Source organism: Trichogramma pretiosum, unplaced genomic scaffold (genome assembly GCF_000599845.2).
Source record: "Trichogramma pretiosum strain Unisexual culture from Peru unplaced genomic scaffold, Tpre_2.0 scaffold8, whole genome shotgun sequence".
NCBI lineage: Eukaryota > Metazoa > Arthropoda > Insecta > Hymenoptera > Trichogrammatidae > Trichogramma > Trichogramma pretiosum.
In genome coordinates, this window is record NW_019641699.1 from 936,954 (window position 1) to 1,056,548 (window position 119,595).

At 35.2% G+C, this 119,595-nt stretch overlaps 16 protein-coding genes across 32 annotated transcripts; 9 read left to right on the plus strand and 7 right to left on the minus strand.

Annotated features, from left to right (window-relative positions):
- The first annotated feature begins 18,941 nt into the window (after positions 1-18,941).
- On the plus strand, positions 18,942-19,650 carry LOC106651204. The gene is made up of 2 exons (XM_014369624.2): positions 18,942-19,036; positions 19,252-19,650. Exon 2 carries the CDS (start codon positions 19,252-19,254, stop codon positions 19,519-19,521), a length of 270 nt encoding a protein of 89 aa, XP_014225110.1. The 5' UTR covers positions 18,942-19,036; the 3' UTR covers positions 19,522-19,650.
- Positions 19,651-21,201: 1,551 nt separating this feature from the next.
- Positions 21,202-23,028, plus strand: LOC106651194 (ER membrane protein complex subunit 2-like). Its single transcript, XM_014369607.2, has 7 exons — positions 21,202-21,491; positions 21,627-21,740; positions 21,815-21,965; positions 22,047-22,190; positions 22,277-22,433; positions 22,504-22,599; positions 22,686-23,028. Exons 1-7 carry the CDS (start codon positions 21,458-21,460, stop codon positions 22,863-22,865), a joined length of 876 nt encoding a protein of 291 aa, XP_014225093.1. The 5' UTR covers positions 21,202-21,457; the 3' UTR covers positions 22,866-23,028.
- A 79-nt stretch (positions 23,029-23,107) lies between these two features.
- LOC106651221 (protein FAM45A-like) lies at positions 23,108-24,959 on the plus strand. Its single transcript, XM_014369660.2, has 5 exons — positions 23,108-23,588; positions 23,663-23,859; positions 23,915-24,346; positions 24,426-24,543; positions 24,616-24,959. Exons 1-5 carry the CDS (start codon positions 23,537-23,539, stop codon positions 24,885-24,887), a joined length of 1,071 nt encoding a protein of 356 aa, XP_014225146.1. The 5' UTR covers positions 23,108-23,536; the 3' UTR covers positions 24,888-24,959.
- A 69-nt stretch (positions 24,960-25,028) lies between these two features.
- Positions 25,029-27,282, plus strand: LOC106651222 (caspase-1-like). The gene is made up of 3 exons (XM_014369661.2): positions 25,029-25,561; positions 25,844-26,100; positions 26,183-27,282. The coding sequence occupies exons 1-3, from the start codon at positions 25,521-25,523 to the stop codon at positions 26,734-26,736; spliced, it is 852 nt and encodes a 283-aa protein (XP_014225147.1). The 5' UTR covers positions 25,029-25,520; the 3' UTR covers positions 26,737-27,282.
- Positions 27,283-37,745: 10,463 nt separating this feature from the next.
- On the plus strand, positions 37,746-46,345 carry LOC106651217. Of its 2 annotated transcripts, none has more exons than XM_014369654.2 (5): positions 37,746-37,889; positions 38,837-39,293; positions 39,363-39,915; positions 40,179-41,886; positions 42,004-46,345. In XM_014369654.2, the coding sequence occupies exons 2-5, from the start codon at positions 38,876-38,878 to the stop codon at positions 43,678-43,680; spliced, it is 4,356 nt and encodes a 1,451-aa protein (XP_014225140.1). In that variant the 5' UTR covers positions 37,746-37,889; positions 38,837-38,875; the 3' UTR covers positions 43,681-46,345. The 2 variants fall into 2 exon arrangements, with proteins under 2 accessions (XP_014225140.1, XP_023318274.1); XM_023462506.1 differs by having other exon boundaries at positions 39,375-39,915.
- A 189-nt stretch (positions 46,346-46,534) lies between these two features.
- On the plus strand, positions 46,535-48,199 carry LOC106651205 (probable DNA-directed RNA polymerases I and III subunit RPAC2). Of its 2 annotated transcripts, none has more exons than XM_014369625.2 (3): positions 46,535-46,858; positions 47,648-47,748; positions 47,826-48,199. In XM_014369625.2, the coding sequence occupies exons 1-3, from the start codon at positions 46,736-46,738 to the stop codon at positions 48,019-48,021; spliced, it is 420 nt and encodes a 139-aa protein (XP_014225111.1). In that variant the 5' UTR covers positions 46,535-46,735; the 3' UTR covers positions 48,022-48,199. The 2 variants fall into 2 exon arrangements, with proteins under 2 accessions (XP_014225111.1, XP_014225112.1); XM_014369626.2 differs by lacking the exon at positions 46,535-46,858 and adding an exon at positions 46,943-47,552.
- Positions 48,200-50,505: 2,306 nt separating this feature from the next.
- Positions 50,506-72,775, minus strand: LOC106651216. Of its 10 annotated transcripts, none has more exons than XM_023462495.1 (25): positions 71,708-72,775; positions 71,386-71,599; positions 70,930-71,106; positions 69,032-69,153; positions 68,879-68,918; positions 68,593-68,778; positions 68,348-68,513; positions 68,062-68,256; positions 67,861-67,950; positions 67,685-67,798; positions 67,506-67,600; positions 67,301-67,394; positions 66,684-66,814; positions 61,839-62,123; positions 60,543-61,651; positions 59,545-59,978; positions 55,534-55,688; positions 54,485-54,512; positions 53,561-53,701; positions 53,204-53,433; positions 52,994-53,102; positions 52,320-52,427; positions 51,891-52,000; positions 51,582-51,806; positions 50,506-51,513 (listed from the first exon to the last, which is right to left on the minus strand). In XM_023462495.1, the coding sequence occupies exons 1-25, from the start codon at positions 71,763-71,765 to the stop codon at positions 51,315-51,317; spliced, it is 4,815 nt and encodes a 1,604-aa protein (XP_023318263.1). In that variant the 5' UTR covers positions 71,766-72,775; the 3' UTR covers positions 50,506-51,314. The 10 variants fall into 10 exon arrangements, with proteins under 10 accessions (XP_023318263.1, XP_014225134.1, XP_023318262.1 ...); XM_014369648.2 differs by having other exon boundaries at positions 51,582-51,809; positions 70,930-71,085; positions 71,708-72,774; XM_023462494.1 differs by having other exon boundaries at positions 51,582-51,809; positions 53,561-53,698; positions 71,708-72,774.
- Positions 72,776-74,344: 1,569 nt separating this feature from the next.
- LOC106651198 (7-methylguanosine phosphate-specific 5'-nucleotidase-like) lies at positions 74,345-76,801 on the minus strand. The gene is made up of 5 exons (XM_014369616.2): positions 76,219-76,801; positions 75,832-75,930; positions 75,679-75,748; positions 74,915-75,501; positions 74,345-74,837 (listed from the first exon to the last, which is right to left on the minus strand). The coding sequence occupies exons 1-5, from the start codon at positions 76,243-76,245 to the stop codon at positions 74,736-74,738; spliced, it is 885 nt and encodes a 294-aa protein (XP_014225102.1). The 5' UTR covers positions 76,246-76,801; the 3' UTR covers positions 74,345-74,735.
- Positions 76,802-76,877: 76 nt separating this feature from the next.
- LOC106651186 (protein saal1) lies at positions 76,878-78,937 on the minus strand. Its single transcript, XM_014369592.2, has 5 exons — positions 78,846-78,937; positions 78,153-78,466; positions 77,820-78,081; positions 77,284-77,748; positions 76,878-77,208 (listed from the first exon to the last, which is right to left on the minus strand). Exons 2-5 carry the CDS (start codon positions 78,453-78,455, stop codon positions 76,994-76,996), a joined length of 1,245 nt encoding a protein of 414 aa, XP_014225078.1. The 5' UTR covers positions 78,456-78,466; positions 78,846-78,937; the 3' UTR covers positions 76,878-76,993.
- A 238-nt stretch (positions 78,938-79,175) lies between these two features.
- LOC106651184 lies at positions 79,176-82,720 on the plus strand. The gene is made up of 4 exons (XM_014369591.2): positions 79,176-79,297; positions 79,388-79,633; positions 79,706-81,218; positions 82,133-82,720. The coding sequence occupies exons 1-4, from the start codon at positions 79,202-79,204 to the stop codon at positions 82,552-82,554; spliced, it is 2,277 nt and encodes a 758-aa protein (XP_014225077.1). The 5' UTR covers positions 79,176-79,201; the 3' UTR covers positions 82,555-82,720.
- Positions 82,721-83,779: 1,059 nt separating this feature from the next.
- Positions 83,780-86,999, plus strand: LOC106651212 (ileal sodium/bile acid cotransporter-like). 4 transcript variants are annotated; one of them, XM_014369638.2, is made up of 7 exons: positions 83,780-84,235; positions 84,957-85,271; positions 85,490-85,696; positions 85,760-85,934; positions 86,009-86,271; positions 86,349-86,535; positions 86,595-86,998. In XM_014369638.2, exons 2-7 carry the CDS (start codon positions 84,960-84,962, stop codon positions 86,738-86,740), a joined length of 1,290 nt encoding a protein of 429 aa, XP_014225124.1. In that variant the 5' UTR covers positions 83,780-84,235; positions 84,957-84,959; the 3' UTR covers positions 86,741-86,998. The 4 variants fall into 4 exon arrangements, with proteins under 4 accessions (XP_014225124.1, XP_023318271.1, XP_023318272.1 ...); XM_023462503.1 differs by lacking the exon at positions 83,780-84,235 and adding an exon at positions 84,367-84,828 and having other exon boundaries at positions 86,595-86,999; XM_023462504.1 differs by lacking the exon at positions 83,780-84,235 and adding an exon at positions 84,367-84,804 and having other exon boundaries at positions 86,595-86,999.
- A 686-nt stretch (positions 87,000-87,685) lies between these two features.
- LOC106651210 (transcription termination factor 2) lies at positions 87,686-92,655 on the plus strand. Of its 2 annotated transcripts, none has more exons than XM_014369634.2 (15): positions 87,686-88,018; positions 88,082-88,170; positions 88,250-88,319; positions 88,395-88,489; positions 88,549-88,621; positions 88,703-88,803; positions 88,872-89,138; positions 89,217-89,356; positions 89,419-90,058; positions 90,346-90,504; positions 90,572-90,789; positions 90,850-91,336; positions 91,412-91,917; positions 92,007-92,206; positions 92,287-92,655. In XM_014369634.2, the coding sequence occupies exons 1-15, from the start codon at positions 87,870-87,872 to the stop codon at positions 92,426-92,428; spliced, it is 3,336 nt and encodes a 1,111-aa protein (XP_014225120.1). In that variant the 5' UTR covers positions 87,686-87,869; the 3' UTR covers positions 92,429-92,655. The 2 variants fall into 2 exon arrangements, with proteins under 2 accessions (XP_014225120.1, XP_014225121.1); XM_014369635.2 differs by having other exon boundaries at positions 88,703-88,785.
- On the minus strand, positions 92,599-97,683 carry LOC106651211 (cationic amino acid transporter 3). Of its 2 annotated transcripts, none has more exons than XM_014369637.2 (9): positions 97,517-97,683; positions 95,168-95,417; positions 94,380-94,664; positions 93,817-94,300; positions 93,588-93,727; positions 93,261-93,512; positions 93,007-93,173; positions 92,815-92,923; positions 92,599-92,733 (listed from the first exon to the last, which is right to left on the minus strand). In XM_014369637.2, the coding sequence occupies exons 2-9, from the start codon at positions 95,397-95,399 to the stop codon at positions 92,609-92,611; spliced, it is 1,794 nt and encodes a 597-aa protein (XP_014225123.1). In that variant the 5' UTR covers positions 95,400-95,417; positions 97,517-97,683; the 3' UTR covers positions 92,599-92,608. The 2 variants fall into 2 exon arrangements, with proteins under 2 accessions (XP_014225123.1, XP_014225122.1); XM_014369636.2 differs by lacking the exon at positions 97,517-97,683 and adding an exon at positions 95,756-96,071.
- A 616-nt stretch (positions 97,684-98,299) lies between these two features.
- On the minus strand, positions 98,300-100,090 carry LOC106651203 (phospholipase A2 inhibitor and Ly6/PLAUR domain-containing protein). The gene is made up of 4 exons (XM_014369623.2): positions 99,957-100,090; positions 99,727-99,846; positions 99,353-99,531; positions 98,300-99,281 (listed from the first exon to the last, which is right to left on the minus strand). Exons 1-4 carry the CDS (start codon positions 100,003-100,005, stop codon positions 99,207-99,209), a joined length of 423 nt encoding a protein of 140 aa, XP_014225109.1. The 5' UTR covers positions 100,006-100,090; the 3' UTR covers positions 98,300-99,206.
- Positions 100,091-104,336: 4,246 nt separating this feature from the next.
- Positions 104,337-105,173, minus strand: LOC106651148 (60S ribosomal protein L9-like). Its single transcript, XM_014369538.1, has 3 exons — positions 105,036-105,173; positions 104,536-104,863; positions 104,337-104,446 (listed from the first exon to the last, which is right to left on the minus strand). Exons 1-3 carry the CDS (start codon positions 105,171-105,173, stop codon positions 104,337-104,339), a joined length of 576 nt encoding a protein of 191 aa, XP_014225024.1.
- Positions 105,174-110,390: 5,217 nt separating this feature from the next.
- Positions 110,391-114,063, minus strand: LOC106651147 (lipase 3-like). The gene is made up of 6 exons (XM_023462567.1): positions 113,917-114,063; positions 112,280-112,475; positions 111,864-112,225; positions 111,618-111,785; positions 110,579-110,666; positions 110,391-110,515 (listed from the first exon to the last, which is right to left on the minus strand). The coding sequence occupies exons 1-6, from the start codon at positions 114,061-114,063 to the stop codon at positions 110,391-110,393; spliced, it is 1,086 nt and encodes a 361-aa protein (XP_023318335.1).
- Positions 114,064-119,595: the final 5,532 nt, after the last annotated feature.

A 119,595-nucleotide genomic window follows, 5' to 3' on the forward strand; every position in this document is an offset into this window, starting at 1 on the left:
TAAATGAGCGCGTATACTCGCTCGCAAGCTCCAAGTACAGTTTGGGACACCTACTGTACATCTCTCTACCTTTCTCCTCGTACGTATTTCGTGCCAGCAAGTGAACGACACTCCTAGAAAAGTTATGTAATAGGGAACAATAACATTCTGAGAGCATTTCGACCAACGACTCCCGTGCATCTGTCGGTTCACAGGGACTTACGCGTCCTCGTAATATCCTTTCGCATCGTAACTTTCAAAATTGTCGAACTACGTATTAAGAATTGTGTAGAAAGCTCTGCGAGCTTGCTTGAGCTCAAGAACCGCGTGAGAAATTTTACACCAAAGCTTGCAATATTAATCATTTAACGCTCGAACTATGTCGTGTTAAGTCGACTTTTAATGACATTTTAAAACGAACTAAGCATTGATAAGCAGTTGTTAAAAGCTGAAGCAAAAAATTAATATTTCGAATATGCCGAACATGTTTTTGCCTCCAAAAGCTTCCTCCGTAGAATAAAAATGACACTATTTTATCAAGTGGGTTGTCCTTTATATTTTCTATATTTGTTATTATAATGAAAAAAACATTCATTGCCACTGACTCATTGGAAAAAAATAAGGAAAACATAAAATTATGTCTGACGCAATATTAACATATTCTACTTCATTCTCGTAGCGCTATCGTTGGACCTGCTTATAGCTGCCGGAAATCTTTAATCGATATAATAAAGTAAAGGTAAAAATCCTGAAAATTTAATAGTATTCCAAGCAAGCAGAATTTATAATCAGTGACAAAAGGAGCACAGGCGATGAGGGTAGCAAACAAGAAAATTTCTCCCAACGCGGCACGCAAGAGCGGTAAAAAACATCTCGAGGGTACAAGTACGTGCAAAGAGAACATCAAGCCCTTCAGCACCATTAATTTCCAGCTTTCTCCCTCCCAGCCTGCTGTTACTGGCTGTGCAAGCTCACACATATCCACTCACACAACTACCAAATTCACAGTCGAGTCTGGAGTACAGTATCCAATTTAGAAAGAGGCTGTAGTGTGCGGAGTCTGGCTGGCTGTGTGAGCGCACACAAGTGTATGTGTGTCTATGTGCAAGCAGCTTTAATAATTTCGGCCTTTTTTCGCGAGTGCGAGCGCGAAGAGCCCATTAAACGCAAAAACATAGCGGTGCCAGTCAGTTGCGCACTCTTAAAGAGCTTGTACATCTGTCTATGCTACACTACGTACAGACTTTTAGTACGCGCCTTAACTGACTGCAGAAGTAGCAGCTTGCTACTATTCGTAGCAGTACATGAGGTGTACCTTAAGGGCAACGAAAAAAAAGGTAGAAAAGTAGTGTAGGAACCGAGTGGACATGGCCACTTTGTAAAATTACGAGTTCCGAGCGCGTGAACCTGCAACCGTTGCGAGTGTTCACGCGGAAAGCCTCGCCAGCTTTTTAGGCGCATTACAAATAGGAAATCATTTTTTTAAGCTCCAAAAAATGCATAGGTAAATAGAGATGGTACGGTTTAGCTAGTGCTGTACAACGAGCACGAGGTGTATTCTCTCGAGTGCAGCTGTATCAAGCAAGATTTTGAGAGCAAGATATATTTCTTCTCGAGAGCAGAGCTTGAAAGTGAAAATTTTTACCCATTGAGCTCTTTTTGTTTGCAACGCTGGGCCTCATAGCTAGTATTACACAGCTAACCGTAATACAGAGCATGGAATTGTCGAAACGAAGTTATATCCGAAGCCGTGATAAATAAAAACGCCATTTTTCTCTCTGCGCAAGTATTTACAGTGAGCGTACGCAAAAAAATGTTAATTATTAACTACAAACACCGTGAGTCAACTCACTATTCTATCTTGCGAGTAAAGCTGCAATTTTTATCCCATCTCTCGCGATGTTCAGACCTAATGGATGGTAAAATATTATTTTGATTCGTAAGCTTACGAAATACTTGTTAGGTCACATTGTACTCTCGTGAAATAAATATTTTCTAGTTAAAAGTATAATTTGAATGAGAAAATGAGGGATGCATTGAAACTTTTCAAAATACATTAAAATTCAGCTTTGTTCAGACGGATATACGACAGAACGATCACTTGATAAAACGTATTTTTACCTCTCGTTATCAACATAGAAATTATAAAAATAAAAAGGCGTGTAAAGTGCATGGCAAGGCTTACTACTCTAGTGTTGAAATAAAGTAAATTAAAATCTGGTAAGCCTTAGGCGGGCACGGTTAATGTCTTCTCAAAATAAGTAACTTTTTAGAGGAGTGGGTGTGGATGGCGCCCAAGAGTATAGACCAGTACGCAATTTATATACACCCAAAAAAGGAAGAAAAATAAAGGCTTAAAAAGAGGTGAAATGCTGGCAATCTCAAACCAAAAAGCGAGATGAGAAGTAAGGGTGGGGCTAGAGAGGTTAAAAGAGGAAGGAGAAGAGGCAAGTGAGAGAGGCAAAAGCAGAGAGAGAGAGAGAAAGCTCCTCGAAGCCACTAATCCAACCAATACATTTCCAAAGCTCTTCCTCATTCCGCAGGCGTAGTGCGCTATAGGTATATAGACTCGGCTGCGTGCTATACGGCGTAGGTATTGCCGAGCGGGCATCAAGCGTGCACGGCATTTTCGGTAGTTCCAAACTCGCGCGATGGTGCTCGGGCACGATGCATAGAATACGTGTATATATATACGTATATATAAGTGCAGTGCCCGAAAAGGTCGAAGATCGCTTGGTCGGTGTGAACGAACTTTACGATAGCGCCAAGCCAAGCTACCCCCGAAAGTTAGGCCGTCGCCGGCGTCGCTGCCACCGCTGCTAGCGGCTCCCCATGTAGCCTAGTAGTAGTAGTAGTAGTAGTAGAGACGCACATTCGTGCGTGAGAGAAAACCGAGGTGAGCTGGAGTAGGAAGAGGAAGTGGAGGAGCAGGAGGTGGCGGCGGAGGCGGCAGCGAGGAGGAAGAAGAGGAGACCAAAAGCAGTAACGGCAGCGAAGGCGGAGAGGGCAGTAGTAGCAGAGACTGGCATATTACGACCAACAGCTACGGCACGTACTCGTGCGTATAGCTATATAAGTGAGAGAAAGAGGGAGAAAGAGAGAGAGAGAGCGAGCTCAGTAGCAAGAGCAGCGCAGCAGTCAGAAGGTCTGGCATGGTGGGAGCCGTGTATATGAAAGAGAGAGGGTAGCGGAGTGAGCGAGAGATTCTTCTGCGAAGGGGTGGGTTTGCGTCTGCTGGCGCGACTTGACCTCGGTTGACCCAAGCATCTCTCTCTCTCTCTCTCTCATTCTCTCTTTCTCTGCCAACCACCCGCTCGCTCACCCGCACCTACGCTCCGTGCACACGCACGCAAACATTTATAAACATGTATCGACTCAGCCATTCCTTCCCAGCCGCGTGCAGCTTTTATTTCTTTTTCACGCAAGCCCCCTGCATAGACCCTAGGCACGCACGAGTTCGCAACTCGCATCGGCGAGCTTTCACCGGCTACCTTATATAAATTCACAAATTTTCGACGATTCGCTGCAATTTTCGAGTCGCATCCACTCGAATAAAAGCCAAGAATAATCTCAAGCTTCCTACGCATGCGCTCAAATTGCAGGCCTAAAGCTTCAACTTGGTCTCATTTACGCCGATCTATAAATCGAGATTTTGCAAGGGTACCTCGCCTCCTCCCGTCGCGTCCTTTATTCCATCGCAGCTGACGCCGATTGGAAGAGGATAGCCGGGCGCAGGGCAGCTGCTGGGAGTTTAGGAAACGTATAGACATGCTACGAATGCGAGCGAGTCCGAGCGAGCCGATCCGTCGAGAAGCACGATGAAAAGTGCACGAAGAAGGGTGACAAAGGGCGAGACGAGCAAAGAGTGGATGCGCAGCGCACAAAGTCCACTGGGATGGGACGCGGGCATGGCCGTTGATTATGCGATGACCCGTGATTGGAAATATTGCGTTTGCGAGCATCGTGCTACAAGCCGTCGTAGTCGTCGTTGCTGCCTAGCTGCACGGCCGAGCTTTTTTCTCATATTTTCAGACTCTCTGTCATACTTTTTTCGCAATAATACGCTGGGCTGCGCTAGGCGCGCGCGCGTTTCCTTGTTTGCCAAAGATTCTACTTTTTTTCTTACTCTTGTCCGTTCTTTTATTCTCTTTTACTCTCTTCCTCTCTTGCCGTGTCTCTTGATTTTTTTTTCTTTCATTCGGCGACTATATAGCGCCATACGGAATGAACTTGGTTGTTGCTTCTGCTACTGGAGCTGCTATTGCTTCGGTCAGGATGGCTATTTGATGGCTGATCAAGGTTTTTGTTCTTTGATTTTCCGTCGCAGCTGCGACGCCGACGGACGACGACGATTTGACGGAAGAATAATATATATACGAGAGAGCTTGCTTCGTGATAAAAGCACCTCGACAGTACTGCAGACTGGAGGTTGACGCTCGTGCTCACACCGTCGGCACTCGGTGTATTAATTAGAAGCTGTGAAATAAGGCTCGATTAGCGACGCTGCAAGCGTCCATTGATTAACTTTAATCCATTTCTCGTGTATCTCAATTTTTTTCGCATCAGCTGCTGGACGCTCGAGCGAGCCCTTCACCGAGTATCGTTCAGTTGGCAGTTGTCATTTTTTCTTTTTTTGCGAATCTCACCGCAAACGTGCATATAACTGCTTGTTGAAAATACTCAGAGACTCGAAGCAACGTAAGCCAGGAATCGTCGTTGGCAACGTTAGCTAGCTCGACGCTAGCAAAAGAGACGGGGGCTTGATCCGTCCCTCCGTCGCAAGCTCGAGAGCTACAAAGTGATTTCGAGCTTGCAGCGTGTCGCGCAGAAGCGCCGATTCTCATCGTCTAGTGCTTTAATGTGTACGCTGCTCAACAACTGTCTCTCGCAAGTTGTGCGAGGTCCAGCAACAAATAAAGGCTCGGCTGCAGGCTAGCTTTGCCGCTACTGCGGCTACGAGACAGTGCCGACGCTCCGTCTATATATTGCTATGCGAGGCTAAGGAAGCAAAGCGTAGCCCAGTAAGTAGTTATCGATCAGTAACGGCTCTCCCGCAGAATTGTGAGTCTCGTTAAGGCAACTTTGCCGAAGCTTCTCTGCTCCTACGCTGTGTCGCACACGTACAACAGCCGAAGCAGCAGCAAGTGACAAGTAGCGAAGCTACTTTAAACTCCATCGCTGCTGTTGCCGCTGCTGCTGCTGCTGCTGCTGCTGCTGCTGCCTGTTATGGCTGTACGAGCCAAGAGAGATGCTTGGACTTGTTATACGTGTGCCATCCACGGCCAGAAGTTGTGCGTCGCCGATGCTGCTCTTGCTACGCCTTGCCCTTTGGGCTCTCTAAAGACTTGCTCTTACCTAACGACTCTCTGAACTCTCTACCAATGCAGCTGCCCCTTCCTGCCCTACAATACGTATCCTTCTCTTCAAAATGGAACCAACGGCAAAATTAATCTGCCTAACGAACGCCGAGAACCTGGCCATCCTACATATATTGACTCTTGAATAAATTCACATCAACTACTCAATGGGTAGATCTAATATTAATACTTTGATACTTGCCTCTTTTTTTGTGAAAGTTTATGATCCGTTTTTTCCCCTTTCGTTTCAACCTTTTTTTTTATAATAAACTCATATCCTCTATTGCATTAGCTATACTTGTTGAATATATGGCCAATTTTATCCAATATCAACCTTGTTATTTTTTAAATAGTATATTTATTCAAAGTTTATTAGGAAATGTTTGAAATAGCTTATCACCCCCCCTTTGCAAACGATCGAAGTAACATTTATTTCAAATATTGAAATAATTCCTAGCTCAATTCTGAGTGACAAATGTAACTGTCTTTAGTGAGAAATCATTATGCATTTAGCAAGAAACATAAAAGTCAAAATCTCATTAATAAATCTTGATCCAGACTTTCAAAAAATGCTGAAAAATTTCAAAATAGCCGCAAGGATAAAAAAAAACACATTTCTCGATAGTTTTTGAAGCATCTCTTTATTGTCAAAATTTTTTTGACATATATTTTTTAATAACACTTTAAGCTGAGCTAAGATAGTTTAAATCAGCTGCGGTCATGAATTATGAAAAAACACCAGCTTTGAGTTTCTGAAAAAGAGCGATAGAAAAATTTGTGGGCGTGTATAATATTATAAACAACAAATTTTTACGCGAGCAGAAAAAAGATGTTGGACCATTTTATTTCACAGAGAATCGGCCATATGTATATATTCTAGGCTAAAAGAATCTTACATAAAAGTTTGGGATTCTGAAGCGAGAAACTTACAAAGTTCATTTCAAACACTTTTCTCACCTTGACCTTATTCGATTCTCAACTGTTTTGTCATGAGCAGAGTTTGAGTTTGAGTTTGAGTTTTATTTTGAAACGGACCGTGGGGTAGAACCCCATGTGGCCCATAAGAACAAATATACAAAAGTATAATACAGTCAATTGCAGAGCAATGGTGGTAATATTTACAAATCGATCAGTAACAATATTTACAAGCAAAATTAACAATAGAAAGCTTGAGATCGAATGATAGCAAATTTCAAGTATTGAGAAATATTACATATTAGAGAATAATTGAAGGCAGAAAAATACATGAAAAAGACAGCTCAGCTCAGCTGGGTACGTGAATAAAATCATGATTTCAAAGCCACTGCATTTAGATCTTCTTTAGTGAGTATTGGTATGAGCTCCGACTGAGGTGATATACGCATGAAGACAGTCAAATTTCGGACGATTGGGCTGGGATACTGGTGATGACGAGATAGCGATTTGGCTTCACGAAGCAGATGATATACATTTTTGGGCCATAAAGGACTCAGAGAAAGATGGGATTCACCGCCAGTATCAAACAGATCCTTATTTCCTATTCTTGCCAGCCTATGTGATTGAGCAACAAGGCCATCGCGCACAATCGATGAAGAGCACTGGAAAACGATGGCACGAGTGCGTTCCTTGACAGAGCGTGGGTTCCTTGGTTTCCAGCTTCGAGTCCCAGTAATGAATCGCTCGTGATGTTTTAAACCCATAGTTGAAAAAGTCTTTTCAAGGACCTTGTCGTCGGAGAGCTCTAGGCCAGATGGCACGCCAGACAATAGCATTTCGCACTGGTCAGTCTGCAGTGAGCAAGGTGCAATAAATCCAGGAATTTTGCCTATAAATTCAGAGCACTCTGCCGTGGCGACTTTCAAATTTTCAAGATCCTTTTTTATTGGCGATTCAGAAAGAGTAGATGACTTGACTTCCTGTTCCGAAACACGACGGTCGAGATCTTTAACCGACGCACACAAGCTTTCAACCTTATCCATAAGGCGATCCATAATTCCATACATTTTATCGACCAATTTTTGGTTTGCCATATCGACATATTTGATAATGTGCTCGGTTTCGCCTTGAAAAGTTGCAGGGCACGACGTGTCCGACTGAGACATGATGAAAGAGTGATAGGCTTAGATTCCAAACACCAGCAGAAGACGACACGAAACGTAAACACGACACTTAAGAGGCACTGGACACTTGTAGAAATCTTGCGACTGCGCGTTTAAGACTTCCTCAGATTTTCAGTGATTCAGAAAACTAACCTTCAAAGTCGAACTCGATGGAGAAATGATAATAATTCTAGTTGCAGGGTCAAAGATGCAACAAAACACTTGATGCATCCGGAACCTTGCAATATTGAGCGTGCAAGACCTGCAAAACAAAAGCGCCACAAGGGCAGAAAGCAGCAGAAAAATAGCCTTAAAGAGGAGCAAGCGTGAGATGTGTGTGGCTACGTACCCAGAGAGAGAGAGAGAGAGAGAGAGAGAAAACTAGTATAGCTGTTATACACCTTGTCTATGTAAATCGTTCGCCTGGTTTTCTTCCATTATAATCATTTGAGCTTTCTCTGTAAGCTCTCGTAGCTTTTTAATTGATTGATGAAGAATGTGCTTTTTTGAGTCGAATGTACTCGTCTGAACAAGTCGTCAGATACTTTAAGTAAATCGTCATGCGAGGCAGGCCTAAGACAACAGAGTGAAAAGCGCCGAGCGAGAGAACACAAAGTTTCCCTTTTTGCAAATAAAAGCATCTCTCTTTCTCGGAGGTGCTGCGTGAGTGTGCGAAAGCCAAGGGGTAGGATATGTGCCACGGAGACGGCAGCGGCTGCTGCTGCTGCTGCTCCCCTTGGTTGGCGCTCACGAACGCCGTAGTCTGCATCCCTTTCCCATTATGCTTAATAGCGACGCCGAGACAGCGAAAGAGAGTGAGTTGCCGAGCACACGCGTATCCAGGCAGTACAGTAGCTGTAGGGTTCACGCACACGGAGTGTGAGCTAGTTGTGTAGCTGTAGTTGTAAAAGCAGTATGCCAGTAGGTCGCGGAGCTTGCAATCCCGTAACAGCTTTACGGTCTCGAATAGCGCGAAACTTTATTCAGCTGCCTGGAGCTTGGAAGTTAGCCGAGCCCTCGCAGATTTTACTGGCCTCGAGCGCTTGCTTCTTTTAACTAGACTCTTGACAGGATCGAGGCTTTCGAATGTACGGGCTCGCTCATCGATTGCGGACCCTTGAGAAAAAGACGATCGAGCTCGTCGTTGCAGCGAAATAAAAGTAAGCGCGTTCGGAGCAGTTAAATGCGCTCGATAAGCTTGCTCGAGTTTTTCTGCTAAATAACAAAAGTAGCTAAAAAAATGAAATCAGCTTCGTGCAGATCGCAGTGAAAAAAGCCGATGCCAAGTATTTGCCATTGGTGTTTCGCACGCAAAAACAAAAATCGTCCTGGGCAACGAGCTTGAAATTCTATATCGCACTGCTATACACACACACACACACACACACAGACAGACTATAGCCAGAGTTTCGTTCGGTTACGACTTACGTCTATAAAAGCTTACGATGTATGCGAGTCTGAGCGTGTGTATGGGTACTGGCTGCGCGTGATGTGCGAGTACGGAGGTGGGCTAAAGAGTATATAGCGGCCGAGATAAGACCAAAGTGGAAGAAGCGAATAAAAAAAAAGCCGACACCGCACGCGGCTGCATCGTATACATAGCTGTAGCGATATATGTGTGTTGCTGGTATAGCATATATATGTAATAGAAAGAGAGTAAGAGAGTGAGTATTATAGGAGAAGAAGGAAGCAGAGAGAACTGCAGATAGAGCAAGAGAGGGAAAGAGGAGAGTAGGAGGGTACATAAGAGAAAGAGAGGCGCGCACATATTGGATTTCGGCCGGGCTTGCGTGTTCGCGTGCGTTGTCCTCTCTCTCTCTCTCTCTCTCTCTCTCTCTCTCTCTCTGGGGGTGGTTGAACCCGCGAAAAGCTGGGCCTGCGTGTACGCCAACCAAGGGCTCATATCTACTACTACTACTTTAGCGAGCCTTCGACTCTGTGTATACCTTTTATGTATATAGGAGAAGAGACTAGAGGGGAAGCGCTGCCGGTAACGTCGTGCAAGGAGAAGAAGCTTGCATCGGCGGTGGCGGCGTCGATGTACCTCGTAAAAATGCCTTAGGCGCGCCCAAGCCCCTCTTATCCTTCCTTCGCGTGCGTGTGCGGGGCTACGGAGAAAGGACGAGGAAAAAGCTAACTTCGTGACGCGCGCACTGCCTTGCCAGTCGCTCGCTGCGCCAGAAAATCGCGACTCGCGAGTGCGATATTGTGTTGCGCCACGATTGCTTTCTTCGATCCAACGACTCCGCTACAAAATCACTACTTTGCTACGATTCGCCCGTAAATTCCTGCGCAACGCACATTCGAGCTTGCGATCATTCATTCGCTTTTCTCTCTCCGTCTTTGTATCGCATTTCATCAAAATCTAACAAATATTGACACAACAATTGATTTATAACAGCGAAGGAAATTCGTCTCCTAGGCCCCTACTAGTTTTTCAACCTGTCGCAAAGCTCGACTTGAGTCAAATGCTTGAGCAGTGTAAAAAAACTTGAAGAAAAGCTCGAGGCAGTTCGGCGTCGTGAATTTATATGGATGCCGCTGCAGATAAAGGAGGGCTAAACTAGTGCACTAGCTCATTAATGATCCATCGAGAAAAAAATACATTCTTGTCGCTGAGAGCTTGATAATTTCAGAGCTCTTAGCTGTAGCGGGTGCAGTAGAACATATTGCGCGCCATAGGGCTACTTGAATATTATATGCTGCTGCTGGCAGGCCGTGTGTACGCAGCTCCGGCTCAACCTGCCTATTATACACGTTTGTCTTCTCTTTCTCTTTCGCTATAGCGCAGCACATGTATACCGGCCGCTAGACTGGCAATTTCTCTGTCTATAGGTGTAGGCGCGTAGGTGGTGTGTATGCACGCATCGCAATTGCCCTCGTCGTGTAAGCCAGCTTTGCTGTTGTTGCCGCTGCTGCTGCTGCTGCTGCTGCTCTTGCTGTTGCATGCACTCTCTGCCTCACTCACTCACCGACCAGCGTAAACATGCGGGATCGATGGCCGTAATTGCTTAATACTACCAATTGAACGTTTTGCGTGCGGACTCGAGCTTGCCGGCTCTCCCTCTGTTTTTCCGTGTACACATTCTCTGAAAGAGCCTCGATTTTACTATTCTTTTATTTTACGACTCAAATAAACCGACTTTACGCCTCAACTTCTGACCAACCTCATTTCCAGCATTATACATATAACAGAACAATTTTTCCCGCTAAATAATCTATATTTATCCTAGTGCTTTCATTTCAGGCCAAAGACTTTTTTCCTTCTCGTCCAAAATGAGCCATTTCAATTTTGATCCATCCTTACTTCTGTCGCGATTAAATGCATATTCGCTTGAATTTTACATTTTTCGACATTAAAAGGTTTCTCAATTATTATCAAAAATTTCGCGTTTTCTATAAGTGATTGTAATTTACCTTTATGGTTAAGTGGTAAAGTGTACTTTTAGTTTGCCGCTGTTAACGCGAGCGAGAAATTGATGCTCTTGCCTTACAAATATTCAGCGAGCGGAAATCAACGTGGAAACGTCTAGACAAATGCGATAGATTATTGATTGAACCGTACCTTTCTCGTCGTTATACGATAAATGTAACCAAAAACTAAGCTGTACTTTAGAAATACCGTTACCATCACATATTGCCAGTGAATTATTTAAAAAGCACGTTGCAACTTCGTAGCCCATTGAGTTCAATCGATGAGAGAATTTCATGAGTAAACTTGCAAGGTATGGTGCAACATTATTTGGGTGTCTATAAATGTCACTAAGATGATTGAATGAAAAATAAGAAAAATGCGTTGGGTGCTTTTTCTGAAAACACTGCCAACTCTAAACTTGCGAGCAAAGCGCGAAAATGTGCTCGACGGTATGACGTGATAATAAGTTGAGTTAAGACGGAATCTTCTTGTCCTATTTCCAAGATCCTGTATATAGTGAATTGTGCAGCAGAGGTGTAAATGAAATGTCAATGTGTATTTATATAATAATTATCCAGTTACCAAGCCAATGTTGATTTCGTCGACGTTACGAGCTAAGCCCGAACGACTTGGATTTCGCGTAAGCGCACACGGACTGTAAAGTTGTACATCTGACTGAACGCATGGTATAGCATCTAAATACACTCAAGCGTCGGCAGTTAATGAACGTGCAGCTGATGTGTACACAAGCTATTATTTATCCGAAACAATGTCGCGCTGCAGCGAGTCGCTCCGCGCCGTAGCAACGAATTTATGCGTATACATGTAACCGTTGCTGAACTTTAAATATCTAAGACTAAATTCTGGCGCGAGGCAAGTGTGCGTACGAGTAACAAGTAGTTCTTGTTTACGTATTCGGAAATTTCGATCATTGCTTCGTGCACAAAACAGCATATTGGCATCGCCTTGGAAGAAAATAAAATGACAATAAAAAGCAGAGAATGCGGAAATGATAAATTATAGGAGAATTCGTTCGCATCCGTCCTAGTTATGGCTCAAATTCAAAGAAAATCTCCGTTAGCCTTTTGAAAAAGTTTTGAACAATCGAAAAGCTTTTAGCGTGCAGCCGAAAACTTGATAATTCATTGCAAGGATGGAGAGTATGAAAGTTGTAGTATTTGCAAATGAAGCCGATGTTAATCGAAAATCGCAGGCTTGGCAAAATTGTGCAATGCGCTTGCTTTGGTGCGCACATAGCGGCTGCGTGTGTTTGTGTATAATTTTGAGACGACATCGACGTCGACAACGACGAGATGGAAGTTCATCGAGGTGTGTAGACATTGATGATGCGCGTCATCGGATAAAGGTAGCGAGCGTCGCGACGCCCGACGACACAGTCGATGGCCCTCCGCGCCTCTGTGTAGTACGTGTACTGCGGCTGCGAGCTGTGCGAGTGCGCCAAGCCATCGGGCGAGCCGCCGCCGCCGCCGCCGACGCCGTCGTCTGTCGAGGGCTGAGCCAGTCCTCCTCTTGCTTGTATGCGTGCGCTCTGAAGAGCTAAGAGGAAGGAGGCGCGCACACACGTGCACACGCACCGTGTGACACAGTCGACGCGCTGCAGACGACGATATCGACCGACGGCCTAGCTATATGCTACACTCGGCGACAGCAGCACTGGCGACTCTCTTTCTCCTCTCTCTCTTCTCCCTCTCTTGCCCAAATCTCTCAGCTAGTCTTCTTATAGGCTTTCCAGTCCATGGACACTCATAGCCATGGATCGACGATGCGCAACGCATCCGAATTCATGCGACCTATGCAAAATGAAATGATAAACAAAACGAGCTTTTTCAGTCATTATAACGATGCATGTTTCTCTTCGCGGCTCTCGACTGTAGCTTGACATTCACATATTGTGCCTCAAAATCGTTTAAGCATTAAGTGTTTTTGTTTATTCTTGGGGAAGTAAACGATAGCCATACGAGCTTTTGACTTTACATCAGTACACTTGCAACTTCATATCCATTGTATTAATGAATTAGAAAATATATCATCGTTATTTTCATTGCTTTATTCATTTTTCTTCTCACTCCTATACTTATTAAACTCTTTTCATTAAAGTACATGTTTTTTTTGCACGTAACATTTTATAGATGAATAATTTATGTTTTTTATAATTATTTCAAATGCGGTGCTCCCTTAAAGATTGTTTGAGAATCCCAACAAAAAGTAGGTTGATAGGTAGGTAGGTTTTTTGTCGCGATCGTTGCTCGTGCACGCAGATATCGAGTTATAATTCATCACACTAAACTGAATTGAAGCAACGATGCATTTTTGATGGGCAACACAGTGGGATTTACTATGCGATATAAATTTATTTATACTACTGGCGTTAGACTAGCGGCTGCTGCGAGGAAATGTATCAACGACGACGATGAGCGTGAAAACTAGTGGCTCAAACTGCTTCGTTCGGACTTTGAGTGCTCGAGACGCATGTAATGGGCTGCTGGAAAAAGACGATGGCAGCGTAGGTTACATAAAGCATAGGCAGGGCATCGGAGGCCTCGAGCTCATCGGTGACGTAGCGAAGCGGTAAAGCGCGGTGTAAAGCGGCGCAGCAATCGCTACGGCTGGACGCGCGTCCCCAGGTCGTCTAGACGCCTCCGACCGTCGCCTGGACTGAATCGACGCACAAAGCCGCGCTTGGCTGGGCGTACAAATAAAAAGTGTCGCAAAGAACCGTTGCTGGCCATTGGGCATACCGAAGCCGATGCAGCGCAGCTCGCAAGCTCGGCGCGAGCTTTTTAGCTTCGAGTCGATCGAATCTCTAATTTACCGCTAGTGTTATTCGCAAACGTAAGCGCGGCAGTGCGATTTTTGTTAAGGGCGCTTAGAGGTGGTCGTACATATCGTGGAAATACAGTTGGCTGGAGTGAGCGGCCCGGCGAGAAATCAGCATAACGAGATTCGGCATTCTGAGCAAAATTCTCTATATACGCGCGGCGCACTGGTATTAGACTAGCTGCTGTAGCTGTATTACAAGAGCAAACACGGAGCTCGCATTGTGTATATATACGTACGTATATATATGTGCACGTCTGTGATGTACGATATGTATAGCTATAGACGACACGAAGAGCTGGATAAGGAAGTGGGGGTAGAGAGAGAGAGAGTAAGGTAGAAATCTCCATGCGCAGCTTAATCAACGAGAGTCGTCTCTTGGCTCGCTCGCTTGCGTCGTTCTCTCGCTGCGTGTCTAAACCATCATTCCATCAGACAAAGAATGATCCCGCAAGCTCTAGCCCGGCTAACAGCTCTATGTATACGTGTGTACAGCCCCACACACACACACAGGCTCGGAGGGGCTTTTCGCTCTCGGCAGCAGTAGCCTATGACTGTAGTACATCTACCTCGACGCACACACGTACGAGTTTATGTGTATACGCGTTCAGCCTCTCCCGTTCTGTCTTGCAGTAGTTCCGCCGCCGCCGTTACTAACGAAGACGTGCCTTGGCATCTCTATGCGCGCCCGCTCTACATCCCCGAAGCTTTCAAGCTCCGAAGCTCGCCCAACGACACGCACGACTTTCTCTCTCTCTCTCTCTCCACTCTCTTTCTCTCCTCCCCGCGTCATCCAAACTCCTGCTCGTCTAAACTTTTCGTCCATCGATATTATAAACTCGTTTCTTACATTTCGTCTCTGGACAACTCGTCATCTCCAAAATTCATTAGTTTTAAACGTTTTATTCCTGCTGTTTCGTGCAGAAAATTCAATAGGCATCTTTGATGATCGATCGATTAAGAATCATTGTTCCATCGATCAGTCGGAAGCTCTGTCGCAGTTTGGTGAAAAGTTACTGAATAAATGCGCCACAAGGAGTCGCTCGAGCCTCTCGAGATGCGTAGAATAACACCACTGCTCGGGGGGTAGATGCGGCCGCGTCACACGCACGTAGCTCTTTTTCGTGCCGCCACTGTGACTCGCCTGAGCTGCGCAGCTCGTGCGCCTCTATACTTTCTGATACAGCGAGAACGGCATATTTTCTTTCGCATAATACATCTGTCTACCTCAGCACCGTTTCTCTCTCTCTATCCCTCTCTCTTTCTCTATTATAGTAAAACCAGCCCAGCCTTTAGCTGCGTGCAGCCTGCGAGACTTTTTACTTTAATACAAGAGTCACGCGTTGTCCTCTTGCAGGGGAAGCAAACAAAAAAATACTCACTCTCTTCTGCGAACTATATCTATGAAAAATATTTTCTTCGGCGAAATTAATGTAAGAAAACATGGAGAATATCAAGCACTGGCGAAGTTTTGACTTATTAACGTAGCTGGAAAGGGGCTAAGGAATACAAAAATTTGAAGTTTGAATATAGAAATCCAAAGCCAAAGAAGTTAAGTATGAGATAATTTTGTCGAGAGAGAGAGTAAGATAGTTGGCTGCAAGCTCAAAAACCTCAGTACGATTCGTATCTTGTAAGATCATATCTGTGGTGGAAAGGGAGAACCGACCAACTCCATTTTTTTCGAAATCGAGTTTATGACGTTAAACATCTACATTTAGTGTCAACTTTGATATGCAAGTGTCTGAATGGCCGAAAATTGCGTCAATCGCTTGGTACAGAACAATGCCAAACCGACCAAGTCCATTTCATGAGAAACGGTGACCGGCCAAACCGACCAAGTCCACCTCGAACGAGAATCCACAACGTGTAATCGAATATACTTTTGTTCAAAATGATAGAAAATGATCTTCTGACGATGTGTAAGTATAATTCTCGCGTCATTGGATGCTATTGATTGGCCTATCGCAGTGCGACAATTGGCTCACTCCGAGGCGCGCCGCGGCCTAGTGATGTGCGGTGTCTCGACTCTCCACTCGACACAATCGTATTGATTAGGAGTTATTTTTTCAAATCAGAAGATGAATAACACGTAATCAATACAAAACCATGGAGAAATATTAATTTTAAAGCCATCAGTTGCCGCGACCAGTGGACTTGGTCGCACAAACGTTTCCCGGACAAACCGACCAAGTCCATACTTTTTGCTTCGTGCTCACGCTCTAGTGCACCTTTCAATTTCATAGATACTCAAAAGATACCTCATAGTATGTTAAAATACCATACATACAGACCTCTAGCCAGCCGCGTCTAGCTACGAACTCATACGCAACTTCAAACACGTTTTTCTCGAAAACATGAAAAATGGAGTTGGTCGGTTCTCTCTTTCCACCACAGAATATATTACGTGAGAAGCTGCTTATTATAAGAGTATTATATATATAGATATTAGAGTAAAGGGGAACCGCAGCACTATCGGCTACAACATGTATCGGCTGTTGCTGAAGTTTTGGCTCTTAATACATGTGAGAGTATGCTAAATGCAAATCTATGCGTTCATAACAATTTGTTTGACGCTGAGCAAGATTCGAATGAGTCAAGTACTTTTATGTGAGCCGAGGACTTTTCTGACGATACTGGTCGAAATAAGCTACGCAAGAAGTGCATAATAATTAGAGAAGTATCAACGAATAAATATGATAGAGCAGCGTATCGGCAGACTCGAAAGCAAAAGCGTCCGAATCGTATGCAATTTGGGCGAGAATTTGGGCAAACGAGCGAAAGAGCGGCTCGACCAAGAGGAATGAAGAGAAGAAGCAGCAGTAGCAATACGAGTACGAAAACTCTATATAGATGCGCAGTTGGGTGCATGTGTGTGTGGTTGCTTGCGAGCCGACGGGTCTATATATATAGTTAGATAGATGAACACACATAGCTATAGGAAAAAGGAAGAGAGGGTATGAGAAGGAGACGCTGCTGCGCGACCGTGTGCAGGAGAGCGCGTCCTCGCCACTGCACGGAGGTCCTCCCGGATCAATACGATCGCTAATCCGCCACCGGCGCTATTATGCGAAAGCCGAGGCGTGGCGCGCCACTCGCTATCCGCAGCTGCCTACTATATATACACCTTACAGCAGCCGCCTGGCCAGCGTCTTGCCGAACGATGCGAGCGACGATTCAGCAGCCACCACGAAACCCGCGAGCTCGCCCTACCGTACCTACGCAGCGTCGAGCGTGTCACGGCTATCCCGTCCGCGAGGACGACCTATCTGTACGCTGCACAACTTGAGCTTGCGATCGCACAACTCTGCGCCTCTCTTGCGACCAATTCCTCGCTGGAAAAAAAAGCAGAGCCAATCAACGAGGCCATAAATGGATACAAAAATCAATAAGCTTTATTTTGACGCTAAGCTTACTTTAAGCTTTGCTACGAGACGTGTGGAAAAAAATTCAGTAAGCAAACTACACGACTAATACCGAAAAATCGTCATCTCCGGCGAGAAGCGAAGAAAGCTTGCTCGTACCAATGATACGAGCACGAGCGTGGCCTTAAAGTCGTGTCCCTTAGAGCAGCTCGCATAAACTGGTCAAATTGAAATGCACGCAGTATGTCTGGTAGCAAAAAGGTCGTATCGATGTCGCACTTGGGCAAGCCTCACAGATGCTGCACGACTAATGCACAAACGAGTGCGCTATTCGTAGCGAGCTTCTGGCAAGCCACTTGCTGTCGCTGACGAGGCCTTTACAAAAGTGCACCAATTGTGGCGGGCCATAGAGAGCTTTGAAAAGCCCCGAAAGTCGGGGCTAGTTGCGAGTTGGCGAGCTTGCGATCCGTCATCGCTCCTCGCGCGCCTACACACAGACAAACGAGAGAATATATAGGGACTAGAGCTGCAGCGAGCAAAATCAATCTCCCTTTGTTTTGGCCGAAAATCTCTTGACCCATGCGAGGCGCGCGTTCCCAAACACTTGCTCGCTCGTCGCCTACGCCGCTGCAGAGCTTGCACGCGCAAAAAAAAAACGGGAAAAAACGAGGAGATTGAAAAAACAACGCATACATAAAAGGTGAAACATAAAAGGAAAAGGTAAAGTTTCGAGTTTGCGCCTACAGAGAGTACAGAGAGAGAGAGAGAGAGGGCTATTATTGTCGAAACAAGCTGCTGCATCGCTCACTTGCACACATAGCCATGCACCCCCGCATAGCTACTGTACACACGCGGATAGACAGAGCGCCAGTTTTAACTTTGGAATTTTTCTACGTGAAAAAGCAAAGGATGTTAGCCTCTCTACCTATGTGTTTGCAGTCTGCATACTCGGCCTCCCACCTAGCTTCTATAGGCCGCGTCGATGCTACCTATGCAAACGTATAAATATCTCTTGATGCGCAGCTTGGTGAAGCTGCAGAATAACACAAAAGTAAGTGAGGACGGTTTAAAAACGAAAGAGCCACAGCCCGACTTAGCCTGTGATTCGCCCCCGCAGCCCGAAAAATACTTGCCCAGACTTCCAAATTGTGTTACTAGAATGCAAGAAACTGCGCTAACTTATCGTGCAACTGCTTTTTTCTGGCTGCAAGCTTTCACAGTACTGATTCAAACGTGTATAATAAAAATTCACTTCCTTCACCTCCTTGATCTATTACTTTCTTATCTCAAAAATCATTTCTGTTGATGATATTATTCAATTATACGAATTTTTGAATCGCGTCACTTAATTTGTTTTTTTGGTATCTACACCTACGTCAACAAACTTTGATTAACTATTAATTTTTAAAACTTTTTTATCTATATTAAAATAGCAAAAAAAAATTTGCAACGTAAATTAACTCAATGTAATTGTAAACTTACAAAAGTGTACGAACAATTATTTCAAATATATTTATTCTCGAGTGAAAGAACTACATTGTTCACTTATTACATCAAATACGTCAATCAATCTATGGAGAATTAAGCTACAAAAACTACACGATATTGACCCTCACTTGCATAATAAAAACGTTTATTTATTTATGATAGTGTATTATGCTTCTTTAAACGCCAAAAAAGTACATCATAACTTTGTTGAGGAATTTTCCAAAATGTCGATTCCTTTTAAATCTTTTCAGTAAGCTTATGAAAGGAGTTCGTAAATTTTCCATATTTTTCAAAGTCGGATGATAAAACATGAACCTATAGGTGAAATCGTGTACTAGAAAACGTTACCTCATGATCATGATCGATGTACGAAATTTCTGCTTTATCAACGTCATTTTAGAACTGCGTAGCAGACGACAATCAAGTATATATTATAGTTACAGAGATATTTTACCTAACCCTAAAAAGTCCAAGTATATTGTCAGCACACGATACGTCAAAACAAACTTGATCAAGGTACAAATCATCGTTACAATATATTACTCAATAAATGTTATTCGAGGGTTTGATTAATTTCATTTTTCTTTTTTCATTAAACTTATTACTTTTAACTTCAAGTGCATTAAACTCTTGAAGTAACATTTATGTAGAAGCATCAGTTACTTCGTTTGACAGTTGCAATGAATTTTAGTGTAATTTTATGATATTAAATTTAATTTTCTTCATTTCAGATGAGCATTTTTACAAAAAGATTTATGGAAAAATGGCAGTGGGAAATTTGTAAGATGTTCTTATACATGTCGTTTCCTGTTGCTTGCTTCCATTATTTCAATTCTCCACAAATTTTTGAAGAATCTGTGACAAAACTAAAATTGGAATCATGCCCACCAATGCCTGTCGAAAAGCAAGAAAAAATAAAATCTTTGTTTGAAAAATTTAATAGTGAACGTGAATTGAAGCACCTCGAGGATTTAGAAAAAAAACGCAAAGGCAGTGTTTAAAAGTACTGAGTTATAGGTTTCATTTATTACAAACTAGAAGATTTTGTTTGAGTAGAAAAAAACTTGTACATAATATTATTTATTCAACATGCTTCTGGAATAAATTTTGTTTCTATTTTAAATGTGATATCTGACAAATTATATCATATTATTAAATACCTCAAAAGTTGGCTGCTTCAAGACATTATATATTTTTAATTTAACAGAGTTTTCTTTGAAAAATATTTTTGCTATGTTTTCATATTTTGTATTTCAAAAAAAAATTAATAATCATTTATATGGCTGCACAATTTGAAATAGGTTTTTATTATTTACGATAAAACTCAAGATATGAATTTTATTATTCCTCAAGAACGTATTCTTTAGAATATAATATATCCTCATTTGGGCCATGGACTCAGGAACCTACACATAGCATAAACCAATTACTAGATGGGTGAAATTTAATTTTTAAAATAGATAATTAATCTTATTGCATCAATCGATGCCTACTTGTAAGTGTATACCATACCACATGATCTGTAACTTGTCCAACTACCTAGTAAGAAAAAAGGATATTATTGCTGCGAAGTATCAGTTTTTTTAGTTCAGGGCGATTAAACAATGCAAATTTATTCTGCCAGGGCTGATCATTCTTCTCCTCTGAGACTTTAATACACATAAGATACCCATGAAATATTAGATATGGATTTTTCGATTAAAATGGATTTTAAAAAATCTGCTTTTATCGTGAATTGTATTAATCAATTCAGATTTAAACCGATTGAAATTGTTCCATTATTCCGTAAATTTTTTGTAATTTTTCCGTTTAAAACGGTAAATGGCTCATACAATCAGAGTAAAGGGTCAGCTCGTAACGTATACCAAAATGACCGCGACCATGTCCCATAAGACATCAATACTTATTTACGTGTACGTAATTAAACAATTAATGTCAAATAATATTACTTACTATAACAAAATTGCCTTTCTTTCTTCGTCCGATAATTATTTCATACAATTCAAAATGCTTTGATTCAAAAAAAGGAGGATGAAACATAAGTTTGTGTAAATTTCAATTTTTAATAATTCATGGACTAATTGGAAAATAAATTTTTATAAAAAACACGAATAAAATTTATTTTTTGATACAGCGTGCGGAAAGTTCGTTTTTCGCAGTCAGTAGAATGCTTCGAACGTAACAGATCCTGGTGCTGTGGCTACAGCTTGCGGAAAGTTCGTAAGCGTGCGGAAAAACAAACTTTCCGCAGCTGTATCAAAAAATAGTATACTCAACTCATGGGAACACCTACTTTCCGCACTCGTCGCGTAATCTACTATATCCATTACTATTACTTTTTAAATCAATTCAAGCGTTAATCAAATGTTTGGTAAACTAATGAGAACGTTTAAATGTTAAACGTTCTCATTAAAATATTTTTATGCACCTGTTAACTTTTAAAATTATTCGGAAAAAGTGGAAAGAAAACAATAACTAAAATATATTCCCAACCTTTTCACATTTTGTTATTAGCTTAAATAATTAAGAAACATTTTTATCGTTGAACGATTTTACACAACGATGTTATTTGTAATTAGTCTTAGCAAGAAACATGTAAAAATAACGCATCCGGTCGAACGGCGCGGGTATGGGTTGCGCTCAACACACGACACATTGAATAGATGTAATTATATATAGGTATACGCTTATCACCTTGTTCTACAGTGACTTGTCCAGCTGATCTGAATGTAGAAGATAGGAGACACGTCAAATAAATATGTGAAAATTTCATTTTACTGTCAACGGAATAAGTAAATCAATAAATCATAATTTGCATTTACTAAAGTTTGACCAAAACAATAATATATTTCATACCTTATTGCTTTGTGTTTATACTTTAAATTTTATTGTTAAGATTTAACAAAGTGCAATAATATATACTAATAAAACATCAACATGGCTGGAGTTTACGATAATATAACTTGGAGTGGTAAGCTACTTTTAACGGAATATATGCGTCGTTTGTACTTTAGAAAATAGAAAAACTGTCAATTATCAATTTATTATAGTTCAAATAAAATTTGAGCCATTCGAACAAAATTTAAGGTTATGCTCATGTTTACAGAAGCTCGAAATGTTTTACGAACATGGAGAGAAAACTCAGAACGTCAAAGTAGGGATGTTGTATATATCTGGGAATCGATTTTAAAACAACACGTTGATAAACTTGGAAATGAGAGTGAGTAATTTTGGATCAAATGTAACATTCACTATAGACATGTTCCTTTTTTTAATTACTTTCTTTTTGTTTAGAATTTCTAGTCCTAGAACAAGTATTTCTTGCAGCTTTAGACTGTCATAGTCTTGATTTAGCTGAAAAATGTCTAAAAATTTTGATGACAGAGTTTCCTGGAAGCTTGAGAGTGCACAAATGTCACGCCATGCATTTGGAAGCAATTGAATTGTAAGTCTCTAAAGGCTATTTGCTCAATTTCACTAAGTAATTATTATTATTATTATTATTTTATTAATACATTTTTCATAGGTATGATGAAGCTTTAAGTGTTTTGGACTCCATCATTAAAAAAGATGAAACTAATGCGGCTCCTAGAAAAAGGCGGGTTGCTATTTATAAAGCATACGGAAGAATTCCAGAAGCCATCAAAGAATTAACTGAGTACCTGAAGAAGTAAATAAAAAAATGATAATATTGCTACTAAAATTTGTTGAAATCTTTTTAAAAACGCATAATTTTTTAAATTATTCATTACAAAGGTTCATGAGCGATCAAGAAGCATGGCATGAACTTTCTGATCTTTATTTACAAGAGCAAGAATATGGAAAAGCTGCAGTATGTATTGAGGAACTCATACTTCATAATCCTCACAATCATTTATTACATCAGCGATATGCTGAAATTAAATATTCTATGGTAAATATAAATGAACATTTGAATTAAGTTATAAAGCACTATTTACATCCATGGTTTATTATTTCTACAGGGTGGTTATGATAATATGCTTACAGCAAAATCATACTTTTGCCAAGCAATAAAATTAAATCCCAATAATATCAGAGCATTATACGGTCTCCTTTTGGTATGTAAATCGGTACAAATTTTTAAAATTAAAAATAGCATAGAAGTATTTTTATTACACCAAATCAATAATTGTATTTGTTCTAGACTGTGAATCATATTTCTCTTTCTCAAAAATGTCCTGCTTCAAAGAAAAAAGAATTAGCAAAGTTAAGTACATGGGTATCAAAACAAATTGACCAACAGTACAAATTAAAAAACTCCAATGATGACACAAATATTAAACAAGTGGAAGATTTGTTAGCACATTTGCAACTTGAAGTATAGATATCTGCTGATTTCATATAATAAATAAAAATGAATAGTTTTGCATTATTGTAGTTGGCATTTTTAAAAAAGTGTTTAAGTAAAAAATTGTGTTATTATATATAATAATATTACTATTAACTGTATCATTCAATATCACATATTTAAATTCTATCACAATGAATTTTGGTTACTTTATTTTTAAACACCATACAATTTTAAATAAGTTGTAAGATTAATTTTTTGTTTAATAAAATAATTCAAGTTCTCTGCATGCAGTTTTCCAAAACTAATTTTAACTTTAGTTAGAATTTGACTACTTATTTAGAATATTGAGTATTGCATTCTTATCACTAAAGAAATTGAAGTCACTGACAGTTGTACGGGGACTGTTTTTCACGTCAGCAAAACACTTGAAATCTGAAAGAAATTATAACATATATAAACAAGGAATATTTCTATTTTTTTTTTTTTTTTTGTAATGGCACTTTTCACAAAGTGTTCTCATTCCCGTACACAATCCGCCTTAGCCACCCCTCCTAAAGAACAAAGACGGACATATAACCTCAATAGGCAGAGATATATCTGTACTGATTTAATGCTTTATACATTCCATTGTTTTTAATTCACAAAAACGTTGAAAACTAATTATAATTTGTTAAGATTTTTTCATTTGAAATCGATAATTGCAAATGCAGTTCAGAATGAGATGTTACGAAAGTATGATCTCATGTAGCATAATAGGTAAAGTATTATTTACTATTGCATACAAAAGAATGAATCAAATGAAGCACAAACGTCTTATTTTCTAATTGCAGAAAAAGACTGTAACAATGATACTTTGTGGACTTGGAATTATCCATCTATAGCAAATTTAGATAAAGCGATAATAACTAGAAAGTACAATTTTCAACTGGAGCACAACTATTTTCAGACATTTATTTTTTCAAGACATAATTCTAAATGGTTTTACATTTATAATAGTGATACTTCAGAATCTGATATCCTGGTCAAAGTGAGTAGCTTTGGATATTAATTGTTCGAAAAAGTACTGACAGCTAACTTTACAGGTTAAACAATTTGCTATTGTACTAATAGCTCAGGATTATTTTCCTCACAAATATCAATCATTAGGTAAAATTCTAAGTCGGGCTTATATTAAAAGTGGTAGCCCAATAGACATATTAAAATTGTATCTCATGACATTTTCAAAAAATTCCTGCATCATAAATGACAATCATATATTTTCATCACAAGATTTTGATGATTTACCTTTTGGAACAACTACTAATATTAGAGAATTAATCAAAACTTTTGAGTTAGAAATAATATTGATTTATACTGCTTTACTATTAAAAAAACGGATTGTAGTTTATCATCACAGTTTAGAAGAATTATTAAAATGGATAAAATCATTTCCTGCTTTAATGAAACATAGAAAGCTTACAGACTACCTATTCTCATGGGTAGATTTTGTACCCGATGAACTTTTTGAATTGAAGGTATTATCAAATGATTAAAGTAAAAATTTCTTTTTTTAAAAACTCATTGTAGATAAAACAACTAATTATCTGTTTACAGAAACATTCCTTTTACATAGCTGGCTTCAAAGATAGTATAATATCTTCTAGAACAGACTTGTATGATTTATTAGTCAATATTCCAGCTAGAGAAATAATTATAGCAAATCATGCAAAAGGTAAAATAATCAACAGATATTTTTTAAATTCATAAAATTTAAAAATAATTTATTTAATTTTAAAAAATTTAGAAAGTTTAAACATGACCAAAACTCACAAAGAAATTGCAATGTTCATGTTACAACTTGGTGAAAATCAATCATTCTCAGAAGCCCAGATTATATCTGAGATAAATGATAAGACTCAAGATTTACTAAAACAATTAACATCGTTGGCTACAGTGAAAACTTGTGAAGGAGATATGAAAGTTCCAATTCAAGCCATAAAAGGAAAAAATCTTTCAACTGCTGTGGAAAATTTTCTGGTCAATCTTGCTGTAGCTGAAAATTTACTCATTATGTGATATTACCAAGACAAACATACAATATAGCATTGATATTATATTTTAAAAATAAATATTAACAAAAAGTTCCAATAATAGTTGTATACAGAAAATTGTTTTCTAACGTGTTCGCTTAAAATCAAGAATATGCAATTTGAAAATATGCGGGTCCGAAGTGGTTGGACCGATTGACCAATGAAAAATACACTTTCGAAGCGCAGCCGCGCGCGCGAAAGTAATTGGGAAATGGGGGTGGGAGAGTATATAACAACTCTTACATTTGTTGTTTTGGTGGTACATATAGGAGATATATTATTGTGTACGTTTGTGCGACGCATCAGTCTCCCGAGTTCCGACTCCGAGCGATTGAATGCAGATTTATTCTACAAATGCTTATTATTCTTGGCCAAAAACTTTAGACTCATTGATATTTGTGGTGAAAAACTTCATTCTGTGTACTGATACCGTTGTTGTTTTTACTCCTTACGAACATATTGGATAATCAATTTCTAATTTCGATCAACTGCAAGCACATGTAATTATCATTAAGTGTCTGCCTTCGTATCAAGATAATATCTTACAGCTTCGCATCACCAGTTGGTTCCGCATTTTCTTTGTATCATCACGCTCGAAGGTCGGTGGACGAACACAACAATGGGCGACAAAGACGTTGCTGACGCATTCGGCTGTAGCAGGTACTTCAAATTCGTCGTTGTTAAAAATTTCTCTTGTTCAGACTTTTTTTATCTACAACTCTTCTTTTAAATGCGAGAAATTGATCAGGGAATAAATATTAACGAGTAAACTAAGCTTCTCAACGCAATCTGAAGACTGCTTACTATTGTTGTTAGTCGTTAAAAATTGTTTCAAAAAATTTTAATGAACATTTACTTTTGCAATTACTTAATTATTAAATATTGTTCAGAGCATTTTATTTTCTTTAGCTTAATTCTAATTGGTACTTTTTTTTTGCACAGAAATAGCATTGCTCCTATTAGCCAACTGCATTCAGCACCAACCAAACGATATGCAACACATTATAATATGAATCATGGAAAGCGTGGTCTTGCTGTAATATTTAATCATGAATTTTTTACTGTAAGTCACCTAAAACCACGTTGTGGAACTAATGTTGATTGTGAAAATTTGGCAAATACCCTTAGAGATCTAGGATTTGAGGTTCATGATTTTCACAATTCAACCCATAAAGTTATATCTCAATACTTGGAAAAAGGTATAATCTTCAAGATATACTTTTGCTATATTTAACTAATTTATATTAAATATTTACAATTTGTGTATTTATTCATTATTAGTGGCAGAAATGGATCATACACAGCATGATTGCCTTGTGGTTGCAGTCTTGAGTCATGGAGAACTTGGCCTTTTATATGCTCATGATACTCCTTACAAAGCTGATACTATTTGGTCCTATTTTACATCAGATAGATGTCCAACTCTTGCTGGTAAACCCAAGCTTTTTTTCATTCAAGCTTGTCAAGGAGACAGATTAGATGGTGGAATAACGCTCAAAGAGCGCACGGAAACTGATGGACATCCAACAGTGACTTTTAGAATTCCTACTCATGCTGACTTTCTGATAGCCTATTCAACAGTCCCAGGATTCTATTCATGGAGAAACACAACTAGAGGTTCATGGTTTATGCAAGCCTTATGTATTGAACTGAAAGAAAATGGCACACGCTATGATATATTAACTTTACTAACATTTGTTTGTCAGCGTGTGGCTATTGATTTTGAATCAAATACTCCTGACAATATTACAATGCATCAACAAAAACAGATTCCGTGCATTACTTCTATGTTGACTCGTCTTGTTAAGTTCCCACCAGTACATAACGGAGCATAAATCTCTAAGTTTAAAACAAAAGTTTTTAACTCTCTTGATTGAATAGATTGAATAAAAAAATAGAACCAGATTATAAATTAAGACCAATCTGCATTGAAATTTTGAGAATCTCAGCTTTTTTTTCTCTTTAAATTTACAATTTATGTGATACCTTTCAATTTTATTTACTTTCTTATCTACCATGTTTAATCAATTTTTCAAGAATGTTTTGATATAATTAAATTTTATAGTATTGAAGTACTACATTTTGAATGCTATGCTATTGATTTGCAAAGTACATTATTTTCATTATTATTGGAGCATTTTAAAAATGCTCCTGTGATATTATTCAGAAGCTTAAGGAAAAATTATATGCTACATAAATTTTTTTAGTAAAATTACTAAATAAAATTGAAATACTCTCAAAGTATAAGCAAATTGTATTAAAATAAATGAAAAAATATTTCAATCAACTGACAATCATAGTGATACTTTTTAAGAAATATTGTGGTATTTATATATAAATAACAAAATAAATTGATTACTACATGATTGCTCTATGATAAAATATAACTCAAGGCATGAGTCAAACTAAAAAATGAAAATGATTAATGCATTACTATTTCTGCTTTATTAAATTTATGCAATAAATAATTTGTACTCAAAGGATTTGCTGTTTTGTGGGATCAAGCATAAGTTCCTTGGATTCTTTTACTCTAAGTTCTTGTACGCTGGATGATCCTTTAATTCATATGAAAGGCATTTATTTATAAACTAGTAATTAAGAAATTGCATTTATAATATTTGATTTAATGGCGTGGTCTTCTCATAGTTATTTTCAAAAAAAAAAATATATGGTATCTGTACGAATATCTATCCAGTGAATATATATGACCCACTAACTGGTCATTTTTTGTAGAATTGGTTAAAATAATAAAATTGTTTATTATGGCTACAAACATTTTCTAATAAGAAAAGGTACTCTCATTAGATATCATTTCAATACGTCTGAAACAAATATAAAAATTTTTGTGACTTGAATAAAAGTGATATCTAAGTATTAGAGCTGCCTCAGTCTAGAATATGTAGGCTAGTGTAAGATATGTTCAAATTGACTTAAGTTACATATTAACAAGTCTCAATGGGGTGCCAAATCGTCGATGCGTGAATTGTAAGTAAATTATTATATTGATGCAGTTCCATTTCTTTTTTTGTCAAAAAACCACCGAAAAATAAATCACATTTTGGCCACTCAAAATCAGTTGATTGTCGTTTTTTAGAAATTCTTGATTCATGCTATGAAAACGCAATATTTCAGGTACGCCTAATTGAATGAACGTCTATATTTATATATATGAAATATATATTATGTATATGAAAAACAAAGCTGTTGTGCCTGAAAGTGACTCATTAAATTGATTTCAAATAATTTGAGTTGCAAAAGCAATAATTTTCTTTCATTATTCGTTTGACATCGACGTTTATCGTGTACAACAAAATGCTGCGACGCATAAAAAAGATAAAAAAAATATGTGTGTAAATTAAACATTTTTGAGAATATATATAAGATTTTTATATTACCTATTTTACATTGATACATTAATAATGTAAAAAATATTTGAAAAGGAATTTGTATAAAAAAAAATATGAATAAAGTATAGTAAATTATCAATTGTTTTATTTTTCTATTCGTTCTATGCAAGAGTTGAGTCGTCATAGATTTAAATTTTGCCATATTAGTTCCTTAAATGGTTTGTAGCTGTTTTTACGAAAATTTTCTGTATGTCTTTGACTCAAATGTTCATTATTTTCGTTATTGTTAAAAGCTACACAAGCAAGTAAAAACTTCATTATTTATTAACAAAACTCTAAATTACCCGAAATAGAACCTGATTTTTTCTGAAAACTTATCATTTTTGGATATTACAATAAAATATTTTGCTTTCGAATTTCTTCTACAGTGTCTATTAATAATAATGCAATTATTTAGAGCTTAATTTAACGAATTATATTGATTTTTTGAGGAAAAACTTTATAGTGTTGGCTAAATAGCTTTTTTCTTCCTTTATTCTCATATTTTACTTTGCCCTTTTCAGCTAAGTGCAGATTGCTTGCACATGCATGTAACACAACGTAATGCTTAGTAATTTACAGTATCGTCGTAATTTTCGAATTTCATAGATATCCCTACGATATTGTTATTTTATTTATTAATTATAATTTTCAAATAGTCTGAAAAAATAGAAAGAATTCAAACGCTATGTCATAAGAATTTAACAGAGTCTTGCGAAAAAGGTGTCGTATTCTCGTTGAGCGCGATCATACTTTATTAAACTATAAGGGTATCTCGCCCAGTGATTGACTGCTTTCGGACTGTGAATTACCATTGTTAATTACGCAATAATTATACTTTTTTCGTGATACATATTAGATATGGACAACAAGATGCACCGTTCGATTTAGAATTGAAAAACGTCAATGAAAATGTCTTTAATTGTTTATCAGAACATATTTTCCATAATGGCCATTCATTGATATTGTACGTCTACCCTAAATCGTCACAAAATGAATAAAGTAGACATTTTTTATTATTTCGTTAGTAAAACATTTTTGGTAACAAAAAATTTGCTTTTTTACCCTTTTTTATGTTCATTAAGTGAACGGCATTTGTCAATGTACCATTGCAAATAAATAGTTTAGCGCAGTAATTCTTTCGCATTTGGTCAATGACTCCATTAATACATTATCGGGTAAATTTTCTACATTTCAACCACTCGAGGAAATTTCTTATTTTGCTTATTTATATTGAAAAATCCTTTCAAAAATCCTTTGAGATGGCGATATTAAACGAATCGAAACAAAACTTGTTCGGGCATTATTCTCAACTCAATCGACAAAAAATGCAGTTTATTTCAATAATATTCGAGAAAACTCACTGAATATTTACTCAAATATATATATATGAGACACAACAATAATTGACCAAAGTCCATTTTAGACCCATCGCAAAGTTTCCTCTATTAGGAAGCAAAATTTATTTTCATTTCAAGGTCCCTTCGATACCTCAAGCATTGATTCACGGTTCGATTATTGAGTATTTTAGTACCTTAAATAATAGCTCGAGTTAATGAGTAATACATCGAACTTGATCAAGAGTCGACGTCAACTACGCATTTCAGTCGAAAAAAAAATACTCACGGAATTATGGCACCGGCGAAAATGGGTGCGAGCACGACTCGAAGCCCTTGGCGATCAGCACCAAGTAGCCGCGCTTGATCGCGAGGTCCGCGAGCCAGCTCAGGGGGAAGACGGTCAGCAGGCTCGAGATGAAGGGCAGCGACGAGGCGAGGCCTATCTGCGCTCGTGTATGTTAAAAAAAAATATATAATTGCGATTGTTACGAGGAGAGATAGAGAGAGAATGAAAATTGTATAAAGTACGAACCTCGGCGATGTCGTAGGCAGAGTACGCCCTTCGTGTAGAGGGGAACCTGCAGAGTATATATATGGAATTGTCCCAAGCGAATCCAGATGGGCCGATGACCAAGGCCCCCGCATCGGCACCGACGTCAGTATCTTCAGCCAGGGCAATTTCAATTTCGTCTAAACGCTCATCACTACGGGATTGGGCGTACGTCGATCTTGACTTCTTCCTGCTTCGCGACATCCTCTTCCGCGGTCTGCGCTTCGGCACCACTCGGGCTTGATCGTCGTCTTTTCCGCCTCGATCAAGTCCCTCTCCTCGGCGCTTGTACGCGAAAGCTCGACCGGCGAGTCGTGCACGCAGAGGAAGATGGCGAGGCTGGTGCAGCAGCTCATCGCGCCGAACCCGTCGAAGATGCCCTGCCAGCCCAGGTAGGTCGTGGCTATGTATGGCCCGACAGCGCCGTGGCGACGATCGAGCCCACCGACATGCCGCACTTGACGATTCCACCTGTAATGGCGATTATTAATTTTATATCATCGTTATGCGTCACATTCGTTACACTAAGGGAACGAGATGGTGTTTCGCGGACTGATATTTAAAAATGGTTCTATAAATCGAAATAGTTGAGATATATTTTTTTTAATAGTAAAATATTTTCACCTGATTGACCAAAAACAGTACTTTTTTCATAATACTAAATGTTGTGATTAAAAGAAGAGCAAAATAATTTGTCAAAATTCTGCTCCTTTTAAGTGAAAGGGAGATCCATAGATCAATATTGACATGGAACTTTCGTCAAAATTACGTGACCAATTTAATCCAATCTCAAAATCTAGTTAATATGAAAGAAGTAATGTAATTGAGATTTCAGAGATGAGATGGTTTTTTTCGTCAATTAGATGTAGTATAAGAACATATTCTACTATAAAAAAATAGTTATTTATGTAACAAGTGCCCAAAAGGCGTTTTTGGGCACGAGTGTGCGGAAAAAGACACGAGTGCCGGTTATGCCAAACTTCCTCCGACCAAAATTCCTCCGACTCCTCGCACAAACTGCAATTTTCCAAACATTTCATGACGACGAAGGCGTCGCTCCGGTCCAGCTCGTATCCTCTCTTCGTCAGGCGTTCCACGACAACCTGTAGACCTGACGCTAATTTCATTTAAACATACCAAGAACCGATTTTATTCATCTCGTCGAAATTATTCTCGGTGGGGAAAACGAAGCTCGACAAATCAGCGCCACGATCCAAGAGTTTATGGACCACATTTGGATTGAGACTTGCCACAACCAGTTGAAGCGGTGTCCTGCCCAACTTGTCCCGAACGTCGAATCGCAACGTCAGCCGCATCTCATCAATGGTCTCGAAGAAAATCTCCGTCAAGTCATCGTCTTTTTCCTGGCAAATGATTTGCAGAGGAGTCGATCCATCGTTGTCAACCAAATTCGGATCGCGCCCCTTTTCAGTAGTACTTTTGCTACTTCTCCAATCACGTCTGTATCACCAATTAACAAGGTTAATTGCAGCGGTGTACGGCCCAACTTGTCTTTTGCATCGATCCGCACCTGCTGCTGCATGTCGTCGTTGACCTTGAGAAACGTCTCTACCATCTCGGCATAACTATACATGCAAATGCAGTGCAGAGGGGTCAATCCATCATTGTTGACCAAATTAGGATTACGCCGGGTTTCAAGAGCGATTCGAGTATCTCTGACATGTAGCACGCCCGCGCATCCAGGTGAAGCGGTGAATCGCCCGTATCAGGTACGAGGCAATTGGGATCCTGGCCGAGCTCGAGGAATTTCTCGACGAGGTAACAGCAGCCGTCCTCGCAGGCCAAGTGAAAATGTGTGTAGCCGGACGGGTTGCTGTAGTTCAGGTCAAACTTGTTGTATATTTTGAAGAGGTCCGAGATGACTTCGGCTCCGAGACCTAGTGCACGATGAACTGCTGTGGTGCGACGAGTTTTGAGAGCTTTCCACTTTTCTAGATAGCTCCAATCACCTTGGCATACTTTTTTTCTGAAAATTTGGACAATTTCCAACAAAAAAGTTGCTGGGCACTTTTATTTTTGAATCATTCTACCCTGATCCAGGAATTATTTGAATATTTGTGATTTTTCATGAATTTCAGAAAAACCCTAAGAAAAAGTGTCATAGAAGGCCCCAATTTTTCTAAAATTTTTTTGGGACAAATCTGACATCAAATACAACAAGTTTTTCATATTTGCAGAAAAAATTTTTTTTTGTCCATTCGACTTCACAGAGAATCAGCCATATGCGTCGAACGAAAAAGTTACAAGAGAAACTTTTTGTTTAGAATCGTCCGAAGAGTTGAAAAATATTTTTTATTTTGCAAAATAAACAATTTTTTTTGCAATAACAATTATTTGTTAATTTTTTTTATGCAAAAAAAAAGACAAGAATTAAGAGGATGGAAATCAGTGCGGGTCGCCGTTCAATCGTTATTAACAATTTATGAAAAATTCAATTTAGGAAAAGTAAAAAATAACATAAACTTTTCATTTATTAATAATTAAAAACAAGTTGATTCCTAAAAGAATACAGGTTCTCTTTCCTTTTGTCGAATTATTAATTCCACAATAAAAAAATTAAGATTCTGTGTTCAAATTTTTATAAATGTAAAAAGTTAGATACGTGTAAAAATATTGAATTTTTTTATTGTTTTATTAATGAATCGATTTTAACTTTTAATAATTTAATCTCTTTGTCTTTTCATTTAGAAATAGAATGGCGTAAAACTGTTTAAATTTATTTTCAATAGTTTACGAGTTATGGCCGTTTAAACAATTAAAATGTTAATAACAAGTACATTGCCACTCGGATCGATGTACACCTACGAAATTCGTGTTTAGGGGGGAAAAATACGAGGAAAACACCAAGGTTCATCTTTCGGGATTCATTACGAAGCGGGAACCTGTGTAGCTCCTAGACTACATTACGTAATTACGTACATTTAAATGCCCAACTTTTGAATAGAACAGAGCGTTAAGGTATGGAATCATGCTAGATAATTTTAAAAATGAGTACATTATATATGTATTGTTGTTAAAAGTCATATGTTGAGTCATTGGCGTATATTTTAATTTAAAAGGTGAAGTATAAAAAACAAGAGGAATATGTTTTGGTTGAATGAGTCGATGGATGAGATTTCTTTGGATGAGATTTGGATGTTATAAGTCACGCAACATATTACTCGATGTTTGCTGTTTAGAGTACAATATGTACAGCAGTTCTCTCTCTCTCTCTCTCTTTCATTCATATACCTATATATATTATAGGATATATACTGCTACTATGTAGCAGCGACGGGACGACGACCTTCCCCGGCTCTCGCATTCTGTCAAGTATTCATTGTAAGGGAGTGTGTTCGTATGTGTAAGTACGTGTAAAGGTACAGATGAAAGGGAGAACGAACTGGCTGAAGCGCACAGGCCGCGAGTTGCGACTACGCAGATCAGATCACACCAGTCACCGTATTCAATATAACTATCCATTTTCTCCTCTAATTTCATCAGACTCGTAAAATTCCTAACTATAATAGGCATACGTAGCTGTGCAATCTGAAACGTATGAAATTTATTTATATCATTAAAGTCAAGATCAGCAGTTATAATTCTCACACAGGCTAAATTAAAAAGTAAGTGCACATTGAGCCTTGGGCGAGCAGCGACGACGACGGTCCAAGTACATGCTGCTCTACATGCCTACACATGAATTGATTCCATGGCTATAGCCGGTTAAAGCGGCTAGTGTTCTCATACAAAGTATTTAAATGTATGGGTACCTGCGGAAGGGACTTTTTTTGGAATAGTAAAAATAACTCTCGCAGTTTAGCTTTATGCTTTCATCCATTTGTGAATTCGACCATTTCCACCCGCAACAGGGCGAAACATGATCAGTCAATTATAAGATCTGCTGCAAGTGTCGTACCTGAATAAATGTCTGCATCTGTGAGGTAGCTTTGGAGCACACATCCTTCATTCGATAAAAAAAGAGACGAGTATTGTCGAGTTGGGCGAGTCTAGATACATCTTTGGAACTCGAGACTGTCGCGCGTCGTCGTGCGGCCACGGAGCATTCGAAAATGATATACGCAGTCGATTGATCGTCCCCGTACAAAGGGAAACATTTCTGCGTGCGCGTCCCCTATCAAAAAATGTAGTCCTGCATGTGGGCGCAAGCGACTTATCTACGCACACACACGTACGTGATATGTGTAGCAACGTGTACGCAGAGGGATCGCGTGGATGTGTGTTGATATAGTATAGTTACTATATACGTATGTATATCGTGCTTAGAGAAGCAAGCGGCATCGGCAGGCGCTGTAGTGGATAGGATACGCACTACACAGACACGCGAACCTATATCAGCGTTCAACTCATGACTATCTGCTCCGAGTCAAAGTTCATCGACCTTTCAAAGATTGCGGCAATTACGCGACGCACGGGCTATAGTTAAAATTCGACAAAAATGTCATCAGCCCCAAAAGAATTTAATATACATTTATTTGTTTTTATATTTTCATTTTTTTATGTACTCGATGTATCAACGATCGGAAACTGTTATTATTGTGAATAATTTTTACGATAGCTCAGGCTCGACTCGAATCCATAGCAAATTTGTTTCAACAGGTCGTCGGAACAGATTCACATTGACTCAATTCGAGCAAGATTCGAATGCAGCAGTAAACGTTTGTCGAAAAAAGTAATAGTGACTTTTAAGCGCCGGTACATTCTCTGAGAACGAAAGAAATAATTAGCACGAACTGTTGCAGCGGTGCTTGCATAGACGAGCGCGCCAAGTTCAACTTTGATTGTCGTCTTTGTTGCCGCGAGTTACGATGCGTCAACGGGGATAAAAGATGCTAGCGCGTGCCCGACGCTATTTAGATATTAGGTGTACAATGGCAATTGTCCATGTACAAAATGCAAACGTGAATCATGCTCCTGTACGATACGAGCCAAATCGTTATAGAATAATGGTATTGCTGATGTGTGCGGCGTAATAACGTACAAGTCAACGGAATCCAACATACAGGAGCCCATATGGAAATCACACGTCGAGCCCGCACTCGTTCAAGAAAATTTGACAGTCAAGTGCGCCGCTGGATGCTGGGACGCTAGCGATGGACAAAAGTCAAAACATTGCAGTCGCCACTCTCGTCGCCAGCGACCAGTCGGTCATCAGTGGCAGACTGACATGACAGCTTCAAAGGAGTGGCGCTACAGTCGCCCACTTTGTATGTATATAATATATATATAGACGTGGACCGATGTTATACAGCTAGAGTTTGCACTTGAAATTATCAGAGCCGAAGGCCGAGCTTCTTCTGTACGCTTAGAATCTTCAACAACGGAGCGAGGGAGTGTGGCGATATAATCGGACGGGGGTGATTAGCCGAGCAGCGACTGAATCCTAGCCATCGGTGAGCGATAGGCGAACAGTCCGCAGCAGGCTGTGGTAGCCTGTAAGACGAGTTGCCAGTTGTGTGGTGCAGCAGTCGCCAGTTGCAACTTGCCAGTCGAGCGGGGACTTTGCTCTAGTGCTGCGGACTCGAGTCTCGAGCGCTGAGCCGTGCCTCGCGGCGGACCGAGTGCAAGTGCACATTACAGACCCATTGGGAGCTGGACGAGTGACAGGCCGATCTTGGTTCCGTGGCATCGCTCTGCCAGTGTCGCCCCGTTCCTTTCTCGAGCCGCGAGCGGCATGTCGGCCGGGCTCCCGAGTTCGGCATATCCACACCTACGCACTGCCAATGATTGGCCGAGCCGAGTCCAGTCTCGATTATCTCTCGCTCACGCTCCCTACGAACACGGTGTATTATTTATAATCACTTTGCTCGTCACTCGGTGAGTGTGTGTGTGTGTGTGCGTGCCGCGATCGTGCCGTTCGCCTACTCGACACTTTGCTCTTCCATACACAGTGCAGTTGTGTCAGTGTATCCTATATAAAATATTACATTATATACTCGTGTGTACATATAGTTAGTAGTTGCAATATATAATAGGGTATATATGCACTATAGACCGCCGAGCTATGTATGGTGTGGGAATATGCATCGATACAAATACGCGCAGGTATATGTGTAAGCATTGGTTCGACTCTCGCTCGACTCACTCGACTGCTGGCTTCTCTTGCTGCAGGCTGCAAGTATAAAAAGTGCGCCTCGACGCCGAGATAGTCAATCGCTTGCTCGGCATGAGCAACGCTTCAACCGATATCCGAAGGAGCTGCTCGTCGAGTCGACTGCGGGAACGAGTGCTGCAGGCCAGCAACGGCTCGTAGCTCGAGTAGCCTGCACGTAAATAGTGTACGACTCTCTAAATTTTTTCCTATAAATAAACCCAAGATGCTCGCCGTAGCCTAACCCGGATTTAAAGGTCCAGAGGCATGCATCGCCAACTTCGCAGTGTGTCGCGCAATCGGCCAACATAACATAACAACAGCAGCAGACCAAGGATTTCGTTTATCGATTTGCCCCAGCAGCACTTACCACATACATACATTCATACATATGTATACAAGAGTTGCAAAGCTGAAAGCCAGAACCAGCCTGTGTGCATACAACCATACAGCTGTGTACATGTGTATATATAGATTTGTGTACATATAGTATACACCACATAAGTACAAGGCTCGCACGTATACATACTATATAAGGGGGAGCTGCTATTGCTGAGCCGAGCACTGCTAGTTGCTCTCTCTTTCACCTACACACACACACATTGGAATACATGTGAGTTCGACACGACTCTGGCAGACAAGCGCTCGCTCTCGACCCTATCTTCATCTCGCTTGCTCCTACACCTATATCAGCATAGTATACATACACACACTCACGCTCGTTCGCTTCCCGTAAGGCCGCAGTAGGATGTTATATAGCATTACACGCAGCAGTAATAGCAGCAGTAGCAGTAGCACCAGCAGTGTGTCTCTTTTCCTCTCGCAGTTTTCCGCCGATGCGAGCGCATAGGCAGACGCAGCTCACTGCGCGTGCAGTATAATAACCTCGTGAGAGAATTTCGTGCTCGAAGAAAGAGACGGAGAGACGATCAGTAGTGCTGCTGACTATACTTTCGGTGCTGCTCGCTATATAGCTCCTCGAGGCTCGACGTATCCAGTACCCAGTACCCACCCTGCAGCGCGAGTGCGATATGTAGTGATCGTGAAATATTTGTGTGCTCTCGTTCGAGTGGTGACCGAGACTAGTGCAACCGAGTCTGGATTTGTGGACGTTTGCGAATGACGTATAAGTGACATATTACTCAAGCTTCAAGTGTTCGGACTCGAATCTTTATTTGTAAAAGAGCATATGACTCTGCGTGTCAATCATGTGCAGGAGCTCAGCCTCTCCAAGTCTTCCTGCAGTCGCCATCGCTGTCGATGATATGTTCATCTTCTCCAACGGACCTGAAACAAAAGCAGGCTTTCCCTGGTCCCGATGAGACCTCGTATTATTGCACGCCCGACGACCTTCTCCAACAGTCGAATTGGCGCTTTCGCTGTTCGTTTGCGACTAGTTGAAAGCCATCGACTTAGCCAGAACCTTGTGTTCATCGAGTTATTGCTAAAAAGTTAGCTATCACACATTTTTATCAGCTAGCTCCAAGCTCCCTCCATCTTTTTTCTACACATCGAGAAGTTGTAAAAATATGTACAACTCTTTTGTGCGATGAACATTGCCTGAACAAAAAGACTGACAAATTACCTTTTAAATACTTGGGTAAGTTTATAAGATTATTTTCTATGCTCATTTAAATGTGTGTACACATAGCTTCATATCTGGCTGGTATTAAAAATTTATATCTGAGAACCAGCTATGCTTTCCCATATTTATATCTGTTTTTTTATTTTTCCATTATGATAGATTGGCTGTTTAATTGATTCCATATAGTCCAAAAAAGTTTCAAAATAATCCAAGAATGCAAAGAATTGAATTTTCTTATCAAAAATCATACAAATGATCTCAAAACCTGCTAAAAATAAAAAAATGAGCAATTGTTATAACAATTTAAATCTTGTAGTTAATAAAAAAAATTGTTGGTTTCTCTATAACAATAGTTGCTTTCAAAGAAGGTTAATTATGACACCAATTGTTGTTTGTTCTAAAAATAAACATTTTTTAGTATAAACTTATTTTAAAGAAGCATGCACATTTATTTTTAGATTAACAACAAATTTCTGGATTTCTCACAGGTTTAGTGGGTTTTTGGATTTTTGATGGGGTTGAAGTTTCTAAAAAATTTCTGAAAAAAAAACTTATTTTTAAACATTTTTCATTAGTTACTCTGAAGGTATATAATACAATTTATAAAAAAAGTTAAACTATGAGACTGCAAATTCAGTAGCAATTGTGTAGATTAAAATTTTTTATTTTTATGCTGCATAATATAAATTTAATTGAAAAACAGAAAGATGAAAGTTAGTAATGCCTTGTATTTTATTTAATAAACATATATTAAAAATTTTATTTATAAAAAAATACTCTATTTTTCAAATTCGATGCTGAAGTTTAAATATTTTACGCAATTGTGAAAAATTAATTTTTTTATTAAATATAATAGTCCTTAAAAAGTTAGTTTTGGAAATATATATCTGTTTGAATAATATTAATAAATGTAATATTGAAGAACTAACAACATATAGAAATTTAATTCTGATTTGTTCTAGGAAAGATTACATTGAGCGTAATAATAAAAATTTGTAAAAATGGATCTCACTAGAGCTGTAAGCACAATGGCAACTAATCCTTCATCAGGAAGTGGAAAAGTGGCGTGTCCCGTCTGTACCTTATACCTTCGAGAAGGTATAAGTTTACAGGAACATTTGGATACTCATCCAAAAGAACAAGTTATTGAGGCACTCATAAGAGCAAGTAGTTCTGGTTTACCATTATCGAACCAGCAAACGCCATCACCTTCACAACAAAAAAGTTCTCCAACATCTCAAGCATCACAAACAGCATTGCCTGATGTCAGTGTACCCTCAAGCCCAACAGTATCACAAGGTCCACATATAACACCTCAACATCCATCAGCGCCTTATCCAGTAGGACCAATATATGAATGCCCACCTATGATACCCCCACATTTTACAAGCTACAGTTATCAACATTATGTCAATGGTGGTAAGTAAATCTGTTTATAATAAAGGAACAACTTATGATTCTATTACACAATACTTATAAACCAAATAGTTTTCTCATCAGGTGCAAGTCCCATGGTGATGCCTCAGTATGCTGTAGCTCAACCACAAAATCCACAAACAAGTCAGATGATGCAGATGGTATATAATCCATTCAGTATGTATCATCAACAACTGCAGCCTGCAGTGCAAATGATTTCAAGCCCAACGCAACAGTTACCTCATCCTTCAACACTTGCAACACCTCTGATATCTACAACATCAACAGCAACTACAGCTGTTTCAGCTCCAATCTCAGCTAGTATAGCTCCCAGGACAAGGATGAACACACCAACTAGTAGTGCTTGTATAAGTGAAGTTATTCAACCGACTTCTACTTTAGCTATATCAGAGTCAACACCAAGATGCTTAGAAAAATCAAAAGAAACTACAATTGTTCCAGATATTAGCAATGACCAAATATTACCAGATCTCGAAGTTACTTCAGCATCTGAAACCAGCTCTAAAAACCAAGAACATAATGAAAATATTGAGAACCCAGAAGAACAAGTTCAACGTAAAGAGTGTTCGCAACCAAAAGAATGTCACAACGAAAATTATGAATGGTAGGTAAAAATATGAATTATGTAAAAAAATTATAGAAATATTTATGTTAGCATTTTTTAATTAATTTGACTAATTAAAATGAGATTTGCTCGACTTTCTACCATTTTTTCACTAGAATTATAAGTGAGGCTTAGATATAGATAAATTTCACTAATTTTTTTTAATAGCTTCACTATAATGAATATCAGTTCAATTATGAGTTATGAGGCATAATATCTTGAAATAATATACTATACACTAAAGAAAACATAATTGTTTACAGTGAGGAGCAAACTTCATCTACGAACGATAAACTCGAGAATACCGTAAACGATGATAAAACAGAACGAATCCTTCCTGATATTGAAGATAATGATGAAATTGAATCCCTTTTGGTTCGGGAAACTTCTTCACCACAGAACGAAAAAGATAAAAATTCTGATGTACAAATGCGTGAACCTCGAGAAGTGCAGGATACAAATATAGAAGTCACACAGATTGAAATAAATAGCGATAAAAATGTTTCGAAATCATCTGAATTGAATGGTGAAAAAATAAATGAAACGAATACTTCAGCTGAATCTGTCGAGCAACAGCTCGATAATGGTATGCAACCGACAGATCTTTCAATCAGCGAATCACGTTCTACTCAAAAGCAACCTGACATCGAAGATTTGCACCGGATCATGGAAATAATATCAGATCTAGAAAAGAAAAGCCACGTCTTACAATCTGCGTTACCTAAAAGCACCGATGATATTTGTTTACAAAATAGTTCCGAAAAACATTTGGAAGCAGCCTCCTCCTCACATAAACAACAGATCGATGAAGATGAAAACATGAGCAATGTTGAACCAATGGAATGTAAGATAATAGTTGCCCATGAAGACACGGATATGTCTTCTGATGCCTCGAACGATTCATCAATTTGTATAACGTCATCCGAACAGTTATTCGAAAAAGTGTATCATTACAAATTGTCCAAGTCGAATCCATCTTCTCCTGTAAACCCGCCAGCAATAAAATATCGATCCCTTTCGAGAGCTTCGTTACATTTGCCTGAAAAATTAAACGAAACTCTTGGCAATCAACATCTCAATAATGAGGCCAGCTGTGCCCAAAATTATCTCAAAGATAATTACAACGACGAAGATATGGAATTAGAAGTCAGTAATGGAGTCATTATTGAGCGAGAATCCCTTAAAGCTCGGCGCACCAAACCCGCTGAATCTCCTATGTTATACAACGAAGAGGAATATGAAGAAGAGGAAGACGACTCGGATGCGGATAGTTGCGAAGATGTGGGTAAAAATGAAGAAGACGACGATGACGATGAAGATGAAGATGAAGATGAAGAGGATGAAGAAGAGGAAGAAGATGAAGAAGAAGAGCATATAGTTCATGGAGATAAAGCGCTGATGGAAAAAGATCCTAATAAATTTGATAATCAGTCATCTGTTTTTGTACCTATCGAAGAACAAGAACGAGCTACTGATCTTAGGGCACATAATGGCATTTCTGAAAGCTTTGGAACATCGAGTAACTTCTCTGTTGACCAAAATTTGCGAAAGCTATCCTCAGAAATGAGTGTCCTCCGTAACTATCCAATACTATCTAAAAACGAAAATGCTTTGAGTACATCAGATTCTATTGTAAGTGCGGATACCAGAACTATTTCTAGTTCTAACAAGGTATCTGCTCCAAAATCGTCATCAGAACTATTAAACATGAATGAAAATGCTCATGCTGGGCCTATCAATTTGTTTGAATACGACAGTCTTCGTTTACTTTTACCCAGTACATTGGACTGTGAATCTTCTCAGAAAGCCGTCAGTGTCGCGAGTCAACAATCATTGGCAAGCAGCGAAAACGAAGTTGGTGTTGATGAGGAGGTCAAAAGTGTAAATATGAGAGCTGATGAAACAATGCCTGCAAGAGGTGAACTATCTGAACAGGAAAGCAATGGCTTTACAGAACAATCAGCGTGGCAGGTAAAATTTTGCCATGAATTAATTAATGATATTTATTACGATATTTTTTATTACAGAAATAATAATTTTGTTTAATTTTTTTAAATTAATTATTGATAAAGTATATGTCATTTACAGTACGTGGGTCAAGATTCATCGCGTATGTCGACGTCTTATGATTTGATGGCTCGAGAAAGCTGGGAAGAATCCGAGGGTTCAGATCGCGACGATAACAATGCTTCAGAGCAGAATCACAATCTTCTTCTCGACAGCCGATCAATGGCCACACATTTTACTTCAAGTCTCTTTCTTGATCGAGATAGAAAAACTCCAACAAGAGGAGTATTCAAATGCTCCCATTGCCCAGAAGTATTTGATTGTCCAAAAGAACGTCGAGTTCATACCACTATGCTTCACAAAGAGGCAATTCCATCGAGTAGCTGTAGTAGCAGTACTGAAGCAATTACATTGACACATACAATTCAAGGTCAGCATCACGAGTTCAAAGATCTGAAGCATGTGGAAGCTCGAACAAATAGTTTTGAAGAAATTTTTGTGCAAACCGGTCATCCGTCACCACTTCTTCATGAAATGGAAACAGTTCGTCAGCGAGATTCCAATGCAGTTGATAATGATATGATTAAATTTGATCTGGCAAGACAAGGACACAAAACTTTTGCTGGTGATAAAGCTCTCATGCTCCAACGTGAAAAAGTTCAAATGATGGTACCGCCTGCCAAGCGTGCACCACGTGAAGTAGCCAAGTGTCTGATTTGCAATGAAGAGTTTCCATCAGTTGGTAATTATAATCTCCATTTGAAAATTCATCCTTTGGAGTGCGGCCAATGTGGTAAATATTTTTATCGAAAGCAAAACTTTAGATTACACATGAAAAGACACATGGGTATCAAGCCATTCCCGTGTACGCGTTGCGACAAAGCTTTTCTCACAAAGCAAAAGTTAGATGAGCACATGAACGGACATACTGGTAACGCACCCGTAAAGTGTAATCTTTGCAATGAAACGTTTCGGCGATACTCTAACTTGACTCAACATAAGAATCGCCATCACTTAAACATTAAGAAAAAATTAAAGGATTACATTTGTCATTGCGGCGAAGTTTTTCATACGAAGAAAAAACTCGCATGGCATAAAGAAACTCACGATGAAAAACCCAAAGCATGTACCCATTGTAATGAAAGATTTGTTCATATGGCCAGCTTAACACGGCATATGCGACACGCTCATAATCGTCGCTTTGTCCCGGATGCTCAACGAGAAAATGAAAACGTTGAATGTCCGGTATGCCATTGTATATACCTTCGCTCGTCGTTAGCCGTACACATGCGGGTTCATAATGGAGAAAAACCTTACGAATGCCAAGTTTGTTCTAAAACATTCAGCACAAAATGGAATCTTCAACTCCACAAGTGGACTCATGCAGCCCGGAGTGCCAAACCATTCAAGTGTAATCAGTGCAGCGCCGCATTTTACCGAAACAGTGATTACACAGCTCACATGAATTCTCATCGTAACGTACGGCCTTATACATGCAATTTTTGTGGAGCTCAGTTTATCCGTAAGTACAATTGTTTGCGGCACGTTAAAGAGCACGAAGAAGACAAGCAGTATACCTGTGAAATATGCAACAAAACCTTTCACCGCTCGTATTATCTCAAAGAACATCAGCGCGTCCATTCGGGCCTTAGACCCTATACTTGTCACATATGTGGTAAATCAAGCAGCACTAAATCTAATCACAATAAGCATGTTAGAATTCATCATGCCCGTGAACCAGTTAACACGGAAAATTAAACTTTTTAACAATGACGATACATAAACTTCATAAATGTAATATTAGTTAATACACCTAAAACATAAGTTGTTAAGTATTTGAATACTTTTAAAAATCATTAATTGTTCGATTATTTATTATTCGTTTTTTTGCACTTGTGGCTATTTTTAATCAACCACGAAGTCATATGAAAATATTAATCATATGATGATTTTATATGATTTGTACATGTCGTCTTAAACTTTGTTCAAAAAGTTTAATCATGCAATATCTATTATATCAACATCACTATTTTAGTTCAAATGCTCGAATGAGATTTTAAAAAAAGTTTTCTTTTCATTACTAATGCATGTGTGTAAAAATTCTATTATTGTTAGTATTTATCGATAATTTTCACTATAAATAATTTAGTTTTTAACTAAAATCGTATTTTAAGTGCTTCAAATTGCTCACCAGTTCTGTGTTCTTGTTATATATTTTAACATTTGTATCTATTATTTGTTATTGATTCCTAAATTTAGTTCAATGATCATTGTAACGAAAACTCGCAACAATCAGTTTTATGATTTTATAAAACACATGTAAAACCTCGGTAGGTTTGTTAGACTAAAATTGGTACAAATATTGTGTACACAACTCATTATTGAAGCTAGTTATTTTGAATCTACTCATCTAAAATAAATTTTTATAATGTACATTAAAGAGATGAGTCTGCTAGCATGGTGATATGAGCATTTGAGTATTTCGTAATTGCAATTGAGTCTGCAAGAGACATTAAATATAGAACGACATAGTGTAATTTAATAGATTAGTAACACCATAAAAAATGTTCAATCAATTGTAACTTTTCATGAGTGCAAACATAATTATACAGATAATCTCAAGATTATCTAAACTTACGATTATCTTACTCATATAGGTATTTTAGAATAATTCGTTTGAAAATTCATGAGCATTGGTGCAAAATTATAAGGATTATGTAACTTTGGCCACTGTAAACACACAGGGAAATGAATTACTGATTATCATTCAGTGCTAAAAAGATGTTTCGTCACATCAATGTAGTTCTTGTGTGTATATTCTATGAGTGTTTTACCAAAACAAAAACCGAGGAAATGCAAAACATGGCTAATTTAATTAAACTCTTAGAAAGCCGTTCACCGCAAAAAGTTTTCCTACTATCATTCAGAACATTTTCTGTAACGAAAATTCGTTCGAATTTCCTTAAACTCTGGTCCTCTATGGGTTCGATACATTCAATTTTGTACATGTAATGCTCGAGGAGCACAAAAGGCTAATAGTAATTTTGAGGGACCGTTCTTCTTTCATGCTTACGCAACATAGTACCAAAGCTTTCCTGTATGGAGTGCTTATGCGTTCGAAACGGTATTTACGAATAATATTGGATGATGACTACAGAATATATCTTCAGATATAACTATCAATGCTTTGTAATAAAAGAAAACATTAAAGTCAAATTAAAAAACTGGAAATTCATTTGAATTCAAAGTTGAAGAAAACAAACACAAATGATTCTGAAAACAGGCTTGATACATGACTGAACTTTTATCGAAAGAAAAAGTAAATTTGCCAATTATTAGTATCAATTTATGAAAGCCTCCGAATCACTTGTGAGCCAAATTGTAGATGAAAAATGAACGCATAATTGAATTTTTCATTAGATAATTTTAATATAAAATTTTTTGTTTTTATGTGAGTAATAATAATTGCAATAATAATGGTGATGAAATATACCTATAAAAGATCTTTCATCGTTGATGTAATGTTCTTTAGAATTAAAATTTTTTAATCATGCATGTAGATAAAAGAATCATTTGTCAACGATAGTAGCAAGTACTTTTTTTACTCAAATAAATATTCAAACGAAGAAAATTTTTTTTTAAGTTAAGAAGAATCCATCAATAAAATAAATCAATGTGAATAAGCAAAATGAATAGCGCATTACTTACGTTGTAAAATTTAATTTAAGTCCAACGTTTACAATAATACAGGTAATGATGCGCGAAGTATGTGTCATTACACTTTTAGATAGTTAGAAAATTTCTTTTAATACATTGTCCTAATGATATTACTTTGCAATTCTGTACTCAGTGATTTTTACAAATAATTCCAATATCAAGACTGAATGGTGTTGGTTCAAATTGCATCAATAATTATTTAAAAAACAGCTAAAATAATCATTTTTCATCGCAAAACGGAACTCGCGACCCACCTAAAACCGACATCAAGGTCTAGACGTGCAATTTTTTTCAAATTAGTTAAAAATGTAGCAACCTTAAGTAATAAATGTTATTATGAATATTTATCAATCTATCTTGTAAATACATGTACATATGTATATCGTCTCTATTTTATACTAGGGCTGACATAAGCATGTTAGCAAATTAATATCACGATGAAACTTACATAAAAAGTAAAAAACCTGAAACCTAATCCAGGAAAAAAATTAAATGGTTAGTAAAGATAGTGTAATAAATACCATTAAGCGAGGTAAACAACACATGCATGTTGTAATGAAATCATGTGTTGAGGTACTTTTTTAAAGAAAGTTTTATTACTTTACTTCGTCTTGTGATGTCAACAAATCTGAATAATCTGGATTCATTTTTGTATAACAGATTAATGAAACCACTTAATAAAAAGTACTACTTTTGTGTAATAATACACTTGAAAGAATAGTTATTTGATCCTACTTTTTCCTTTGTGGATAAACTGTATATGTGTCTATGCATTAAAATGTAAAACAAACGATTTCATTTTTTGCCACATTTATTTAGCGCATGCGCTGTCGAATTTGAAAAACTTCGGAGCCAGATTTTTAAATCTCAGTTCTCACACATGATTGGAATGTTTTGAATTCCCCTTCCTCTATACACCCTCGTATAATTGTCGTGAACCCTAGGTTATACATTGTTAGAAATGGAGAAGAACGAGCCAAGCTACGAAGAGTGACCTGCTTCGTTCATGGGCTGCGCTGTTTACCTGTGTTTGTGTTTTAGACGCTGATAGCTAAACTACTAAGCTAACTGTATTAGTCTGAAAATAATAAACATCATGAAGAAAAACAGGATAAGGAGATATCTAACAAGACGCGCCAAAGAAAAACTGGCGGTGGACGAGTCAGAGAAATCATCAGATGTAACTTCCAAGCCTCAAGAAGAAATAATAGCCAGTCAGGTATACTTTATACATGTAAATACATGTAAACAAGTCCGATAAACGTGTGTGGTTCGTACGCTAGTCGGAAGAGCAATTTTATGACGAATAGAACAGATATTTTTACGCCGAATGATACCAACAAACGATACTAAACTATTATTTATTCAGCATCACTGCAATGACCTTTAATTATTAATTTTTTTACAAATTTTTCAACTGCCCTTCTCAATTTCACAGTTTAATAGTCGCGCGCAACTCGTAAACTTCGGTCATTGGTTCCCAGAGTGCATCCTGCAATATGTGCACTATGTGCGTTTTGCAAATATTTAAGTGACGGTCACTTGCATATTATAGGATTGGCGAGGCTCGCGAGCATAATGCACATAAAAGAACGACCGTCCAGCTTATAACACAATCGTTGCCAAGAAGCTCCTGCTGATGTTTCTCGCTATAACGTAAAGAGAATAATATCATACACTGTTGCAGATGGTAATGGTAGAAACTAGAGACAACAGTAAACGCACGTGTATGTGTATATGCAATCGGTCTCTGTGTTTCATGTTGTCAAACTCGTATTCTGTTTACATTCATTAAAAGCCCATTCGTTTATCATTTTACACCCACGAGCGATCATTTCTAATATTTAAAAGTTTTCATATCGTGCTCAGCGCAATTTTTCAAAATTTCTAACAAAATGGGACGCGCCGTTGAGGTATTATAAACGTTTTCTCAATTATAACCAACAAATTTTCCTATTTCTTTGAAAGTCCATATTTTTAAACTGTTTTTTCGTTGTACTTCCTGCAGCAAGCGGGAGAAACTGATGATGATGAAAATGCAAAAACTTTTGTCTTTGAAGATGAAGGCCATACCTTTGGAAACGTCTTGAAATCCATTATTTCAGATGAGTGAGTACAGATTAATCATTCTTTGCAATTATTACTTCTGTATTGAATATTTTTCCAACTCGAATTTTTTATTTTAGTCCTGATGTAGAGTTCTGTGGTTATATAGTGCCTCAAACTACAAACTCAAAAAAAATGTACTTTCGAATCAAAGCCAAAAATGGCAAACCAGAAGACATCTTACGTAAAGGTCTTGCAAGTTTATGCAAAGTTTGTGAAATGGCAAACCAGACATTGGAAAACTCAATGGAGAGGTATAGAAGCTCTCATAGTTGATACATGATGAGTATTGCTGAATGATGGTGCGATTTACTTATAGATAATTGTATTATAGTATGTACATACTTTAGAACGAGTATTTTAAACTTACCTATGACAGATTTAAGTTTCAAATTTCATACTAAAGATCCATAAAGTCACTTGTAATATTCAATAAATATTAATTTTCATGAAATATTTGTCATGAATTCTTTCAAAGATAACTTTTAAACTAGGGACTGAAATTTCTAAACTTAAGGAAAAAAAGATGATAAGTATTTATATGACTATTCACCGAATAACTTAGAGAAACAAACGAAATTTCACATTTCTGCATTAATAATCAGCGAGATTTAGGTATAGATCAATATAATAGTATATTTTGCCCCCTGAAGAACTGGAAAGTCTCACAGCACATGGAATTTATCAGCCAAGGCAAAGCAGAGAGAGACTTTCTTTGTTCATTACATAGGTGCAAATAAACTTTTTTGTAAATCCCCCAGCCTAAAGTAATATTTTGATTTTGCTCAGTTTGAGTAAAATGTTACTTTAAGTTAAAGTAGCGCAAAAAAAATTGTTTGTATTAATAATTGTCGGAGAAGTCCCACATTTTACTAAATACAAAAATTTTAATAAGAGTTTTAATAATAAGAGAAAAAATTTTTTTAATTCTAGAATATCTATTTTCTAATAAAAAAACAAAGAACATCACATTAATATAACTTTACCAGAAGCTCATTTTGATGTAAAACAATGTATTTTTGTCCAAATCATCAGCATATTCTTGGTATGATAAAATCCTTGGTATGATAATAATACCCTTGATGGACTGGAACAATGCACAACTTTTCTAAGATAATAGTACCATGGATAGAACTACTTTCTTAAGCACTTGATTCCAAATCCAATGTGTCTATTGCTATCACTAATATCAAAATGGGGTACTGGGGTAAATATATAAATTATGGTCATCGAATCGCGCATGGGACATAATATTAGTAATATTTAACTGTTTGAGACAAAAATTAGTATTTGAAACAAAGATATTACAGAAAATATGGAATTATGAAAATTTGAATTATTGAATTACATAAAAATTTTTTTTTTAGAAAATAATACTTTTATAAAACTCTACATGGTCAAGGAAAATTATATTTTTTTAAAACATAAGTCCTATTCTTTTCTTTGCAACAAAACAATTTTTTGCATAAGCTTGTTTTAACTCATAGTCTCACAAATCATTCTTTTGTCACGTACTTTTTTAACACATACATTTTCTTCATAGAGCATCAAGGAGCTCTTTAAAATCATGTTGTACGCTTTTTTTGAGTAATACGACCATGATTACTCTGAAAATTCTATAGATATTTTATAAGTTGCTGAAAACTTTAACATCGCACTTGATTTTATAAAATAGCATGTAAGAGTATCTTCAGACTCGAACGATGTCAAAAAATATTATACTTAACAGGAAACCATACTTTCAAAAACTGCTAAAAAGTGCCATTTCTTCAATCAAAATAATATTGTAGTTATCAAATAGTTGATAGAATCGATGTTAGTCAAGAAACGGCAATGGAGATGCTGCGATACATCTACACGGGCAGTGTTGAAAATCGGAATAATTCCTTAGTTATCAATCTTATGGCAGCTGACAAGTATCAACTCAATTATTTACAGACAACTTCTCAACAGAATCTTCAGGACTTGATCTTACAATGAAGAGGTCATTGAATAAATTGAATAAAAAATCATTGGTTCTACGATAAAAAGATGCGCTTCACATTTAATCTTGCAACTGTGATAGGTAATGCCATGATCAAAAGCATTAACTTAAAAGAATAGGAAAGATGCGAAGTTGAAGTAAATAAAAAATGACTCAATTTTTCGAATTATAAACAAATAAAATAGAAAAATTGCGATTTTGCCTACTTGGAGAAATATTAGTTTCCATTCTTCAGTTCTATAAATTTCAACATTTATTGGACAAAAAAAAAATAAAAATAAGACTTCTTAATATTTACAAAGCACTACTGCCTAAGCTTAGAACGGAAAATTGTGCAGCCCTTTTGATATCATTGAAAATAATCTTTTAAACAAAGGTTAATTTGGCTCAGCTGATTCAAGAAAGTAGCGTTGTTTGAAATACTTTAAAATAATTTTTTCGATGTCAAGTATTTTTTATGTTTGAAAAATGTAATGATCAAATTACGAAGTATCATATTTTCTTGGTGGAAATTTTGAATAATTGGATGGAAAGTTAATACCAATAATTAAGATTGTACTTTTAGTACAAAATGTTAAACATTGATCCAAGTCTAAGATTAAGTCTCAGTTTCATAATTACTTATTAATAAAGAATTATTAAAAAAAAACTAAAATTGTAACTATATTTTGCTTAGTAAGGTTTAAAATATAAATGGTTTTCAAAACTTAAAAATGTTATAATATACATACATATAAGACTGATTGTAACTTATATAAATAAATAGATAAATAATCGACGCTCGTACAAATACATAAGTATTTATTGTTCAGTAGCAGTGTACAATACAAAAATAATTTCGAAAAAAAGGAAGTTGAAAAATTAAAAACTCAATACCATTATGAAATAAGTTAATTTTTAAAATTTCACAAAGTTTGATAAATAAGACAGTTATCCAAAAAAAACTATCTACTTGTTAACTATAAATAACAGTTTTATTTTTTATATTTATAAAAGAAATTCGACCTAACTACAAAAAACTTAATAGAAATTTGCTAAACAGCTTGGTACTGTATAAATATATATTTAAAGCTAGTTAATCAACTAGCTTTGAAATCTTCTTGAACACACATGCACACAATATTTGATGCAGGATTGACCTTCGATCGCTCTTGCAAGTTTAATATGGAAGACAGCAAGAAATTTTTTCATTAGACATTCTTCTCTTAAAGTACATGCTCTACTTGTGTCTAATCATGAACACACTGTTAACACTATCACTTGTGGATATCTGTAATAAACCTCATTATATGGTTCAATATAATCTATGTACTATAACTATGTCTTTTGAGATCATACTTGATTAAATCATTCGCAAGCTTAAATTTTACAATTATACATTTTTACATTGTTCATATAATAAAATAATAACATACAAAATTCATTAATACAGGTACAAAGAAAAATAATACTATACAACAACTACAAAAATGTTAATCCTATAAAATTAGAAGCATTTGACGGAAAATACTTTTGAACAAACGCTTGTTATAACAAAACTCGTTAATAATATAATTCTCTTATTTATTCTATTAACAACTTCTTTTTAAATAGGGTGTACTTGGCCATATTGATTGAGAATTTCTTCAATCGACCACCACCATATAGGGGGACCAGATGTCTTAGTAGAAGAAACAACCCGATTAAAAAAAAACCCTACTAGGAACGCTATCAAAATACCCCATATCATTGGTTTCCAATTTGAGTAATAACTGAGTAAGCGAGATAAACCTCGGTACCGATAACTGCAATTTATAAAAATGACATTTATTTAGATTCGTAGATGTGTAAAGTAAAAATAATTAATTCTTACGGCTGTGTAGTTTCAAGTTGATTTAAATCTTCAACTTTATCAGCTTTATTGAGATCCAAGTCGTTACGTATGTTGGACAAAATTTCGTCTTCATCTGCTTGCTCATTAGAAACAGTAGGTAGATTCAAAATAGATGTTCGAATGGAATTGTTGTTTTCTTCTCTTGACTGTCTCCTAGATTCCGCTTGTTCATATATTTCTCGCAATTCATTTATACTACTAGCACTGCTGTAAAATCAACGTTAACAAGTAATGAAAATGTCGATTGATCGATGAAAACTTATCAAAACCATCAGGTCTTGTACTCACTCTGTTCGATCCAATTTTTCATTTTCCCACTTTAGATTTTCAGAGCACAAGGAAGGTCTTCGCAGACCTGGAGCCCTTCCGATCATGGAATTTCTCTGTCTTGGTAAGTCCTGAAAATTTATACAAATGTTCAATTTCTTAATAACTATATCAGTTCTGAGGGTTTTTATGTCAACTGGTTTTATGTTATATAATAAGCAACGAATTGCAGTAATCTACCATGCAGCGAAACTAGATTGATATCGTACACATGCAAATCTCACACGAATTTTATAAAACTGAGCGAAAGAATTATTATATTTATCAGCATCCCTCTCAAAAGATTATTCTTGTTATAATCAGTTAAAAATGTTGCAAATAAATAAAATATAAAAAGCTCATCAACCTCAGAGAAAGCATAAAAAACCTATAGTAAAGCCTACAACATACAAGCGAACTAAGATAAGAAGGTAGTAGTCTCGTTGCCTTTGAAATATCCTGGCTGCTGCCCAGTATTGGTCGAGATATCGTAGCAATGCTAGCTCGTCTTCTAGCCATCTAAAAAAGTAATAATAACAACATAGTTCAAACGTGATAGATGCGATAAAAAAACCACTAGTTTCCATAAGAAAAATAGGAAACCAATATTTGTGCATAGCAAAAGTAATAAATGTGCTTGTAAAAATAATGATGTATCCAAGCAAGTGCTAATGCGTGATTAGATTATTGTAATGAATTCTCACTAATTCAAGCGAGTCTTTATGAGTTTCAGTTGAGTTTTAAAATTATTCTTAAGAACACGAAAAAAAGATTTGAAAAAGCGGATATATTTGGGCAATTAATTCGTGTAAGGAAACTTAAGAAAGATACGTCAATGTCTCAGGAAGACTCGTGTAAAAAGGTATTGATGAAGAATCATTAGATGATTATAAGCAGCATCTTTAGATGACGAATGAATTGATGAGCAATACGATGAATACAACATATAATTGTACGACAATGACACGAGATGTGGACGGGCTCGTTTTGGATGTTGCGGGAGAAACGATGCGAATGAAGTATATAATAATGAAAGTTACGTAAAGCTGCAATAGATGCAAACAATTAATTTTGTATTTTCGAACCATCGTACGGTTATTGTTGGATAAAGTACGATATCGCACTCGGGGCATGTCATCGCTCATTTCGCCAAAATTCTCCTCGAGCACGATGTTGTTTTCGGCGAGGATTTTCCTGCAAAAGGACTTGGTGAGTTTTAACGATTTCAAGTTCAACGAAACTTTTATTCAAAACGAGGAGGATGGGCAAATGGGCGAGGGTTGATGCATATATACTTGGTCTCTGCGAGCTCGCCAGCGAGCTTTTCGCATTTGCATTTGAGCGTTTGCAGGTATTTGTCGGCCAGGAGAACTGCGCGCGAGACGCGCCGTTCTTGGTACACCGCCCCAAGGGTCTCGGCATTGCACGACACTTGGTGCGTACAGTGGGCTATCATTTCCAATTGCTGCTTCACGCGTTCAACGCGTTCAAGCGATTCGCTGTCCACGCAAAGTGGCGCCAATTCCTACGATTTATAATACACACATCAACATTTTTACAGATCGACTTTTCAAGACATGAAACGACTGACAAAATTCTTTGGGCATTTTTTTAATTTTTCGACGTTTTTCCTCTGTCTTTCATTAACTTGCCTTGATATCTTGCTGCATCTTGAGAACTTCGTTCGTAAAATTCTTTTCAGCTTGATCACGATGACGCCGGGATAAAATTATCCGTTTCGAAAGAGTCATTCTGTCAGTACCCAAGCCGACAGAAAAAATGGTGTACTTCTTCTGTAAATAATTACAGTTTCGTCTAATGAAGAACGCACTCGTATTTTTATCGTAAATCTGCGCTCATTCATGCGTAAGTAGTGCAAGCATAAATCGATTTTACATTTTATTGGTGTTTATAATCGAAATGTTAAATAATTTATTTTATACTGCAACGTACATTTTTAAATAAGCTTAATTTAACTTTCTCAATGAAAAATATTATTTTTTTTTTAATTTTGTTGTAACTTTTATTATTTTATAATATTTATGAAAAAAGAAGAAAACTCTCGCAATTGATTGTATCAAGTTTCAGAACAATTTTTAACTCATTACTTCAAGTGAACGCATTAAAAAGGTTTTTTCTAATCTTCTAAAACTTGGTGCTCAAAGAAAATGGAATATTAAATTCCAGTATCATAACAACGGGAAAAGGCTTTGGTCGATACGTAATAAATGAGTAAAAAATCAATTTTATGATGATATTGCCAAAAAAATAAGTAGATAGGCTTCGTCCATTTAAGCATAGGTTCAAAATTCTTATACTGATCGCAATAAATCTAGTTTAGTTTAAAAAATGGTAATCGTTAAATAGAACTTATCATATTCAACTTTAGATTCGCTAACTATATTGATATTTAAAATAATAAAAAAAAAAAAAAATAAATAAAGCAAAATATGAGAATTATCTTTAGGTTTACCTTTTTCAAATTGAAGTTGCGATAAGAAAAAGGCAAAAACAATTAATGAGTGTGGATAATTTTTCTAAATAATTATTTAAACAAAATGGAAACATTATTTTACCTTCATGTCTTCTTCCGATAAATTTTCACTGAAATCATGAAATGGAAAAAGTCATTACATTTTTGCAAGTATACATGTTTTCGAAATTTGAAGTATTAAAAATTTTTTTACTAGCATTCAATGCATCGTGTCACTGAATATTTATATTTTTGAAATCCACCCCTTGCATTGAAATGTCAACGCGCAAATTTAGAATGACGAAATTTCGACTCGCTTTTCCATGTTATAGGGTTTTGAAAAATTTCAAAATTGCATATTTAATCATTTAAGCTTCAAGATTGGATGCGTAGTAAAATTCGCTGCCAATTCATTGGCCAAAAATTTTCTCCGAAAGATACGATTGTTCTTTTTTTACGTATTAATAGGTTGTATAGCTTTGTAGCAGAAAAAAATTTTTTTCTTCAAAAATTTCACTCGGCAGGGTCATCTGAAATCTAAGAGTCGCCATTTTTCTTGAAGTTTATATCACTGTCTCGTGATTGAATGAAGGAGAAAAAAAATTAAATTTAAAAATTTTACACGAGTTTGAATGACTTTCCAACCCATATTTTTCAGACTTTGATTATCCTTCACTCTTTTTTATTGTATAATCGATTGAAAATCTCTTCGTTCTATCATAAGCCAACGTTATGAACATTAATAAAAATGTCGACTTTTAGGTTTTAGAAGACCCTGTCCCGAAATATTCTACCTACCACGAAAAAAATCTGTCAAAAAAACTCGTGGGAAATCGATACTTTGAAATAACATTTTTTACTATTCTTTTTAATGATAAACTGTACTAAGTGTAACCTCTTAAGTCAAAAATATTATTAGGACTGAAAAAATTTAAATACCTAGTCAAGAATAATGCATCTAATAATAAAAAATGTACTCAGAAAAGGATCTGAAGGAATTTAAAACAATTTTTCAAACAATTTTTTAAAATAAAATAGCGGCCGTAGCATAAAATATTATTCAAAAACTCTCGAAAACGATTTGATTTACTTAAGAAATACTATTGCTTTTTCATTGATGTGTCAGGTATATGAGCCAATATTAAAAAATACCTAGTTTCTGAATCCATATCTGGAAAACTAGCTATTCCAGAATCTCGGAGCCTTTGGTCTGTCCAACTTGGAAAAGCTTTTGGACTGTCGTCATCGTTTTTGGTAACGTCTCCTAATTCAGACGTGGAACTTTCCTCGTTATTTACAATAATAGCCTGTAATGATAAATCAATGTTAAAAAGTACTATTTCGCATCATATGCCAAGAGTTAAAATTCATCGTTTTTATACATCAATATTATGTTCTAGTTTGTTCGGTCCTTTTTCACGTATGAGCGCTACTCACAAATGTTGTGCTGTTAGTTGCGCTCCAACGCCTCACGAGAAAAACCACAATGTCTAATGTAACCTTATAAGTACAAATGAATCAACTCTTTTTTCAATCTTGCACATCAAATATGTTAGAAATAGGTTCGATTCGTAACCAGACGGAGTTTTTTTTACATGGTCAAAATTAAAAAAAAAGCGTACGTATTTGTTAAGGGAATGGACACTCATCATTTTTCAAAAAAAAATTTTTTTTTTTTATTAAATCTGCATATTCTGTTGACATAGCTCTTGTTTGCCTCGTGGGATATCTTTTAATCAATTTCATTATTACACTAAAAATTATTATACTAAAAATAACGGTCAAAAAAATTGAAATGAGTAAAATTACGCAGAATTTTTTGTTTCTATAATAACTCATGCTAAATTGACCAAATTTACATAGAATTACAAAAATGTAACGATAAACCATCATGATCGGTATTCGTCAAAATCAATCTATAGTGAATAAATTAGAAAAATGAATATCCCGTTTTTAATAAAATTAGATGCGCATTGAAATTATAGATACTCAATGGTAGTAAATTATTTTCGTAATACGCTTGCAAGTTTTACAACGATGACGAAATAGCTCGGCGCGAGTGCGCGTGTGTTCGGCTGATAATATACGCCAGTTATTATGATTGTTATTAATGCAGTGGCCATCAAATATGATCTCGGAATTCAAGGTTCAAGGCGGATATTATTTCTTACAGTAAGCTACAAATTTAAATTGTCAAATTTCACAGCGTAACAAAAATATCATATCAAATTATTCCAAAATCATTTACACGTTTTTAGATATTGTATGCTCCCTTCGCCATTCAATTCAATTTTCTTTGTTGTTTAGAAATTATGTATTTACCTATCAAAATTCACATGGGGTACAATACAATATGTATATAACTACTACACTTGATTAATCAGTTTAATCGAATCAAAAATGATAAATGACAAATGATTGGCTATTAAAAAAATCAAGACAAAAAGTACACGTGAAGCAGTTTACGATATTTCAACCAAGTAGTTGAGACGGCAAAATGTTAGTTTCATCATTCTTGGTATAAGTCACATTGATACTAAAGATATGAATATTTAGATAATTAAGTAAGCTTTACATAATAAAGTAGCCATCCACTGATATACATGTGTTACAGACATTGTAAAAACTCTAGCACATAATTCTCACAAGATAATTTAAGTTTCTCCAATAACTATAACTAACACTACTTTATATTTTAAATTTGTAGATCTATAAATTTATAACGTCCATTAATTTTAGTGACTTTAATTTTCGACAATGATTCAATTCGAGGACAGTTGATACTAGTCACTCAAACTAAAGAAATTTTACAGTAAAATTGATGTGAAAAATTCACTTAGTTAATAATGATTTATGTTGTAAATGTAATTGTGTTGTTGTGTACATGCACATGCTATAAAAAAAAATCATGAACGTATGATACTGCATGATATTACGAAAGCAGAAAAAAAGGATTCGGTATAGAAATTAGGATTTAAAAGTCTTAATATCACGTCGCAACGAAAAACGGTCATTTTAAATTATAGCTTTGCGGTATTCTAACCAAATATGAGCACAATAACGAATAAACGTGAGTTTTCCAGTAAAAAAAATCGTCAGAATCACGCTCCATAAATCATTCTATCGGAGCATTTAGTTGTAAATCGAAGCACGCACAGACGCAAAAAATCCTATGAGCGCGTGCTTCATTCATATGTATTTTAAATCTATTTATGCAAGAGATAAAATGTCAAAGATATAATTAAAAATTATAGTGATCTTCAAATCATACCTTAAAAATTGTTCTAAACTAAAAAGTTCATTAGGCATGCAAATATTTTCTTTTATTCAGTTAACTTTCTTCGTTACGCCTAACGAACCATAAAAATGCGGTTGAATTTCAATTTGTGCCGGTAAGAACAATTTTATTTCCAAAATTACCAAAATTACGAATATTTCAAAATCCGTCAGATTATGATCGTAAAAAATATCAATAATTATTTTCATTCTTCAACGATTAAACGATGATTTAATTCGATAAAATTATAGTAAGTATTCGGCTTTTTACTTTGAAAATTTTATTTTAGAAAAAATGCGCGAAAAGCATCTCGACTTTTAAAATATGAAATTGCTCAATCTTGAAAGAGTTGGGCTTCGAAGCAGATATCACGATTCTCGAGTATAAAAATACAGACCAGTTATCACCAATAATCAATGTTTATACTCAAGCAGTCAAGTCGAACATTTCTGTACATTCTATTGTTTTTCATTTTTGCCTTTTATTTTGACGGACAGTGACTGCTCGATTCATGTTTTGTGTGCACAATCATTGAGTAAAATGATTTTTTCAAATCAGTGTTCATCTTCTATCGAATGAAGCAAACACTTTGTAATTCAATTAACTTCACTAGTTTTTATTATACAACGCGAACATGTGAGTGACATTTGTTATTGACATTTTTTGATCCGTTGCTAACTTGAGATTCACGACGAAAATTATTTATTTGTTTATTGCGGCATGAATAATTTTCGTCGAAATAAATCCACGCTTTCGTTTGAAATGCATTTGTTTTTGCACACATAAAATGAAGCAGCATTACTAGCTGTCGATTTCTCGAGAATTGCGCTGCAAGCAAACACTTGGGACACATGTCTTTGGCAATCGTCTTAATCAATGTCCCTTAATCAGTTCTGATCAGTGACAATTGCGTATACTCTCGCGCTCTCATGACACGGAACGTGCTCTATATAACGCGAACTAACGCAGTCCAATCCTTGTCACGCGTAATTACAATGTTTAGAAACAAGCTGCTGTACACCAGACAATTACGATTGCGTGCTTCGTCAAAAGTCGATAACGACTTGGATGTTTTGACTGCATTTGATTTTTCACTATTATCATTTTTTTTTAATTTATTCACGTATATTTATAGCAAAAACTTTCGACCGAAAATGAAATTATTACATAATACGAATAGTACGATTGGCAAATGAGAAATCTGCAATCGTAATAGAATTACGATCAAAAGAACACTTTTTAATATCACTAGTGTTGTTTAAAACGACAGCAAATTTAACTAAAGATTTTTTTCATTAAAATAAAATTAATCAAAAGCTTTATAAAATAAAGAAAATTCATGCGTATTTTTTAAATTCTTTTGAAAGCTTGCAAAATTTTTCGGTTGTTTTAAAATAGAGGTTTGTTTACCTCAAAATTATTCTCAAACAAATATATTGAAATTTCTTCAAGTTATATATAATAGCCACTTGACGTTGCCGACGAGGTAACTTTGAAATTCTATTAAAAGAAACCCTCACGTGACAAAATCTCCCGACGGTCATTGTATATTATATACAAGATCGAGTAACTTTTTGTTACCAATCGAATCGCACTTAAAAAATTCACCATAAAATATAATCTAAGATATGAATCATTATCTATCTGTACCTATTTTATATTTTTTCAAAATCAGCTTTCAAATGATTTTTCTTTTTCTTTTTTAAAATATATAATAAGATTTTTAAAATATTTACTAAAACATAGATAAAAAGTATTTTTGCAATTGGAATTCGAAACATATTTTTTAGACTTTTAGCACGAATTCGCTTCTTTTTTTTCTAACTAAAAATTAGTACATTTTAATTGACGCATAGAAAAAAGCGTAAAATATTACTGGGACTCACTTGTAATGTATCGACAGGCATCGTTTCTTCCATTGGTCGAGTCTCGTTAACACTTTTCTCAAGCAAGCTCGGAACTTGGACCGGGCTTTGATGATCCAGCGGCGCATCCGCCGCATGACACTCCTCGCTCTCAGCCGAACTATCCTCGCCGCTGGACATCGCGCGACCGACTGACGGCGGTGGCAGCTTTTGCTCATCAAAAGCCGACAACGTGCTACTGCAGCAGTCAAGAGCGATTCCCGCGCCACAAGTTCGTTCTGGGTCGACGTCTACGCTAACCTCGCATTCATCGCCTCCAACTTGGTCGACGATTTTGCCACTGTTGTCGCTGGAACTGCTACTGTTGTGAACTCCATTACTTTCCATTGCGTTGCTCGGGACCGATCGGTCACTTGACGGCGACGACGTCGTACCGATAGTAGGAGGCGAGGCACCTGTACAAATATAAATACGCATACGTGCACAAATTTCGCGCTAAATTAAAAGCCTTCACAGTGCATTCATCAATAATATTTTGATGTCACGCGAAAAACTTTTTTATCGCTTTAATCGTTTAATGATTTCAAATTTATTATCGTATATAAAATAGCCTAGCGCTGGAAATAATATTTTTCAATGATTCATTTAGCAAAATAGTGACATGTGCAGAGCTCAGCAGAGTTCAGTGATCGGATTAAAAGACTCGACACCGATTTGGCCTAAGCACAAAAATTTGACTTTACACAAAAGTCTCGCGTATATTTTTATTAATGCACCCGTTGCAAGCGTAAATTTACATGCCTGCGTCACAAAGTTCGATGTCAAATACGATGCTTGTTTACAATGTTTGGCGCCTCCAAAGATAATTAAATTTCTCTCGGTGTACAAACAAGATACTTGAAATATATTATAAATAAATAAGAGTTTTTTATTTTCATTGCATTGAGAACATTTTACCATGTAATTTTAAATGCTGTGAAAGTGCAATTCAAATTTAGTGTAACTAAAGTTTATCTTACCAATTTTTGAACACGGCTGATTGTAGACCTCGGTGCTCGATGGTAAAAAGAAGTTGCCAGAAAATTCATGCGAATTGGCCGAGATATCTATTTGTGAAATGGTCGCAGGCTTGAAAGATCCATCTTTACTGCTGCAGCTGATATCTGCCATTTCTACAGCCACTCTTTGTTTATCCTTGTTTTGACATTTTTCCTCCGCATAAACCGCATCATTATTGGAAGAACTGAGGATTCTCGATTGCTGCAAATCATCGGTATTTAATTCGTCATTTTTCAAGACCACAGCATCGTTCGGAGAAGTGAAAAAATTCACATGCGGTTCTTCAGATTTCTCGGGAATCTTGTCAAATGCTAATTTTTTCGAAACACTTGTTTTGTCTGGTTGCCGAATTTGGCTCGAATCAGGCAGGTAGAATTTCGGGGGTGCAAGAATTACAGATTTGATCGGTTTGGTTGTGGTTTTCAGTGACTCGTCAAGAGCAGCGTTCGTTTTGATGACTTTGTCCTTGATCGGGAGGGGCGATGGACTCAGTGACGAGTCACTGCTGTTGGAACAACGATACTCGTGGAGTAGTTGCTCTCGCGTTAAAGGTGTTGCCTTCAAGTTACTCTCCTGAACTTGAAGCGTACTGTTGGAGCTATTCACCTCGAAGGAGCGATCGTAAACGGAGAGTTTGCGCCGAGGCGCTATCTTGGACATAATAGGAGTCGTACAGAAAGACGGATCGGGTTTGATTTCATCATGGCTAATGGTTTCAAACGAACAATTGGGATCGGCAGCAGTCATAAGCGAGTCGGTTTGGTACGTAGATTGCCTTGGTCGAACGGTGACGAAGCGCAAATCGACATTCACTGGATCATCGTCTGGACCAGCATCGTCCTTGCAGGCTCGCGATTCCGATTTAAGCGTTTTCATGGCAGTTGATGTTAATTTCTTTTTAGGACTTTTGTCGAACGGGTCGCAATAAGCGGCATCACCTCTGGCCTGGTTGAGAGCTCGAAAATTCAAATACTCCGGCGTGATGCAGCTGGACTTTGGTGAAGCCTCGTTTCTCAATAGGTAGAGCGACCAGTCTGTATTTGTCTTTGCGGTGAAAATAGACTTGGGTCTAAAGCGTGAAGTGAAAAATGAGTTACGATATACATATTTTTTTTTTTTTTGCTAAATTCGATTATGATTAGCAGTTTACATTCATCGCGAGTGTCTATATTTATCTGCGCCGAGAGATACGTTAGTATTTTAGGCATAGAGTTTCTTGCACTTACTCAAAGTAAAATTAAAGAGATTGAACTTACTTTGGCGAGCGTTTGGAGAGGCGCAAGGAGTCTTGATCGCTTATGACGTCTTCGGTACCTTTTATTTCGATTATTCGATTGAGAGCCTCGACTATCGGGACGACTATCTCTTGCTCGTGGCTCGATTCCAAGTCTGTGGCAGGAGCTGCTTTGGACGAGAAAAGCAACGGCGATGTCGCCTTGTCTATCATCAACACACCGTTCTCGAAAATACTCGGGACCGTTGACGTAAAGGCTGCCGCGGAGCCCACTGTACTGTTTTTGTAGAAGCTTCTATTTTCCAGCCTAAAAGAGAATGTGTTTTTTTTGTGACATGTATCGCTTTCAAAATAAGTCAAATGATTCTACTCTTGTTTTATGAATATACGAGCCTAGACCAATTCCTTAACCTATAACTTCAATAGTAGCAGAATTAAAAGTCGACTTTTTGAAACTAAAACACTTACTCTCGCAGTCACGCGTCAAATTACGCATCTGCTCTATTGAATATATTCGTACGTCATACTACTTTCTTATGGGAGAGCAATGTAGCTGCTACGTGAAATTTTGTCCGTGCAGTGGCCAGTGACTTTATAAAATATTTAAACATTGGCTGAGGCGTAATTCTGTTCCGCATCGCCTTTTCAATTCTAACAAGCTGTAGATGAATTTCAAATTTTTTCCCCAATTATCGTTATATATAAATATTAAATGAATGGCATAGATTTGATTTTTTATTCCTAATACCCAAATGAAAAAGTGGAATTTTATCGCGTCGTAACATTTAATTGTATTCTTTGAAGAAAAAAAATTTGCATCATCACTTTTCGAGTCAAACGGCTCGAGTTGTGTCAGAAATTGTGATTGAAGGGTCGAACAAGATTGCTCGCGTTATCGAACTAATGTCATCCTAATGCATGCACGATGTAAAAATGTCGAATCATTAAGAAAGAAAAAAAAATTCCACTTGACAGAAATTGAACATCAGCACGTGTACAACTTGATTGTAGCGAAAGATGCGCGCAGAAAATTGATCGTAAGCAAAGCTTGTCTTTTAGAGCGCGATAAATAACTTAATCCAAGCTAACCGAGCTCGCGACTATGTGCTCGAAAGAAAGTAAAAACTAAATAGACGAGACTGGTACTTATATCACTATAGCCGGTAATGTACGACGGTCAAACGTTTTCAATCGACTTTTTGCTCATCCACACTTTGCGCGTCGCAACGCTATCAATGATCATCGTAATGCGCCAACTTTGTGTCATATCAGCGGACACTACATGCCTACGTAATGTAGCTCGGCTTGGAATGCATAAGATGGATGGATACAACACCTATCTCTTAGTCTCGCGTTGTCGGCGGCTAAAGTCGATATATATATTTTGCTCGCACAATATGTAATACACACTAAATGCTGCCAGTGCTGCATTTGCAATTCGCTAACCAGATTCTTGCGCAACAATCTGGGAGCTCGTTAGTATGAAAACGTCACGCGTTCGCGTACCCTCTCCCTCTAACTTTTCGATCCATATAATCGGTTTATATACCTACATTATTATATACTGTCACGCTGTCAAGTACTAATTGTATAAACAATTATTTTTCATATTAAAGAAATTTGATCAAATCTTGAATTCGAATGGCATTAACCAAAATTCTAAAGGAAATCCGATGGTCAAGTTGGAAATATTCCGTGCTTTAAACGATCCAAAGACCTTCAGTTCGTCGCACGTGCTTTCTGATGTAAACAAACGTTGCCAGTAGCATTAGCAGCAGCAGATGCTGCACATATGACATAGTCAGCAGGAATAAATATAATCTGGTTTACAAGATGGCATTTACAATTTGCAAGATTCTATGTCGATATGTGCGGAGAGGTAACCTCTTATCGCAGTAACAATTGATGCAGACACATTACAAGCTTGAAATTCGGCCAATTTTTAAAAAATGTTGAAGACTCGAAATTAAATAAATGTCCACGTTTCGTTTTACGCTGCGCATTTAAATGACGCAAATAAAACAATTATGTACTGCACGATACATCGAATATTGGCCCTCTAATTTCTGCATTAATATTTGTATGATTTTATGATTAACTGCTCTCGCTAGCGTATCTTTTACTAGACGACGCGCGTTGCAAGTGATATGCTGCGTGGCCGATAGCCACACACGATCACGCAAAACTGACTGGCTCATAAGTAAGTATAAACGCGCTAAATATGTTTAAACGTCGCATGTTTCCATTGAGAAATAATAACTGACTAAAGTGAGTTATTTTGGAACGCAAATTTTTGAAGCTCGCTCGCAAGTTCGTTAAACTTCGTGCGCATCAAATCGACTTCGTTTAATCATCAGCGTAAAGTTATTTCAATACTTAATCGGACAAATATTAAAGTTATTCATGCTGCTTCATTATACTTTAATATTAAAAATATTGAAAAAATGGTAAATTCACAAAAACTAAAATTGTATTATAAGTGAAGATAAGTCTCGGTAAAAATACGCTCTTGTTAAAAAATAGCACGAAAAAATGTTTTGTGTAGCAAATTAATAACTCTAAATCGAAATGATTTGAAATCATGCTATAAACAAATCTTTTTAATTGATTTTATTGTTAATCAACCGCAATCAATTGATTTTTTGCATATTATATCATTTTCGAACGTGAAAGATATAAAATAACTCTTGCGGGAAGTGCAGAAAGATCACGTCGTAGCAAATAATTTTTAAAAAATCACCAGAAATTTTGAAAGCACTAGAACAAAACACTCTAATCCACAATGTAAAACCATTCAAATGACGCGCTGACGGATTTTAGCGAAATGTGTAATACGATGGAATCAGTAAAAATGGACACGTGTAACGTCGCTCGCAGTAGTCGAGCCCAGACTGGGGAATGTTGAGAAGCTCTGAAACGGTACGGTCTCGCAATATTGCTTATTACCAACATCTTTGAATATATCTATTGTATACTCCACAACAAAGCAAGCGTCAAAAAGATACTACTTCCACTGCTTATTAGCTTCATTTTAAACTACTCCCGAATGTTATTCATTGTAATTTTGCGAATTATAGAAAATCAGGAAAATCAAGCAAAACACCACGTAATTTACATTGAGCAAAAAGAATTACAATAAACTCTGATCGTGCAATGATTCAAAGACAAAAATGTAAAAATTTTACACACTCGTGAAAACGAAGTTCAATACTCAAACGAATGCCCCTATAAAGCCCAGAAAAGATTAAAAACGGGGCAGCATCAAAGATGCAGTTTGCGGAAATCGGATCAAGGTCATCAAAATATATCACGACGTGCACTTTTTGCGAGGTGGATTTTAATCTTACAATCGATCTAGTTTCGTATTAAACAAGTAATTTTTTAAGAAATTTTTTAGTGTCAATTCCGTTAAAAAAGTTCGAAGATAATCATTATAGTCTGAATTCCGTATTTTCCAAGCAGGAAGTGAGTTATTTGTGGAAAATGTCATCAATTTGATTGAATTTTATTCAATCACATAGCTTTTTAAAGTAGATAGAGTATTGCTGCAGGGGCTGCGGAAAAAAGAAAAGTTCCCTTCGCGTCGCCGATTATATACCGTTTTTGAAATTATATAAAATGTAAAAATATTATATATCTGTATCGAAACTGCAGGATCTCTGAAAATACGCACAAGTGTTAAAAGTTACATTGACAAATAAATGAACAAGAATTCGATTCGGCAAACTAAAAATAAACCCTTTATTTAGTAACTGTTTTTCAACCCAAAATTTACTAAGCAGAAGTAATTGATACCTTGAGTAATATACGTATTCCAAATGAATGCAGCATAAATTTCAACATTATTGATGACTCAACACACATTTGCAGTCGTTTGTAGCAATACACTTTTACTTTTTATAAATTTCATTTTTGAAATTTTTGTACGTCCGGAAGTTAGTAAAATTGGGCATGCTTTTTTTACATTCTGAATCACTGATAGCCTTAGTGTGTATAAAAATAATTCTTTTAATACATTTTTTATTTGAAAACAAAATTAAATAATTGTTTAATTAATTACCTATAAACTTGAATTAAATATTTTTTTATCCCCGGAGATTTGAATACTTTTCTGTTAAAATTTGGCGATTCACCAAGGTTACATTTTTATCAAAATTCAATGAAAATCTTTTAATGAGCAATTCCAGGAATTTTTAACACGAATTTGATTGAACATTGTAGTTTATGGTGTATATATCTTTAAACACGTATTCATGTTTGAAAATATAATAAAACTAAGTCAAATGATTTTAATAATTTATAAATATAGATGATATAAAATTTTCACAATTGCAATAGAACAAACCTCGTATGAAAATCGTCTGATATCCGTTTAAGAAAAATTCGCAATCCCGATCGAATATATTTTTTTCATTCTTACTTTCTTTTTTGCTTAAATTTATTAATAAACGCTGAAGAGCAACTCAATGCATCATATCGTGCTCTCCACGGGTGCAATATTAAAATGAATAAAAGTGGGATGTTTCCAAAAATACACGCGCAATGAACGCATCCGCAAAATATTCACACTAGCGTAAAAATATAAGGGAAAGAATAACTGGAGTAACAGGACTGTCGATGCGTGAACTCTAACATCTCTAACGTCGTTTTCATCGTCGTCACTACTGCCGGCAAGAGGCCGATCTCGGTTATTTTTACGTTTGCTGCGTATACGTGCATATCCGGGCTCTTGCGATCATTTTGGTATAAACGGACCATCATTTTTATTATAGGATGATTCGTTTACGCGTTATTTGGCATACAGTAGCTGATTGATCTACATATTAGTGATTAATCCTAAAATGGTAGAAATGACTAAGTGACTCACACTACATCGTCGTTTTTGTCCGATCGATTGACAGGCGTTTTTTTTGTCTCCGGTAGCACATCCGGTTTCTCTAGTTTACTTTCGCCACTTCTCAAGGCTGATGGCGATTTGATGGTTGTCGAAGTTTTTACCTAAATTTTATACATAAATACATTAATACATTAATATAGGTAATATTTTTAATAGAAATTAAGTTTAGGTTAAAGAATCTACATTAATATCAAGACTTGAATGAGCCAATTTAGTTTCTATTTACGATTTAAAAATAGTTACTGTATCAACGAGCCACTCACATATTTACCCCAATTAACGAAAATGTCATCAATATGGAAAAATATTCTACCGATAAGAAGCTTAAAAGTTTTAAACAGTTTTAGCATGCAGATTCTTTAACTGTCTTTTCATCATTTGAAAAAGGCATTTATCTACAAAAAATTTCAATTTTAAAAATGATGAACAAGGAAGTTTTTTATTCTCATACAAATGGCTTAAAATTTCAACAAAAAAAATTGTTTTAATCTAAATGCAATGGTGAGAAGTTTAACATTTTTGAAGTTATCATTCAATCTGTTTATACTTTAGATGGTAAAGGAATCGTTTATAATTAAAATTTTTACCAAGTTCAATAGACTTGTAATTTTATGCTTTAGCGTTTGAATGGAAACAGCTTGTGTAGATGATGTATTCAAATTAGTTCTGGTTTGAAGAGCTCTGTAAAAAAAATATATTTTTTTTACCAATGCAACTATATAGAAGAATATTGATTGATATAAATTAATAATAATCATTCATCTCTTTGATTGGTAATAAATCAATACTTACTCATCTACTTTCTCAACAATATCAGCAATTTCATTGTTGTAGAATGAAAGCTCTTCTCTCAATTCCTGAATTTTTGAATCATCATAACTGAACCCCTAAAAATGTTCCGTGAAAATTATTTTAAATATTAATAGCAACTTGAGCTTGTATAGTCAGAACTAGTCACTATAAAATCTTACAGATGCTTTTAATTCCATGAAAAGGGAATCCTGATGACTTTTATGATGCTTATTGCACGGCGTGCTATGATTTTGCAAATTTGCTTCATTGTACAATGGTGGTGACATGGAAATCTGCAAGAGAAAAAAATTATTGTGCTTTAATATTTTATTCACTCCGAATTTCATAAACTTACATTACTAGATGAATCACAATGCCTATTCATCATTTTGGTTTGTAGCTCTGCATTTAATAATTGAAGCTCATTTATTTTTTCTTGTTGATGCTAAAATAAAAAATTAAAAAGGTAAAATTAAAATTAAATAATTTAACAATTTTTCATGCATATAAAATAATAAAAGAGTTTAAATGATTTTTATGATAAGTGAATATTTACATTGTAATTAACTTCGTATGATTTTTCAAGTTGAGCCTTATTATTTTGCAACTCATGGTATTCTTCTTGAAGGTATTCACACTCGATGAGTTTTTCTTCATACTTTTTTTTGTATTCCGATATTTGCTTGATGTAATTAGAATTTTCTTTTTGTATGCTATCAATTTTCACCTTTAAATTGTAAATGCATTCTTTCTATAAATTAACGTAAATAAAATTATATTAACAAGTAAATTTTTAAAAACGAACAATTAAAATGTAATGTATCGAAAATAAAATTTTTTACATCTCGTTCTAATTCTTTCACTTTTTTTTGTAAGGCGTTGTAAGCTTTTTCAAACTTTCGTGCATCCAACTTACTAGACTCTTCTCGACGTTCAACAACTGATAACATTTCCTTATGATCTTCATTTTCTTTTTGCAATTTCAAATATTTGTTATTCATCTGGTCTCTGAAATTGTTTTACTTTGTAAGTAAAAAAAAAAGAAATCTGCATGCTTTGTCCGTTTAAAATAAAATTACCAACTCACAAAGCTTTTTGTGTCAATTTTAATTCACGTTCAAGTGTTGTAATGGTTTCTTCGGCACGGAGGAGATCTTCTTTCAAGCTTGCAGTTTCTTCATTGTAACGTCGGATTCTAATTTCTAAATCGATACCAGAAATATCATCATGTAAAGGATTATTTTCTTCAGATGATTCCAACATGCTATCAGTTCTATTGAAAAATAAAATTTTTCAAAATATTCGGTTGAAACCCTTTGAAGTAAATGAAGTAAAAGAATATAATCTTTCCTTTTATAAATATATCAACTTACCCAAATCCTGCACTGCTGCTGTTTAAGCTGTGACAAGAAGCTAAAAAGAAATAAATAATTACATTTTCCGCTTTGCCTCTTTTAATAAAAAAATGGTTAAAACAAAATAAAGATCGTAAAAGAGATATTTTAAAATGATTATTTTTCATTTACCCATGGTATTAATTTTTCTCATTGAGCTCAATTGAAAATCGTCATCGTCGAAGCGTCCATCATCGTTGCTTTGATCTTCAAAGCCGTGATCATTTTTGCCTAAATCTTCAGCCATTGAGTCACTGTACCACAAAGATTTATAACGATTTATTTTTCTTATATTCATTCCCAATGCAGGCGTGTTTATGTTTATGACGATACTTTTTACAATACATTTATATTATATTTCAAAGATTATAAGAAATTCATTTTTTTTAATGATATATAATATCGAAGGCATCGTCGCTGTCCAGTGAGTCGTTATAGTTAAAATATATAATTCATTATAAGACATTCAGATGTTCAAAAGTTTCAAATAGATTATTTAAATTCTCTGCGGGTACAAATTATTACTTTAGTTGTCGTGCATACAGCATAACGGCATACAGTAAAAACTTCAAGAATGTCCTAGAGTCAAAGAGCGAGATAATAATTCAAGGGTGACAATTAAGAATAACGAGGGAAAATTTTATCATTCAGAAATTACCTCGCCCACGAGTTTATTTTGCCTAGTATTTGAGCATTCACATTTATTTCATTCTCTCAAGTCACATCAGGTTTTAAAAAAATCTCCAAGTACAAATTAGTCAAGTCAAAGCACGTAATGATTACTATTCAAATAAATACAAAAAGCTATCTAGCTCGTATCTCAGAGAGCAAACCAAATTTATGTTTTAAATATAACAAAGCATTTTTATGCTTTACACAATGTAATATGAGTGCAGGTCCTTGAAATGAAAAACGTATTATATTCGATAAAACTCGGAGTGCAGGACTTTTAGATCATTTATCGCTTTATGCTCGCACTATGAGATTACACCGTAAAATTGATTTATCCACTTGTACAACTCGATATTACTCAAGTTTTTATAATAGTTGACGTAGAAACGAAAGATGTCAATTCAACGAAAGACGCATATTTGTAATGCACGGCTGAAAGGTATACTGCCATACGCGCGAACTAACCGCACGCTCGTACGCTAAGTAGGAAAAATCGTACGCGTCTGTCTTTTTCTCTCTCCGCAAGAAATGTTTTTTTTTCATGTAGGTATTTTCATTGCTACGCGCAGGTACTTCAAATTAATGTTACTTGGTCAAAAGTGAGTGTCGAATAAAATAAAAGGATCAGCCCAATTGGAATCGTAGTTTTGAATGAATGTAATTTCGCAGAGCTATTTAACTAGCGTTATTTTGACCGTCGTATAAACTTTATATTATTAGTCAAGAAAATGGATAATTTTAAGTTCTATTGGTCACATTATAGGTACTCGTTTATTTGCAAAAGCTACGTTGCTATACAGCGCTTATTGTATTAAACCGTAAAATATGAAGCTGATGTATGTGCGTTTGTTACCGCTTTATCTTTATACCCGTTCACACGCATACACACTCAGACATGGCACGAAATTGTTCTCCATTCGAGGAGCGATAATAGCTGCTTGGTAGTCAGCGAATTGTGCGGTATATAATTTTTTTATTTTTTCATACATAGGAGTCTTAGAATGTGGAAAAAGACGTAGCAAGGTGCGTTTGGGGCTTGCTTCGATCACGATCGTTATTTCGCATGATGAAGCTGGCGTATGCACTCGATACCGAAACGACGACGTCGACTTACAGACCATATAGAAGAGTTTGATTACTGCGACTCGCATTGATCGCCGATAAATGTCAATTATTAACTGCAAGCAATCGAGGATGCATGTAACGATACGTGCACTCGGAAAGTACTCATGGATAGATTACGTATGTACGTCATTAAGAGTGGCCTGCATTGGGAATCGCTTGCAAGTGACTAGCTACAAAGCAGCCATATACCGTTGACGTAAACGAGCCTATAATGCGTGTGCACATATGCGTACCTCTGCGAGTTGTTGTTGCCATCCTCTTGCACGAGATTGAGCAGTTTGCGGAACCAGCCGGACGACGTGTCGCGAAAGTCGGGCCAGCTGACCTGCTGCGAGCGCGCGACCCTCTCCAGCGAGCAGCGGAGCTCCTCCAGAAAGTCGTTCCTTTGGCTTTTCGACAGAAAGATGAAACTGCGTGACAGTCTAGCGGCGTCTGTTTTTTTACGATTTCACGAGCACTGCTAATAGGTAAGCGCGCGGCTCTCGCTCAAAGCGAGCAGTCTTTTCAACGTCGACTTTGAGCCGCCTCAATCGTGCTAAATGACATCTTTGCTCGATGCAGACTCGGCTTACAATGGCTCGGCAGAGCAATAATTAGGCACGCAAGATTTTCGGCGGCCCAGCAGACGGCACGTGGCTGTACATACGCTAATCTACATTGCTCATGTGTAAATATAAATAGACGCTTACCGAAAATGCGGTACTTTGGCAAAATTCTGATGAATATTGCGAACTATGACCGAGAGGGGCACAGCAGCGACATCGGCGGTTCGTCCCACGCTGGAGAGCGCTGTATCCTGTCGGATTCGCTGGCCGCGACACGATTCGGCAGGATCATCCGAGTCGGTTGGGGAGGCTTCGTTCGACTGGTCGATGCATTCCTCGAATATCTTCCTCTGCAGTTCTACCGGCGAGTCAGAAAGTAAAATTCACACGGCAATTTAGATGAAAGAGGCCTCGGATCTATGTTTAATATACTACAAAACACGAGGGCTGAATTACAGCCGATCACCTTCGAACCAGTCTTGCTGCGATGTGGTGCTCGACGATGCCGTCGTGACGTCGGACATGCCGCGGCGATGATGATTTACGTTTCGCAGCGTCAATAATGGCCAGCATGTGACTCGCCCAGTTCTCAAAAAGCGTCAAAAAGGCCTAAAATTCGTAACTATGTGTGTATCGAAGCGATTATGTCTCTCTCTCTCTCTCTCGACTCTTTATCACTCAGTCACGCACCAACATCTATACACTTGTTTATGCTCGTTCGATTGACTCGCAGTATCCCCGTGATCGGGGTGCAAACGTATAATGAAAAGTTCACCGATGCGATTGGTTGCCAGTACCGTTAGAGCCGATACTACTGATGTGTACACAACGAGATTTTCACTAGGGGCTCGCATAACTTTTGTATAGTTTCGCAAGTTTCGTCCGAGCATCGAGCAACAGCGGCGATAAAGGTGTTGATTGCCGCAGGAACCAACTGCCAAGTGCAGATGTAACCTATTATTTCTCTACTCTTATATATTCTGTATTATCTGCACCATTATAAACACTAAAAACTATATACGCGCACGAACAATTTGTAACTCGTACATAAATATAGCCAAGCCATCAGTTTATCACCGATGAGCTTGTGATGGTATATGTAGGCTTGCGTTTGCGAGCGCGCAGCACACGCGAACGTTGATGGGAGCAAAATCGCCCATTCGTAAACAAATCGTTCCCAATCTGCAGGGTTTTCTTTGCCTTTCTCTCTTGTGCCAGTCTTCGTGCGCCGGTCGACTCGTTGTGCAGACGCTGATCAGTAGAAAAGTCAACTCGCGTACCTGCAGCTGGACTAGCTAACGATAAACATGAAAACGCGTAGGCGACTGTGTGTTCCGTCGCAGCAGAGGATGCCAGCCGGCCCGATTCGCTCGCTCTTACGCGCCCGATGCGGTTTTTTCTTTTCTGCGTGCTTGCGTGGCTTTGCATCGAACTCGGTCGAACGGCCTTTTCGACTAAGCCGATTTGCCCGGCTCGCCCGACAGATATACCTATATCCTAGTTGCTCGACACACAGCCGTGGCTTGTTTTTCTGCTCTTTCGCTCTCCCTTTTTCACTTTTCGCAACTCTATTAAGCTATATATGCTCTCGATGGGCTTCACGCGCTCGCGAATTATCTCGCTTTTTGTTTCCCTCTCTTTCTCTCTATAATGCTCCCACACTGCAAACTATTGCGGCTCAATTTACTTATCTTCGGCTCTAGTCGACTCGATGCATCGTATGCCTATATATATAGGTTGCATTCACAAAAGAACGGAACCGATCGTGTATTACATCAGGTGTTACATTCTATTTACGTGTTCATTCGTATGGGTACGTACTTAGTGATGCACCACGAATCATAAATAACTATTCTTTGCGCATATAAGGTGAATGTGCCAGATACCAATCAACCCCCCATTTTCAACCACCCAAAGATTATTTAAATAAATAGAAATGAATATGATATATTGATGCAATAAAAATTTTTTCAATTCTATAAATATATTGTCAGAGAAAATTCACAGTTTCTCTTGAAAATAATTAAATTTATTTCGTCGCTCAATCTTTTATTCTGAACTGGTCGAAAAGTGAGTTATTTGTTTTAATTGTCTATCCAGAGTTCGACCAGATGCAGTATTCCGTAATAATTTTTATTCAAAAACTTTTGTTCAATTTGAAGATCAACGATATGTTTCTTATAAATTTATAGATATTTATAGATATAGTTTGTTAATTTATTATGCTTTCAGACCTCGAAAATAAAAATTACTGAATTCTGTGTACGGAGAAATTGACGACTCAATGGGTTGATCGAAAAATGGATGACTGACAAAGAATGTAAATGAGCAAAGAAAGATTTTTTCTTAAGTGTCCAAAATATGGCAAAGTCATCCTAAATAAGCAAATCGACTAGAACTAAAGGAAATTATATTTTTTGAAATACATCATGATTTTTTTAATAATTGATTGATATTACAATTTTTTCATATGCTTGAACAAACACCCTATTAAAGTTCAATATTGATTGAATATTATAGTCATTTTATCTTGGCATGTTTTATTTTTATTACAATTGATGGACAATATTCATAATAACAAAAATTACAACAATGAGGATCTACTGATGAAATACACAACATTTTTGAAATATTTATGTTATCTTGATGAACTTGCTAAACCAAGTATTTATTCAACAAAAAATAAATTTTTAAATAATAAAAATTCTATTTATATAAATAGGAAAGAACTTTTATGTACTCTGAATACTTATGTATTGATTTTAAATTTTTTATCCATTTAGTAATTTGTCAACACAGCAACTGAAATTGAAATTAATACTCATGGGGTATTTATTATATTTTCTTTTGGCAGCACACAATTTAGCTCATTTTTATACAATTTTAACTTTTAACTTTTAAATAGTGTATAACAACTATTTTAATAAATAATTTCCAATACCATTACTATGTGAACAAAATAACACAAATAATTTTCTGAATTTGAATGCAATGAGGTACTTCAAATAAAAATGAAAATGATAAACTTTTTGTCAAAAACATTTTAAAATTATATTTTTTTTAATATTCAAGTTTTTCAAAAACTTTTAAAGCATTGGTATTAATAAAATCTGACAAAATAATTAGAACTTTAAAATTTGTGCTAAATATTAATATACAACTATATGATACATCAACATCATCATTCAAAAAAATCTTTGCTTGCAAAGAAATATTTGATTTTTCGAAACAATAATTATTCAACTAATTTTAATTTTACTTCTATGAATTTTTATACGACCACAGTCTTCAATTATTTCTCTGTTGCATATATCTGATTTTTAACTATTACATAAATTATTACAATCACATGTATACTTGTAAAATATACAAATTTACAAGATATTAATGCTTATGATTTACTAAAACATGAATGTACAAAGTCTATTCCAAAAAAATTTTTGGGAACTTTTTATTTATAATAATTCATTTCTTATAAACTGTAACTAATTTCGTTACAAAATTGAACTAAGGATATCTAAAACTACATTCATAGTTTGGTCATCCACTAACACGATATCGAAAGCATCTTTAAATAGTGGTAAGCTTTCTTCAACCTAAAAAAAAAAATAATATTAGCATTAATAACTCTAAAATAAGATTAGTATTTTCATTAATCATTCAATACACTTACATGTTCATAAAGGAAGCCAATTCTGAGAATGGTTTCAGTATTTTCTACACCATCAGCCATAAGAGCATCACCAAGAGTATCTCCCATCAATACTACGTTAGAACGACCTTTGATAATCTTGAAATACTCATTTTCTACTGCATGCTCATTTTTATTAAAAACATGTAAAATTCTATTTGAGTTCTTAAAACCACCTAGTGTATTTCCATTAAATTGTAAAAAGTTTGATATGACATTAACATTATCATACAAGACTCCTTGATGCCTTAATAAAGCTTCTACAATATCACCTAATCCTGCACTGAACACAAGGATTGGAATATTTTTAGTCCACAGTTTACTAAATAACTCTTTGGTACGATCTCTTAGAGAGTGACCATGTAAATCGACTACTTCGTCTATTTCTTTTCTATCAAATTCTAGGCCTTGTAACATTTTGTGAGATATTGTCATCCATTCATTCATTGCACTAATTTTTGTTTCCATTGGTATGTTTGGGTCAATTTCAATTGGTCTATATTTTTCATACAGTAATCTTGTTTCATCTTTGTAAGAATCAGGCAGTTGCTTGCATTTTCTAAAAATGCCTAAAAATTGAATTGACATATTAAACATTTTAAATATAGCATTATAATCTTAATATCATTAATAAAATCTTGAATCTTATCACATTCAATTATGATAATAATATTCCAGTTGCTTGCTGGTAATATTCTAAGAAAAATAATAACTGTAGTAAAATATATATGATAATTTTTGCTTACCAAAACTACTAAGGATTGGTGTTCCGTTTTCATGCTGTTTTGTTAAAGTCAAATCGAAATCTGACACAACCTATGATATAAATTTAATTATAAATTCATTTTTATATTACGTTCAAGAATAAAATTAAAAAAAGGAAAAAGTATGGCACGCACCTGGAGTTTGTTCGAGCCTTCGCGAATAATTTTGTTGATTTTTTGTAGAACCAAACATTCGTCTTTCATGTGCACATGTTGAGATTTCAAAATTCGTATCTTCAAATAAAAGAAACGTTCAGAGTTAGTTTATGAAACGAATTGAAAAAAAAAAAAACAATATTGACATACACGTGTAAATATACACAAGCATCATCGAGAACCGTGCAAAACAGAGCCGAGTGAAACGAAAATTCGCTATGCGTCCTCGAGTCAAAGGCCTCGAATGCGGAAATAGTTTTTTGGTTAAAAACTATCCTTGACACGAATTCGCATTGCAACATAGGCAGAGATTTGCAAATAATGCTGTGGTCACATTGGGATAAGAATATTGTAATAAATACTCACGTCTTCGATGGTTAATTCGTTGGGCATCTTGAATCTGTTGAAAATCGATGACAACGCACGAAGGAATAATTGGCGAATCTTGATTGCGTTGCTTGGGCGACAGCCTCCCTATAAATAAAATAATAAACTGCTATCGACTATACGATGGCCCACCCTCGCTTTAATACACACAGATCCTCAGTCCACAGACGCACATAAGTTCGCGCACACACCCGAATGTTTTGGTAATATTAAGTTGTCAAGTGCGCCTCGAGTAATCGCCCAACAGCGACTGCTGCCTTTGACAAATCTATAATACACTCTCTGTACACTGCTGAATATCGCTGATCAGCCAGCTGAGCGCATATCACACATGCGCTGGCTGTATTTATTTTATATATAGAAATACACATCACACACCGCACTGTAGAATGATACTAGGTAGATGGTATACATATACAGTACTATAATAGTGTGAGTATTTCAGAGGCGAATGAACGCCTTATGAGTAGACTGCATGTTACGCGCGCTTCGGTTCTGAAATCTGAGCTCGTATAATGTAACACTATTTTGACTGAACTTTTGATTGATATAAGAAAGTTTTTAAGAAGTAGAAAGTAAATTTTGAAAAAACGATGCAGATTTATGAATTTAAATTTTCAACTCAATAAAAAACTGAATTTTAAAATATTTTATATTAAATTTTAATAAAGCCTTCAGATTTAAAATGTACATGAAAAACAAATTTTGCAGACAATGCTAAAACTATTTTTTGTTTAAATTTAGAATTGAAAATTCACTGCCTAATTATATCTTTTATTTCTATTGTTAGTTGTGGGAATTCAGAAGTTATTTTTTCAATAAATTTTTCACAGTCTTTAGCATTACTGTCAAATATGGATGCATTGCCTTTTTTACTGAGTAGCTTATGAGTTTCGACCCAAAATAATGATAATGTAATGTGCAATTGTTTTACTTTTTCTATTTCTACTGCATCATCTTGACTCATGACTGTAAGAATAAAAAAAAACAATTAATTGGTTTGTTACACAATACACTAATATCTATGTTTTATAATTGAGATACCTGACTGAATATTTAACAATATCAAAGCTACAGTTTGTAGTAATTCCTTAGATGGTAGCATCTGATTACATTCAAAAAAGGATGCCATTTTAATACAATTTTCTATAATATCAAAACAGTCATTTTCAAACAGTTCTAAATTGCTTGAGCATTCATAAGGTTTCAACATTCTCGTTAATATATCATTCATTGTTTTGAAATTTTCATCTGCTTGATCATGAGTGAATTTATATAATTTTTTGTGAAATATAGTTTCATAGAAACTAAACCACAAGTTAACTACTTTAATTTCATTGTCATCATGAACATCATTTTTGCAATGTATAAGCTCCTGTGTTGCTATGTTGAAATTGTGCAACAATTTTTCAACGTCAAAGATACCTTCCATCAAACTTTGATTGCTATTTGGTAACTTGATTTCAGTCATCAAACAAATTAATTCTAATGCAGACATCAAGAGATTCTCTGAAAAAATAATTTTTCAATTATTAAATATATGTTTCATTAAAAAAAATTATTATTGTTAAAGCTACAACCATTTGATGAGTTACAAAGAATGAAGTTTAACGAATCCACAAGAATTTCGCAACTTGTAAGTTTTTTTAACCAAAAGGAATTGGGATTTATTTTAATATCATGAATGAAACATTTTAATAATCTAAAAACTTGAAGTAACGTTTCTGTATCACTACCAGATAAGTGCATTAAAATAATATTCACTAATTCATTTTTTTCAGACAAACTTTCCAATGCGTTTGTTTGACAAGTTAAGTTGGCAATAATACCAATTAACTGTTCCTGTAGAATTTGATGATTTAATATGAATATTGAAAGATATACCTAATTATATATTTTTAAATTTTACTGACTATGTGTCTATCATTTCTAGAATTTTTTAGAAATACTAAAGCTACATCATAAAATTGATTTTCCAATAAAAATGTGACAACTTGCTCATCTGCAGTCATATCCCATATAGTGCTTAAATTGCCTTCAATCATGTCTTCATCTTTTTTGTCTTCTTTTGTTAGAGATAATATAAAGTCCAAAACCCAATGTGCACTGTACATTGTGTCTCCAATTTGATCTCCTCTTATAATCTGTTCGTCAACTTCATCAACTATATTACGGTCCATATTATTGGTGGCATTACTTGAACTTCTTGTATCCATGTTGAAATGTTCTATAAAAATTTTGTTTTTAATTAATGGAGTGTAATTTAATTGAGTTTTTTTTATAAGTAATTCCAATCAAAAAGTAATGTTCAGTTACGGTTCAATAGTTATGAAATACTTCGTAAAATTTTCTTTAAATTTTTAATGAAAAAATAATCAGTCTAATCTTACTCAATAACAGTAATATAGATAAATAGCTTGAACCGACGATATAGTACATATTCATGAGTTTCATTTTCTTCCAGGGTATTATATCGTTTGAAAATTTTTTGAGTTTATTTACTACCTCTATGGTAAATTCTCGAGACGAGACGAGGTATTTGAATCTTCAAATTAAATTTCAGTACATCCTATATCCACAATTCGATCAATTTTCAAAATACTCACTTGCAGCATGCACCGTATGGTTTATGAATCGCCCCAAACAAAAGTCGACCGCTTAGTTGCAAAACGGGGAGTTTAGTATACGCTTTTTTGCTGTGTCTAGCGACGACTGCTATGGTAGGCGCTAGCCCCATCACTTCTTGTTATTTTCGTCAGCTGGCAAGCGTCCCACCGTACCGATTCGGAAGAGAAGAGTAAAAAAGAGAGACGCGCGCCATACCACGCAATTTTAATTTATTTTTCTCATTTATATATTTTTCGATCATACAAGAACGAGGATTAGGCGCGCTGAAATTTTATATGGAATGTAGAATTTAAACATAGGACCTAACCCTGACATCGTTTGTCTAAGAGTAACGATGGCGTGTTGCGCTAAAGAAAAATATCGTACGGTTAATGGTAACATTTCAAAAGACTTCGATCATTTCACAGACGAAGATGATTTTGAATTTCAGGTAAAATTCTACCTCAACATTATTCTTATTCATTTCAGAAAAATATATTATTTACGTTCGAATTTACTCTCCTTAAACATTTTAATCTAGTTTCTACCTGCTGATAAATTCAAAAATATCATTAAAAATGTGAAAAGACAAAGAACGCGAGATGAAGAAGAAAGACTTTATTCAGCCTACTTTGAAGAAAAGCAACAAGAAATGATCAAGTGTAATCATGATGGACAAAAACTTAAATCTAGCAAAACTCTTGAAGAAACATTTCAAGATGTGGACAGAGAATTAACTCGATTAGATGCTGATTTATCAAAAGTAAACACTCATAAATTCTCTAAGGTAATATTCTTAAATTTTAAATATAATCATGCACTATTTTCTTATTAACTATCAATTAAATTTAAATTATAGAGAAGAATACAATCAGCTAATTGTGAAAGAAGGGATTCGCATGTTGAAAAAGAAAATTGTGACTGCTGTACTAATATTTTATTAACAGAGCCTCAAAAAGGAAGTTCGTGTTGCATAAGCGATACATCAGAATCTCACAATGCATGTAGAACTTACATAAGAAAATCTTTATCGGAACAAACACTCAAAAACATTAGACCCCATTATAGATGTCATCGTTATAAAGATAATTTTGAGTGCAATTCTAGTCCTGAAGTCAGCCCAGATCGATTTAGCAACGATGAAGATTATATGCCTGTGCATCCAGATCCTCTTGTTGTCACTAAAATTTTAAACATCCAAAGAAAAATATCTATTGTCTTAGAAAATATTTCATGTGAAATTGATAGAATTCCTTTACCTGATGGCGAAGATGATTACCAACGAAGACAACAAAGAGTTGTGGAATTTTCTACTAGGCTATCGAGAAATTACTTATATGATTTAGGCAGGCAAATAGCAGATATTCTTAAACATATAAAAGCAATTGACCCAAGTTATAAAATGAGATTATGCAGAAGAGGGGTTATTCTGCATATGCAAGCCATAGAACAAAAGTTATTGAGTGCTCATCAACTGACTTTTGCTGCTCTAAGTGCTTACTGCAAGCATATTCCTTGTTCTGTCCTGAAAAATAACCCTGGAAAATTGCAGAAAATTTTGCAAACAGTTGTGCAACTAAAAAATATTTGTCTTGGAATAAAACTCACACCAGATCAATATTCATCTGGAGATGATAAAGATACATTTTTAGGAAAAGAGACTGAAAGTCGTTGTACTGCAATTTTGAACAAATTTGGTGCTGCTTCTGAACATGAATCTCAATTTGCTAGTCATACAACTAGATCATCTATTATGACACCTACTCGCAATAATAAACAACAAATTAAAAGTAAAATTGCTCATAGATTGAGTATGTATGCACCAGACTTTAGATTATTAAAAACTTATCAGCCTAAGAAAACTCACAGCATGTTTCAGATAACAAAAAATCGGAAACAAAATTGCCTAGGATGCAAACAACAAAGTAATCCTTCTATGCTGAATAAGAAATCAAATTCTCTATTAGCTAAAACTGATATAACTAGTGCAAATAAAATTGCAAGAATTGATATTCCTCAAAAAGAAGATGATATACAAACTATAATGGAAACAGTTCCACTTGATTCTGATATTGATAGTCATCGATCTGCAAAATGTACAAACAGAAGAGAAAATTTTCAAAAAACCAATAAGCTTCTTAATACCAATTCTAATCTTAAAGAAGCTGCAAAATTGACCAATTCAAAATTCAAAGGAAAAGACTTATTAATAGATCAATCAAAGAATGATGAAGCTGCATCTTTATTACCTGTAATTGGAGATTTGTTGTCTTTAGTCCAAAGTAATGATAGCAAAACAGCATCTATTCCTCCAAGCTCTATAGATACTTTGTACAAGTTTTTATCAAATTTCCAAACTCAGGTGGAAACAAGTAAGTTTAAAAGTTTTGTAATAAAAAATCAATTTTTTATTGCATTTCATACCCAAAGGCATAGTGAGATTATGTTTTCAAAATTATTTCTGGACATTCTTTAAAGCATAAAAAATGATGCTCACTTTTACACCAACATAATGATAACTTGAATAAATTAAAGGTTTCACCTTACCCGTTCCATCAACCATGCTTATATTGAAATGTACTACTTTATCACAGTGTGCAGGAAAATATTAAAATCCATTTTCCGCACTCCGTGTAATAAAAAATACTATACATAACTGAAGTGGTTATCAATCTTCCACATTTGGTATTTCACGTCAAAACTCCTAGCGTGGCCGCAAATGCATTCGGAAATAATACTAATTTATTATTTTGATACAAAATTTCCTCAGCTTTCCTTTAGCGAGAAAAAGGAGTTTTGACATGAAATTTCACACAAGTACAAGAATTTGACTACCTCCCACTTCAGTTACTATTACATCACAAGGAATAAAAATAAGCTTTTTTCAATACCAAAGTCAGTAAAAGTACCAATTTTCTGATCGCTAAACTAAATGATATAACATGTCTAAGCTGTAAAAAAGAAAAGTCCGGGAGCACCTGTGGTATGCTTCCAAAACGGAACCAAAACTGATAAGTGGGAAATAACTATTGTCAGCTGTAAGGGTATACAAAAAATAATATTGTTAGGTCTCATGTATTAAAAGTTTTAAACTCACACAACAAAAGCTCAAGTTGAGCGGTGATCCGTTTCGAATACACAGTAATATCACTTTATTCGAAATTTTTCTTAGTTTTATGGCCTAGGTATATTATATGCTATTCACTAACAATAAAAAATTCAAAAATATATTTCATTCATATGATACCTTACATATTACTTATATGTAAATATTTTCTTTTTATAGAACCGCAGACCAAAGATGACAATGTAATTGGTACTAAAAATATAAAGCTTATTTCTTGCATTGAAAAAAAAGATGAGTTAGAGCAAGCTCATAATGTAAAACCAACCAATCCCAAGAAAAATAAACAACTTATTAAATCGAACGATTTTTCATGTCAGACTACTTACGGGAAAAACAGCGAGAAAATAAAATTAAAAATATCGGATAAAGTAATTGCAGGTATTCTCAATTACCAAAATCAATATGAAGAGTCACTGAAGAGTAACCTCATGTACAACAGTAATTCAAACAATAAACCTTGGGATGTAGTTTCATGGATTTCTGATAAGCTTGTCGAAGAATTAATTGTGGATTTGTCAGATGATTTTCAAATGGATGATATCATTCACAAGCTTTTTGATTTAGAATTCCAAGAATTTTAACATATTAAATTATTTTCTGTATTAATTAAAGGAAGTTTCAAAATTACGTGTTTGCAGAAAATGTATAGAATCAGTGATCAATAGATCAATTAAATTGAAAATTTAACTTAAAAAGCAAGAACAAAAGCAAGAACAATATTCAACACGTAAAAAGAGTCATTTTTTATACAGCTTACTATTTTCTAAAAAAAATGTATTTTAAAATAAAATTTTTTTGATAAATAAAGGATATATCAACTTTGAAAGATTATAACGTTTGATTTTATTCACTTTATAATACTAAGCCACAAATGACTTAACGTAATCGTTGAACGATTTATAGGTAAACTAGCGCGAATTGAAGAAACGGTAAATTTTACCATTTCACAAAGTAATCGATTTTATTTTTAAATTATAAAGACATTTCAATAATTGAATATTGATGATTGAACATTGGCGTCTATGAACTTTAAGCAAAAAGCGAAACATTTCGAAACTTTTATTAATTCTTTATTTATTGTTGTTAGTAATTAAAATTACATCAATGCAAATGGATTATTTTTTAATGAAATTAATCCCCAATTACAACAGTCTACAAGTAACCCATTGCTATGTTTATATACCGTTTGGATATAATCGTGGTGCTTAAACTTGGAATGTTCAAAGTTGAAAAGATTTTTTTTCATCACTTGAAACATATAAACCGTATTGGTCACTTGTACTCATATATCTTTGTACTCATATTCTTGCATTTTTTTTACCAAAAAATCATTGTCATTGGTGATACTCGCAGTATTTTGTCAAGTAGATTTTTCCAGCGAATTACACGAAGAAAAACAGTAGGCCCAACGATGGTAAGTTCAATGACTTGGGATTTTAATAAACTATTATCGACTGAAAAAATTAAGTGAGTGCACTCGTGCTCGAAAATGTTTGTTGCCGATCGTAATAAGACCACCGACTTGTACTTGAAAGTACCCGATCATTAAATAAATCAAGCCAAGCAGAGTATGGGGTGTATTGATTTCTAATCGTAGATATCTATACTCACAAATAGTAGAATAAGATTGAACGAATTTGCGATAAAAATGACAATTGTAATCCGTAGAGTGTAATAACTTCCGAAATTTTATAGTTAACAAGATGAAAAGAATATCGTCAAACTCAAATTATATACTTTAGCAAGTTTAGTAGCGCCTGCGCAAATATGGCACAAAAACAATCTGTCTGCAGGAGCGACAGTTCCGAGATGCAACGAGAGAACACAGTGCCAAACGAGCATGCCTACTCTCACGAATAGGAAAGTACGAGTCGGGTGAGAACGTACTGTTGTGTACACTATGTACCTGCAAAAGTCACGGCTACACGTTACTCCGTTGCAACTCGAGACTCGAGTAGAATGAATGCCGGATTCAATCGGTTCCGCAGATAGGCCTGTATAGCAACAGTGTGCAGCCAAGTCCGCGCTAATGCCCAGCCAGTAACCAGCTCGCGATTGCCTTTTATCAGCCTTGCGGCTCACGGCAGTGATTGCGCGCTAGTAGCCTCGCACAGAAGCGGCACAACCGATGTCATCAGCTAGACCTCTGATTCGTCAGCTTGGATATTTTGACAAACCGGTCTGGCTTATCATTTATACCTTTCCACTACCAGCTAGTAGCCTTCCACATGTTACATCACGAGCCGTAATTATCAATAAAAGGTGAGTTTATGTCTGCTATCAACATTACGGCCCCATTAGAATCTACCTATAATCTTACATAGATCGGATTAATCGATAAAACACGTGAAAGAAGCTATGCTCGTCGCTGCTATTGTCTGCGTTAAGTATAAAAATGATGCTCTCAGTTTGCTTTGAATCTTTTCAAACTGTGAGGCATCACGCAGAAGATTGTAAAAGTCAAGTGCATCGAGGCACGCGACTATCTCTGAAAGTGAAGCGCGACCCTATGCGTGCGTTTTACGTGCGAATCGCATGCATGCACTCTGACTATATACCCACGAGACACTGCCACAATCTATTATTACTTTTTAGTAAGCCGCAGACCTACTCCATGTGACACTCGGCGAGTAAGATATGCAATGGTGCAAAAGTATAATGCGTTCGCCGACGTGAGTGACGTAACTTCAACTGAAATTTTATTCAGTGAATTTTAAATTCAACATGGAAAAAAATAACTACCGATTCGATGAATTGGCGCTTAGGAATTGTTTTCTATTTACACAAGGCTTGTGCACTCACTTGTTGCTTCGATCCAAATATTTTCGCATGTGATTTGATTACTGATTGAGATTGTAATTAAGATCTTATTGTTTTTTTTGCTCTTTTTTATCTATAACTTTAAATCATCTTGTAGATCTTACACAATCAAAAAATATTTAAATAATCATTATTGAATTATAATTGTTATTCCTCATTGCAGGAGATGATTTTTATTTTCATAGGATTGCTGCTGCTCAATTCAGCAAGCGGAGTCACTATACAATTTAATGAGACGGATAAAATTATTCACATGGATGAAGTGTCTGTTATTCCATTTAGTATTAATGGACTGAATAACATGGATTTATCAAAAGCTAATTTGGTTTCAAATAGTTCATTGTGGAACATAGTACAAGTTAGTTCACCTGAATTTGATGCAAAACTATTACAGAACAAAGTTTATAATAGTTCAGTCAATGTTACTGGCATTTTCCTTGGAAAAGCTAAAGTATTAATTTCATTTCAATATGGAGAGGTAATTATACTTACTTTTCATATAAATTAAAATTACTTAATAAGATATTTACTTAATTTCAAATTGTGATAGATTATTATGTAAGCTTTAAAATCATAAAAATATTTAAACACTTCAAAGTAATGTTTTATCAATTTTACAATTACTTATCAGTTACAGTTAAGATTAGTATAAAAACATTAATAACTTGATTTAACTGCATTGAAAAATTATTTCAGACTAAGGTTGAATCAACTTTAAATGTGGTAGTTATTAGAAAAGCAAGAACCATAGATACTATCTTCACTGCTAGTGTGGCAATATTAGTATCTTTATTATATGTTAATTTTGGATGTGCTATGGATTGGGATGTATGTAAAAAAACAATCAGAAAGCCTATTGGTCCTTTGATAGGATGTGTTTGTCAATTTTTATTAATGCCAATGGTGAGACACATAAAAATATTCAAAAAGTTTAGATATAGTTATTATTCATGATACTTTTTTCAGATAAGTTATGTACTGGGATTATTATTATTTCCTAGCTATCCTGAAATGCAACTAGGATTATTTTTTACTGGCATTAGCCCTAGCGGTGGTGCATCCAATATTTGGACTATAATTCTTGGGGGAAATTTAAATTTATCTGTTACAATGACTACTTTATGTACCATTGCTGCCTTTGGTAAAAATTCAATTCAAAATTTTAATAACAAAATAATATGCAAAATGAATTAATTTACTACTTTACAATTTTAGGTTTAATGCCTATGTGGTTATTTACTTTGGGAAAAATTATTTTTGATAAAGCAAATCTGATCATGCCTTACGATAAAATAGCTACTTTTGCTATTGGTCTTATTATACCATTGGCTATAGGATACTTGATTCAGAAAAAATTGCCAAGGTTTTCTGGAATCATGGTCCGCATTATGAAACCTTTTTCAGTTTGTCTTATCATATTTATTGTTATTTTTGCTATAATCACTAATTTATATTTGTTCAGACTTTTCTCATGGCAGGTTTGTATAAATAGCAATTTATTGTTTATTAAAAAGTGTGCATGATACTAATATACATTGTAAAATTGGTTATCTAGATAATTTTGGCTGGATTAGGGCTACCATGGCTGGGTTTTATTTTTGGTTTATTGGTTGCATTTATATTCCGTCAACAAAATCAAGACATCCGAGCCATAGCTATAGAAACTGGTGTTCAAAATACTGGCGTTGCTATTTTTCTATTAAGATTTAGTTTAAAACAACCTGATGCTGACTTGACTACAGGTATTTTTTATCAACTTATTTTAAATTAAGTCATTGTAATAATTAAACATTTTTTACAGTTATCCCTGTGTCTTGTGCAATAATGACCCCATTACCTTTGATGGTTTTGTACTGTGTCAAACTTGTAATAGACAAAAGGAAAAAAAAATTGATGCGTTCCCAAGAAAAGGTTCAAGATCCTCTTCAAGATACTTCTACAGCTTAAACTTTATTTTTAACTTTTGATCAAAACTTCATGTAAAAATTTTCAGTCAATATTTTGACCATAGGATTAAAAATTTAGTACAAAGATATTGTACAAAGTTCAAAAATGTACATAGTATTTTAATGGTTGTGGGGTATTCTACTGTTATTGTGACTTGAAATTTGTTATGTTTAAAGTATTTATGTGATTTGAACAATAGCTAGATTTAATTTTACTGAAAATGATCTGATTTCAGTATTACTATCTGCTATAGTAATGAAACTATTGAATTTCAATATTGTTTTGAGTATTGTTATAAAAATAAAAATAATATTAATTTTTATTTGTGATTTTATAAAAAAAAAATTTGATGTACTTTTAATAATTAAATACATTTAAAATACTCTTTGTGTTCCTTAAATTTTTTAAATCAAATTAAATTTTCATTATGCCCAAATGGAAGGGGGGGGATATAAAAAATTCGAATTTATAAATTTACTATCTTTAACTTGAACTATTTTCGAACATTTTTTATACAATATCGAACTTTAATTTCCTCACTTAAAAAGTACGATTAAAAAATGCATAAGTTTCTCATCAGCACGATATTTTTCATTTGATTTTCACTAGCAATGATATTGATTTCGTTACGTGTTAAGTGAAAATAGACACTAGCCTTACAGTTATTTTTATGAAAAGGTTCAAATTTTGATAAATAATATCTATGAAATAAGAACAAAGAAATATCAGAAAAATTGAAAATATTTTATGTATTGCCATCTATTGTTATTTTAGTCAAAAAAAAGTTCACGAAATATTCGCGCCAATTCACATTTAAACGACCGTCACAGCGCAGTGCATTGCGCAGTTTAGTTCAAATTATTTTTCCGCCAATCACATTAAGTCTTGTATTATAAACCGTTAACTGAAGGCGAATCATTTTAAAATCAAATATTCGCAACCGTTGCAAAGTCCTTTATATTGTGGTCAGTTCTTTCTTCTTACACCGCGTGTAGGCTGTCGTTCCAAACACGATCAGTCCTGCAACGTGCTTAGACCGGTCCACGCTACAAACGTGATTTGTATCTTATGAAAAATATTTTAAATAAGCGGATTTTACCAAGTTTTTGCTAACGTAAACAACGCAATTATGAGTTATCGCAATTTTCATCGCCTCCAGCCATCAGACTCAATTGTTATAGATGATAGTGATGATGAAGAAATTGCTGCAGCCTCATTCAGAGGCCCCAATGCCACTACCAGACGTGATACAAGAATTATTGGTGATTCTGATTTATCGTAAGTGAGAAAATGTTTATCTCACAACATAAGTAAGATACATGAAAAGACCTATATTTACAGGGCGGCTTCAACAAGTGCAGATTCTCGTAATACTTCATATAGCTCGGCCACAGATAAAAAAGTCGATGAATCTCTTGATTCCGAGGATGGTAAGAATTTTTGATAATGAAAAATTAGATCATTCGTTAAAGACGTGTATTTTTTAAAATCTTATATTTCATTTATTAGAAGATTTACAATTTATGAATCAAAGTGGAAAAGTATCTATATTGGATGATACTAGTGAAGATGAAGAAAGGTATAATAATTTTAAGGCTTTTGACCTTTTTTCTTAACAATAAATAATTGAACCATTAATCATATGTTTTTGCAGTGATGAAGAGGTTGTTACAAAACAACCACAGCTTAATAAAAATAAAAGACAATCTATTTATGAAAATCCTATAAAACTCACTCCCAAAAGTGAAAGTATGTTGATTTTTAATGAAAAAATATTTATCATTGATATAATTCTTTAAAATTTTTAGGTACTCCAATAAATAGTCATTTGAAGAAAAGATCAAGGAGATTAATTATCAGTAGTGATTCTGATTCAGATGAGTATGTATAAAATAATAAAAATAATTTGTAAAGTACTCTTGGTAAACATATTTTTTGCTATTAATCAACTATTTAATTTAGGGCTTCACCATCAAATGCTGCAAATTTTTCGGTAAAAGAAAGTATGGAAAGTTATAGTGCAGATAATAACTCAAGTGAAGAAAGTAATTTTAAAGATCAAAGTATTTTCTTGTATAATTTAATATTTATTGACTATTCATTTACTCATATTATTATATTGATTAAACAGGTAATGAATCAATCAATTCAAGAAGAGTTGTTGATTTAACACAAACAAATTCAATTCCAAAAAACAGTAAAAATAGTCACTTACCTTATAAAAATACCAATGCTATTGACCTCACTACAAACGATGACTTTAATAACGAAAGTTTAATGAAAAACAAGAATAATGGAAAATTAATGACTGCTACTAATAATTATAAACCTAACAATAATAAACTACAAGTTCCAGAAAAAGACAATGTTATAATTTGCAGTTCTGGAAATTCATCAGGTAATAACACCAGTATTTTTTGTTATGCAAATGTTGAAGTAATATTTTAATTTTATGCTCTAAATAATACTTTTTTAGAAAATGAAATAGATAATGATGCCATAAACTGGGCTAGGAAGGAATTGGGTGTTGGAAACATAGATCCTATTGAAGCACAAAAAAAAGAGCATCTGTTAATTGCAATAGATAATACAGAGAAACAGTTAATAAAACTGAAGGTAAGTTGCATTTTTACATAAAATGAAACTTTCTTGTACTGACAAATCAATAATTTCCACAGAAATTTACAGAATCTGTTGCAGTAGAAAAGCTACCAGATAAAGGTGCTAAAGTATTTAAAACTATTCAAGAACACGAGTTAAAACTTAAAGCTTACCAAATAGATTTAGAGAAATTATCTAATAAAACGAAGTCAAGAATTTCAACACCAAAAATCAGGAAAAGTGAACAAATTTATAATGATAAAAAAAAAGTTAATCCAAAATCCAAATATGAAATGTCAGAAAGTTCAGATTTAAGTTACAATGAAGATGACACTTCAGTTAGTATTCATTCTCCTACTTTGAATGTAAATTCAGTAGTCAAAAGAGACAAATCATTTATTGACCCGAGGAAAGAACTTAAAGAAGATCGTTTTAATCCATTTCCAGAAATTGATTATAAAAATATTCCAAATGTCCCTCAAACTTCTTTTGTTACCAATGATCTTGGTAAGAAAGCTATGGAAACACTATCAAAACAACAGAGTTTAACTCATCAAAGGCTTGAACAGTTGCATGGATCATTAACAACTCGTCCTACAGAAGACCAAAGAGAAAAAGATCCTACTGGATTAAAGATTACATTAATGCCTCATCAACAGCATGCTTTGGCATGGATGAAATGGAGAGAAAAACAAAAACCAAAAGGAGGAATATTAGGTATAGAATTTTAGAATTAAATTATTCGTTTTAAATAATAAAAAACTTGTAAAAATTGAAGCTATAAAATTAATGACAGTAAAGGAGGTGCCAAAAGTCCAACTACTTGAAAAAGTTTGGTTCATGGTTGCGAGAAAAATCTCTTGTAATAGATTTGCTTTTTGGCACCACCTTTACTCACGTTAATTTATGTGACTGTTAATATAGAAGGCATAAATAAGTCAATAAAAAGAATTAAAAGAGATTATTAAAAAAAGTATAATATATAAATTTATTTTTCCTTACAGCTGATGACATGGGCTTAGGAAAAACTTTGACTATGATTTCCTTAATTTTGGCAACTGTTAATGATACCAAAGATAGTGATAATAGCAGCAGTGACACAGATCATAGTAGTGACAGTGATGGATGGATTTCAAAGAAGCAATCTAAAAATAAACATAAAAGTAAGAATTCATAATATTTGTCTTTTTATGAAAATATTATTAACTTATTAAAAAAATTGTTTTCCAGGATATTATGGTGGTACTCTAGTTGTTGCTCCAGCGTCGCTTTTGAAACAATGGGAAGGAGAAGTAAAAAATCGTGTCAAAAGGGGATTACTTTCGGTACTTGTATTTCATGGTAATACTAGATATGTTGATGATAGAAAATTATCAAAATTTAATATCGTTGTTACTACTTACCAAACTTTGGTGAGAGAAGCAGAAAAAAATACTGGATTTTACAAAGTAAGTAAAATGTTTATTTACAAATGTTTCATTAAGTAATTATTGAATATGTTCATTAAGATGGAATGGAACAGAATTATTTTGGATGAAGCTCATTACATAAGAAATCACAAAAGTAAAGCTTGTACATCAGTTTGTGGGTTGCTGGCCAGATACAGATGGGCTCTCACAGGAACTCCAATTCAAAACAAAGAAATGGATCTGTATGCAGTTTTGAAATTTTTAAAATGTTCTCCGTTTGATGACTTACAAGTTTGGAAACGTTGGGTTGATAATAAGAATGATGCTGGTAAACAAAGGCTGATTATGCTAATGAAATCTCTGATGCTTCGAAGAACTAAACAAGAACTTCAATCAAAAGGAGCGTTGGATTCACTTCCAGATAAAAATATCGAAATTGTTGAAATTACCATGGACAAAGATGAAACTCTTGCTTATCAAAAAATACTTTTATTCTCACAAAACCTCTTTGCTCAATTTTTAGCTCAACGAGCTGAAAAAAATCAATTACGAGAAATTTATGGTGGAGGATATAGTAAATATGATGGTAAGAATAAAAAAATTTGTATGATTTAATTTTGTACACACTTTTCTTAAAATTGATTTCTTAATTTTAAAATAGGTAAAAATACTCATTTCACAAAAGCACAAAAAGTTCTATTAGAACACCATCGTAGCATTGAGTCTCATGAAATTTTAGTCCTACTACTTCGTCTACGACAAATGTGCTGCCATCCAGCACTCATACACTCAATGTTAGATAAACAAGATGCTGAAATAAGCGGCTTAGAAGAAGACGATAATAGTTCTGAACTTTTGAAAAAGTTGCAAAACATGTCTATTAACGAAAATGAAGAAGTAGATGAACATGTTGTGGATTACAAAATTGATGATCAGGTGGTTAGTAATTTATTAACTAAAAAGAATCCCGTATTTAATGACGACCGTAAAAGTTCTAAAACTCGTTCTATTCTCCAAACGATCAAAGAAATAATAAATAAAGGAGATAAATTAATTGTTGTATCGCAATGGACCAGTTATTTAAATATTCTTGCTTTGAAGTTAGATGAAGTTGAAGATGCTTGCTATGCTAAGTTCACCGGAGAAGTAGCGGTTAAAAATAGACAAGTTAGTATTTTCATATTTACATATTTTCCCTGTAATTAATTATAAAAAACAAATGGGTCTTTCATTGTTACTTTTTCCTTGAATCACAGGCTGTCGTGGACAAATTGAATGATCATCATGATGATGTTAATATTCTCCTATTGTCTTTAACTGCTGGTGGTGTAGGCTTAAATCTGGTTGGAGCTAATCACTTACTACTTGTTGACATTCATTGGAACCCTCAATTAGAGGCACAAGCTCAAGACAGGATATATCGATTCGGTCAAAAAAAAAGTGTTTACATTTACAAGTAGGAAAAAATTAATTAAATTTAATAATTAATATTTCATATTATAAAATCAGAGTATCAACAAGTCATATTTTGTTTAGGTTTATCTGTAAAGATACTATTGAAGAGAGAGTAAAAAATCTTCAAGACAAAAAACTGGATATAGCAAACCACGTTTTAACAGGCACAAGATCAGTTTCATCCAAATTGACAATCGATGATCTAAAGATGCTGTTTTCATAGTTGGCCATTGATCACTTGCTGTATATCTACGATAAATGTTGTATAGTTCAAAAAAAATATATATTACAAAATTTTACTAAAGTAAACGTAAAAATACTAATATATTTTTCTAAGTGCAATGTGTTGCATTTTCCGAATCACTTTTGAAAAATGTTTTATAAAATGTTTTCTAATAAAGTATTATGTGAGCGAAGGAGCTTCTTCGATTCTCCAACCAATTTTATGAACATTGTTGTTATTTGTTAATTTTCCTGTAGTTCTGGCAGTACTATTCCATATACCGTAGAAAAAGTATATGAAAATCCCTAGAAAAATGAATATTATTTTGTTAGTAACATCGAGTAGAAGTTGATCGTATTTTATCATTAAACAAGATGAATTTTCACCAATGATAATCCAGACTGCAAATCTGATCCATGTTTGGATGTCCAGCATCAACATCAAATAAACGTTAATTAATATACTTAATCCAGGTAAAAAGGGTACCCAGGGAACCTTGAAAAATAAGTATGATGGTGAATTTGTTAGCTTAAAATTATGAAAAAAAATGAAAGAAAGAATTTCAAGTTGTAACTTACCGAAAAGCTGAGCGCCTTGTCACTAGTGGGTTGCAAATATATAAAGTATAAAATAAATATCAAAGTTGTGCTAAGTACTACTAATGGCGTTATGTATAGAGGATTTGCATCTGCAAGCTCGGCGGAACAAAAGGAAACGATTGAAGCCACGCCGAAGCAAATAACAACTGAAAAGAAAATGAAATTAGCTTAATAATCAAGTTGGACGAGTTAAATATTTGGCAACGAAATGGATTGGCTAATCGTGGACGTACAGTAAAAAGCTACAAGAGCGGTGACAAGTTTCGCAGTGAGTTTTGTCGAATAGGTGCGTCCTTTGTGATTAACAAGTTGCATGACTATCGACCAAGTAGTGTACGACTCGACATCGTTTCTTTTCTCAAAAGATTGACTCTCCTCGTATCGAAGTATGAGAACACAAGCCGCTACGATCGAATAAGCCAGCAAAGTGCCGATACTCAGCATACTGACGAGTTGTTCCAAGTTGAAAATCGCCGCCAGAATACCTGGTGAGATAGACAAAGGTTAGAGTTTTCGAATTGGAATGCGACGAATTGGAGTGCCGCGTGAAAAACGTTTACCTGTTAACAAGCCAGCGGACAGAGTCCCCATAAGTGGAGTATGAAAGCGAGAGCTCACTTTGCCCATCCATTTGAAAATGAGACCATCGCTGGCCATGGCATAAATTACACGAGGCAGTGGAAACATGGAGCCGAGTAAACTGAAAAATGAATGAATAAATAAATAACGGTAATTATTTGTCTCGATGATGGGCTGGTTTAAGTAAAAACAAGTAAAAATGACAAACACCTCGCACAGAGACCGCATATGGCCCCCGAGGACACAAGATACTTGGCCCATTGCCAACCAATCGTTTCAAACATGTATGGAAAAGGGGCGTCGGTGTCCTGCTCGTAATACGGCAAGACTGTCGTTAATATAGTGGAAACGCCAAAGTAAGCGAGAAAAACGACGGTGAGCGAGGCGACGATCGCAATGGGTATACTGCGTTGAGGATTTTTGGCTTCCTCGCCGGTAGTGGCCACGCAGTCGAAGCCAATGAAGCCATAGAAACACTTGGCCGCGCCACGAATGATGCCGGCTACGCCGAAGGGAGCGAATCCACCCGTCCCTTTGGGGCATTTGTCGCTCGTGCACGTGAACTTGAGCTTCCAATTGCCGAAATCGGCGCGAAAAGCTCCAGCGATCACGACGAACAGCACGACGCAAAGATTCGTGACGGTGAATATATTGTTGGCCGTCGACGACTCCTTGGCCCCGAAAGCTAGCGCGACTGAAAATATGCAAATCGCAAGTTGAATTCAATCAACGATCGGACCTCGACGATTCTAAATAATTATATTGCTACTTACTGGAAAAGGCCACGGTGACTCCGAAAGCGAAGAAATCTGGATACGACGAGAGATGCTTGATGTCGATGGGCGCAGCCGACTCGAAAGCATTTCTCATCGTGTTGTTGACGAGATTGTCGACGTAATTGCTGAATCCTCGCACGACACTCGCCGATCCGATTACGTACTCAAGTATGAGGGTCCAGCCAATGAGAAAAGCTATGAACTCGCCCATTGTCACGTAGCTGTAGACGTAGGCCGAACCGGCCTTGGGCACTCGAGCTCCGAATTCGGCATAGCAGAGACCTGTCGATCGTCAATACAATTCCATCATTTCCGGCCTGACTTTCCGCGACATTGTCATTGGATTTTCACGGGAGGTTGGCAAAATTATTTCATAACATGTTTACTCGATTGCAGATGAAACGTCATTTCATCCTTGTATTTCGATACTAGGACATTTTTTACAACTTCATTCACGGTGACCGAAGCTTATCTGACAAAAATATCTCAACGTCTGAGTAGAAAAGAACGTTTTAATTGTGACATCATCGTGATAAAAAAAGTTCGATAATAATGCGGGGCATGCTTGGTCAAAGAAAAAAGTATTCATTATATTAACTATTAAATAAGCCAAGTATATTAGTCAAAGTTCACGTGTAATCGCAATCGAGACTTTGTCGCGTCGTAAATTGCTATTGCGGAGCAATTTTAAGAGAATAAGTACTGATAAAAAATTTAAAGCCGAAGAATTTCGATGAACCACGCCGAAATTCATAAAAAGCTAATTACTTGATTCAAGCACTTACCTGCTATCATGGAAGCGATGGCGGCGATGGCGAAAGATATTATTACGGCTGGGCCGGCTTCATTTTTGGCAACCGATCCAGCAAGTACGTATACGCCTACACCGAGCGTCGAACCGATTCCCAAAAATGTCAAATCGAGGGTTGACAAGCATCGTGCCAGAGACGACGAATCGTTCGACGCGTCGATTGTCTTCTTACGGCTCACGGCTGTCAAGATGTCTGGAAAGTGCATACTGCGCTGATTGTGCAGCTGTAATATTCAACGACATATTTTATTAACCATACACGTGTTATAATTTTATATTTTTTCACGTTTCATCATTAATTAAAAATTTGATGAGCAATGATGTAAAAATGGAGAAAACCCGGCAGATATTGTCTTGGTACATCGGTAAATCTCTTTGATACACCCAAACGCTTTAAGCATGAAACTAGGCACCACAAGTAAAACTCATCTGCTGATACGCAAATAATTCAAAATATTTTTTTCAAAATACGTAATATAGCAATAGTCCTGGCTCTTCTCAAATTTTCAAACATTTTTTATGACACCGATCACTGAAACAAAATAATTACGGACAATCTTACCGAAGCAATTCTCTTCCAGGTCGTTTCCATTTTGTTTTTTTACTCTGGAAAAACTTGTTCAGGAAAATTGAACTGTATCACGCAGAAGTAAATAAAACAATATGCCACAAAACACAATCACAAAAGAAAATCTCCGAGAATTAGGGATGATGCAATAAAGGCAGCCTGTCTGTCACGTTGGAAAATATAGTCAATATAGCACACTAGGTATCTGTTTCAACTGCTACAAGGTTTGCGCGTTTTTTTCCTCCGTAGTAGCTTAGAAGCATCGAGTTCATCTCGCGCGTCGGCAGCACGCGACTGACTCACTTACTAAAACGAGCCACACTGGCAAGCAAGAGACCTATATCTATTCCCCGGCACAATTTCAGGTACCAGCTCTAATGGGAAATACTCGTCATTGTGTACAGATAAACAAAATATGTTCTGAGATGTCGCTGATTGGTCCCTAATTAGCCATACACACTTAAATTATCAACAAACATTCCTCCACGGTTAGTAGACACCCATAAAGTTAATCTCATGGGTTTTGCGTTCTTGATATGTCGTATAATAGTTAAGATTCTAATCTCGAAAGAATAAAAAAGGTACGATTTTTGATATCGTCATTGGAAACGATGTTTTCTTATAGAGGAACAAATTAATTGATTAATCAACGGGTTTGAACATTGAAACATAGTCAGTGCTAATAAAGTTGCATATAAACAAATTTCAACTCAAACACAAAAATTAGACATTTATTTCAATATACAAGTTTTAAAAATCGCATCCACTTCATGTTTCTAAGTTAAATTAAAAAAAAACCTTTTAGCTCTGTTTATTTACATGTATTCGTTAAAAAAATAGATAAAGTTACAGGTAATTAAAAAACATTTTAACTATGATAAAGTAATAAAATTAATTCATCAGTTCCAGACTATCTTGAGCTAGCTCATTAGATTATCAAGCCATTATCTTTTCAACCAAAGCTCTCGAAAATAAATTCCAACTCCATACATCTTATCTCTTATTATTCACTTATCCGCAGGTAAAATGCGCATGAGTTGAGAGAATGAACAACTTCAATAAACAGCGCCCTGTCAATGACATGAAACGATTATTTTCCGTATTATTATTTTTCGCTATTACATTATCTCTTCATTTTAGTTTACTTTTATAGTTTTACTTTTAAATCAACGGATTTTATAACTTGAATAAAAAATCGAAATTCAAACTCTTTTTTTCGAATAATAAATTTTCAACGTTATTGAATATCCTGAGTATCCTCTGTCTCTATCTCTATCGAGTATTGTATTTCGAAAGAGCCGTGTGTCTCATTTTATCGTCGTTAATCAATCTTACGATTATTTACATTTTTAACTTTAAAGTTTTATTTTACAAGCTGCTGAAGGTAATTCGAGTCATCAATGATAATCATAATCCTAATACCACAAGCTAAAATACTCATTTTTTTAATTAAAAACTTGAAAATCGAATAATTTTTATATAAAAATATTACCAATTTTTATTACCTTTTTATTTTTAAAGAATCGATTCAATTTAATGACTAGTAATTTCGGTGATTTCAAATAAAAAAATTCTTATTATTTAGACCTTTAAAGTAATTAATGAATGTTACTGTTCATTAGCAAAAAATTGTTACCACGAATTGTACTGTAAATATTTGTTCTATCCTCGGAAAAATTACAATTCCATAACATGCTTTCAATTATGATTAAGACATTTTATTTCGATCATAAATAAAAAATTAGGAAAACTTACCTTGTGATTGGTACAATTTCAACGAATATCTGTTTTCATCCAAAGCGAATTTATTTGTAAACAATTCCAAAAGTACATATCCAATGAAAAAAAAGACGCCCACATGAATAAGAATTTTAATAAAAGAAAAACACTTTATCTTAGAAGACTCGCGCTACAACGCGATCGCAATCATGACTACTGCAAACCTGCAGTAACATCAAGCATGATATACTTAATCTGATTTTCATCTATACTACATTCATAATGCTTCGAGTGCATTATATATCCACAGCGTCATTAGAGCTTGTTGCTGTTTTAGTTTCGCTCTAGATTTCACAAAGAAATTCTGTCATTTTTTTTAGTGTTGATTATGAATAAATTAGATATTTTTCTAACTAAACCAGCTGTCACCATTTTTGTTTTCCTGCAACTAGCTGAGTAACTCACTCTAAATAATGAGATACGTATACTTGAAATTACTGGATATGGTACCAAGACATTTTATTTCACTTGATATTTAATATCTTTTCAACTATAGTTAAAGCTTCGAATAATTAATTAATTGCCTGTAATTGTGATATAAAAATTTATAATTAAATCAATCTTAGTAGAATTTCATTAAAAATTATGTTAAAAATGGTAAAAATGATTTAAATTTAATGATTATGTTAAAAAAGAGCATGGTAAATTAGTAGCTAAATATATAATTATTAATAACTAATTGGTTTCTGAAGGTATACAGTAGAGGCCCTATGAAAAAAGGCATTAGCTTTTTAAATAATTTAAAGTATACTTTATAAATCTGTTTTATAAAAATGTATTATGATAATCATTTCTTTACAAATATGTATAGCAGTTTGTACAATTTAATGTATAACACATAAATATAAATTATCCTTAAAGTGGTAATGCTTAAGAGTGTGTACAGTGATATTCAATTTTCCCATGCAAAAAGTTCTGGAAATATTTTTATTTCTGCTTATATCAACAAACTTTCAGTGCATTCACAACCATAATAATTGGACGGAGATTGAGAGGAATGCACAAAAGCTTACTTTTCACTTGCTTTACTCACAATTTAAAATCAAAACACATACTTAATTTTTAGTAAACTTTGAAATATCTGGACGGAGCTGATATAATACAATATTTTTAATTGTAAAGTCAATACTTGCTATAAATTTAGTTATACCTATGAAATATAATGTGGTCAAAATTTATTTTGAGTTTGGTTATATTAATAATCTGAACATGATTATTGAATGTGTTTTAAATTTCTTCAACAATGCAATAATACTGGTTTTTGTAATCATACAAAAATTCATAATAAAACCTGGTAATTATTTTTGAACGAATGACAAAATTGAAATAAGTAATAATTAAAGTTCTGTAAAATGTAAAAATAACTAATCTGTTCAGATTATTTCTATGATTTCATAAAGTTCTTACACATTAAAACTTTACAGAATATATATTATCTGTAAAATAACTAATTTTGTTAATTAAAACAATGGTAGTTTCAGAAACATCAAAGGCAAAAGCAAAAATCCTACTATCTCGTATGCATCCTTCAGTTGTCTTGAAAAGAATTCTGAGAACATTTCAATTACGAGTATTAACTTGAGCAAGATTTAAACTCATTAGCCATAGTTCATTAAATAATTTCTAGCTTTCAAATAAAGTATGAGTAATAAACTCAATTCCTTGTTTATTGTAAACTGCAAAGAACAATAACTGGTAACAGCATAGTCATTAAAGTTGATGCTAATTTGTTACTTCCAGACTGTAAATAAAATGCGGAATTAAATAATATCCAAAATATTTGGGAATTCAAAATATTGTAAAAATTCTTACAATGATGTAGTAATTACATCGATCCCCTTGACAACATTCAGAGCATTTCCAATCTTCGTACCATATATGAGAGCAATCTGCCATATTATTGCGCCGAATTTTTTCACACTCTTTTTTGGTAGAACAGCGTTTAGAAATATAAAACTGCTTTTTTGCTCCTTGATTCCAGTATGGTGTACCTAAATTAAAAAAATGAATTGTTTAACATCTTCATAAATATAATACATGAAAACATTGCACTTTTTGAAACTATGCATGTCTGGATGCAATTTGTAATTTATCACAAAAAAAACTATTCTAAAACCAACATTTCAAGAAAGACTTAACCTTTAATAGTGAGATTAGATGGACGTAAAAATCAAATTTTAACTTACTTCCCCACCTAATTTCTGTTAAACAGGCATCTTCGCCTTGTTCACAAGTTTTGATAGTATTCAGACATTTTTCTTTATTTCCTTCTTGATTTTTGCACACATAACACTCCAGGGCGTTGGCTAAAACCGTAAGAACACAAAAATTAATCTAGAATTAAACTGTTGTAACAGTTGTAAAATTTTATTTAAATTATATTGTAATAGTGAGTCGATTCAAAAATGAACCGTACCGATCGTAAAAAACGATACACAGATGAGAAGGATAGTAATCAGCTGCATTTTGTTAATGTTTTGATAAGTATTAAAATACTTTGAAATGGTGTTGTGTATATATATATTAAACACAACTTCATAGGTGGATGGAGACTTTGACGTTCTAGTTGGTGTGGGGAAAGAAACGAGTGTGTTTGTATCACGTGTGTGACGTCAACAAAGCTCGATTATTACCTATATAATCTGGTCATTGTTGAATCGAACACTCATGAAAACCATGTTATTAATTTTTATTTCAATTAAATTATCAAAAAACAATAAGCATAAAAATAATTAAAATATATTATTTTTATTGTGGTCGTAAATTAAAAAACTATAATGTTCATAAGATTCGGCGCTTCTTAATTATCCTATATGTTTCGACTTTTCGGCAATTAAACTCTTTCATGTAAAAAATGATCGGGTATTAGATGATGATTTTTTAGGAGGTCAGATACTATTCATGAGCTTTGCTTTAACAATCAAAAAACTTGATGATATTTTTTAAGTAAAATATAACTAGTTTTTGATGTTTGCCATTTCATTAAAGAAACGTTTTATAAATCACGAGCATATAGGAAAGGATCAGGTGAGAAATCAGGTCAAAAATCATGCCAAAACATCAAGTGAGAAATCACCTGATATCTCACCTGATTTTTGATAATTATTATATGACGATTGCGAACGTCTTGAATTTGATCGAGCCGGCCGGGCAAGTAGAGTCATTAGTACGGTTTTTTTACATACCACATTCAATAATATCATAACTACGCGATTGATTATTGAATTAATGTTAACAATCATATAATTAATTATTAAATTATTTTATCCCTAACTTCATATTATGGTTATAGTTTAAGGGGAAAAAATTTAGTTTGCTTGAATAATTGTCGGAAGGTATTGGATTTCATTTCTATCATAGCTATAAGTAATTGATTATTGACGATTTGAAATTGAAAGTTTTATAAATGAGAGAAAGAATTTCAAAGTTAGAGTAAAATTATAAGGGTATTACGTTAGACTGTCATACTTGCCCCTATTTAATCTTTTAAAAAAAGTATTACCACGGTTTTGAATTATTTTATTGTCAATATTTTAGTGAGCTAGCAGATTGAAAAATAAAATTGTAAGATTGCATGAATACTCGAAGGAATTTATTTTCCTAATATTTATCATTCCGAAGTGTGAACATGGCTCGAAAAAGTTACATATTCGATTTAACATGAAAATATAATAAACTAAGAAGGTCAATGTTGTTAATTTTTTTCACTTTATTTATTTGAATGACTTGGATTACATAACATCTTGGGATATGTTTTAACCCTGATAGGTCTTTTTGTATTACATTGTTCTATAGTCACTACATTTTCTTTACTGTCCTTTTTGTTGATTTTGATGGTAGCCGCCAAGCAAATATGATATAGATCTTGATTCATTAACCCATCGATGATCATTTCACACATTTCAAGTGGCAGCCGATAGCGAATTAATTCCCAAAAAGGATAGATCGCCCAACGCCTGAAAAATCCTCTCCATATTATCTCGCACAGATGCACTACACATGCGTCTGGGACCTCGTACTTGACCCACATCGGCATGAACTGAAAGTAACCTGTGCACCTGATTTGTTCTTGAGCCTCCTCACGGGTCGTAGCTGAATCAGATCGCCGAGCGATGGACTCGGACTTATCAATTTGAACCTTTCCTCGTCTCTCTTGAACTGCTCGTCGTCGCGCCAACATTTTTCAAAATCCGCCGACTTCTCGAAAAATCCACGAGAGGCAAAATTTTTCATGATGAGCAGAGCTTCGCTTCGGTCCAATTCGTATCCTCTTTTCTCGAGACATTCTACGAGGGCTAAAAGATTGGATACGTGGAAAAATCTATCAGTGATCAAATTCAAGACGTTGTTAATCTTGCCAAAATAATCCTCGGTGGGAAAAACGAAGCTAGACATATCGGCCCCGCGATTCAATAAGACCTCAACCTCAATGTTCATCACGGCCCATTGGAGTGGTGTCCGACCCAACAATTGTCCTTGGCGTCGACCTGCAGCGTCTGATTCAACTCATCCTTGATCGAGAAATATGACTTAGCAAAGTCGTCCCTTGGATCAAAGAACTGGTATTTCTTGGAAAGTACGTGCAGTGGAGTCAATCCTTCCGCATTGGCTGAGTTCGGATCGGCGCCCATTCTCAGCAGCAATTCGATCGACTTGGGTCTGGTTCTTTTTGATTCTTTGCCAAGAGCCAAGTGCAATGGCCTATTACCAAACTTGTCTCGAACGTCGATCGACAATCGCTGATGCTTCGCTTCGCAGGTTTCCAAAAATATCCTCATAAAGTCATCACCGAAAATGCGAAAACTCTGTCAAAAATAGCGTGCACAGGCGTCTGTCCGTTCTTGTTAATCAAATTCGGATCAATCACAGCAGCATCAGAACCACATCCGTGCTCCTTTGCAGAGCCAGGTGAAGCGGCGAATCGCCCGTTTTCGTCCAGACACAGTTGGGATCCTGTCCGAGATCGAGAAATTTTTCAACGACGTCGGAAAAACCATAATTACACGCCACGTGGAAATGCGTTAATCCAGTTTCGTCTGTGTAATTCAGGTCGTATCTGTTGTAAATGTTGAAAAGCTCACGAACTGAACTTACCTCAACAACAATCCTGCGAATTCGCAATAACCGATGCAATGGTGTAGTGCGACGCCAAATTGGCTTGCCGTCTTTATCGAGCAGCGGCTTGTCTTTGGAGCCGCTCTTGACGATTAACCTGATAAATCGTAATTTCGTTCTCTCGTCTACTAAATCATTCCCGTCTATTAAGGTATTATACTCCATGACCTCTGCTAGAATATATTCCAATTCGTCGATTCGAAAAATGACCCACAAGTCAGAAAATTTGCCTTTCCAATTGCTCATTAAATGGTTCAGTTGACAGTAAACCCTATATCGATCTTTTCTTTGCTTCCAATTGACATTTTTTAGAGAGCGAACAAATTTTTTCACAACCTGTGGCTCATGGTTTTCGTCATCGGAATCAATGTCAATGATTTCGATTTCGTCGTTGAACGTAGACTTGGTTTTACACACTCACAGTTCAAATTCACCCACAAACACAAACGCTTACAATTCAAGATTTTTAATTTTTTTATTCACACTGCGCACGTGGCGGGTAGACGGCTAGGCGAGTATCAAAAAGTAGACAAGCGCTTCGGACATGAAGATCGATGTAGTGATTGGATGACACTCGAAGCTCTTGAAACTAGTTGGGTTAGATGATAATTACAGAAAGTGAATGTCTGTTCACCCATGCAAACGAAAAATAAGTCAAAGACGCACAGAGACGAGAAAATTAAATCAATTAAAAAACCTTATTTTTCAGATTCGTTTACTATATTGGTTGTAACGAGTGGTAGATACAGAATGGCGTCTAATAATCTAGAATATATCTATGCCTTATAAATTTATGTTGAAAGCGAATAAAAATACAATCATTTTATCCAAAATCAGGTGACGTCTCACTTGATGTTTTATTTGATATTGATATATTTATGTTGAATACGTTTATGTCAAGATTTTCTGGTTAAAATAAAATTTTTTTGAAAATCTGATGTACCATAGGAAAGCTGAAACAGTTTGATACCGAAGTCATATGGCTTATTTTTTCTTTAGATGAATTTATATGCTTTTCCGGCGAGTTAGAAATTGAGCAGTTTCGCTTGATAATGCCGCACGGGCGCAGTGGAGAATTGACATGAAATTACACATAGTTATGTTGAAATCACATAAAATACAATCATTCTATCAAAAATCAGGTGAGATATCAGGTGACTTCTCACTTGATGTTTTGGCATGATTTTTGACCTGATTTCTCACCTGTTTTTTCACCTGATCCTTTCCTATAGGGGTATATATTTGTAGTGGGCTCTGTGTGCTTGCGTGAAGCCACGCAGACAAAGGGCCGTTTTCTCGACACCGGCGTATAGTTCTTTTTCAAATTTAATTATAGTTTATGGTCAAGTGGATTGTATATGAGATCGGCGTGCTTTTGATTTCATTTTCAATGGATAGGTGCGGTGAAATATTCAAAAAAGTTACAAATTAAAACTATGCCATGCTCAGTACAAAAAGCATTACTTCAAACTTAAACAATTTTCATTTGAACTTTTTTCTTGAAATTTCAATTTTCTTGAGTTCTACAAAAAATATTCAGAGATGACTGTGAGAAAAATATTCAAATTGATACTTTCATTCAATGTCCTTAAAATCTTCTTTAAGCTATAAATGGAAAATATTCTAATTAATGAAGTTTTGGAAATACTCTGAACTACATTTGTTAAAAATTGCAACGATTTTATTTATTCTTCGTCCTTAACACTGTTGTTTTCTCTGATACGTAAAGACCATCAAAGAAGTTTCTGATATCCTTATTTTTGACTGTAGTGGATTGTTGGATAAGTGCAGCTGGAAAAATGAATAGCATAAATTAGATAAAGTTCTGCAATGTGTAAAGAAAACTTGCAAGACAGAAAATTTTAGTTTTAATGACTCACCTGATCTGGAAACATCTTCCAAAGAGTTTCCTTGTAAAATAAGCTCATCCTTTTGAGCTTTAGAGTTAATAACAGTAATTCCAGGAGCCATCTTCACTCTGCGAATGAATGTCTCTCCCAAGAAGTTCCTAATTTCAATCATGGTGTTGTCCTGGGTGGTTACACAATTGATGGGGAAATGGGCGTATACGGGACGCATTTTGTACTCATAGCCTTTGGTTACACCCTTCAACATGTTTTCAATATGAGAACATACAGTTCTTACAGTAGCCAGCTCCTTTTTGGTGCCAAACCATTTCTCGACTCTCAAAAGTCTTGGATTGACCATCTGAAATTTGAATGATACAATCAGTTACAAATGATATTCAAATGGTTCTCATCAGAAACGAATTAATCGTTTATAATAAAGGGAATAAGGGGAATCCACAATATCATCATAGAATTATGATTTTTTTAAATGCAATCCAATATAAAGAAAAGTAAGAAAAAGCTGTACTAACACGAATATCAAGGGCCAGATGCTTGAAGCATCGCTTCAAGACACCACTTGGTCCTTTGACAGTGACCATCCTGGATTTGACCGAAACAGTCAATCCCTCTGGGATTTTCACCGTCTGATAGGTATTGATGGTTTTCATCCTGAAAAATAATTTTCATTGCTCACAACTTTGAGCGTGTAAAGAACTCACGATGCTATGAGTATAAAAAAATTATATGAACTTTTTTCTCAGTTTCACTCAACACTTGTTTTTTAAATAATTTTTTTACATAAATAAGTAAATTATTATTCAATATAACAAGCAATATATATTTTATTTCGAAAATGAAGCCCTTGATAAAAAAAGTTAAAAGTTCTGGAGAATCACAAATACACAAGTATATAAAGTTCTCATCAAGAAAAAAAAAATATGAACATACAAACCAAAATTGCTCAATACTATTAAAACGCTTACCATGAACAGCGCTCAGTTTTATTGAATCAAGAGCAGGTATGGCTATGGAATCTTTTATTGCGTTACACCGTTTACCCTTCACACTGCATCTAACCAACTCACCTTTCGCAAAAATATATTCAGCAACTGTTTTATTATTTTTTTCATGTATAATTTCTATTTCTAATTTTTGAAAGTATTATTATGAAAAATTATTTCATAAAAATAATTAATGAGATAAATTCTTAAACAAACCAACTTTCCAAGTTTTACGTACAACTTGTATATTATGTACAAGTCTTGAGAACAAAATAGTCTTGGCTAACAAAATTTTGTCTCAGTAGTTGCAGCACTTGAATTTTACATGTGCATGAAATATTTTCCTTTACTAGTGTGATTGTGGATTAAAATATTGGCAATGAAATATAACAAACTTTATTTTATCAATATACGATATACTTTAATTATGTTACATGTCATAGTCCGGGTGTATTGCGACATAGACGGAAAAACGCCTATAGGACCGGGATAGTCGAATTTCTATTTTTCAGGCTTTCCCAGCAACAGAGGCAAGTCTTGCTAAGAAGAATAAAAAGAAATCTGATCGATATCTACCAGAGAAAGATGAAGCTCTGAAAATTTAATCGATGCTATTGTTTGTAAAAAAATTTAGCTGCAAGCGCGATTTTAATTAGTTCAATATTGGGTTGTGATGGCGCACCAAATATTATAGAAAATCATTTATACGGCAGCTGAATTTCGATCCAACATAGCTACCAAGCTAGGACTACCAAACCACGGAATTTATCACAACAAATTTAAGATATATGCTGAAGATGGAGTAAATAGTTTTTTTATACAATAAAAATTATGTTTATATTTGCATTCTTATATTTATTGATTCCTCGTCACGTAACATAGAAATTAAAATCAAATTTTCTGGGTGGCTAATTTTCAAGGTCATTTGATGGTCAGATTAGAAAAAAAGTAGTAAAAAAAATCTCATAACATGGTTTTTGTGCCCAAAAAAGGAGGAGGAGGAAGACCTTCAAATGAACTTGGAAATTAGCCAACTCATAAAAAGCGATGTCGGATTCGGATTCAGCGACCCCAAGAACTTGATACCCACCACTAATGGTCCGATCTCTGAAACTGAAATTTTCAATTTTTTTTGTGTACCTGTGTAATTTATTTAGTTCACCCCTGAATTTCACATTCATTATCAGTGTGGCAATGGATCGACACTTTGAAAAATTGACTATTGACATAATAAACATGATAGAATTTACTGGTACCTTGATGCATATAAACTTATGTAGTATACGCTTTTTTCAACATTTACTTGTAATTTTGGAAATGAATTTGAAATTACGCAGCTCAGTAAAAATTTCTTAAAACTTAGAATTTTTTAATGTTTTTTTATTTGAAATTAGGAAAAATCTCAACAATGAATTATTGAAGCAGTTTACAATGAATTTAAATGATAGAAAATGTCTGAATCAATGAAAAACTATTGTTATTAATAATTGAAAGAGATTGTGCTGCCGATTTATTGAAATCAGTTATGTTTGTGTACCTTAAAACGACACAATTATAGGCACATTTTTATAAGTTTCATATTCCTTTCCACGAAATTTCAAGTTCAATGGTTGTCTAGAGAATAAAAAAAATGGGTACAAAATAATATCGGTATGTCGGTATTTGCCCTTCTGTACCCAGTTGAAAAAAATTGCATGGATATCCACGTGGAAATCCATGAGGATTAGTAATCCTCGTGGACCATACAGGGATTCCACGTGGATCGTACAGGGATTCCACGTGGATCATACAGGGATTCCTCGTGGATCGATCATGGGCTGAAAAAAATGCAATCCCCACGGATATTCGACTGATCCACGCTGATTTTTTTTCAATCCTCGTGGATCGATCGAAAATCAACGAGGATTTGCGCGAAAATCCCCGTGGATCGATCGAAAATCAACGAGGATTTCCGTACAAACCCCCGTGGTTTACGTACGTGGACTCTTTATATGATCCATGTTCGATCCACGTGGAATCAATGTCCCATCCTCAAGGAATCCCTGTATGATCCACGTGGAATCAGCGTGGATATTCCACTTGGATATCCACGCAATTTTTTTCAACTGGGTATAGAGAAGCCTTAACGGATCCGGCCTTCAACTCGGTGCAAGCTGTCCGAACATCATTAGGCGCAATATCAATGCGATAGAGTATGGTGAATTCGGGAGGTATCTTCGGCGAATTTGGGCAAACTCGGTTTTGAAGACATGGCAAAAACAAAATCAGCAGAGCGCGGGGCAGACACTTTCGTTTACACTACACACAAATATAATGATTCAAGACAGATACATACAATACAATATGCAGCAGCCGTTTATGAACAGATTAAGCCGACCGATACAATACGCACAGAATCAGTGAAATCGCGTTGGCTTAAAGGTTATAATCTCATTTTTTAACTTTACAGAATAAAGTTGGCTCTTTAACGATATTTTTATTACAAAGATTATTAAATTTTTATGAAAGATTATTGACGTTTGAATATTATGCAAACAATTAAATTGTCTACAGAAATTAACTGTGGCTTTTTTGCAGCAGTTTTTCTTACATACTGCTACTTTAAAACAAATTTGCATATAATTGCCAATGATTTTACTGCCAGAGTGTAGTTTTCGGAATATTACTTTACACGCCTCATTACATTAAAAATTATATGATTTTTTCCAGCCAGGATTTTTTTGGCGTTTTTTGGGGAGGTTTTTAGTTAAAAAATTTTTGATTTTAATTACTTTTATTCATTTTTAATATTTCTAATAAAATTCAAACACTTCAACTGTCAATGGCATAGTTAAAACTCAAGTTATTCCAGTAATGTTGAGAAACTATACTTGAAACTAACTATTATGCGGTTTTGGCTCTCCAGTAATTTGTAATAAAAGCTGAACCAAATTTATTCATAATATCCATCAATGGTTCATAAACCATTTTCTTTGCTTGCTTTCCCCACAAGTAATCGACATGAAAAAAATGATCGACGTCAATCATAATACGATCCACGTCTGGCAATTTCTTCCTCAAAGAATATACATCCTGAAATAAATGTTCGAAAAATCATTAATGTGTATATTACATGAGCTTTCTGGTTATTTTATAAGCCAACAAAATACATAAGCCTTCGGGTTAAAAATATTTTATACATTTTCTTTAAACTTTTAAAAGAATTTCAAAAAAAAGCTACGATGCTAAAAGAAAAGGAAGAAATTGAACCTTCAAGTAGCTCTTAAAATTTGTTCAGTAAAACTTGAAAATCGAAACTTTGCCATTAGTTTTAGGCCCTTGTGTAATTACAGTAGTTTATAGTTATACTTAAGCTAATCATTATATAGAAAAGTATTTGATACTTTTGACTCAAGTAGCCTATTGTAAATACGAAGCAAGCACAATCGCTTTGAGCACCCGCGTAAAAATTTTTATGTTGTTTCAAAGTTATCAAAAGTTTTGTGAAACGTAAACTTTGGCAAAGTTTGTCATTCGGATACGGGTAAATCCTCGCGGAAAATTTCGAAAAGTTTTTTTAACGTTGGGTTGACTCGTCCAACCCTTTAAAAACCTGCAAAAATGTGTCTCAAAAGTTTTTTCAACTTTTCAAAACTTTACAAAACTCCAGCCAGATTTTGTCAAATTTTTCACAATTTCGATGTAATTTAAAGAAATATGTTTTTCAACGCTTTCAAGAATATGAATTCACACACAGAATTTTTTCATTCAAAATGAGCCTTATTTAGCTTTAATTATTTAGCGCGCTCTGATAATTTTGATTTGAATAAATTAACCCGTTTATACAAAAACTTATTCGCAAACAGTCACTCAAAATTTTCTGAACGTTATCCTAGCACCACAATCCTCACTCCTTAGTAAACACAAAAAGAACTAAATATATCATAACAACTAAAATTCGGAATAGCTAATACATGTCAAACAGCTTCTTCGACAAATTCGTGTTCATTCAGTGAAACGAGGTTAGTTAGTTAGATAGTTAGTTAGTTAGTTGGCTTTGTTTCTTTTTACATGCTGTTTTGTTAATATTCGTATGCTAACGTCGCTTTACAAGATAAACACGAATCTTTTGCTATAAGACGTGCATAGATAATTCCTAATGAAATCATCATTCAATTTTTTTATAGTATTTAGTAGAGTATGTAAATTTTAGGATAACGCTCAGAAAATCGTGTGTGACTGTTTCCGAATAAGTTTTTGTGTAAGCAGTTTCGTCTATGTGTAGACGTAAGCGTACGCGACATACTTCAATGATTAAATTAAAATAATCAGAGAGCGCTAAATAATCAATTCTAAATAAGGTTTATTTTGAATGAAAAAATCTGTGTCTAAATTCATTCTCTTGAGAGCGTTCTCGCGAATTCGAAAAACATATTTTTTTAAATTACATCAAAATTGTGAAAATTTTGACAAAATCTGGCTGGAGTTTTGTAAAGTTTTGATAAGTTGAAAAAACTTTTGAGACACATTTTTGCAAGTTTTCAGAAGTTTTTGAAAATTTTTTACTAGTCAACCCAACATTTAGAAAACTTCTTAAAATTTGCCGCGCAGGTTTGCCAATGTACGAATGACAACTTTGCAAAAGTTTACGTATGACGAAACTTTTTATCACTTTGAAACAATATAAAAATTTTTACGCGGGCGAGTACTGGCAATAATAAACTGCTTCAGCCTCGCGTATCATAATATACTAATAAACAACTTGTGTGTATATGCTTTTTGAACGAAATTTTTATAGTACTCCCCTTTGGATGGTGCTACAACCACTCGTTTTGGAGAATAAGCATATCCACACTAGTTGCATATAGTACTATTTATTTCAACCTGACTTGAATAATTTATAATTTAAACATTCCAATTGCATACATCAATTGAAGAAATCCAGTCGTTGTCACTGAAGAAAATAGTAACGGGAACCGTAACTTTAGTAAGATTGTAATGTGGGCCATTGTTGAATTGTTGGAAAATCCCTGCAAGCACAATCAAAGTTACCACAGTTTATATAAGGTTCTAAAATAGAATCTTTAATTAACCTGAATTATACAGCTGAGCCTGATGTTCTATTTGTTTGGCACTCGCTCCGCCCAAAGAGGTGTAGCGTAAAATTAAATTAAGGGTTTCCTAGAAAAACACAACCGCCTTATTATGAGTATTTACTTATTATGGGTATATTTTATCTTTCACCCTGTGTTTTCCATTATTGGAAGTGTAGGCAAACCCCGGTATTCGCGGGGTTCGGTTCCTAAAAAGTACCGTGATTACCGAATCCGCAAATACAGAAACATATTGTTCTTATGGGAAAAGGGGAGTTGGGTTCCACGTCCAGCTAAAATTTCAATATACATGTCAGTAAAAAATTTTTTACCAGCAAAAATTAAAGTCTTGATCAATATTTTTTTTTTCAGTAAAAAATTTTAGGCAAACTTTTTTGTTATGCTCTGTGCATTAGATATTTGTACACCTTTTTATAACGCTAATGATTTTTCGATATCTTGTCTAAACTGAAGGCTTCGAGTCATGATTTGGTCGTAATTTAATGCTCGTTCAATGAGATTAAGCTCTGCATCTGTCGAAATATTTCCAATTACTCTTGCCACAGTAAAAATAAGTATAGGTAATAGGAGAGCGATTTATCTTGCATTATAGAATAGGTAATAACCCTAGTAGAAATTAAATCTTTCAGAGCATCAAAGAAACTTTTTTTTGACCATTTATTGGCCATTAAATGACCAATACTACGATAGTTAGCCAATAAATGGTCGAAAAAACGTATTATTAATGCCAAAAAAATGTTCGATTTCTACCAGAGAAGCATATAAAATTTTCCACCAAATTCAGCACTTTCTTACTTCTCTTCTTTACACTATAACCGGTACTCTTGCCGTAAAGGACGAGTCATATTTAAAAAATTTTTTTTTTAATTTACGTGCGAAAAAAGGTTAACTTTGACCGAAAAACCCGCGAATACTGAAGGTAGATCACAAACAGGGGTACCACGAATACGGATAATCGCGAATAATGAATCCGCGAATAACGGGGTTTGCCTGTACATTTCTTTCTGTAATACAATACCTGATCGATGTTTTCCTCTTTAAACCCGTTTAAGAGTGACATGATATTAAAGCATAACGGGCCATTCTGATAACTCTCGGTAGAATTACAAATATAGTTCGCAAAATAATACAGCAATTCGTTTGAAAAGTGGAATTCGTCTCTGCCAATAGCTTCGTACAAAGAATTCTGAAAAAATTAAGTTTTTAAATTTGGAGCATTTTACCAATCGAATAAAATTTGAATTTAAATATAAAATGGAATTACTTTATCTCTTTTTTCTAACGAAGCTATTCCTCGGAACACAGGACTAAACATATCGTCACAGAATGCTATAGGGGCCAACGCAAACATTCTTGCAACTTTATTATTATAAGCTGGTTTCATGCTAGCCATTACTAAAAACGCAGAGACTGCTTGACCATGGCCAATATAATACAGCTTATTGTAAGATGATTTAAACAGAATATAGTCGATCATCGATGGGATATCGAACATTCCCATCTCATGAAAGCTAAAATTCCAATATTCACTATTGGAGTGGTTATAGTATATATGTCCAGGTGAATATTTATTTCCTCTAAAGTTTCCAAGCCACACGTCGTAGCCAGCATCAGCGAGAAGAAATCCTGACATAAAAAATCAAAATCATTCACTTGAACATAAAATTTACCTTAACGTACCTAAAGCTCGTTTGGGGCCTGAAATGAGCCAATCCATCGATGAGGACAAATAACTATGTTGTAAAAGCACCGGTATGCCCTTTTTTTTCGTGATCGAAACTTTATTTATGATTCGATGCATAGTCACAATATAACCATCGTCAGTTTCAATTGAATGCGTTTCTATGCTATAATTGACTGAGTTGTTACCAATGACCTAAAAAAACATTTCATTTTATTAATAATTATCGAAAAATATTATATAAAATAAGTGAAACAATTCTGAGGCGAAAATTTCATTTAATCATAAAGATTCTTATTACACCTTCTTCTAAGAAGGGACTGCAGGAGGCTTAGAGCCCGCGCAGGAAGAGATTACTACTCTACTACTAAATAAAATTTACTACTAGATTTTAGCCTGTCTCAAGATTTTTTGTACTTCTTGAGATAAGCAACGCCTTTTTCATGACGCAGTATGATTATTTCTATCAGTGTGATTAATAATTTACTTCATCATTATAATTAATGAAAAACAATCATTTATGTTCATCAATTATTTCCGACACAATTCTTTCCTCTATTCTCATTTTAGAGTCCAAAAAAAGGACAATATAATATTAATAAGACATATGAACCATTCAATGTGTAGAGCAGAGTCACTTCTCGGCGAGAAATTTGATTTTTCTAATTAATTCCGGTGAAGCAAATTGAACGGATTGGTATTAGATTTGCATTTATTACTCTAGCTGAGCAAAATGAAAATGTTACTCTAGGCTGGGGGATTCACAAAAAATTGTATTTGCACCTATGTAACGAAAAAAGAAAGTCTCAGAGCAAGTGATCATCAGCCGCCTGGTATGTGTAACAGAAACGCTGACGGGAAAAATGGTACCGAAATAGTCGGCATAAACTGCAGACGTGAGGTGTCGTCTACGCGTAAAAGAAAATTGGGCCGAGTGCTTTCGAATCGACCAGACGACAACTGCAAAGCATCTACACCAAGACTTGCTAGCCAACTGATTAAAGAGCATCCACCGAAAAAAGGAGAGCTAGGAAAAACGAAGACGCTTGAAGATGTGCGCGGCAAAACGAGCAACGCAGTTGTGGCGAAAAGTGTGAGCGAGAAAATAGTTGTGAGCGCACCATCTCAAATAAGCTGCTAAATGATTTTGGTCGGTTTTCCTCGGTCACTCTTTTAAGTTTCGGTAGGCAGGATACTTCCTAATAGTTTCGCCTGAAAAAAAAATTTGACACGTTTCTTGAAGTTTATACTCTTAGCTAGTGATTAAACAAAGATAAAAAAATAAAAGAAAATTTGATGGTTTGTCAAGAGTATGAATTGATGCTTTGCCAAAAAATTTAAAAAATGCACAAAAATATGGGCAAAATATTCGTTTAAAATTGTGTCAAAACATCAAATTCAATTTTTTTCTTTTTCTTTTTTTAGTGACTAGCTTAGATTATATAAACTTTAAAAAATATGTCGAATTACTGGTTTCAGATGATCCGGACGGATGATATCATGCCTACCAAAGAATAAAAAAAAGACCGAGAAAACTGATACAAAATTGGCCATTTTCAATATCTTTTTAAAGCTTCTTTAACGGCCAAACTTCATTGTATAAAATGTAAATTATAAAAAAAACTATTTTTCTTACTTCATTGAAAACACTTGTGACATCAATGTTTATTGCATCTTCAACACTATTTGAGAGAAATTCATTCTTGTCCTTTGACGTATCAATAATAGCACTATTAACAACAATAATACCGCAAAAAATCGTCAATACTAGTGATCGCATCATTATGATACTGGGACCTCGCTATAAACACTAGGCGATGAAAAATGTGAAACCTAAAGCCGATCAGTCTATTTTATACTTAGTCACATCTTAATTTTGGCAGCTTATGATATCAACATTGTGCAATTTTTTAGTGATATCGGTTACATACTTATTTTATCAGTAGATTATCAGTAAAAATATTGTATCTTTGCATATTATGAAGTCGAATGACCCCATTAATAATCCACTTCAATTCATTGATAAAAAAAATTTGTCCCATTGTCGGTGAATAAAAAATTCATAGTGAACTTAATTTTTCTACTATAAAACAATTTTTTTCGTTACTATTTTTATGAATTAATTATAAATATTAAATTCTAGCTAATAAATGGGAGGCAGTTAACGCGCATTGCATCAGAGTATGTTTAAGTTAAAAATTGTATTCGCAAGATCGATAAACTTATCTAGCGTAAGCTCAGACTGACTTGCGAGTAAAGCACGAACATGCGTTAGAAGTCGCTGTATCCAGAGCTGCTGCGAAAGGTTGTTTTGGTAAATTTTAATGTCGGCTAGTGTGTGAATATGACGAGGAACTTGAAAGGTTTTCACGTTACTACGAGAATGTAATTTAATATTAAATAAAAATGAATGATGAGTAATTTTACTTAAAACGTCACAATGGCTGATATCAAAGTAATAACATCTAATCATACGCGTTCAATTAATCAGAAATTAATTAGCGTGAGCAGCATCCAGAGTAGCGGCTATCCCTTATGAACAAAAATCGAGCGCGATAGAAATCAATGTTGTAACGAATGTATTCGTTATACTCTCTCCCGCCGATTGTTTAAAACATGAAATTATAACGTTTAGCATACGCTTTTATTTCAGCATGACTTGTTCTGTCGTTTAACGAGTCGCAGTGTCGTTGGCCTATGTCGGAGAGGAGAGAGAGAAAATTCGGCTCGCGCCTGATAGAAATGATTGAACGCGTGGAATCTGTTTGCGCTCTTCGGCCGAGTACAACCCTGTCAAAAATGATAGCTTGATTTCAAGCTTGATTTCAAGCTGATTTCAAGCTTGATTTCGAGCTGATTTCAAGCTGATTTCAAGCATTTTTAAAGATGATGTAAAACCGAATTTCAAGCTATTGGGGTTTATTTACGTTCGGATTTCAAGTGTTTTTAGTGGAATATTAGATTTAATTGATTTGAAATCAGCTTGAAATCAAGCTTGAAATCAAGCTATCATTTTTGACAGGGATATTAGATTTAATTGGTTTGAAATCAACTTGAATTTTTTGGCTTTATTAGAATTCAAAACAGTCACAGATAAAAAACCGCTGCCAATTTATTGGCAAAGAGCTTCCTCATAAAAAATAATATTAACAAAAGGCATCGGTTATTAACTTTAAAATTCGTATTTTTAAATTTTGATTCACTGTCTAGTGTCCTAAGTACGTTAGATCACGACCATCAGGACCAGGACCTACAGCTGTGTAAGTTTGACCAAGTATAAAAATGTTAAGTAAGTTTGGATTCTGCACAGAATCTGTAGAAGATTAATAATAACCGCATTATTGGCTAATTTCGATTTGAGAGCTTACGATTTCAAATTATTTTCGAAAATTGCCATATTTTTTATTGTATGGGGTGTCAAAGTAGCATCACGTAGAATTGAGCTCCGAAGTGGCATCTTGCTTCTGTGATCTGGAAGTTAGTTATAGAGTCAACAAGTTCAGTTTGATCAACCAGCAGTCAGTTGGGCCGTTTGCAGTCTGAGCCACAAGTTTCTAACGAGCGAAGCAAGCTGAGCCAGAAAAGTCATCAATTACGACACCGAGAATCGTCCACAAAGCCTACGCATCTTTGAGTGTAATGAGTTCAGTAAGCCCAGGTGTAAATAATCTTTGTATTTGTATGAATAACAAGGAGACCTTCTCACCTTTGGGGCACGGACCTAAATTTTGTTGGGGTCTCCAAGAACCTAATAATAAAGCTCCTTATACTTAGTTTCATTGAATGGGCCTTAGGGCCCATTCTAAAAGGGGTTTTCTTTTTTAATTAAAAATCTTTGAGATTTTATTTATCAAGTTAGGAGCCCTTGAACAAAAAAATGCACCGATCAAAAGTTTTGAAATTTTTCAAAGAATCTGTCTGAATTTTTTCCGAATTTTTCGAATCGTCCATTGCACTTTTTTAGAGGTTTCTGAATTTTTGCAAGGAAAATCATCAAATTAGGGTCTCTGAAAAAAGTGCATTGGACTATTCGAAAAATTCGGAAAAAATTCAGACAGATTCTTTGAAAAATTTCAAAACTTTTGATCGGTGCATTTTTTTGTTCAAGGGCTCCTAACTTGATAAATAAAATCTCAAAGATTTTTAATTAAAAAAGAAAACCCCTTTTAGAATGGGCCCTAAGGCCCATTCAATGAAACTAAGTATAAGGAGCTTTATTATTAGGTTCTTGGAGACCCCAACAAAATTTAGGTCCGTGCCCCAAAGGTGAGAAGGTCTCCTTGTTATTCATACAAATACAAAGATTATTTACACCTGGGCTTACTGAACTCATTACACTCAAAGATGCGTAGGCTTTGTGGACGATTCTCGGTGTCGTAATTGATGACTTTTCTGGCTCAGCTTGCTTCGCTCGTTAGAAACTTGTGGCTCAGACTGCAAACGGCCCAACTGACTGCTGGTTGATCAAACTGAACTTGTTGACTCTATAACTAACTTCCAGATCACAGAAGCAAGATGCCACTTCGGAGCTCAATTCTACGTGATGCTACTTTGACACCCCATACAATAAAAAATATGGCAATTTTCGAAAATAATTTGAAATCGTAAGCTCTCAAATCGAAATTAGCCAATAATGCGGTTATTATTAATCTTCTACAGATTCTGTGCAGAATCCAAACTTACTTAACATTTTTATACTTGGTCAAACTTACACAGCTGACTTAGACATTGCTCGTTTTGCCTGTATTTTTTTAGGCATTCCAAGTTTTGCCCAAAACTTTTAGTAACCATCTAAACTGTTTCAGGGACGCAGTTATTACCTTAAATCATAGGTATTCCTGTTTTTGCTTAGGACAAAATCGGTTTTTGCCGGTTACATACATGGTGCATTATTTTAAAAGTGTGATATTTGGAGTGGGTAAAATGGGCAATATTGGAAAAATCGAAAAACTTACTTTCCTGTATTTTGACACTTGATTCTTTGTTTTTTCATGGAATATTTACTTTTTATCGCTCATCATCTAATGCGTTCATTTTTTTATTGAAAACATGACAATTTGTCACGGAGGGGACACCTTCGGAGGGGGCAAATCGCACTATTATCAAATTTCGCGACGACAACAAAGTTAAACATTTTTTTCCGATCATCTACAAAAAATTGTTTGTTAAAACGAATGTTTTCATGCCACCAGAGTCAAAAACAAAAAGTGCTAGCTCGCAAAAACTCGTCGATCACGGAGGGGACACTTTATTTTACTATTACGATTTTCGTGTACATCTATTGTTATAGCGAAGCTGCAATTAAGATTTGAATATTGTACGGGTAAGAATCGAATAACTTAGTTCTAAAAGTTGACCCTCATGCAGTTAGAGAGGTCAAAATGACTGTCAAGCATGTTTACTGGCCCTATATTTGAAATGATGTAAAATTTCACATAATGAAGGACATATTTGTTACTTATGTACAATTGTTTTGAGACTCTTTAAGATGAAGAGTAATGCAAAAAAACTTTCTTTAGGATTTATAGAATAGGGCCCGTGTACCACAATTTTGCTGAATATTTGTAAAAATGTGTTTAATGAATGAACACAATCGATTCTGGTCAAGGAGGGGACATTTTGTATGTTTATCTGGCTGGCAAATCAATGTGTTCGTAATTTATAAAAATTTTATAGTTGCGGAAGGTAGAATTCGGTAAAATGAGAGGTTCTACCGTCTAAGTTTTCATTTTTGCAAAGTTTCCTAATAGCTACAATTACAAGACATGTCATATCACGCTTTTGAAATAATGCACCATATAAAGCGAAGTTGGTTTCAATAGACAAAGATAAAAATATTGGGAACTATAATATCATTTTGCAAATACGTCTTCATATTTTTCGCATAAATCGAACGTGGGCGAAGTTATAACGGGGTCGTTAGTTTTGGATAAAAGGGAATAATTGTAGCATAATAGATTTCTTATAGTTATTTTACCATATAGTTTTAAACCATATGAAAGAAGCCTTAAGAAATATTTTGCAGAGATTTTATTAAACAATTACGAGAAAAATCGATACGAACTACGGACATAACAAATCACGGATGATCTTAATAGCAGAATTAGGCCAAGTGGCACAGCGATAAAAAGAGGCAGTGCTGCGTCAGTGAAACTACAGTGAAGGAGTAAAAGATCTAAAAGATAAGTTAAGAATTGTAGAGTCCCGAGTTACCTTAGGTATCGCGATAAAAGAGAGTTGCTTCGTTGTAACATTCACTCACTGATTAAGGTAGTTCCCTCAGACCTGACCGGCAAATTTTGCCATATGTCTAGAAAAAATCTGAAAAAATTCATACGCTTTCCTTGACAAATTCTAAGACTTTTTTGTTTTTTTAAAATTTTTCGTAGAGTTCATGCTTATTGAGATAAAAAATCGCAAAAATTCATTGCTTGAAATTGTTTAAATTTGAATCGTTCATAGCTCGTGAACAATAGATTTTAGAGAAAATTTGCAAGAGCACTTTTTTGTTTAAAATGACCCTAAAAACCTTAAAAAATGGGTTTTAGGTAAAAAAGTTAAAATTTTTATTTTTGCAATGTTTTTACATTAACTTTTCTCAAAAACTGTTTGGTCAAGTTTTTCCAGTTTTTGAGCTATATTTTAGTACATACTGAACAATCATCTCCTAGTTTTTGAAAAGATTTTATCGATGCGTTTTCTTAAAATCACACAAAACAGCGTCTTTTCGACACGCTAGCATAGGGATCCCATGTTAAAGTACCGAACTTTGATAATTATATTTTGGAAATGGTTTTGTTAAAGTTCCTGAAATTTCTCACACATATGAAAAGCACTGTCAATAATTAGAAATCAAACGAACTTACCTGTAAGTGAAGTTCGATGATAATTATACGAAGTCCTTGCTTGAGTAATTAATGTAGATCGTTAATTCGAACGATCAGAACCACGAATATTCAGAGACAAAAAACGATCACCTTACAGCTTACTTCTCACTGTTCCTCCTGTATTCGTCATATTTTCAGAGTTCTATTTTTAATAATCGCTATATCGGGTGGGAAGAAAAACTTGACTTTTTTTTTTTTTTTTTTTTTTTNATATAAGACAACGCTGTTGTATTGTCGACTCTTAACAAAATTTCGCAATTACTCGCATCAGACGCAAACGCTTTCAAACCTAAAAATATTGCTAATAGCTCTAAATAATTAATTGAGTGTATCATTTCATCTTTTGACCAAAAACCACCAATTTTTTCACCTGCACAAGCAGCGCCCCATCCCGAAAGTGAAGCATCCGTGAATATAATCATTTTAAA

Coding starts and splice junctions, on each gene's coding strand:
- LOC106651211 (XM_014369636.2), bottom strand. CDS start 95,785: ATGGAAACGACCTGGAAGAGAATTGCTTCG. Junction 92,924..93,006: donor ACAAGGCGCTCAGCTTTTCG/GTAAGTTACAAC, acceptor TTATTTTTCAAG/GTTCCCTGGGTACCCTTTTT. Junction 92,734..92,814: donor TGCAGTCTGGATTATCATTG/GTGAAAATTCAT, acceptor TCATTTTTCTAG/GGATTTTCATATACTTTTTC.
- LOC106651184 (XM_014369591.2), top strand. CDS start 79,202: ATGGCGTGTTGCGCTAAAGAAAAATATCGTACGGTTAATGGTAACATT. Junction 79,634..79,705: donor ACACTCATAAATTCTCTAAG/GTAATATTCTTA, acceptor TTTAAATTATAG/AGAAGAATACAATCAGCTAA. Junction 81,219..82,132: donor CCAAACTCAGGTGGAAACAA/GTAAGTTTAAAA, acceptor TTCTTTTTATAG/AACCGCAGACCAAAGATGAC.
- LOC106651203 (XM_014369623.2), bottom strand. CDS start 100,005: ATGCAGCTGATTACTATCCTTCTCATCTGTGTATCGTTTTTTACGATC. Junction 99,847..99,956: donor TGTATCGTTTTTTACGATCG/GTACGGTTCATT, acceptor TTACGGTTTTAG/CCAACGCCCTGGAGTGTTAT. Junction 99,532..99,726: donor AACAGAAATTAGGTGGGGAA/GTAAGTTAAAAT, acceptor TTTTTAATTTAG/GTACACCATACTGGAATCAA.
- LOC106651147 (XM_023462567.1), bottom strand. CDS start 114,063: ATGATGCGATCACTAGTATTGACGATTTTTTGCGGTATTATTGTTGTT. Junction 112,226..112,279: donor AGGCCCCAAACGAGCTTTAG/GTACGTTAAGGT, acceptor TTTTTATGTCAG/GATTTCTTCTCGCTGATGCT. Junction 110,516..110,578: donor GGCTCAGCTGTATAATTCAG/GTTAATTAAAGA, acceptor TTGTGCTTGCAG/GGATTTTCCAACAATTCAAC.
- LOC106651217 (XM_014369654.2), top strand. CDS start 38,876: ATGGATCTCACTAGAGCTGTAAGCACAATGGCAACTAATCCTTCATCA. Junction 39,294..39,362: donor TCAACATTATGTCAATGGTG/GTAAGTAAATCT, acceptor TAAACCAAATAG/TTTTCTCATCAGGTGCAAGT. Junction 39,916..40,178: donor CACAACGAAAATTATGAATG/GTAGGTAAAAAT, acceptor AATTGTTTACAG/TGAGGAGCAAACTTCATCTA.
- LOC106651212 (XM_014369638.2), top strand. CDS start 84,960: ATGATTTTTATTTTCATAGGATTGCTGCTGCTCAATTCAGCAAGCGGA. Junction 85,272..85,489: donor TTTCATTTCAATATGGAGAG/GTAATTATACTT, acceptor AAATTATTTCAG/ACTAAGGTTGAATCAACTTT. Junction 86,272..86,348: donor TCAGACTTTTCTCATGGCAG/GTTTGTATAAAT, acceptor TTGGTTATCTAG/ATAATTTTGGCTGGATTAGG.
- LOC106651186 (XM_014369592.2), bottom strand. CDS start 78,455: ATGGATACAAGAAGTTCAAGTAATGCCACCAATAATATGGACCGTAAT. Junction 78,082..78,152: donor CTAGAAATGATAGACACATA/GTCAGTAAAATT, acceptor CAAATTCTACAG/GAACAGTTAATTGGTATTAT. Junction 77,209..77,283: donor ATTGTTAAATATTCAGTCAG/GTATCTCAATTA, acceptor TTATTCTTACAG/TCATGAGTCAAGATGATGCA.
- LOC106651204 (XM_014369624.2), top strand. CDS start 19,252: ATGAGCATTTTTACAAAAAGATTTATGGAAAAATGGCAGTGGGAAATT.
- LOC106651222 (XM_014369661.2), top strand. CDS start 25,521: ATGGGCGACAAAGACGTTGCTGACGCATTCGGCTGTAGCAG. Junction 25,562..25,843: donor GACGCATTCGGCTGTAGCAG/GTACTTCAAATT, acceptor TTTTTTGCACAG/AAATAGCATTGCTCCTATTA. Junction 26,101..26,182: donor ATCTCAATACTTGGAAAAAG/GTATAATCTTCA, acceptor ATTCATTATTAG/TGGCAGAAATGGATCATACA.
- LOC106651216 (XM_023462493.1), bottom strand. CDS start 71,765: ATGTCCGACGTCACGACGGCATCGTCGAGCACCACATCGCAGCAAGAC. Junction 53,702..54,484: donor TATCGGAAGAAGACATGAAG/GTAAAATAATGT, acceptor AATTATTTACAG/AAGAAGTACACCATTTTTTC. Junction 51,514..51,581: donor CAACTTGAAACTACACAGCC/GTAAGAATTAAT, acceptor TATAAATTGCAG/TTATCGGTACCGAGGTTTAT.
- LOC106651221 (XM_014369660.2), top strand. CDS start 23,537: ATGCAGTTCAGAATGAGATGTTACGAAAGTATGATCTCATGTAGCATA. Junction 23,589..23,662: donor GATCTCATGTAGCATAATAG/GTAAAGTATTAT, acceptor TTCTAATTGCAG/AAAAAGACTGTAACAATGAT. Junction 24,347..24,425: donor ATGAACTTTTTGAATTGAAG/GTATTATCAAAT, acceptor ATCTGTTTACAG/AAACATTCCTTTTACATAGC.
- LOC106651205 (XM_014369625.2), top strand. CDS start 46,736: ATGAAGAAAAACAGGATAAGGAGATATCTAACAAGACGCGCCAAAGAA. Junction 46,859..47,647: donor AAGAAATAATAGCCAGTCAG/GTATACTTTATA, acceptor TACTTCCTGCAG/CAAGCGGGAGAAACTGATGA. Junction 47,749..47,825: donor AAATCCATTATTTCAGATGA/GTGAGTACAGAT, acceptor TTTTTATTTTAG/TCCTGATGTAGAGTTCTGTG.
- LOC106651194 (XM_014369607.2), top strand. CDS start 21,458: ATGGCTGGAGTTTACGATAATATAACTTGGAGTG. Junction 21,741..21,814: donor TGATAAACTTGGAAATGAGA/GTGAGTAATTTT, acceptor CTTTTTGTTTAG/AATTTCTAGTCCTAGAACAA. Junction 22,600..22,685: donor CATTATACGGTCTCCTTTTG/GTATGTAAATCG, acceptor TATTTGTTCTAG/ACTGTGAATCATATTTCTCT.
- LOC106651198 (XM_014369616.2), bottom strand. CDS start 76,245: ATGCCCAACGAATTAACCATCGAAGAC. Junction 75,931..76,218: donor ACGAATTAACCATCGAAGAC/GTGAGTATTTAT, acceptor TTTTATTTGAAG/ATACGAATTTTGAAATCTCA. Junction 75,502..75,678: donor ACCAATCCTTAGTAGTTTTG/GTAAGCAAAAAT, acceptor TTCAATTTTTAG/GCATTTTTAGAAAATGCAAG.
- LOC106651148 (XM_014369538.1), bottom strand. CDS start 105,173: ATGAAAACCATCAATACCTATCAGACGGTGAAAATCCCAGAGGGATTG. Junction 104,864..105,035: donor ATCTGGCCCTTGATATTCGT/GTTAGTACAGCT, acceptor TTCAAATTTCAG/ATGGTCAATCCAAGACTTTT. Junction 104,447..104,535: donor GGAAGATGTTTCCAGATCAG/GTGAGTCATTAA, acceptor TCATTTTTCCAG/CTGCACTTATCCAACAATCC.
- LOC106651210 (XM_014369634.2), top strand. CDS start 87,870: ATGAGTTATCGCAATTTTCATCGCCTCCAGCCATCAGACTCAATTGTT. Junction 88,320..88,394: donor ACTAGTGAAGATGAAGAAAG/GTATAATAATTT, acceptor ATGTTTTTGCAG/TGATGAAGAGGTTGTTACAA. Junction 92,207..92,286: donor AAAAGTGTTTACATTTACAA/GTAGGAAAAAAT, acceptor TATTTTGTTTAG/GTTTATCTGTAAAGATACTA.